This window comes from Phasianus colchicus, chromosome 3 (genome assembly GCF_987193195.1).
Source record: "Phasianus colchicus chromosome 3, bPhaCol1.hap1.1, whole genome shotgun sequence".
Classification (NCBI taxonomy): domain Eukaryota; kingdom Metazoa; phylum Chordata; class Aves; order Galliformes; family Phasianidae; genus Phasianus; species Phasianus colchicus.
Window position 1 is genome coordinate 50,314,556 of NC_143438.1, and position 144,179 is coordinate 50,458,734.

The window sequence follows — 144,179 nt, forward strand, 5'->3', positions numbered from 1 at the left end:
AATGCTTCCTAGGAGGAGGATATATTACCATCATATTCTATGATGCTATGATCCTAATGGGTCCCTTACAACTCAGGATATTCTGTAAGTCTGGTTTGAGCAGCGTTGTGCTCGACAGCTACAATACTGAGCCATAAACCCCAGGGATCTCTTCAGCCTTAAAGAGAAGGCCTCTTTGTATCAATGACAGCTATTGATGAAGCCTTTAAAGGATCAAAGGCTGCATAGCTTTGCCCTTGTCCAGTTCAACCTTTACCACCTCTGTGCATGTAGCCACACATCCAAGCCCATCCAAGCATCCACTGCAGCAAGTTTTCTTGGGGCGATTTGTCAGTACAGGAACATGAGATTAAGCTCGCAAAGAGCAGTCACTTACTTACACACGTATCTACTTCAGATGTACCTGAATGAGCTACGCTGTGCTTTCATCTCCCACAGTTAAGGATATTTAATTTTAATCCCATGTCAAAGGGGAGAAAAAATCCTGTACTGAAGTTCTGATAAATAAAGCATGCCACCAAATGCTCAGATGAGCACATACTTGCTGGAAGCGATGCAGAAAAGCCACCTTCCAGCACTGCAGGCTGGAAACACCCCTTCAAATAGATGCTATTGTAAGCTGGTGGTACACCAGTGCTGTTGTACTGACTTGAGATCATAAAGCTTTTGCCATTCTGAGTGCATACAATGCCGAGGAAGAAGAAAAACGTGAAGCATTTAGCAGTTTTTGATGTTCAGCTTGAGAACTCATGAAGAGCTGTGGTTTTCAGGAGCCATTCAGCATCTGCTCTCACAGTCTGACTGCTCTGACTGGTCTGAGGTGCTTTGCACTGGACACCCATCAACTCAGCCACCAACATCTGGAAAGCCGTAATCAGAGCTGGAGATGGGGCAAGCTGACTGCACTGCTGCTGCTGAAGTTATTGATTTCCACCTCTTCTGCTTTTAAATTACTTTGCAGCGTTATTGGCTCTCCAGCAGAAAAGTGGAAGTTTCAAAAGCAAGAGGAGTCATTTGTAGTGCAACAGGTGACAACCTGATTTTCCTGATTTCAGGAGTGCTTAGACCCTTATCAGGCTTCCATGACAGCATCACGATGTTGCGTCTCAGCCGGGTTCTGCCAATGTTACCAAAGCCTCCAGTCTGTGCCGCAGCAGAGTGTTTGCAATATGTATTAGGACCAAAGCTGTTTACCACCCACTGATGAGCTTTTATGTGTAAAACGTCCCTTTCCCTCTTTGTGCTGAAGCAGACACAGGTTTGTTGCTTTGATAGTAATATGAAAAACCTTAACTTTGCTTCAGGATATTTGTAACCAAAACATGCGGAATTATTACACCATAAAGTCTGCTTCACTGGGTTTTGCTGATATGAAAGGGTAACAATTTAAAAAAAAAAAAAAAAAAAAAAAAAAAAAAAAAAAAAAAAGGAAGAAAAGGAAGGTTAATACAATAAAGAAAAAAAGACAGATGGGTACACTGAACGCAGTTCAGATCTACAGCGCTGTATTGCCCCAGCAATGCCACCAATTCAATTTAAATCCTAAGGAAAAAGCTAATGCTATTGAAGCACTGCAAATTAACAGCAGAATGTACATCACCTCTCCAAGACAACGAGCACATCAAACACCTCTGCTGCTATGTGTGCAGACGGAAGGGGAAAAGTAGCATAAAAGTGAAATGGTTTCTCTTCCCCTGCCATGCCGGAGGCAAGTGCCAACTCTTGCTGCTGTAAACTGTAGGGCAAGGCAATGTGAGCAGTTCTGGAAAGAAAATGAATACCACATAGCAGGCAGGCAGAATGAGACAGAGGTATTTTTAATTGATGCTAGACGAACGTAAATACTTGAAGCTGGCGTTAAGCAGCGCAGCACTTTTTCTCCCCATGCCAGGTACCCATTTATCTGGGCTCATAACCAAAGGCCAACATGACATCAGAAGCCCTGTGGTGTTTTGCCTTTGGGCAATAGCCGGTAAAACTGGTTTCATCTGGCAGATGAGAGTGTGAGCTGAGGTAATTGGTGTGTTCTTTTCTGCCTCAGATTCCTTATCTCATCCTGAATATTCCCATAACCTCCCTTTTTCCAGCCCTTTTGTTTCTCAACAAAAAAAATATTTACATTGAAATAAACATTGAGAGCCTCCAGATTGCATCAGGGCAGACACAGGTGCTGGCAGCCCCAGGAGCAATGAGCAAGCACAGTGGCAATTGTGGAAGAGGAGAGCAGGAAACAGGGCTCTTTCTGATGGGATGTCATACAGAGAAGAAGAGGTTTGGACAGACACCATTTGACAAAGGAGCGTAGCGCAAACAAACACCTGCCACTCCATTTTTCTTTCACTCTACAGATCTGTTTGGATTATTTTCCTATATTGTTTCACAACTGAAGGATAAAACCCATCCGAATGTGATGGCAGTGTCACGAGGGAGTCTTTCTGTCTACAACCCAAGGCTGGAAACAGCCATGGCTGCCTATTTCTGGAGCTGCAGGAGCGGTGTTTGCCGTGCAGTCAGCACGAGTTGTGCAGGTGTTGAGTGGGCTTCCTGCAGGCATCCCCACACCAACCCTTGCTGAGGAGAGCACTCACAGAGCAAACTTGCTTGTATGAGAATGGCAGTGAACACATATTATGGATTTTTGTTAAATGGGCTCTGTGAGTGAGGGGCATCACCTGCCATTGCTTTTGAGTTGGGACACATCCACAGGATGTACACTGTGGGGCAGCCCCACCTCCAGACAACATGTGAGTGTGCCATGTAGATCGATGGGATGTATACTTCCATCTTGCCAGGAACACCTGGTCATCTAAGAGCTGCCTCTGGAAATGAGTTGAAAGGGAAAAAAAGATTTTTTCCTTCTTTCCAAGCATACTACTGATAGATAAAAATGTAGCACAAGGACTGCACGTGATGCCTAGCAAAGAAAGACTTGCCAGAGGTGAAGTCCCTGCTCTGACATGCTGGATCTGTAACCTAAGGAAAAGTGCCTTGCTTTTCAAAACGCCTGTCCTTTTTACCTACGCATCCAGCTGAAGCTGCAGGGTATTGGAAGCGTGGAGGAGCCTGGGAAGTCTGGCCATGTACAAATCCAGAAAATTAGTTTTAGCCTCTCCTATTGGAACATTTTTGATGCTTTTCCCCAGCTGCTATGGAAATCACTGGTGAGGTTTCCCACTGAAGCTGAGCTGGATCCCAAGTCTGTCAACCCTGGCCTAGATTAAGAAGGAGAAGAAAAAGCTGAAGATGATAGAAAAGGGAGACTTTAACTTGCCAAGCAAGGCTAAAACACAAATCTAGTGGTTATGTTAAACAGTCCAAATGAAAATTATCCAAATGTACAGGATTATAGGAGAAGAAAGAAAACAGACAACTAGAAGGAGATGATGAAAAATGGGTTAAGAGAGGAGGAAGATATAAAAGGTGGGAAAGTGAATGGGAAAATCCAGTCTGGGATCAGGGAGAGTCTGAAGAAGATGTGAAAAGAGAAGTGTGGAGGAACACCGGTGTGAAAATGTGGCAGAAACACAGGAGCTGCTGGGGTTGGGGATGGAGGGGATGCACTTGGACTTTGACATCAGGGTCTGAGCCTCATCAGCAATTCAAGGGGACTCCCCCAGGGGAGTTGAACAACTCTCTGAGCTGTTTGTGGCCTCTTGATAGAAGACGACAGTTGTAATGGGGAAGGGAAGGTAGTTGGGTGTCCCTTTGTCCTACCCATCCTGCTGGACATGCCCTAGGGACTGAGCCCAGGAGGATACTGCAGGATCCTCTTTTTTTTTTCTGAGGAACTCTGTAGCTTCACAGAGGGGCTTCACAAAGTAAGGCAGTCAGGGCAGGCCCAAGTGGCTCCTTCATCACATCCCCCTTGCCCAAGTGCATCTCCCTCCTCTTTTGATACCTGCAAATAGGGATACCCTTGTTCTGAGGGCTTTGGAACTGATACAGTGTGCCACTCCTGTGCCCCTGCCATGGCACGTATTCATCTGGCAGCAAGCAGTTTGAGAGGTTCCTGAGCCAACCCAAGAGGTGCCATGGACCAGGCTATCATGAGCAGGCACAGAATGGAACTCTGTCTCCAGGTTCTGAACCAGGCCCATGAGTATGAAGTTGGGAATGTGGTGTTGGCCTCTCCTACTCTTGCTACCCTCTCTCCTCTGCTTGGGGACGTTTGGCCTTCCTGCTTGGCCATGGCCCACTTGGCAAGAAGCTCTTTTCCCTCCCAGTGCCCTCTCCCTGAGCTGGAAAGCCCGCCAGCCACAGCAGCCCTGGGGACTAGAGGAGGCAAGTGCCTCACGTTCTGGAAGCATGTTTTGGCCTTCTAAGAATGATGAAATGAGGCAGCTGTCCATTGTGGACAATTTAGCCTAATGTGATACTGAATTCGTCTATTTAATACACCCAGATGCTCCAGCAGTAAGTGCATTACAAAATTCTTCAATAAATAATGGAGATGGGAATAATTTTTTCGTTGTTTTCTTTTTTAATGAAAATGGCAAAAGCAGTAATTTGCTACAGTACATCTGCATCGGTTATTTAACGTGACATCTTGCTGTAGTGATAATCCATCAGCATCCAGCATTACATATGGATTCATAAAAAGGTTTATGTGTGTGTTGGTGCATTTGCTGCCTGCCAAACCAATTACATACATTTTACCATAAATTATACATATTGAACTGGGAACCTGCTGTGTTAATTGCTCACATTTTTATAGGGGAAAATGTGGTCATGGAGCGATTTTTCTTTTCAAACATATTGAGAACAAGGCAGAAGAAGATGCTATGTCTTCAGTTTTCAAAGCTGAGAAATCAATATTTAGACTGACAGTTTACCATCATTAAAACAAACAAAAAGCTCAGCAAAAACAAACATTTGGAGAAGCTTCCCTTGGTGTCTTCTCTCCTCTCTTTCCTTTAGGCACCCATGTCTTTGCTTGGAGAAGTATGGAAATACATGCACAGTTGTACTGCGACTGTTCCATTGAAATGAAGAATGAACTTCTAACGTATCAACACTAAGGACAATTTCACTGCCTTCCCATTTTGGGTCTCCACGAAAGACCCACGAGGAGCATTGGGTCGATCTTTCTTAGTGCTCTGCTGATCACTTGCCCATTCTTCAGGAACAATGCCATGTAATTATGAGCCACAGCTTGACTGTTCACAGACGTTCTGTGAGTCATGCTTTAAATATAGTTTATTGCATCAAGCTCAGCACTGGAGCCCGATGGCTTTCAACCCCTGGTAGGACTGAATCCCCATTCAGTTCCCTTCTGAATAAAATGTAAAAGAATGATGTGGTCTCATCTGTAAAAGATACAAGAACTTCTGATGAGCCAGAAACAAACAGCTTGACTTAAGAGAGACAGTTGGAAGGAGAAATGCATTTGTGTCCTCTTTGGATCACTGTAGATGGAAAGAAGCATGGAAGATGTTTTCCTGCTATTTTTTATTTTTGATATAACACAATATTGTGTTCAGCGAGACAAGAAGTACAACAGTTACAGTTACATAAAGGAAGCTGAAAAGTGGACTCATTTTGCCAACACCACTCACAAAGCTCTGGTTTTATTTATCCCTGTTTAATGAGAGTTCCTTGTTGTTGCTTGGGAAAAGAGCTCTTCCTGCAGAAGAATAACATCCAAGGCACTTCCCAAAGGAAACTTTTAGTCAGCCTTTGCCACGCTCACTCTCTCAAAGCACAATTAAATTTCAAGGTGAGGGACTGGATAATCACACAGTATATTCGTGTATTAAGAAAAACAGTTAGGTATAAATATTTTTCTGGAGGGAAAATAAAAAAAAAAAAACACAAAAGATCATTAAACTGTTTCAATTTTTTTGTGTGTGTACTTGCTTACAGTACGTAGGATGTGTTGAACGAGAAAGAATGAAGGAAAGGCCAGGTAAGAAATTGATGTTGTAGTTAAAAAAGTTGAAAGATAAGGATTTCATGGATGGACTGTTTGACAGATGAGAAATTGGTTACAAGATCGTACTTGGAGAGCAGTAGTCAATGTTTGAATGTTCAGATGGAGATCAGTGACAAGTGGTGTCTCTCAGAGGTTGGTACTGAGAGAAGTGCTCTTTAACATCTTCATCAGTTACATTGACTGTGGATTGAATGCATTCTCAGCCAGTTTGCAAGTGACACCATGCTGTGTGGTGCAGTTGACACCCAAGGCACAGGATGTCATCCAGAGGGACCTAGAGAGGCTTGAGCAGTAGGCCCAGGTGAACCTCATAAGATTCAACAAATCCAAGTGCAAGGTCTTGCACCTGGGTCATGGCAACCCCAGCTATCAGTGCAAGCTAGGGGATGTAAGGATGGAGTACAGCACTGCCAAAAAGGACCTGGGGATACTGGTGATTGGCAAGCTGGACATGAGCCAGCAATGTGCCCTCATAGCCCAGAAAACCAACCGTATCCTGGGCAGCATCAAAAGGAGCATGACAGCAGGGTGAGGGAGGTGATCCTGCCCCTCTGCTCTGTGCTGGTGAGGCCTCACCTGTAGTACTGCATCCAGACATGGAACCCTCTGTACAGGAGAGACATGGAGCTGTTGAAGCACATTTCAGAGGAGGGCCACAAAAATAATGCAAGGGATGGAACAGCTCGTCTATGAGGACAGGCTGAGAGAGCTGGGGTAGTTCAGCCTGGAGAAGAGAAGGCTCCAAGGTGACCTAAGAGCAGCCTTTCAGTATCTGAAGGGGGGCTCTAAGAAAGAGTCAGACTCTTTAGCACAGTCTGCTGTGATAGAACAAGGGGAGATGGTCTCAAACTAAAAGAGGGAGATTTAGGTTGGCTGTAAAGAAGAACATTTCTACAATAAGGGTGATGAAGCACTGGAACAGGTTGTCCAGAGAGGTGGTGGATGCCCCATCCCTGGAGAAACTCAAGGTCAGGCTGGATGGGGCTCTGAGCAACCTAATCTAACTGTAGGTGTCCCTGTTCATTGCAGGGGAGTTGGCCCAAATGAACCATGGTGGCGGCCCTGCATGTGGCAGGGGGGTTGGAGATTCATGATCCTTGAGGTCCCTTCCAACCCTGGCAATTCTGTGATTCTGTGAACTCTAAGGGTCCCTTCCAACTCAAATGATTCTATGATTCTGTGGTTAATGCACTGATGTTGGAAGAAAGAGATAATGAGAACAGTGTTACAAAACAGGATTTTTCAGATCGTCTTTTCTTTCTTCGCTGTTCAGGTTTTGCCTTTTTGTGCTTTCTCAGTAACAGAAGTAGCTGTTTCATCTCTGAACGAAGCAATCAGGAGCATGTGCTCCTCTAAGCATTGTCACTCAAAGTACTGCCCTTCTCCCTCTGTGGCTTGCTGTGTGAAAAGTTCATGCTAATCAATTCATCTGATGAACATTTTACTTGCCCTTATCCTTTGCCATTCCCATGTTTTACCATCACTGACCATACAAAATACAAACCTGACACCAGAGCTGCCAGTGACTCTAAATGTTTCCTTTATGGTGTGCTTCTTAAACACTGCAGAAGATTTATAGCCACATGAGGACCCTTCCATCTTTACACAATGCTCTTCCTCCCATACTCTGCTTTTAGCCCTGCCCTTGCAGCACTCATTATCTGGGGAAGGCATCATTAAGTGGTGGTTGTCAGTACCCAACTCTGATGATCCCCCAGATCAGTTCTGCAGAGCACCTAACAAGCACACACTGTTTGAGACTGATGCAATAAAAATAAAGCCCAGCTAAGTATCAAGGAGAGGTAAGTACCCTAATTCTTAATGACTCATATTGCAAGTCTCATATTGCAGCTGCTGTCAGGCCAATGAGAACAGCAAGCAAACAACAGCCATGAGTGCGGCTAAATCTCTGAAATTAAAGAACATGCAGCAATGTAAGCATGCATAAAATGAAGGCATGCTGCTTGAGAGGTGCTGGCAAAAGACTAGCATAAAGGGTGACATTTACTAGCAAGATATGTAGAAACACCATTCTTTTTATCTCCCACCATATTACAGCCCTGTATTGTGTCTCTGGTATATCTCATGGAGTGAGTTAGAAATAGACTCATTTGTACACAATGGGCAATGGGAAAGAAGCATTTTTCCTAACATATTGAGAAACACTTTTTCCTACGAAAACAAAGTATATCCTACTCTGAATTATTACCTTTGCCTCTGAGCTTAATGAATTTATTCAAATTAAGCAGGTGAAGACTTTAATCTAAAATAGACCTAGAGTTGTAAATCAGATGGATTTGTGCTGCTGTTAAATTTCGTCAAAAAGAGAGTTGTACTCAGAGGCATCGCTGAGAGGAAGGGGCGACTACCAGCACTGGGTAAATCTCACTGCTGGGCCAGTGAGTGAGGAGTTGCCATGGGGTCACAGATCTCATAGAATCATAGAATCATAGAGTCATAGAATGGCCTGGGTTGAAAAGGACTATCATGACTGATAAGATCAGCTAGTCCAACCATCAGCCCATGCCTGTGTCTGCTCTAGGCCACATCACTCAGTGCCACATTCATCCTTTTGTTGAAGACCTCCAGGGAACAGAATTGTACAATCATTAAGGTTAGAAAGACCAACCTGCTTCCAGGTCATTCCCATCAGCACAGCATTCATTCACTCTCCGAAGAGCAACCCGAGGATTTTTCCTCCCCAGAAAGGGGAAGATTGATCAGAAATGAACTTGAATGCATGCAACATGCTAAACCACCACGTTCCATGCACTGTGTTTGATTTTTCTTCACCACTGCTCCGCTGTGCTCCCTCGCTGGATTTCAAAGCACTCAGAGTGCTCTGCTCTGCAATATCTGGTTTTAGGCAAGCAGCGTGGCAGTGTGCCTGAGCTGAGAAAATATGCTTGAAGTCTGCATTCACAGGCGGCTTCAGCATCCTAAGGAAAACGCTTTGTTTTTGTAGCCTGAAAGTATGTCGCAAACATGAATAGAATGATACGCTCACTCTCCCTTGCCCTCAATCCTCTTCACCTTAGGAAAAAATTATACACTTCCAATTACAGGGCCAGTTAAAATCAATACAAAGGTGGGAGAAAACAGATCATTTTTCTTATGGAAGTAACTGTTTTCATTAATTTTTCATTAGTCCTGCTTTTGTTGTGCTATCCATCACTGAAGGAGCTGGTATGCAGTAGATTACATTTAGGTTATCGTACATGCTTCCAGGATTTAGTAGATATTGCCTGATAAAGCTGCAAGCTCTATGGTTTTAACTTACATCTATCAATAATGCATCAGAAGAGAATTTTTCTGCACACAGCTGTCCCTGAGCCAAGCGGCTTTCTCCTGGAATAGCAGCGCTGGTTACAGCTGATACGCTGCTGCAGTTCACAAACCTCTCATCTGAAGGCTACAACTGCGAGATGAGCAGATGTGCCAGGAGAGAGATCATCTGGGAGGGTTTAGCTCTGCTTTCCTGGTGCTGCCATTGAGATTTTGGAGCTCCTGAAGCCAAGGGTTCGCTGTGCCCTCCTGCATGGCAGCAACTGCAGCTGATGGCTGTCCTGCCATCATGGTGTGTCTTGGGGTTTGGCTGTGATCGTTCTGTTGACAACCAAAGCTCTTTCACAAAATTCACCAGGGTTCTTTGTTGCTGCTTTTTTTTTTTTTTTTCTCCTTCTAATACCCAAGTTCTGCGGTAAGGAACTTCAGCCTGCTAAGTCCTGAGAAGGGCTTAGGGGTCCTGGCTGATGAAAAACTTAACATGAGCCAGCAGTGTGTGCTTGCAGCTCAGAAAAACTCATGGTATCCTGGGTTCCATCAAAAGAGGGGTGACCAGCTTGGACAGGGAGGGGATTGCCCCCTCTGTTCTACCCTCATGAGGCCCCAGTTGGATTACTGCATCCAAGTGTGGGGCCCCCAACACAGGACAATGTGGAGCTATTGGAGAGGGTCCAGAGGAGGGCCATGAAGATGATTCTAGGGCTGGAGCATTTCTCCTATGAAAACAGGCTGAAGGAACTAGGTTTGTTCAGCCTAGAGAAGAGAAGGCTGCGTGGAAACCTCATTGCAGCCTTCCTGTATTTAAATAGAGCATGAGAGAAATCAACTTTTTATGCAGGTAGATAATTACAGAACGAGTGGGAATGGTTTTTAACTAATGGAGGGGAGATTTAGATTAAATGCTGGGGGAATGTTTTTACTGAGAGTGGTGAGATGCTGGAACAGGCTGCCCACAGGAGCTGTGGATGCCCTATCCCTGGAGGTGTTCAAGGCCAGGCTGGATGGGGCCTTGTGCAATCTGATCTAATGCTTGATCTAGAGGTTGGCAATACTACCCGCAGCAGAGGGTTGGAACTTGATGATCCTTGAGATCCCTTCCAACCCAAGCCATTCTACAATTCTGTGATTCTGTGAACTGAAACATCACAAATAAATAGAAAATTGCAGTCACTCCTGAAGAGCTGAGCCAGAGGAAGGAGATGGAGACATAAGAAGAGCCCACTGTTTGTTTCATTTATTTTTCTTTCACCTGGGAAGGAATAAGAAAACAGTCCCAAAGTTGTGTCAAGTCTAACATGGTCACAGGGTTACTTGTTAAACCTATTTGGACATTTCAACAATGCTTTATATTTTCTCAGCCTTAAAACAGTGTGCCATAGCAGCTCACTGACTCCAACATCTCTCCATTCTGTAGAGGTGCTGTGAAAGGTGAGGCGGCAGCTGGATGGGAATCCTGGAGCACAGCTTCTATCCAGGTATTTGGAAATCCTTCTTGAGTCCCTAAGCCATAAGAGGAGTGTGTTACTGCCTTTTGCCCTTAAAGATAGGGAGGTGCTCAACTGAAGGCTCACATGATGCTTTGAAGAAATCAGTTATGGTAGTAGGGTAAAAATTACTACTCTTGAGCTGCCTACTCCCAGACAGAAGAAAATTAAGCTTCCTGAGCTGAAGAAAGAAACGAGCGAAAGAAAGACACAGCTACTTTTAGTTATTATCTGGCAATACAAGTTTTTAATGTGAGCCTTCCAGATCTTGAGAGGCCAGGCTCTTCTCAGTGGTGTGTAGTGAGAGGATGAGGAGCAATTGTATAAAACTTGAACATAGGAAGTTCCATACAAACATGGAACTTCTTTACGGTAAGAGTGATGGAGCACTGGAACAGGTTGCCCAAAGACGTTGTGGAGTCTCCTTCTATGGAGTCTCCTTCTTCTTTACATTCAAGACTTGTCTTGATGCCTACTTGGGCAACCTGATGTAGGGAACCTGTTTTAGCAGGGGTTGGACTCAGGATCGCTTGAGGTCCCTTCCTGCCCCTGCAATTCTGTAAGGATTAGTGAAATCACTGCTGCTGATCTCAAGAACCATGTTTGGGTTGGTTTGTCTTCCGCTGATTCTGATTTCTTTGGGGCTAAACAAGGGAAGCATTGAACACCTGTATCCTTGCTAAGTCTTTGATTTAAGCTGAGCCAGAGCGCATGCAGCATGGGACTTCAGCAAATGTAGTTTTTTCTTTATGCCAACGCCCAAAAGGAGCTGCATGCTTAGCACATCACCACCCTGCCCTGTAAGGAGGAGTCAGATTCAACCAGGCTTCCAGTGACTGCCCATGGGAAATACTACAGCTTTTAAAGATAATACACTGAGGACATGGTCCAGTGCAACACTATGGCTGATTGCTATGCTGTGCCTCCTTTGTGGGGCAAGCTCACCGTTAATAATGAAGGTAGAAGATGAGATCTAGCCCACAGGATCTGTTATCAGCTGCAAAATAATGTATTCTATTTTAGGGGCACAGGACTCAGTAATGTATTAAGCACCCATCCAATAAATGGAAAGAAGAACATAGATTGAGGGAAAAAGGTCTTTCCCCATCTGTCAGAAGGACACCCCATGTTTGGGAGCTCACTCCTTGCACACGGAGGAAGCTTTTTGGGTTTGTATCAGTGTTCTCTCCCAGCATGGACATTAGCATCCTGGTTACCCCATAGCAACACTAACTCTAGCTTAAAGGGAATGTATGTTTGTGCTATGTGCCTGCATTGTTTTTTCCTTTTCCTTTTTCCTTTTTCTTCTTTTTATCTTTTTTTTTGGGAGGGAGGTAGGGTGGAAGACATGTGACTTTAATCAATGAGACATTAACAATATTAATCTCAAACAGGGGATCCCAAGTGCCAAGTCAGTTTTGGGGTCTTCAGTAACCAGGTCAGAGAGGTGGCAGCCAAAGCCAACACTGGGACCTGATGCAACATATTGATTTTTGGTGGTGGTGATGCCTCTGGACCCTCAAGAAATAATAAACCACTCAAACTCAAGTTTGAGAAAAGCAACCGGTCTACGGGCCCTGAGGCTGTCTTGGTTTCATTTCCACTGTAAATAAACTTCAGGCAGCAAGAATGCCTACATACAAATACCAGTTGTCTCTAGAAATAATTCATAATATAGAACTCTGCAGTCAAGAAATGACAGATGGAAATAAATGTTTTTATTTCTCTGAACAGCCCAGTGGTCAGAAAAATGCTTTCCTAACCCCCCCTAAAATCAAGTTTTCCTCCCTAGAGTCCCCAAAAAGATGAACATTACAGAAAAACGCATGTGACAATTCATTTAGGTGATGGCAAAGCCTCTGTAAATTAGTGTATCAATCTTTAAAGGGTGCTGTAAAAAATTATGCTCATGAACAAAATGTTTCTCCTCGAGTTGAAATCAGGGCCTATTGAGTGGAAAGTAAAATTGCTGAATGGGTGGCTTAGTTTTCAGAGGGAGCTCAACCCTGAGTCGATGGAATCAGCGTTCACACCACAAAAAAAGAGATGACGACGGCACAGCTCCTCCATGAGAAGGGGTGGAAGTGGCATCTGCATTCCCCGTGTGCCCACAGTGGTTCTCCAATCACTGCTTGGCCAGGCTGCTCAGCTACAGCACCGGCAGCAGCTGCTCACCGCACCGCTTCCTCTTCTTGAATGCAGCACTGCTGGCAGCGTAACATTTTTAATAAAAAATCAGATAAATTTAAACTACTGTACACGTCAAAACGACTGACCTCCGGGAAAGAGCTAACTGTAGTCTGGTTCTTTTTTTTTTTTTCCACCTCCCTTCCTGTCTGCTGATCCCTTTTTCTGAAGAACGATTCAAACACGTGGTGATCAGCCTGGGCTGTACCCAGAAACAACCTCACTGCCTCTCCGAGTCCAGCTCGCTGTGTAGCGTTTGCTGCAAGTCTGGCTGTGTTTACTTACAACCTCTGACTTTGTGGCCACACTGTTATCACAGTGACATTCACGTCCAGGGTCACAGGGTGATTTATGGCTCCATTAGCAATGCACGGGCCTTGGTGGGGAGCCACCTGGCCATCCAGGGGCCACACGGAGCACTGAGGTGGCCTTGGTGCTTGTCAGCTTGAACAGGTATGGGTACAGCAAGCACAACTGCCAGCCAAGCACAGCCTTCTGGTCTGGGAGCAAGGCAACAAGTATCATAGATGGTAAAAAGTGAACATCAAGTGAGTGCCCCTTTTGCCTGCATCTCACATGCAAGGCACCATGAGGCCAATTCTGGGGCTGCCGTTGCTACCAGCCCAACTGCCCTGCCAGCTTGCAGCAGAGCCCAGCCCCATACTTATGCGTGGGGGCTGGCAGGGCTGAATCTGGGAGCACCTCTGGGCTCAAGAAATGGAAATGTGTTCTCAGGTGCATGCAGGGCTGCAGCTGGGGAGCAGGAAGGATTTCTGCAGCAAACTGTCCCCAGAACAGCACATCACCTCGTGCCAGTACCGGGCGGTGTGCTGTCAGCCCACAGGACTGGCTTCAGATCAACACTGTTAAATTCAAGAAGTCTGAAGAGATGGTAAAAGTATTTATTTCCCAGAGTTTTTTTTTTTTTTTTTTTTTTTTTTTTAACTTTTCTATGCATACTAACAACCAAATTTTGGGTAGGAAGAGCAAGCATTTATTTGGTAAGAGGACCACTTGCTGCTGATTGAAAACAAGCACTTTCAGTGAGGCAGCTGTTTCAATACTGTGAGTAGACAGATCAGCATCACATTGAAGACCCAATAACCTGCTCATGAATCTTCATTCATGGAGTCCCCCCTTCCACCCATTTCCATATCTCAGTAGTTTCAAAACCCCATTGATAGGTGCTGCCAAAGAGCTATTTAAGTACGCCCTCTGACAAATTTTAATGGAAAACAGAAAAAAATGGTAGCTTTGAGTTATCAGACTATATTAAAAACCTTATTACATGTATTTACTTTAACAATTTCTTTTTTCTTTTCTTAAATAAATAGCAAAGTGTCATCAAAATGAATGTAACGCCGGCACCATTGCTTCAATAGAAACTTCCATACCGGGATGAGTACACAGTCATATTCTGGAATATTGCATAAAAAGGTACTTCAGAGGAAAGAAAGTGGTTGCTGGTTCATCTCATGTGGCAGAAGCATCTCCCTGCGAGAAGGCCATGTGGTGGCCTCATGGAGTTGGGCTGGCCTTGGTGGGGCTCTAGGATGGCCTTGCAGGACTCACCCTTTGCCTTCTGTCAGCCACGGTGCAGCATGAGGAGCTGGTGGGCTCACTCGCTAGGGAGAAGAACATTAGTTCTGAACAAGGGAAATGAAGGGCACACAAAACAAACTGGCTGGTTAACATGCAGCAGAGCAAGGTCATTGAAAATGGAAGCTGCCTGCTCTTTAGTTAGAGGGAACGATGCAAGCGTTGTTACGTCAACACTTACAAACTCAGGCATCCATTTCGGATGGGTTTCCCTGGGCTGGATTGGTGTTGTTTTTTGAGCTTGGCTCTTTGAACCAGGACAATTCTTAAGGACAGTACTGAAGGAAGACCCCAAAACACGATGCCCACACAACGCCTGCTGCCTTCATCTCTGTGCACTGTGCCAGAGCGCAGGGAGCTGAACCCCACCTCTCTGCTCCTGCTAGCTGAAATCAGACCCTTATTACTTTAAACAGAGTTTATTGTATTTAATACATTATAAAATTTGAAAAATTGTAGGAAAGCAGCAGATTCAAACCAGAGCATCTCTACCAAATATTAATTATTCTGGCCCCCTTTGAAAAAACACAAAACAAAACGGAAAAAAAAAAAAAAAAAAAAAACCCCGAAAAATTCATTCAAAAGAAAAGTTAAGCTTTCACATCTGTGAGGGCAGACAAAACGTGTGCGACTTCTGTACAAACTACATTTAAAATTTCATTTGAGTAGCTTTTCAATGCAATGGATGGTCATCTCCTGAACGCTGCCCATCCACCTCTAAAAGACAGACATAAACCTCCATATGCAAGTAGAGTTGAATCAAGGTGTGTAGACATTAAAAACTGGATGAGTGTGAAATGAAAAATGTGTTATGAGCTGTCTACAAATCCCCCCATGGTAATGGCTCGTACACCATTAAGTGGGCCCAAGGAAGTCTTAGGACACTTAATGGCCATCACAGCACCAACCTCATCTACCACTTGTTTGTCATTGCATTTCCTACCCTTTGATGTATACATACATATATATATGTATGTATGTACATACATATATGTACGTCTGTGTTTTCTTCTACACCTTGAGGTTTTTATTATTACTACTATTCCAAGTGTTCCCATATGAATTCAGGTGTGGTCTCTATATTTGATATAAATGTGTCTTTTATTCACTTTTACTTCCAGGACTTGTTTGGAGTCCAAACTGCACATGAAACGTTCCCCTTTTTTTCCTCTCTTTTTTTTTTCCTCCTTTTTTTTTTTTTTTTTTTTTTTTTTTTGCATAAAGAAACATGTCCATTTTAGTCCAGAGGCTCTTGCTTTATTCGAATGACGGAGGGTGCACGAGATGTCCTTCTGAGTTCTCGTCTCAGTACGTATTCACTGAATTGGGAAGAGTCCACTCCACCTCCACACGAGCCAACAATCTCAAATCCTCTTTGCTGTAACCTCTCAAGGACCTGAAAAAAGAGGAAACAAACACCAAGGTTTAAGTAATGAGCAGACTGTCTGTATCTTCTAAAGACTAAAAAACCAACCGCAACTGCAAAGATCTGTGCCTGTATTCAGACCAGTGGTAAAAACAAGAAAGCTTTAATGATGGAACTAAATAATTCTCTCCAGTCACCTACTTTCCTCCATCTTCACAACCTGAGTGTTGCTTTCAGTGGGAGGGGAGGGAAGGGAAGGGGAAAAGAGAGGAGTGGAGAGGAGGAGAGGAGAAGGGAATAGAAAAGTGAAGAGAGAAGGGAAGGTTAGAGGAGAGGAGAGGAGAGGAGAGGAGAGGAGAGGAGAGGAGAGGAGAGGAGAGGAGAGGAGAGGAGAGGAGAGGAGAGGAGAGGAGAGGAGAGGAGAGGAGAGGAGAGGAGAGGAGAGGAGAGGAGAGGAGAGGAGAGGAGAGGAGAGGAGAGGAGAGGAGAGGAGAGGAGAGGAGGGTGAGCTCATGAAACAGAAAGGCACGCACCCATGCAGTTCACCCAGCAAGCAGACAGTGCAAAGAGCTCAGGTCCTAGCACACCAGACTGCCAAAAGCATGCAAGAGCCAAGTTTTCTTCCACACCAAGATTCCACTGTTATTATTAAGTTTTCTTGCAACTCCTGTGCTCTTAACCTTACTTAGACTCTGCTACTTTTCTCTTCCCATGCCTGTCTCTTCTGCTGCCAGGGCTTCATTGTCTCTCACCAGTAAGAGACATGGGACTTCTGTCCAGAAGGACAATACCCCACTGATGTTTAGCTGAAGTGGGGACACTTCCAGGGTTCCCTTCTGCTACCAAATGCTCTCACTGCTCTCTTCAAACACCTGAAGGCAGGGGAATACAATGTTTGTCCCACTGTGTCACCAATTAGCACAATGGCTTACAAGGGGAGGGTTGGGGAAGATGGAGGAGCAAGTTGGGTTTTAAAATGCTCAGAACTACAAGACATGCCATGCTTTTACACGCACTGCTTCAGGTCAGCAAATGTCTTTCCAAAACACAGTTAATTAAAGAGCAGACAAATCTCAAGAAGTAGGAGGTAGGAAGAAGCCCTGAAAGAAGAACAAACATCAAAACTTCAGAGCAATTTTTGTTTAACGTGATCCTTAGCTTTTAACAACATTAAGTCTACATTCCCCAAGTATGTCTCAATGCAAGCCACTGGAAAATACAGCAGGAGAAATTAGGTCCTGGGAAAAAATGCAATGGGTCAGGAATCCAGTTCAGCCTCAGGCAAATCACTGAGTCTACATCTCCTTCGCAAGGTCTACAAATAGTCCCTGTCCTACATCACACTGTTTTGGGGATGGGGAGATGATTATGGCCACAAAAAATGAAAGATGTGACATCATCAGCATGAGATCATTATCTGTCTTGAAGTCTATGTATGTGTTGCCATTTTTACTTTTTATCATGAAATAGGCTTGGAATTTCTTATTTGTGTGATAAAAACATAAATATCAGGACAAATGCTAAACTGCTAAAGGGTAAATTGCTTTGACAACTCTCATATAACATATGGCTAGACACCTCTCCTTGAAATTCATATTCCTTTTCAGTTATAATCTTGCATGTAGAGGTGTTCTAAATTTGCATTAGTCACTATGACAAAACGGCTTTGATGTTTCAATGTGACCATGGGGCCAGTAAGAGACACAACTGTCCGAGCGTAGCATGCATGAACCACATCTTGATAGTTCAAATAGATCTGTCCGTATTCCTATGTTGCAGTAGCACGTATGCAGCACCCCACAAGCCTTCAGCACGTGCTGCCATGCTTAGCCCTCCTCTGCATCAGAAAAGGGGAACAGAATTTTGCTACCTGGAGGCAGGACTCGGTAGCAGGAAGATGTCAAGCTCAGTTGGCAATGCTCTTTCAGGTAAGAACTTGTTCATGAGTGTGGAGTGTTTAGGAGGCGCAGCTAAACCAAAGACCGTCACAGAATCATAGAATGGCTTGGAAAACGACAACCCAGCCATGAAAAAGCATTTCACTCCAAAGTGCTGGTTGGGCACAATGTGCTGACTAGTTGCAGATGGGTGTGGACTTTTTTCTGCACCTGCATTTGTCTCCCAGATTTTTTTAAAATCCATTTTGTAACTTTTTAGAAACAAATGCTACTGATTTCAGTTATTGCTACATCCTCTGCTACGCTGAACGGGATAGAGGAGGGCCCTCCCCAAGACCACAGAAGTAGACTGGTCCCTATTTGCCATAAGAAGATGTGCCATCGTTTTTGTCACCTCAGCAAGGAGGAAGAATGAACCAGTTGATTTCTCCAAAGGTAGCAAGCATATGGTAACATGAACATTCATATAAGACACATTTAGAGAGGTCATTATCAAGTGCAAAAGACCTGGGTAACACTGGGAAAATTATATACTAGTTTTACCACACTTGTGTTAACTTTCCCCTTAGTGCTCTGTAAGAATTCTTCACATTGCATGTCACCTGACAGTCCCACTGAAAGGCCAAAGTCCCACCAAGACGCCCCACTTCAGGGTGTTAAAGCAAGTTTTCAACTACTGTAGCTTCTTTTGCAAAGAGATTTGGTGATGATGCGTGAGAATTAAGATGAGAAAGCAGCCATAACCCACAAAAGTAACTAGCTCAGAGCCTCCAGCTGGTTTTGTTCATGGAAACTTCCCAGCAATGAGAGAGAAACACATCAGCCCACAGGAACCTGGCCGGTAAGGTTTTTCCTACCTGAACTGAGTTGAGGTGGCAGTATCCGTTCAGTGGAAATCTGATGACATGCGTTGAGTCATGATTCCAGCCGGCATTGACAGAATTACACATCACATCACCAATCTCTGGAAACACTTCTTCTATCAATGACTTATCGCCACTCAGTGTAATCCTCTCACCGAGATCTGGGGCAACACGCACCACCAGGCATTCACAAGACTTTGAGAAGCGGCCACTCTCCCGGTCTTGTTTCCACCTTTCCATCTCTCCTAGCATGGGCTGAAGCTGGAAATACTTTGCTTCTTCGTATAACAAACTGTAGTCCTGAAAGACACATATGTTACAGTGCACAGGTAGGAAAGAGGCAGTTCTAATGTACTGCTTAATGTATATGGTTATTCAGGATAACATTGCTCTAGATCTGGAATCCTTCAGACATAGCTCATAAATACTATGTAGGAAAGTGTAATAAAATAACACTGCAAGCAAAAAATAATAATAAAACCATCAGCCACTTGAAACAGACCAGCATTTGTGAGGGAAGGGGGAAGTTGCATTTGCTCATGCTGTGGAATAACCCAGGCAGTCACATCCCACTTTTCCCTCTATTTTTATTCCCACAGTGATGTCATAAGATAATGACCTCATTAAGCAGATGGAACAGAATTCAATCAGGATTCAGAAAATTCATCATTAGGATCCATTGTGTCTTACAGCAATACTAGCAGGCACTGTAACAGGTATAAGAATGTAAATGAGGGAGCCTGCATTGGTTCAGTGCAAAATGGTTAAGAAATTTGCATAATAAATTGCACATATTACTGCATTTAAAAAAAAAAAAAAAAGGATTTTTCAATACCTCTCAATTTTGCCAACAGTATTGTTTACTACATCATCTCAAACACCAGAGCAGAGAGAATGCATTTCTAAGCATAGCTGTACCTGTTGGTCTGAACTTTGTCTGTTATCGCATTTTAAATAAAAAAAACATTCTTGATCTTCTAGGCTTAAGACCATAAGACAATTCAGAAGATATTTACATAGAGAAAAAGAAATACATGAGAATTTGGTAAGGCAGTGGAATAGGAAGACCAAATAAGAAGGCTGGTAGCAGTCAATACAGCCCTAAATTTCAGCTACAGACTGAATACTTGATGAGCACGGGAAACCTAAATCATATTCAGAATACTTCTTACTGTCTAATGAAAAAGTAATCTAACCTATACATTTCTGAAAAATGAGGGTTGCAGTTCATTTTAAGCATTTATGTTTCAGGCGACTTGCAGCACAAGTGGAGAGGATCAGAAGTTAACATTTTTAATTTCAGCAGAACTACAGTGTATTTATGTTTTTAAAGGTCTCTGCATATATAATTTCTTAATACTGCATGGAAAGTGGCTTTTCCTTTTGCAGTATTTCTGATTACCTTCAGGACAAGAGCAGAGAGCAGCACAATGCCATTCTAAGGCTTCAAAAGCGGGGTATGACGCTTATCAGCTATTTCTAAACTCCCACATTATTCAGGTAGGTCTGCCCTTGTCACGCATGGGAGCAGTACACATCTGCAGCAGAAATTCAAAGATTGCTCTTGAACTCAACCTCATACCTGTTATGCCCCAAACACCTCAAAATGTCTCAGATATAAAAGATAAAAGACTGTATTGCTGTGTGAACTGTTCTAACCCTTCCACAGCACCACTTCTGTTCAGTTTGAATTGCTGTATGTCCTACAGTGATCCAATGGCCCAGCCAGCTACATTGATGTGCATTCATAAATAACAATTAAAATCTCTTCTAATTGCAACTGTTGTCACTGGCACTTACTACATTGACACCACAGCTACACCAATATACCTGATATACCTGCAAGAACACAGTGTCTGAAGCTGTGCATCTGTAGGCAGATGTCTAGGTGAACTATAACAAGTTTACTTTGCTATTAAAAAAGAGAAAAGCAGACTCTTTAATAAAGATTAAATAATAAACATACAACTATTCATCCCTGACTTCTCTGAAGCTCTAAAATTAAATTGCTAGTATGCGTCCAAGAATGTGGGGGAGAAAACAGTCTATGACTTAATGCTCAAACATTACCATGTGTGCTGTTTATTTTGTCAATATTATGATTCCCAAACAATTTTCTGAATTTCAGCATGGGTGTGGAAACGGGAGTTGTTTCAATCAGAAGAGAACCATAGGAGAAGACTAGAAGGCAAGTAACCAGCAAGGCTCATGAGTAGCTGGTTACAGATGCTAATATCCTTTCTGTCTTCTTCAGTATATTGTGACTTTTAATTTCCCTAGGTCAAACATGGCAAGGTTGCTCCATTGCACTACAGACAGGAGGGGATAATTTAACACTGATGTCTTTCTAGGAAAGCCTGACAGATGCTATGGCAGCAACGCCACACTTAATTTTGCAAAGTACCTGAAATCAAGCACCATATTCTAGCTGTGCCCCCTGTCTAGGACTCCGGTTTGATCACACGTCAGACTCTTGTTTTACCAAAGTACATGCAAAATATCCAAGTCCTTTGAAATCTCACCTTGAAATCATCAGGAATGAGGAGTTTCGATGTTCTTAAAAAATTCAAGATATATCTGAACATTTGCCCATCTCTGTCGATGAAATAATGCTGCTTGAGGCTGTCGAGGACGATGGGCTCCGTGCCATCAAAGAGTCTGCCGATTCTGCAGAGGAAACAAGAGGCAAACATCAGGGTCAGACCATGTGCAGCTTGGCAGTGATTGGGAAAACCTGCTGCACAAAGCCCTGTCTCATAAGAGGACAACCGTCGAGTATTTTGGGCATCTCTCTCAACAGCAGATCCCATTTAGGACATATCTCCCAATGGCTTCCCCACCAGACCCCATCCCACTCTGCTGCACCAATCTCCTCCATCAGTTTCATTCTGCTTTCTGGGGAGCACACGGTGAACTTGATATGGCTTGAAAACTGCACTCAGGAAAAGCTTTTTATTTATTTCTACTATATTATTAATTTACTGTTAAACCCAGATCACTTTTGGATGCCATTTACTGCAGCTAACACTTAGACCAGCACAAGTGAGGGGACAGCACACTGTAGGAATAAGCAGCTAAAGCTGTAAAAGTTATGTTTAAATGGGAGGTAATGATTTCACAGTAAAACCCAACCATTTGTGGCAGGTATCAATCACCAGGCTCTAAAATAATCAGAAGAAACACCTCAGCTTTTAGAGACAACTCAGTCACTCAGAGAGTCTCCACTTGCTAAAAATGTTTGTAACACCAGCTGCTGGTTGAACACACACTTTCTACACATGTTCCTCACAAAACCCGATTTATTTGGAGCAATGGAAAGGGCTGAAAACTGGGAACAAAACGTCAGCCTCAGTAACATGAAATGCACGCTGTGTTTTTCTGCTGAGGTGTTTGCAAACATCTCCTGAGTCACTCACCGTTTCCCAGTGAAATCAACAGCACTGACAGGTATGTCTGACTGGGAGTGCATGTTTACGTGCCTATACGTGCATGTGGAGGTATTTTTTTCATTCTTCATGACACCACCCACCCCTCCAAAGAACTGTAAACAAAACGGTCTCAAAATAGCTAACTTGTGATATGTCACGTGGACACTTAGCATGAAATATTACTGACACTCTTGGGCATGATTTTAGAGCCTTGTCACAAGCTGTTACATTCTGCAATATTCTGCAGACTCTGTGCTTTCATTGTTTTAATGAAAAGGCTCATTTGTATGTAGCTCTTGTCCTAATATACCCAATCTGATCTGTGAACCAACACGAAAAATCCTATGCACTTTGCTAAGGAACACCCAATAATATCAGTGTACACCAGCATGGAGCTAGGTGAGGCACAGGTGCTCTTTTTCCCTGATCCCACCCAGCTTGTGACACAGGCAAAGTACACGGCTGTCTTTTCACAGATCCAGCAAGCACAATGAACAACCATAGCACACTGTTTTCCTTTTAAAAGAAGATGTGAGTAAACAACCATTCCTCATCACCACCCTGAGGCTGCTTTGAGCCCTCAAAACCAAAACCCAAACTCAGTATAACTCAGAGGCAGCCAACCTTCCGGTTCATTTTCTCATAGGATGACTTAGGTCAGAAGGACCTTAAAGCCTACCCAGTCCCCTCCATGCCATGGGCAGGGCTGCCATCCAGCAGCTCAGCTGCCCAGGGCCCCATCCTGACCCTGAGCACTTGCAGGGATGGGGCACCACAGCTTCTCTGTGCCAGCACCTCACCACCTGCTCAGTGAAGAGTTTCTTCCTCAAGCCTAATCTAAACCTCCCTCTCCTAGTTTAAAGGCATTACTCCTTCTCCTATCACTGTACTTCCTGATAAAGAGTTTCTCCTCATCTCTCCTGCAGACCCTTTGAGTACTGGAAGGCCACAATCAGGTGTCCCCAGAGCCTTCTCTTCTCCAGGCAGAACAAAACCAGCTCCTTCAGCCTGTCTCTGTAGGAGAGGTTGCTCCAACTCTCTGATCATCCTCAAGGCTCTCCCCTGGACCCGCTCCAACAGCTCTACATCCTCCTGCTCTGGGATCCAGACCTGAACAGAATACTCCAGCTGGGGATTCACAAGGATGGAGTAGAAGGGACAATCACCTCCCTGGCCCTGCTGGCCACCCCTCTTTCAATGCAGACCATCTGGACTGCAGACTTCCAGTCTGCTAGCATAAACTGCTGGCTCCAGTTTTTCACCCACCAGTACCCCAAGTCCTTCGCCAGAGGGCTGCTCTCGATCCACTAATTGCCCAGCCTGTATCCATGTTTGGGATTGCCCTGACCCCGGGGTAGGATGTGACCCAAGGATGCTTCGCATCCATTTGAAATGTTACAGCCAATCCAAGCAGAGTCTGAAATGGCATCTATGACCACAGCAGGCATCACTGTAGTACACTCAATAATAAATGCTGCACAGAATATAGGTCTCATCTCTTCCTTCTCACTGGCTGGGAGAGGTGAGGACCAAGAAAGAAATAAAAACCCATTAATCTCAGCAGGCCATTAAAAATTCAGAATCAATTCAAGTTGCATGAAATCTGTAAGATATAAGAAACTGAACACATTTTGCAGAAAGATCCAAGCAGCACAAAAACATTTTTTCTCAAAGCTATCCCTTATTAGAACAATTCAAACTTTCTTCCACTGCTACTTGTTACTGCCTGCCCCAACAGTCAAAATGTAAGCTGTGACAGGCCATATAATGCAGGCTCCTGTTCACTTGGTGGATGAGCAACATTTATGTCTAATATGGAAACATAAGGCATTTAGATTTAATTTTCCCCCATACTCAAGCATGTTGTCTTGGAATCTATCACAGAATTCACACACAAAACATATACATTTGGCCAAGTCAGTCATTACTGAAAAGTATAATTGTAATTGGTTTCTGCAGTATTACCCTAGTTCTAAATTACTGTTATAATTATGTATTTTAAAACCTCTAGGCTTTTTGCCTTCATTTTATTATTTGTTTAGGAGAAAAGCAAGATAGTATCAGAAGATGGAGTCTTCTAACAAAATCACACAGAGAACCAACACCTGAGAGCCAGTCCAGCTGGCCTGGGAGGGAGAGCCAACAAAGTGCCACTTTTGAGTGCAGCTGCTTTCCAGCAGCAGAAAAACCCAAAGAACTGCAAAGTGCCAACTTTGTCCCCTCCCCACATTTAGTTGGCAACACACAATGATGCTCTGGGAGACTTCTGTAAATAAAATGATAGCTTTTTTTTTTTTTCTTTTTTTTTTTTTCAGATGGAGTACAGCAAATACCTGCTTTGTGGCTTCCAGAGCAAGGCCTGTGATAACTGAGTGCCCAAATCTGGTTGCATGGCCTAAGCTGAATTTGCTGCACCTGCCAGAAGAGGAGATGGAATTGAAAGAGGCACAGCAGCAAACTGTGTCCTGCCTCATTCTGCTTGCTTGGTAATATTTGAGACCCTCTCCTCTCTGTCACTCTTCATTCTGCTTGGTCTCATGCTGAAATTACAAATGCTTAAGCGACACCAGGCTGCAGGCATGAGATGGGACTGTGAAGGCATGTTTCATTTACCAAGAAAAGCTGGAAGATGTTTTCCCTCATCTCTTTCTAGACAACTTCAGCTGATGATTGACAAAGTTTGTTTTTTTTCACTGCCAAACACATACGAGCTGAATGGATTTCCAAACAGCAAAGTACTTTGAAGGATGCTTGCAAAATAAAGTGATAATCATATGGAGAGCTAACCAAATACCAAGGGTAAAGGATGGAAAATTTATAGTAGTCCATTTACAAGGCAACACACTTCTAAAATGTTTAATTAAAGCTAACAGGCTGGAATTTTCTGTATATAAGGAAAATTGATGTCCCATGGGTTGAAAATGCAACCTCCAATGGGTAATAATTAACACTGATGGCTTTAAGTATCATAATCCACTGACAGAAATCGAATGCTTCAAGGATTGAAAATATAACCAGTGTAAAACTCAGCTCTCACCAGAGAACAGGGTTTTACTTTAAGGACACAAAACAGGTGCAGCCACAAACCTGGTGCTGTGGGGGAGAAAACAAAGGTATGCTGAGGAGACCAGTGCTTTACTTCTATAAAATACTGCATGGACCCTTGTTCCCACAGCCCAGTGCTCGCATAACAGCATTTCTACAATAAAAAGCAGGGGAAGGTGACACCACTTACAGGATTTCTCAAATTCTTCAGAAATGAGTCCCTTTTGTCAAATATAAAAATACACTCAGTCTGCAGTGAGGCTGTTATACACAGCTTAAGTGTTTATAGCCTTGCTCTCTGAACATACAAATACTTACATATATTGTTATACAGAAAAAGAGTCTTTTCTTTAGTATATTCTGCCTTCGTTGAGAACTTGGGAAAGAAGCAATAACTCCTTGTGCAAAGCCCTTTCAGTAGCCTGGCAGGGATGGATGGGCACACCATCAGTGGTGTCATGGCACCCAGTCCAGGGATCCACTGAGCTCTGATACCAAGGGGCAAAGTACTCATGGAAACACATTTCTCTTCTTCAAATAAAGGATTGCAATGGCAGAGAATTTAAAAAAGAAAAAAAAAAAAAAAAAGGGGAGAGAGAGAAAGTATCTCAGTTGATGCTTTACCTGGTTGGGGCCACAGAGACAAAACGAATGCAGGTTTTCCTATCTCCTCATTACATTTACGTGGCTAATGCAAATGCTTATTTAAGACTCCAGGGTGTGTAGACAGTGAGTTTGAAGAGGCTTTTACTTTTTTTTTTTTTCTTCTTAGTCCACATTGTCCTTATTAATTTCTTTTCATTTTCTTTCGCTGAGCGCTCAAAGGCAATTTGCATAAGAGTCCATTATAAATTAGATCTGTTTAATGGTATGCTCATCTCATGGCTATTTAATTTTACTTCCTTGTATGTCTAAATTACATAATATTGCACTCTCCCCTAGAAGCTAGTACATTTGAGGAGGTGGCCACACCAGGGAGAAATGCTGTGCTAGCCAAGCGCAGACTGACTACATTTCTATTCATGTCTCAGAGGACCATGCTAGCAGTCACTACCTGCCCATCTTTTTCTGAACACCTCATGTCACTTGGAAACCTGGTGACTGAATACCCAGCAGCCTTCCTAGCTCTGCAAAACAGAAGTTGCCTCATAAGCATGACAGAAGAAAGTAACTTTGCAATTTTCACTAACATGTACATTATGAAAACCATAATTTAACCAAACATCTTGTTGTAATCTCTTGTTCTCAGTGCTGTTATAGTTTGTTCTTATCTCTTCCCCCTTCTATTTAATTTCAGGTTTCATGTCCAGGAGTATCAGGAATTCCTTGGCACACACAGTTCCTATGTTATTAGAAGTGTCATGAATACAATGATTGCAACGCAAAAGTAACTGGGAAAAAGTGTATTGAAACCAAAAATCTTATTAAACCTTCTATAGAAAAGGTATTAATACAGGAGCCAAAGCAGACCAGGTAAGAAGGATGTACAGGAGGAGACATCGAAACACCAGGTCTTAGGAGATTTAAGAGAAAATGTTACTTGGCATTTTAAAGAACAGATAAATCCTAGATACTGAGTGAAAGTGAGGTTGGAAACTCTCGTGGAAACATTTGCTGAAGATCAAAGAACAGAATCATTTACACGGAGACAGCTTCAAATGTCTTACTGTTATCTGAGCAAGGAGGCAAAAAAGAGGGTAAAGACAAGTGCAAGGGGCTCGTACAACGCTTGGAAGAAGTTCAGATAGGGAGGTGGTGAATAGCCTTAAATGAAGAGTAAAGCATGTGAGGAACAGAAGGACTGAGATGATGAGTGAGGTGGTATCATGAAGGAACGCATCACAGACAAAGCAGTGAAGTGTGGGATTTGCTATGACCCAAGTGATCAGCAGCAGCACCAGGAGCAGAGATGACAGCAAACAGATCTATATCATCAAAAGAACCAGCAGTCACTGGGTCTAACCCACATGGACCAACCGACACTAATTGGAAGAGAATAAATTGCTCAGCACCATGCAGTCATGCTGCAGGAATGTGACTTCCACAAGAGTTAGCTGCAGCTTTCTATTCCACAGATGAGTGTGGAGATGCTGGGATGTGCACCTGAGCAACACCTTGCAAAAGGATGTGTGGGTTACAGGAGATATGAGGGTGAACTAAACAGTGGATGGCAAAGGCCCCAGAAGACAAAAGCATCAGCCTTATCTAATTTGTCTGAAAAGGAAGTTTTCCCAAGAAAAATGAAAGCCTGTATTTTCCTCAATAAGCTGCCTATCTAGAAACTGAGGAAGTTCAGCCAGAAGTAAAAATTATCCTCCAAAATACAACTTGTACAGCAAGTCCCTCTGTATTTTAAGTACAAGGTAGTAGGTTCAGGGTGCTCAAATGTCCAACAGAAGTAGGCTAAATAATTTCGCTCTGACACAGCCTCCTGCTGGGACGCTCAGGAGTATCACCCACCCAGACCCAAACAGACAGGGGCTAGTGACTCACAACCAAAAGACGATACATGCAAGCAGATGGAAGTCATACCCCACACCACACGGCTGCGGCCAGGATGAGGCCAGCAGAGCACCATCCCTGGAGTGTGGGTGATGGGCCAGGAGTTTCTGTTTACCAGATACTTTCTCTCTCTGCTTTGCAGATCTCAGCTTCTGGTACACCAAGGAGATGCAGACAGATAAAAGGAACAGGCTGCAACCCAAATGTGCACCTTTTCATACAAGGTGAGGCAAGTAAGTGCTTTAAAAGCGCTTTCACATGGCAGCCAAACTGCCAAGCTTTAGAGGTGGCTGAGTGAGGTCCCCCAGCTGAGACCCTTGCCCCAAGATCCCCAACACTCTTGGCAAGGTGAGGTTCCTCCTTCTGACAGACACCAAAGTGGCCAATATTCCCCAAAATGTCGCATCTATCACCAACCCTCTCAGCTGCTTGCTTCCAGCCACTGAGCACTTCCCCAAGCCCTTTTTGCTACAGTAACAGACCTCCTTCCCAACAAACCTCAGCCGTGCAAGTCCCACATAGGTTGTCCCTAGTCCTCTATCTACAACACAGCACCGCAGCTCCCTAGATCTACTGCAGAACAGACTGCAAGTCTCAAAGCCCACATCTCCTACAGTGCTCGATATCTTGCAAATAAGTCCCGGAAAACTTTTCAGTTTTCCATTGCGTATCCAAACCACTTTCCCTAAAATCACTTAAGCCAATGAAATGTTAAATCAATTATTCACGCAAACACTTTCTCCATCTCTCTTTTTTGTAACCAAGTTTTCTTGGCAATGATAACATTTCACAGAAAAAAATTAACAAATATTCTCTTTGCTTGCCAAGATAATTTTACTAAGCTCGAATCCGATTTCATTGAGGTACGTTATTTATGTTTTATCTCGAGGGAAGCTGCCTATTAAGTTACTAGCAACCGTGTCCTTTTGCTTATGATACGGTTATTACCAAGTTATCAGGAGTACCTTAAGTTATTAGGGTGCAATGGCAAATTAAGTACTTTGCGTCATAATTAGCTAATAACTTTTGAATTATATTTTAATCATATTTAAGATGGCCAGGTTTGCTGTGAGTAGAGATAATGGAGGATAGGAGCAGAACTGGAGTGTTTATCATTCGATACCAAAAGCCAGAAAGCAGCTAAACTGGTGAAGGCACAACATCCCAAAGGCCATGATGATCTGTGTACTCAGAAGGCTGAACCCCTTCCCAGTCAGCAAAGTACTGAAGCAGAGCTTGTATCTTGGGAGCATGTTTAGGGAAAAAAGCAACAAATTCATTAGCTCCAACCTACTCTCCTCTGAGCCTGTCAATTTTTCTTAAAAATGTTTTGGCAGTCTTCACAGCCCTATCATAAACTCTGTAAACCTAGATTACTCAAAGAGATTACACTTAAAAAAAAAAAATGAGGAAAACTACGAGAGACATTTCCCTTTCAAAAATGTGGGTGCTAAGGGGGGGAAAAGCACCAATACCCAGCTTTCTCGGAATGGGGGAAATTCTTTGATGGATTCCTTTGTACATCAAACCTGCCCCTCAGCTTTCATGAATTTCATCGAAACCTCTCCTAGCTCTCATTATTTCCTTTGTACACTGAAGAATGCTCAGCATTACATTTTCACATACACATCACTGGATATTAAGAAACACAGATTCTCCACAAAAAACATTTCCTCTTTGAAAAGTATCAGCAAAATGATACTCTGGAGACCTTAGTTAGCATGTGTACACTACATAGGAAGCACCACAATACTGCCAGCTCTGCCCCTTTTCAGCAGGTTACTTTGGGAAGCAGGCATCACACTTTGCAAGCTGGGCATCCCAGCCACTGCAAAGGACAGTCACTGCCATGAAACTGTAACAAATTAAGCTTTCCAAGGGCTTCACAACTCTGCCTACTTTGTCACAAACCCCAGCTCTGTCGTTTTGCTAACCGTTGCTTCCTCCAATAGGATGGCCAACACACTTCCATAGGCAACACAAGAAAATGCATGCCCTGCTGTTTGCAGAAGTTGCACAAGTTCCTTCTGCACTGATGCCCATTGAGACAAGAGTGTACATCCAGACTGTATGTCACACTGAGAGATGGTGAAGACTGCTTGAGAGAGAGGTCACTTCTGCAGTGAAGCCTAAGTAACAGAATCTCATTAATGAATAAAAGTCAAAGTGCTTCTGAAACCTTTAGCTGTTAATTACAAGCCTGGGTTGGAATAAGGTATTCCCACACACACTCATTCCTCTTCTCTCAACAAACACCTGTGGGACTTGCATAGTTTGTATCACCCTCCTCAGGTACAGTTCACCCAAATGACAACAGATCGTGCAGCAAAAGCCTGTAGGACAGATTAACAAGTTTCAGCACTTTTGCTGAACTTGGGCTCATGCTTTCAGAAGGCAAATTTGCCAGGGAAGGTGGAAAGAACGTTTAGCATGCTTTTTAAAATGCTACAAGAATGCACAGATGTGAAAGAACACATATAAAGAACATTATGATAGTATTCAAAACAAGCATCACAAGTTAAGATGTCAGACACGGGAAATGCTTCTGCAACTCTGATTTGCAATCTGCTCTCATATGAAACCTCTTCAGGATTGGTCCCTCATGACATACAGCCTTCCTCCAGCACCCTCTGTAACCCCTGGGCAGCAGATGAGAAAGGGCTGCACACTGTAGGAGACTGCAGCCCACAGGACCCCTGCTTGAGCTGCTGGAGGAGCAGAAGGAGGTCATATTTTGTGAACTTCTCTGCTGTCAGACTTGGGGGCTGATTTGCAGAAGCTCTGAGAGCTTATAGCATCAGTCGTGCTGACCACGGCAAGGCGCTGCATAACATAAATGCTGAGAGCTTGGGTAGCAGTGGCCACAAAGTCACAGCACAATCCTGGTCACAACTTTCATGTCACACCACCTCAGCCCTTTTCACATCAAGTCTTTGCCTTCAAACAAACTGCCAGGAGAGAAGCAAGAAGGCAACAGGCTAAGGAAAGATGCAAGAAAGCAGGTAGGAATGACTCCTCAGAACCAGAATTGAATAATGTGCAGGAAATATGGCCCAAGGACAGTGCTTAACTGTGAGGATGAACAGGAGATGTTGATGAGCTGTTCATTAACCGAGAACCACACTGAGCACATACACCATGAGGATGACAAACTAAGATTGCCCTGGTAGCCCTAATGGATTTATATTCCTAAAAAGCTGGCTTTAATTGCACTGAGAAAAGCAGCAAGGCCAACTACACAGTAACATGTTTATGTCTCTTGAGCATTCGCATTCTGCTTTACCAGGTAAACTTCCCAGTTAACAGCTCAGATTACAAATTCCTTGAGAAAAGCAATCCAGATAGCACAAGAGCATGCACAATAGAGGCGAGGAAGGCGTGGACATACAGAATTTACTATGAGAACACAGGGCCATGCGCTGCTATTGTTCTGATTAACTCTAGCTTATATGCATTACAATTGCACTGCACTGATTCCTAGTGTGGACACCCATGTGCCTACACAGAGAGACATGTTTACACCTGCCTAATTTATTCTCATACATTTACATGTTTAACTGCTTCCACGCTAGAGGTCGAAATGATGTAAGCATTTCAGTAACTAGGAAAATCACACTATTAACCAAATCAGTTGATACAAAACCTGCATGCTAATCAGTTAAGAGGACAGGAAAGTCCACCTCAGACAGCTTAGACAGTGGCTCTGAGCAATAAAAAATGCTTAATGCATAGGTTAGAAATGCCAAAGCCACACCTGAATACTCTGCTGGTGGTGGGGGTGTTAAAAAGCACACAGATAACATTACCTCCATTGACAAACTTTACATGTACAAAACAGTGGCTTTATTGTTTATTAAATTAGATGCTGTCATGGTGTAATAATCCCTGCAGCCATACCAAACCCAACAGTATGTAAGATGTATTTCTGTGGAGGAGGTAAAGAGGGAAGAAAAGAATGGAGATACAGTACAGAAGCAATACAACCCTATAAGTAGGGACATGAGAAATAATTAATCAACATATGAAAACAGCATAATTTCAGCTGACAAAACCCTCAGAAATATCACACATCAAAATTAAATGTCATATCACAATATTTTCAAAGCAGGAGAGCCAGGATGCGATTCAGCTGCCAAACTGCAGGTTCCTGGTACCATTTGGGATGCTCAAGGGCTTCTCTGGGATCCCTGGAGGACTGGGAAAAACACAGGGAAGTCTGACAGGAACCATACATGGGTGCTAGCTGCCCACGTGAAGGCAAGAGTTTCCTGCCCACAGGATGATCAGACTTTACTGGTAGAAACCAGCAGAGCCCAACAGCCAAAATTTCCTTGTGGCAATACCAGGTTGATAATAAACAAGACACTGCTCTCCTGGAAAGCTGAGCATTGCTTTTAAACAAGTAGCTAGATGTTGCCTATGGAGTAGTCTACTGCATGAATCTATACGTTTTCATTGTTTTGTACACTAATTTGAAACCTTTCTTTAAAAAGACAGAACGGTATTAACTACACTTGGATTAAAAAAAAGGGGTGTGGGGAGAAGACATCGCCTAAGAGACATTTCCATACTGTATCTGCCCTTGTCTCTGGACACTGGTACAGCTGCATCACTCTCTCCTTGCAGCTTGCACTAATGACTGCAACTCAAAAAAACTGAACAACCGACATGGGTTATGTGTCCACAAGGCTGCAAGTCCCTAACTAACAACACGGGAAAGACCTAACAATGCAGTTAGAAAAGTCCTGAATCTCAAAGTATCATTTTGAAGAATAACATCAGTTCCAGTACAAGCATTTTCAAGGACAAACTATTCCAAAATGTTCTCTTCCTCTCTGTGCTCCCTGGAAATAAAACATGTTACAAAAACCTTGCATTAGCCCCTCCACTTGTGTAGTAACTTAATACTGATGATTTTTGCTCTATTCTTGAATGTAATAAAATTTTAATTTAGCAGAAATCCAGGTGTTTTTTCGACTTCTGATTTTTTTTTTTCTTTGCATCACCACGGGGCATAGATATAATTGTTTTCTACTATCTTTAGAGGAGATCTACAGAACCACATTATCGAAAGGTGCAGAAGCCCAAAAATAGTTTGGGATAATCAAAAGCTGTGCTTTTTCATCAAAGCTCTCCACCGCCACCGCTCCAGAAGCTGCTGGGGCTGCAATAAATGGTTTGAGGCCATGTGAAGGTAAAGACCATTTTCCACACCTTTCTGAAAGCCTACTTTTCTTAGAGTTCAGAGGCAGGCAGAAGCCAATCAGCACAATCTGTTGATGATAATGTCTTTCAAAACAAGCAATGCTAACTATGAATCAAGACCATCAAACTGTACTCTCTTGCTAACCACCAAGTCCAAGAAAGTCTGTATTTGCATTAGCCATGCAGACCTCAATGAGGGAAACCTACAGTTCTTTACCACCTGCTTTTGCAGCAGCAGAGCCAACACTCACAAAGGTGATTTGTGACAGAGCCTGCTGCCTCTGAGTGACATTAACCCATACCGAACTGCTTGGATGTTCAGACCCCTAGCAGGGACATGTCCCTGCTGAGAGGAGGAAAGAGCTCTGCCACATCTGCAGAGGGGATGGCTTGTAGGGATCAGGGAGAATGCTGCCCGATGGCTTGTCAGGAGGAAGGAGTATTTCTCCGCTGTGCTTCGAGGCCTGGTTGATCCCTGTGGGAAATCCTCTGCTAAACAACTCCAAGTGGTGCGGGAACCGCTACTGTGTCACTGCAGATGGCAGCTCCGGCTTCTCCGTAGCATCAAAGCCAGCCAATACATGCCAGCTCCGTACAGTCTGAGAACACAGGCAAAGTTAAATCCTCCATCTAACTTTGGGAGCACACTGCTGGCTTATAATTTATTATCACTGGACACACAGAAAAGACAAACAAGGGATTTCGCTTTGACCTGTGGAATAGGAATGTTGTGAGGTGCAGAGCCCATAATGAGCGCAGGGACTGGCTCTGCCCGTGCTGCCCCATAAATGTTTTGTTACTACGGCACAACAACATTAGCACAGTGATGAGGAAAATAAACCCTCTGTGCTTGTGATGGATGTGCCCTCATTTTGTACATACATATAGTCAGCAACGTACTGCAAGAGACATGACCTTTACTGGCACTGGGTTTCACTGGCCCTGTTTTTCCAGACCCCACCCCGTTTATTTTGTTCTGTGCACAGCCTCCCCAGTGGTAGCAGCCTGCAAAGAGACTCAGGCATGCAACTCAAGGGGCAGAGCCCTTCCTGCAGTGCTGCACAGCAGGGCAGAACGCAGGACCGTGGGCTCCTGATGCAGGCCTTCCTGCAGGGTGCAGCCTGGATCACACAGTGCTGCTGTCCTCCTGCAGCTTGGGATGGGACTGGAAACAACGTGGCCAATTTGATTCTACAAATGAAAACCGTGCCACCGGCTTTGTGACTTTGGCACGGCACAGATGCCTGGAATGTGTTCTCCATCATTTCCTATGACCTTTCATGTTTTCAGGACTCTATCAGTAAAAAGAAGGACTCACGCCTCTTAGATAGCTAGCTATTTCACATTTTCATAAGCAATAATGTGACCTAGATGGAGGCTAAGTGCAATGGAAAGCTGCAGCCCTACCAGCTGTTTCTATTTTCAAACCAATGCTTGACACACATCCTTTTCACCTCTCCTTTTGTTAAGCCCACCAAAGAGACGCATGAAACACACCTGATTAGGGCTGTTATTTCTGTGTCTGAAGTGAAGAATTAGAGGCTCACCTGGAACCAGACCTCTGCAGCTCAGAGAGCAGCATCCACTCTGTCACGGGGAGCTGCGCCATTAATCCAAAGGGGGAAGGGGAAAGTGCAATTGTAGCTCTGCTGATGAGTTTATCTGGGTTAGCTACTAAGCAGGGAAAGGCCAGTATGAAAGGCATGGCCCAGGGCCCGGCTTTATGAGACAACAATATTAGAAGCTGGAAAAATGAGAATGCCTGACAAAAAGCAGAGCATCCAAATAGGCATTAGCCACTGAAAAGCAGCAGCTTTTCTCTTCATCCTTTTCCATGAGTTCAGTCTTCCACAGCAAAAGCAAGCAGGGAAGCACCTTTCCTGCTACCATTGTTCAGGTTACTCCACTTGTAACAACATGTTAGCAAGACTTAAGAAAAATCCATTTTAAAATAAGACATTGGGAGCCAATCACGATTGACAGCAAAATGACTTGAAAACCTAACAGATGAAAACCAATACAAAATAGCTCTATGAAAAATAACCATCTGCCTTTCAAATGCTTGCCGGTGACTTCAGTCATGCAGCTGTATCAGCAACACTTGGAGAACAAGCAAATTGTCTTATTGCTTCAAATGGAACTTGTGCTGCCCCATGTGACAAGCTCCAAGTATAAAATTAAAAGTAGATTCTTTAAATTCTGCAATTATGCTGCTACTAAACCAGAATAAGTAGCAAAAGTGAATAAACAATAGGTTTTCAGGCTGGAGAAATTACCATCATGGTGTTATCTAATCTCTCCCCAGAAGTCAAGAATTATGACTAAGCCCTTCCAACACAGATACAGCCTGAAATTCTATGTCAGAAGTATGTCCAATTGCATTTGGCAACCCTTAGTCAAGAGAGAAGCTGAGTATAATTGGATGAATATTTGAAGTTTTCATTATTCATGTAGGAAGGCTAGGTAAAAAGTGTTTTGCAGTCCCAAGACACTCAAGGGTGTGTGTTATTGGGTAATAACCAATTAGGAATGTTGACAGCACTCTGCCTTTAGGATCACCGTGGCCAGCAATGTACCTGGGTGGATGTTGTGCAAAAGCACACACCCGTTGCCTACTGCTCAGTTTATTTAAGCAAACCTTTCACCAAAGGAAATGGAAGACACCCTGAAGGATGTAAGATTGATGGGTCAGCTGCATTCTGGAAAACTTTTTCTCTCCCCTCCCCATTGCATCTGACCTCCAAAAATATCTTTTTTTGATTATTGGTACTTCTGATTACTGGAAATGAATCTGATGGCATCTGTCTTTTATTTCATATGATCTAACAAAGTGCTTATTATTAGCAGTAAGGAAACACTGGCTGCAAAAATTCAGCTGCTAAACACGGAATCTGGTAAAACACACTGTCTGCAGTAAACACTGCAAATTCAGAACAGCTAAAAGCAAAGATCTTCCCGTCATGCTTATTTTTCAAAGAAAAACATACAAATAATTACTAGAGTCACGCAAAACATTTTAAAAATGCCAATACTTAAAAAGTAACAGTTGTGACACACTCACAAGAACCTGAAGTTCAGCAGCAATTTAGCTCATGATAGTGAGTCTCACCCATTGACAACCTGACAGAACAAGGATAGAATGCACTGACAGCACACAAAACACTCTTTTTTTTTTTTCTTTCCTCCCTTATGTTATCATTGTGATGCAAAAAAGTCCCCCCCAAATCGGAAAGCTTGTATCTCTGATCTAAAGCAGAGCAATTATTGTAAGAGATGCCCAACAGGGCTTTCCTACCTACACAAGAAGCATTCCAAACTTTTCCTGAACAATTTGTTTGTGTCTCAAACATGTATAATATGAAATCCATTTGTTATAAAGAGGAACATATCAGTTTTGTTGCAGCTCTCATTTTCTGGCTCGCATCATATTCAGCCTGTCCTGTGGCACTGACTGTACCACAGACGCTTCTCTGAATTCCCTGAACGCTGCCTCACTCCCTCCCCATGTATCACCCAGATGATGATGTTTTGATGAAGCATTGCACATGGGCCCTCAAGATAATGGATTCAATGGGATACACTTAAAAGATCATTTTTCTCCTTTGTTATTGACTGCATGCACTGCTCTAAGACAGGAAGGGCTTTCATTTTTTATGCAAGCCATGGGGCCCCCAGGGCCCTCTGAACTGTTTAAGAAGAATCAATTTTGAGGTGGGCAAGAAGGGCCGGTGAAGCTCCGTTTTTGGAGGCCTCCCCTCAGATCACTTACAAGTTTGGGCAAACCGGGAGCATCTCTCAGTCCTGCTGTGCTCTGGCACGGTGCTGCTTCCCACTCTTGAAGGTCTGTGGTTAGAATTCGCTCACAACTGTAATTTATAGCATGCATATGGGCAACAAAATAAGCAAAAAAGGTTCCACAGGAGCAAAATAATCACCACCGATGGAGATAAACAGCAATGTTGCTGCTAAGCAAAGCAGTCCTTGGCACTGTGTAGCGGCAGGAAACCATTACCTCGTGACAAGGTTTTAATACCCTGACATTGTTGCAATTACACCCAGGCAACCTAACAAAACAAATTCACTGTATGGCAGAAAATATTTCCAATTCAATGTTGCAACGTTTATTTTTTAATTACAGCACAAAGAATACTTCTGGGGTGTGGAAGAACGTAATCTATCATTTGCTCTGAAGTGACACACTTATGGGAAATGCTCTGTACTATAACTTTCTATGCCACAAGTAGTAACTACGAGCAATGTCTTAGGCAAGGAATGCAGAGAGCTTGGGTGCGGTGCTGGGAGATGCTTCTTATCCCTCCATCTCCCTCCCCGCCAGCTGGAGCCGAAGGCAAGCCTCATTTTGCTGCACTGGGACATTCGTCACTCCTCTCGTTTTATGTGTGTCCCACAGCTCCCTGCCTGCAACGCACCTTGCACAAGAAGGGCTTTAACAGTTTGGATACAGTCTGCGCAAGAGCACAAATACAAATTTTAATTAAAAGGAATGGTATTTTAATAGGTCACTTAGAGAACAATTATGCCTACCATTTGACTGACAGACAAGTCACATTTTAACATGAAAACCCACTGGGGTCGAGGAAGTAGAATTAATCTTTGTCTTTATAAATTGATGAACTACTGAAGTACGCTCCCACTGCATTTAATATTGCTTTGGTCTGCCATCTCATGAGAAAAAATGTATCTGTATCTTTCTATTACCCTTCCCTTCCACTTCTTTTACATCCTCACAAAGTTGATTCACAAAAACTGAGTTGCCAGTGTTGCTCTCCTTTTACTGAGTGCCTGTACTGCAAAACGCAGTGGTGCGTAGAAATACAGAAGATCGGTCTGCAGTAATTAGCTTGGGTACCCAAAGCAGCTCAGCTGAGTTAGCTGGAAGCAGGATAAACGAGTCCAGGAAGAATGTTGTACCATATTGCTTTGTGTCTCCGCAGACCATGCTGCACAGCAGGACTGGGTGCAAAGGTGACCACTGCATTCCTAAATTCCCTTCAAAGCAGACCACAAGAATCAGCTCCAAGCTCAGCTTAAACGCCTTCAGACTGTTATAGGAGCCCCTCACATCTTTGTGGCAAGCAGAAAGTGCCTCAAAAAAGCCTGGAGAATTGTCCAAATGAAGTCCAGAGACAACAGTGCTGGATCTAAGCTAACACAGACACCACAGTTGGTAATACATTATTCTGATTACCAATTCAAAGATTCAGTGGAACAGATCAATATCAATGAGTCTCACAGAGTCCTCTGAACTGCTGTTATTACAAGCGAAAGCACTATATGAGGTAGCCATAAAATATGCTGGCTGTTTAAGTCCTCTCAGGAAGCTCACCATTAACAGAAGCCAGAGACCCAAGGGTGCATGGAGAGTAATGGACAAGAAGCAAGCAACCTTGATCTGATCAGGTAAAGATCAGTTTTGACCTTTGTGAGCTTCAATTCCTTCTGACAGAGACAGAAAAATGTAGGTGAAGAAGAAATGACACAAAAGCAAGGAGGGAATTCAGTTAGGCTCAGTGCTTGAAGCTGAAAAGGGATTGAAGATGCAGCTGAAGAGACTGCAACATCCAGAAAGCCAAAGACTGAGAGGAAATAAAGACTGAGAATGAATGACAAAGGAGAACTAAAGCTCGTCAGATGACAGGTGTCTGGTTATGACACACCTGCATTTGAATACACTCTAAACCAGCTAAGTTAGAGGGCACGCTCTCATAACAGGAACAGGTGACAACCCCCAGGCCAACACACTATAAGACATAACCCTTGTTTGTGTTAGAAAGAGTGCAGATAACCTAAACAATTTTCCCAAATTTCTGTACAAACATATCCCCAAATGGCAAACAGGCTTGTAAACATGAAATCCATCAGGAAAGCTGATTGTTACCAGAAAGAAATAAGACGGAAATCAGAATCTATGTCCTAAAGCTCCAAACGTACCCAATACGTGGCTAGGTGTTGATGGTGAAACTGGAAGCCAAATGTTTACTTCAGCAATTACCTACCTACCTGTATGAGACACCAATTTGCTTAGCAACTGCAATGCAATTTATGAAAGACCAATGAAGCACATGTCATTTATGTAGGAGCAGGATCTGAATCTAATGCTAACAGAGAGGTTCCTGAGTGCAAGAACTGAGTACAGCAAAAGGCAAAGCAAAGCAGTGAGCCTCAAGGCTGTTACTGAGATCTAGACCCAACCAGAATGACCAATAAGCCAAATCCTTCAGTGCCAAGCAGGAAGCAGCCACCTCAGTTTCTAATGGGCTTGTCCTTATCAGAGAAGCACAACCCACAGACTCAGCACTCTTTTATTTTTCCTAAGAATTTTCTTGGCTATTTCAAATGAGAAATACTGCTTGGATGCCTTTAGGCTGGTTTATGAAGCCGTGTTACTGAGCACAGAAGTCCAAATGCTACAACAAACTGCTCCTCACTAAAACATTTCCAATCATGGAGCTGGTATCAAGTCTTGGCAAAGAGAAGATTTCTCCGTGCACAGACCTACAAAAGTAGTTACGGACATCCCTCCTCTAGTTGATTGCCATCTCGATCCAAACCATAACACTTCACATAGGCCTACTGGTAAACAGACTTCTGAACCCTGCTGACGATATGGATTCCAACCTTCTTTTCCCTCAAGACAAAGATTTGCTGACTCAGAGGACTATAAGCCTCAGAAATAAGGGGACAAAACCTTTTGCTTTGTAACAATCCTGAATATACAAATTTATTCTGAATTTTTCCATCTGCACTATCATACTCATGCAGCCATGGATAAAAGCATGGCATGAACCTTGTAATACAAAGTTCGTACATTTACTTTTTATCAGACTCCATATGTCCACTATCCACTATCTTGATTTCACTATTATATGTGAATAATAGAAAAAATAAGAAATTTAAATACACAAGCATATAACAAGTAGAAAACACCATTTTTAATCAACCAAACAACTAATTATACCAAAACAATTTTAGTAACACTTAAAACATAAAGACATGAACTCGATGGTTCAGTGATTACTCACTACCAGTTACTGACCACACAATGTGAAAACCTGCTAAACTGATGATACTGTTTCTTTCACCCAGTCACTAGCCACAAGCAACTGCAATGACTTGCTGACCTTGCAAGGCAAACATAGTGCAGGACTAAGATTCAGAAAATATTCACTCCTACCAAGGTAACAGTGATGTCTGACCCGTGGTGATCATTAATTGAGACAAAGTGAGGTCAATATGTATCTTGAGTTCAATATATGCACCTAGAGATACAATTAATCTTCGACCAGAAAATACCCCTCTGAGCTCTTTATTGACAGACGTGCGTTACAAAAGATTTCTCTTCACAATATCAGTTGCAAAAATTCTATAAATTTCTGGAAATAGGCATGGAGTACACTATCATTCACTGTTCTATTTTCCCCCAGATTTGTACAGTTGGTTACAGCGACCAGAACAAAGCACAAACCAGCAGCCTAGGAGTAAGAAACAGCGGATGACAGCACAAAAGTTTTAAACAGTTGTTGGACTAACTGTACTCCATATGGTCTTTCTGAATCAGCATTTCATTTTTTACTGATACATGCTCCTGATAACTCCAACATCATCAGCTGTTTCTAGCACAGCTACTGGTATCTATAAACATTTACACATAGAGTTAGCAATCTTTCACACTTTCAATCATCATCCCAAAGCACTTTACAAATTGCTTTTTTTGTTAACCTTGACAGGAAACAACAAAACCTCAAAGTTAAGTCAATTATCTTGGGCCACAGAACGAGTAAGCGATGGAGTCAACATATTTCCATATTCCAAACTCTTTCACTTACCACTTACCATACAGCTATCAAATGACAAAATATAAAAGGTGAATAACTAGATGAGCAAGCCAGGCTAGATAACAAAAATTAAACTGAGCCAATACCTACTTTTTCTATCCATTCATTCTTGCTAGGAATGTTACAAAATATTAAAAAAAAAAAAAAAATGCTGCCTGGACCACTCACATCAAGAAAACTGCCTGAGCTAGTGCATAACTATGTTCAAAGCTCTTCAGAGAATTGGCTCTTTACCGCCTGTAGAAGCAAGAAAACTGCATAAGATCTTTAGCATGGTGATTTAAGAAGTATTAGCTCACCAGCTTTGATGATGCTACTCTAGTTCCATTGATACAGATACTCCTTCAAAGATGATGAATACAAATAAGGGGACTGGAAGAAGGATGTAATAATTCCCATTCTATTAGTATTTCCATAAAAACAGAAAAACAGCAAAAAGCAAACAAACAAACAAACAAAAGCTCATAAATTAGAAGATTTTGTGTTTATTGTATGTACTAAAGGCAAAGACAGTGTCTTCTGCTGGAACTGTGAACAGTATTCAGACAGCAGAACCTGCCAAAGCTCTGAAAGAAGTGAACAGTGTCGTCCTACCTAACTCAAGAGTATATCACTGGAGGTCCATATGTAACTTATGAAGGATAGATAAGCCCTGTTTCCAACCTGCCAGTAAAGGCCAAGGACAGTCTGGGCATTCTCCTAAGTAATTTTGTGCTATTGATGCAAAAGAAACTCTCACAAACCAAAAAAAGCCAGTGTCCTAACTAGATCCAGGTGTGTGAAATTTAATTTCCCTGAGGGCTGAGAGGGAAGATTGGGTAAGAAAACTGGGACATGAATGGATTGGTTAATATGAAAACCTGAAATAGCCCTGGGCAGAAATTTGGAAGTATTGTGAAATGCTATTCAACAAGAACCCACCTTCATATGCAAGGAGTAACTCAAGATGGGAGATGTAGCAATGCAAACAGATGCCCCAACAGATTGTGGAAGGAAAAAAATATATAAGGCTTTTAATGAAATCTTTCAACTCTACAGTGAGAATACAGGATGTGGCAATTTGATGTTTTGGAATTATGCAAAGGTTTGTATTGTGTGACTTGGACAGTACTAATTAGAAGTTCATATACTTTGAACTTGTGATAGACCACACTGTTGATATTGTCAGTAGCAGATATCAGAAAGCTGATCCCCAAACGATCAAAGTCAAACATTTTTCCATTTAGTTGTGACAGTTGTTTGACTTTGTCTTAGCCTGGTGCACAACACCTTTTGGTACCTACCATACAGACAGCATTAAAGCTTAGAGGTGCAGAAATGCCATCTCCAAGCAAAGGGTTTGATGTTATGCAAAATGATAATGCACTGAGAGAAGGTGAGTAAGCTGCTTAAGTTCAACAATCAGAACTAACAGGCCTGTGCTTCCTGTGCTCATAATCAGATCTCTGCTAAAACCTTAACCTGGTTTTCTCAGACTCCTTGGTGACCATGAAAAAGGGTACCCATCTTCTCCAGAATAAAAACCATAAAGCTTACTTTGGGCTGTCGAAAACAGACTAATTTCTGAAAAACTTCCTTTGCAAAAGAAAAGCAATTAAAAACATAAATAAAACAGCGCACCCAAATTCTTAATAGATAACACTGTGTTATGAAATATCCTGTACAATCTAGTTCAAAACAAACAAATTCCAAAACCACAGGACTCCTCACAGAATACAAACAGCATTGTTTGGTTTGCTCACATGGATGTATGCATAACCATTGGTTAACAACTGAGAAGCAGGAGGAACAGTCTGCACTTGGGTGAATGCATCACAACTTACAGTCTTCTTGGGGGGAGGTGCACAAAAGGACATTTGTTCCTGCTCAAGCATTTAAAAAAAACTACTTTTTTTCCCCAGCAAATTGACCTTACATTAGGTCCTCTTGGCAAATACACTGATTCCAATTGCCTCTTCACAAAGTCTAGCTCTGGCAAATTGTTTTATTCAGCTGCATGAGATCATGTCTGAGGCATGGTCTCACTGATGTCTTGGGAGATCCTGAAGCCTGCTGATGCAATGCAATGATCATATGGGATCTTCCTTGTGAGGACAGCAGGAATATAAGCTGGGATCCCCTAAATTCTATACTGCTGATTTTTTTTCTTAATGAAATGTAAGCATTATTTCAGCTTCAGAAATTTTCATCCCAGGCTTACTCAATTGAAGCCAGCTGCTTGTCTGCTGAATTGCTTCATGGTACCAGGCTTTGACCAGAATTCAGTTAGGCCTCAATGCCTTGTGTTCTTCGTATGAACATTTGAGGGAAGCCCACAGTGGTCTTTCCATAGGAAGGGGCAGGGACACAGCGTCAGCAGCAAGATGCTTTTCTAATCTTTCCTAGGTTTTCTTTGGAGGAAAGGATAGATATCTGTCAGTAGGAATTTTACATATCAAATTATAAATTGCTTTCAGGGATCTAACAAAAGAATTATGGAAAATGTACCCTGCAAACTGCAAATCTTTACCTGGTACTAGTCAAGGAACCTTTTCCAATTCCCACTGTATTGTTCAAGAAGAGGAGAATGGAGAGGAACAAGATCAGTTGTTATTAAATCCAAAAAACGAAGGAACAATACGCACTCCCAAGCAAAGTGCTCTATCAGGATGGGTCTCCTCCACACTGGCAAGTCATAGTGACTCCAAAACTGCTGCTTTGGATATCACCCTTTCAATCTCACAAAGAAAGATGACTCTGGTACCTGGCCCACAGATGAAAGGTTCATTTTAGGCTTCTGGCCCTTAGACTACATGTAATACGAGTCAGGAGCCTAATGACTTTCGTGTCTCAACCTGTTAGATGCTGGAGCCTGCAACCTATGCTTTGACTCATCCCTGGAGCAGTGCTCTTTCAGGCAAGATAATCAAGACCTTATTTTTCACAAGCAATACTTCATGTGACAGTGAACCTCAGGAATCTTCAACTCACCCAAAAAGATCTGTGAGACCCTGCCATAGTTTTGATCTCATTCACAAATATGATATTGGCAGAAAAAGAAGACATTAAACAAAGTTGACCAAAACTTTGGACTAGCGTAACCCAGTGCTAAAAAAGTCTATTGAGTAGAGACTGACCAGGTCAGGCTCTGAGGAACAATCTGTACTAAGGTCCAAACATTACTGTGTAATTAGTACCTAGAACTCACCATACATACACATGCACAATGCTGGAAATAAATTGTTAAGATCTCATAGACAAAAAACAAACTACAGTATCGTGATTGCCAGCTTACTGCTTCATGGCACTGTCTTGACATCCAAATGAGTTTAGTAATTGTTCTTTTGAAGCTACTGATGTTAAAAAAGAAATATCTCAAGTTCTGGAAGTGGCTGGGAATTCCAGAATCTAATAGCTGTGCTGGAATTATTCACTCATCAAGGGGTTCAAAAGATACTTTCTGTCAGAACTGAGACATAAATGCATGTCAGAACAACTTGAAACAGAATGACTATAACAGAGTTTGGATTTTCTATACATTATGTTTGAAGAGCTTTAAAATGTTTAATTTATTAAACTGACTTTGATACTAGAGGCATAGCTTCCACTTTAAAGTGTTACAATAACTCAACCGAATGTAGAATGCATTAAGTTTAAATTCCACTGCCACTAAACACTTAGGAAAGATACTTCAGTTTCTCCACTTAAAAAGAAATACGCTGCCCTGGTGAATTCAACATGGGAACAGAAGCTGCATGCATTAACAGCAACATCCTCTCCTGCTGCACTGTAAGAACGCATACACAGCAGGAAGGCATTTCCCTACTATTTCAGACACCGTCACTATCCCAGCTACAGAGGAAATGCTAAACAATAACCAATCCTAGAAGCTGAACACAACAAGGTCTTAAGAAAAATTCTTGACATGGGTAGGTTCCATTTTCGAAGAACAGTTCAAGGTTTTCCAGACATTGCTTCAATCTATCAAGGCAGGCCTGTAGTCTGGCAATGCCTCTATTAGTTCTCTCTGCCTGGCCTTCCTTGAAGAAGTGTCAAAAGAAAGGCCATGTGTCCAGCTGTTTCTCTTTCACATGCCTTTATTTACCATTCTCTTCCTGTCACTGTCAGGTGTTAGTGTTAGAAGCGCTCCTCCAGTCCTACTTAAAACTCTGCTGACAATGCTGCAGAGGCAGTAGCAGCAGTGAAAACTACTCTTAGAACAAAACCATACTCTGTGAAGTGTACCTTATGCCCTTTGAAAAGGCAAGTTAGTGTTGTGGGATCAGGAAACTCATGAAATCATTCCCCACAACCCAGTAAAAAAGAGCTGATGGAAACAAAAGCTTAGCAAGACAAAAGAAATTATCTAAATAAATGCTTCAGCTGTGAATTGCTGTTACTAAAATAGCTCAAAATAATGGGCAAAGGTGACACTGGAGATCAGTCATGTGATAGGACAATAATTAATAGAGGGAATTACTCGTGAAGCAGAAAAGGAGAATTGGCTTGCTTGAATTGCAGTAAGGATCTTTCTGTCTTTCTGGGTCCTTGCTAAATGAACCACTTAACTGAGATTCAACTAGAGTGACAGGATGCCATCAAGACATCCTATCATGGACTAGCATGAGTATTTCCATTTACTGTAAGATTGTCTTTAATTTCTTTAGGTCCCAAAACGAGAATTAAAAGTCTCATTGTGATGGAGAATACAATTTAAATCATTCATGTGATCATCATCCAAAAAAAAGCGATCTCAGTGCTAATAAGGTGACAATACTGCCAAATGCCTATGGCCAAGGATCTGATAGATTGCACTGCTCTTCTCCCACTAATCCCCCATGCACTAATCCACCTCTCCCGTTAGACTGAGCTGTCTCTCTGCAGAAGGTCACATATCAAGGGGGCATTGGGACCCCTCTGGGTCTTCTGCTCCTATGAACCCATAGACTTATACTGTCTATACTAAGCAGAGCTGCTTTTCTGCCTTAGCAGTGCAGAACTGAGAAAGAGTAGTACAAGTGGGTTAGGAGAAAGGGGAGCTGTGCCTTAAAATTCTTCCACCCCTATTCATATGCTGTTGAGGAAAGACCATGAAGGTAAAAGTTCTCCTTCTAGAGTAGGTATAGACTAATGCAGCAGACACAATCAACCTCTGATAACCACTTTTAGAACTAAAATATCCTGCCATGTTTATCTGCCACCACCACTATGAAATATTCCCACACTATATGTTCAGTGAACCCGTTTTCTTAAAACTGCACTTCAATTACATCTACTCTATATACATAAACCCTTTACTCATGCATTCAAAAGCTTTCTAATTGCTTAATTCCATTAAGTTACCAAAGCCACATATTTTCCATTTAGAAGATATATAAAGTGAGAATGTGAGAATTAAGAGTTTAATTATCTAAAAAGTCCTAAGTTGCTATAAAAAAAAAAAAAAAAGTGAAAGGTTAAAAAAAAAGTGATAGAAAACAAATATCCCAACACCCCCAGCTTTGGACTTAAATGCATTATTTGTACTGCTTTTGATTGTAATAAACCACAGAATGGATGCCTGGGCAAAAAACTATGGTAGAAAGTCAGTGTTCTTTACTTTGTTTTAGTATGTAAACACAGGGATCTGCAAAGATGCCATTCGTCTGAAGCACAGTGGATCAGAGAAAGAAAAGTCAGTCTCTAACCTCCTATGAACAAAGAAACCTAATTTCATTTCGAAACAAAAGGAACTAAATTTATCGCTCTAAGACAGCCCCAGGACGTCCAAGCATGAAATTGAAGAAAAGGAGTTGCCAAAGACATGCAGAACAATCTTTTTAAAGTTACCTGGAATCAGGATATTTTGTAAGCGTGGCCAAGCTGCTGGTATACATGTGCCCACCCACATCAATGTGAACTGGTGCGTTGGATTTTGTGAGTTGTGCTGGAGTGGGGATGCCTTGATTGTTCAATGGAGATGCAGGGGATCTAGTGATCAGAGGTCTTGACATATTGGGCCGACTGTCCTGTGAAGAGATAGACCCGGGTTAATGATCTTCTTGAAAACCTCGCAGAAACCCACAGTCTCCAGTCAACAGCACTGTTGTAGCCTCACCTTACCATTTTCATCTTATTAAAGCACAGATAAATCTCTGGCAGTTTTTAAAATCAATCCATCTGTAAAAGTCTTAACTGGCTGCGTTTCAAATAGGTAAAAGCGTGGCAAAAAGCAGCGATCGAGCCCACAAAGTAGAAATCACGTTTGATACAAGTTCCTCCTGAACGCTGCTCATGACAGACGACCCATACAGAAAAGGGAAAGAAGCTCATTCTCGTATTTCAGAGCTGATAAAGTCTCCGACAAAAGCACCACGAGCCGCAGACAGAAAGATGAAGAACAATTACTATTTTCTTTAATTAAAACCCACAGGTAGAATTTATGTCCCTTCCCAAGCCCTCAGTCATTGCTATGCAGTCAGAAGAGAAATACGAACCCTCAACTCCTCCATTCTGCACACTCTTCTCTCGAATTTCCAACTCACATAGCACGGAAACAGAAGCAGAAACACCTGGACTAGTCAACCGTTCACGCACTGCACACCGCTGGACATCGGCAGCCTTTGAGAAAGACATCTTCCATTTAAAAGTTACACGGATGGCGAGAGCTGCCCCTGCGTGCCCCACATAGGCGGCGGGTCTGAGCGGCTTCCCCGGGCAGGCGGGCTCCCAAAGTGGAGCGGGAGCTGATGCTGATGAAACCAACTTTTAGTCACAAAGGCTGGGATGTAACGCCAGCAAGCAGCGTGCTCCTCGTCTGCGCGCCCGGCGGGGTGGGGCAGGGCAGAGCCATTTGCCCGAGCCAGTAAGGCAGGCTGTATTCAAAGCTGGGGATTAAAATAGAAATGCGTTCGAGAGCGGTTTTGGGACGACCGCGCTTTCTGCTGAAGGAAAGCTCCACACTGGTGGAATCTTATAGAGATGCCCTGAGAAATAAAAGCCCTTGCAAATTACGCAGTTTTACATTTAAAAGGTAAGCAAAGCAGTGAGAAGTCAGATACACTTCATCACAAAACTCTCTTTGTTCTTTCAACACGTCTTTTAGCTGCAAAACCTAATGGCTTCTTTGTAAACATCTCACAGAGCTGGGTACTAAGCCTCGCCGAAGCAGAGTTACGGGGAATCTGGACTGGCGAAGCCCTTCGCTGTTGAAAACATGTATGTTTTTCATGGCTGTTAAAGATTCAAACCATAAAGGCAACGTGAGCCAGGTAAACGTCTAACCCAAATGATTTACAGGCCAGCGTTGCACAATAAATCCAAGTATATCCAACAAAAGGCATCTATAAACCACAAGGTACTTAACTAATTTTCTTTCATACACAAAAGCAAGCTTTGGTCAAATACTGATAAAAATGAAGAGGATGAAGAAAAAAGCCTAGCTTAGATGTTGGGGTCTGGGGGAGTGCTGTTTGTTTTGCTTTTTTCTTTTCCCCCTGTTTCTACATAAGCAGAAGTTAATATAAATTTGCAGAAATACCACTCTTAATTACTACAATTGCTTGAGGAGGTGCCTGCAGCACAATGAAGACAAGTCTGGACAAAATACGATACACACGCTATGCAAAACTAATGTCTGCTATAAATGCTATGTGGTACAACCACCACCCAAGATGTTACTGATCTGCAGCAAGGTACTTAGCAAAATAATGAAGAAAAAATTAAAAACGATGACTGGAAAAGTGGAAATAAGAAGACAAGAAATGATACCAACTGAGGATAAAGTGTGCACAGTGGGGTAGGGAACACATTCCAGTGTTCAAAATCAGGCAACAATTTGAAAAGCCAACAAAGAAAGCTGAGACTAAAAAGAAAAATAAATTCTGTAACTTGTATGGAATAGACAGCATCACCCCCCTTACTAGGATCCTCTCTGTCAGAAAAACACAGCCCTGTAACAATTTAGCAGACCGCAGCACTGTGGAGCCTGTAATAGTTTTTCAATTGGACACATTCTCCTGTATATCCTGCCCAGGGCTGCTTGGGAGAAAATGAACAGATTTTCAGGGTTAATATTGTAGTTAGGCTGGGACCTCATTCAGCAGAGCTGTGATAATGCTGGGCATATGAAACAGGAGGAAAAGGCATAGGATAAACATCACCGCAAGTATGGGAAATAGCTCAAAAGACCGTGGGCATTTCACAAGACAAAAAAAAGGTAAGAAAACAAAACTGGTTTCCAAAAGTGAGACATAACCAAGCAGCCCTGTACACAGTTTACCCATTAAAACTCTCAATAAATAAATATCTAGAACTATATTAAAACCATTGCTATTTTATTTCACCCTCCTCCTTTTCAACATTCCCCCTTCAAGCTAACTGCATCATTCTGCCTCAAGAAACAATGCTCGAGTGTTCAACATTTGGATACTAAATACAATAATCTAATGCTGCTCCAGCCCTAGCTTACAAAGATGAAACTCATTCACTACTCCTTTGGCGACCACTGTGAAATTATGCAGTGGTAGCTCTGCTATTCCACTACTTCTATCCAGTGCCCTTGAGAAATTGATGCAGAAATGGGATTCAGAGAACTGAGTGATTAAAAAACATCTGTGTGGCACATCCCACCAGCATAGCAGAGAAGATCCCTGTTCAACAGGCATGGTGTTAGACCACTCTACTTAACAGACTGGAGTTAAATTGTTGTATTAGTTCAGCTATGGAGACAGTGAGTTAGGAAGATAGTCTCCCTGCAAAAACATCCCAAACTATCACAAATATGAATTGAGCAAGCTTAGATAGAAAAAAGTGGTTACAGTTAAGGCACTACTTGTAAATTAAACTTCCACTAACTTGAAGTAATTACAAATACCATTCCTTAGAAACAATTAGAGGAGTGAAGGGAGTCGTAGAAACCAAACTCAGCAGGATCCAACCGATTACAAGCTATTTAAAACAGCTGGTAACCAATACAACCGAAAGGCTCCTCAGCAGCCTGCCTTGGTGTGCTCTGTCTCACGTAGGTCCCTGTGCTCAGGAAGGGTTTGTACTTCAACCATGGCTGCTCCCACATGGGAGGGAGATTATGGAGGTGGTTTTCTGCCTTGGGAATTGCACTGACTTCATTCATGAGTGGGACACAAAGCACAACCAGCGTCTGTGCTGGCTATAGGATCAGTAACCTTCCTGTTCTGCTAGCAGTTCACTTTTCCACTTGGTATCTTTCCTTTACACATATTTCAATATTTATCCTATGAAAAAATTAAATAAGAACAGGAAATCCCAGGTTTCACAACACTTCCCGTGGACTGAAATACTTGAGATACTTTGTAAAATATTTATCATTATTTCTACTCCAATATTTTGATCCCAACAACTTTTCAAATTAATGAGTTCCGATTTCAAACAAACTTATTGCTCAAACTACATACTCAAAACAGCTACTAAAAGCTATATACTGGGCAGGTTAAAGATATTTAAGTCTTACAAGACACTGCAGTTTTGGTTAAGCACGCAGAACTACTTCCCTATTAGAAAAACAATTTGGGTCTCCTCTGTTTCCCTGCTGTTACTAGAGGGAGCCTTCAAATAACAAGCAGTTGGTAGGTCCAGGTCTTTCCAGTACATCTGAATTCACTTTTCACTTTCTCCCCTATGTGAGCCTTCATGTAGAGCCAACAGAACCAAAAACAGCCTTATCTGAACTCTTCCTTGAGTCTACAAAAATCCTTAGGACCAAGAAGGCTTTCTGCCAAACAGTATTGAGGATCATGGTGGAAACGTTTCAGATCTCCTCACTTCCCTGCCTTTTTTTTTTTTCTTTCTCACCAACTCAGTCAAATAGTATTGCTAAAGAATAAGCATTCACACCTAGGCTGGAAAAAAAAACAAAACTGTAGGACTGAGATGTGCACCAGAACATCTGGTCTACCAAAGAACAACACAATAACCATGTCAACCTGGTGGCAATTGGAAGAAATAAGAGATATCTGAAGAGTATGAGGTATTACAATGTACTGATAAGAGTACAAAATCAAAGAGACAAAATACTCTGAAAATATTCGCTCATGTTAGGCTGCTCTGATTAGAACTGGTTTCAGAAGTGTTATTTACACTCTGTGGTCTTAAGCAAAGTCATTTCAGTTCCCTTCTCAAGCCAAGAACCCTGACAAAAACCACACCTCTACAAGACAACCCAAGCTCACTCATTGGAGGATCAACATTCAAGTGCAAAGCATCTACTTAACTCCCATGACCAAGAGGATCATTTCAGGCTGTGGGTCAAGGCGTATCTGGCTAGGGTTAATAAAACAAACACACTGCCCATGAGCCAGACCAGCTCAAGAAGAAACGTATAAATGCTAATCAGTATGCTTCAGTTCTAGTCTTTGTACCAAACTGTAAAATCACTGGATCCTCCCTGTCACAATTCAAACAATTATCCCTGCTAAGAAAGTCATAGTGACATACTTCAAACATTCTTGGACTTTTCAGGGGGAGATGAGGGCAACTTGTCTCACCTAGGCAGGCCAAAAGAAATGATAATCATGCAACAGTTCGTTGTAACACATCCAATCATTATATTTTCTTACAGTAGAAAGCCATAAGAGATGTTTCTCTTCACAGCTTTGTATTGAGGAACCACCTGAAGTGGTAAAAGTAGTCAGCATACACCAACAATTTCCAGCAGAAACATCTTTGGCTGTACATATCCCACTGTGTGGAAAATGAATCCAAACAGCTAAAAATCTTCCAAAGATAGAGGCACCAGGGCTTCTTCCTTCAGTACATAGCAGGAACCATTCAAATCTCATAGCCAGCTGTGTTCCTTGACTCTGAAATAACAGTGGGCTGATCCTCAGGGGAGCTTGTGGGGATGCACAAAACCCTGCTTTAAGTCCCTCATGCAAACCAAGAATTAAGATGACTCTGATTTGGCTCCTGCAGAAGTGTCCTCATTCTGAGGAGACACTTTTTTCAAAAGGAACATTTCATTAAAGATTAAAAAAAATCGCTATCATGTCTCACCACAATGCTCAAGCAAGTACACTCCACTTTTTTCCAGTTCAGCAGAAACAGTCACCACAACAAAGAGGCTGGAGAAAGCATTTATTCAATATAAACAGTATCAGTACAGTACAAACAACTCCTCTGGAAGGTGTAACAAGCACAAAGAGATACAGAGCTATGTGTCTGGGAAGCTTGTTCTGCTGGAAGGGAAAAACCCATCCCTAGCATCCTCCATGGCTAGTGACAACCTCACAATGAGCTCCCTGGCTTTGGCCATGGTACGCCATGTCCACAGGGAACACCAGGTTGTGCTGGCCCCTCAGACAGCCTTGCAAGGTGTTCAGAGACCGTGCACAGCACAGAGTATGTCAGATGCTTTTCAGTCTCCTAATTGCCATGGCAGTGCCTTCTCTTCACCTTCATTCTGAAGAACAGACACAAAGAAGTGGTTCAGACCATTTGCAAAAAGTCTTTACACTTTTTGCACTTCACACATATCAATGCTCTTTTTTCTTCTTCTTCTCCTTCACCTTTACACTGACGGTAGCTCTCTGAGGAGATGTCTGGGCTGTAGTGGTGCCATCAGGTCTGCAAAACAAAGAAGTAACGCATCACCTTCCCTGGCAAAAATCTGCCGATTGCGCTGTAATGTTTTGCCTTTCATCAATATAATCTGAATGCTCTTTCCCTTGCAGCTGCAAGCTTTAAACTGCTGACTCTGAACATTATGAATTACGTTTATAAAGCAAAACTCCAAAACAATTGTTTGAGTGCTGTGTGAGAGACAGGCCCAAAACACCATCAGATGCAATTTAGTGCCACAGTAAGTTGAGATACTAAGCCCCCTGAGACTCAGTGGTAGTAGTAGAAGAATTATTTTAGATCTCTGGAGGAAAAACCTCATTTTACATCCTGAATGCCTGTCAACATGTGATGGAAGACCAAATTATTCTATACAAGACAGTCAAGTACAACAGTGAACTTGAGAAGTCAGGACGGTTTCTCTGAGATGCTGAAGCACTGACTGCAGCACAAGACCAACTACTTTACCAAGCAGCACTCTGCCCACAACCACTGCCATGTCTGCAGCACTCAGTACAATTTGCAGAAATACAGTCAGCAATGCATTTCATAACAAGGTGTGTGACACGTGACTGCCTGAGAGAAGTCAGAGATACTCAGAGGGTATCACAGCCAGAGAATATGATCCAGGCCATCAAGAGGCCATCAAAGGCCATCATCTTTCCCAGAGAGGCTGTGGATGCCCCATTCCTGGACGTGTTCAAGACCAGATTGGATGGGGCCTTGGGCAGCCTGGTCTAGTATTAAATGTGGAGATTGGTGGCCCTGCCTATGGTGGGGGGTTGGAGCTTCATGATCCTTGAGGTCCCTTCCAATCCAAGCCATTCTATGAAAAGATAAAGATATGGCTGAAACCAACTCCTGGAGGTGAGATCATCTCTATCATGCAATAGTCCAAACAGCAAAGGTGACTGGGGCTTACCTGACAGGACAGTTTGCTGCTATGTCCTCCTTGTCCCAGAGGTGCTGACCCCAGTGGGCCCTCAAGACGAGTTTCCCTTGCTCCATATCCTACACGCTACTCTCACAGCCTCCTCCTCTGGATGCAGGCATGGCTGGGCACACCAGCCTGTGAAGTGCTGCAAGAGCTGGAGAGAACATGGTTGAATTTCCTTGGCACAATAAGTCTTGCTGGAACTTCATCTGAGTTGATCAGACCTAGAATAAACACCACAGGTGCAGAGAACCAAGGACAAGGCAAGATCTACAGGATGAGGGGTATTTCTGCTGGATGGAGAGCACTGCCTACCTGGAGGTTCAGGACAGTGAAAAGTGCCCTTAGACAAGATCTTGAAGACTTGAAGAAATCTTGGAATCTTCAAATCTTGAAGACTTGAAAATTCCAACACGCAGGTAGACAGTAGTCGAGCCTGCAGCACACAACTAACTTCAGCAGAACAGCTCTAACCACAATTTCATCATAGACTGACCACTGAGAACTTAAGAAAATCTCTAATTAATTTGAGAAGGAGGCTTTAGGAATAAGGGCAGAAACTATGCTTATACCATCACTGCAGCAAAGGCAATTCCAAAATCTAGTAAAAGTAAAGTTTACAGAGACAGGATTTCTCTCTTCAAGTGCCCAGAAATTTTTCTGAAGATTCCCCTAGGCCTTGAAACTGCATGCGAAAGGTTACCACTGCCCCTCAAGATATTCTATAGTTTGCAGTCTTTATGGAAGATTAACTCAGCCCCTTGCTTGTTTGGGTAAGCATAACTGCGGCCAGACCAAATGCTTCCATTTATTACATTCAAGCACTGTAAGTAAAGCTCTATACTTCTGCATGTCCTACCCTCTTCTCATCATGTACACCCTCTAAACACTGGTCAAGTCAGTGGTAAATGTGGCTGATGCAGGACTTGACTTAAGCCCATAACTCAAGCTGGATCTTCTATATGCAACCCAACACACTATTAAAATAAAATCCATGTTAAACTTGGGGGGTCAAGCCCAGGTGCATCACCTCTTCTGGCACACAGCCTCTAGCCACTTTGCTTTCTGTAATGGAAGCAGACTTCTATGGTCTTCAGAGTTGCTGCTGGTTGGATTCTCACTTGGGAAAAGTGGCATTGTAATTTACAAGCAAAACCGGATTTGAAAGCTGCTCTCAATTACTACACAGCACACAGCTGCCCACCCAACACTATATAATCACAGGGTATACAACGCAAACCGCCAGCAAAACCATCCCCTAACCCTTCGGGAGGATGAAGGAGGGCACCAGACTGAAGGCCAACAGACCTGCTGCACCACCTCTAATGGAGTCCTACAATAGGAATGGGATGCATGCCTGCAATTTTAGACCGTTTGTTCCACTGGAAGCCAATTTGCTCTACACCAGCTTCTACTCGAACTGACAGTAAACTGATTTAGGAGTGACCAAAAGGAAGAACAGCTCCCCAGCCTCAGCCTCCTCTAACTACATGTGCCGAGCCCCAAATACTTGAAGCCATGCATAGCCAGGTACCTCCTCTTACACTTTTGTTCTCACAGACAGAAAGTGGATCCTGCCAGGTACTGCAGGAACTGCTACAAGCCACCAATTGCCAACAGATTCCTCAGCCTTAATGGAGACAGACTACAGTTATCTTGGACACATCCATGCAATTATTTTTATTTATTTATATTAATAAAAGGAAACACAGGGATCAGGAGTCCCTGGGAAAGAGGCTGCCAGGTCTGAGGAGCTTTGCACAGTCTGGCAGCCCTGCCCACAACACTCCAGCTGATACAAAAGCCTTTGCTTCCATTGCCCTGAGGACAACTTCATTTATTTTCCTTTAAAGCTGGAAAATAGGTCACTCATTTCTCTTACCTCTATCAAACCTCAGGTAGCAGAAAGAGGGTGAATTTACCCATAACTGTATGAAAGCAAGCACACAAAGAAGTTTTGCCTTCTGGCAGAGGGCAGATGACAGAACAGTTCTCCTTCACACAAGGCCTTAGCTGTTCCAGCAGCAGCCTCAATGCAAACGCCATGGACCACCTCATCCTGGCTGCATGAGGTATGGGCTGCCAGTGCCTTTGGAGACAAGATACCTGCCCTGGGACTCCACTGGTGCTCTCACCTCCTCCCTAGAAAAGATAGCCACCTGGGCAGCCGTCCCCAGGATGGGAAGAGCCCAGCACAGAGCATCCAACAGCTCCTGCTGCAGCGATGCCATACCACAGCCACCTTGGCCCTGAGTAGTAGGCAGAGTTCAGGTAGGAACAGAGGTGGGAAGGAGCAGCTCTGAACACAGGAATCTGCCATCCACTCCTCCCAGGTGGACACTCCATAGGTTAAGCTGAATAAATAATTTCACTCATACTTCTCACTCAGGTCCTTCATCCACTTCCAGCAAGCACTCTGAGCACATTCTGTAGGAATCTTTACATATGAAAAACACAAGAGGGAAAAAAAAAAAAAAAAAAAAACAGAAAAAAACCAAGCAACACAACACTCCTTCATTTAAAAAGGGAAGAGCTTCTCTTGGCCAGAACCATGCAGGTACATTTGAATGCAAAGTTAAACAACTCTTTAAAGATTGTGTTAAAATTTGAACAAGGAGAAAAACCAACTGGCTACATTCTTCATGAGTCTGCAATTTGTCCAATAATCTCCTGGTGAGAAGAAACACCAAAATACAAGCATTGCTAAAATCTGGCTGTTTTGTTTGTGAGTTAAGATCCTATCAGCAGTACATGAACAAAGATTAGCATCTTGAATTGCAGTCATATCTGAAGATTTTAAAGACTCATAAGAATGCAGACTACAGTGGGATAACTGGAAGATTGTCATTAACTGTCAGAATTTGAAAAATGGGCCTTTTCTGCAAATTTGACTAGCAACCCCAACAGAAATAGGCTCACACTACTTTATTTAAAGTTAATTTACACTACAGTTTGAATAGCACCTGCCCTTGGGTATGTTCCAGAGGAACGTCTCCCTTTTCACAAAGCCAGGCTAACACCCATTGTAAAACTTCCAGAGGCACATTAGATGTCTGTTCTCCCCCCAGCAATTTCACCCTTAGAAGTAGAAGGAACGCTGCCAGTTACAGCCTGTGCTGAGGAAACATGAGTTATAATTTACCCTGGGAAAATTGCTGAACTGGGAGCTTCTGGTGTGGCATAGGTCTTGCCTTCGCAATCCAATGGTTCTTTTGATTCAGAGAGGCTTTGAAAGGGTGGTGATGAAAAACATAGCCTCACCCTTTGAATCAGCCAGCTGCCTGCTTTCCTTTGCACTTTTAAAATTTGTTTTATTAATTTGCCTGGGAGCAGAAAGAGATAATACTGACCCATATGGAGAAGATGCATTTTTGGACATATCAACAGAATATTATCTACTTCAGACTGAACAAGCAGCCAACAGAAAGAACCACCTTCACATAGCCTGAAGAATTTTATATCTGGAATCACCTTAAGAAAAAAAAAGAAAGCGCCTCTGTTAGCTCTTCCTGCCATATGAAAGGGACAAATCCTAAGAATCCAATAAAACTGTTTCTATGAAACACTGTAACGCACTTGAGCTCTAAGCACTCTCCAGATGTTTCTTGCAGCAACAAATAATAAAATATTCTCAGTCTGAATTGTAATTTTGAAGACACTGTGTCCACTTAGTAATTATGAGACTAGACAATATAATAGACAGATAGCTTCATCTATAACCTCACAGCAGGAAAAATAGACACAAAAGAGCTTTAAGACAATACCTCTGTAATTATCTAATTTACAATTAAGATGTCAACAAAATTGCAAGTTTGACAGTTAGAGTTCAAGCTGGTACAGAAATTGAAATACCATGGAAAACTGCAATGCTAAATTATACATCCTTCACTCCAGGAAGGATGAAATGCAACACTATAGCCAAAAAGGATCAGCCTTCAAGAGTACTCTGTTGTCGCAGGCTTTTCCTTCTCTCTATCGCCCATTTCCCCTCCCAGTGCTGACTTAAGCAAAGCAGTGGTGCCACCTCAAAAAAAAAAAAAAAAAGATGCTCTACTGAAAACCTGTCAGAGTGACAGAGACCACCAAGAAGGTGAAGGAAATGATAAAGACCAAACTTACTGAAACAACAGGCTTTTCGGAAGTCCTGGTTAATGCAGAGTGCAATAAGGAGAGTTTACTCAGCTCTAAAATGATCCCATGCATTTCCAGGTCTGGCTAAAAGTTTCTCTCTCCTCTTGTAACTCTCATTAAAATTATCAGCCTACATATTTCATAATAAGCAGGAGAATGAAAAAGTCCAAGCACTATCATGAGAGAAATCGCCTTATTTATCATTAGCTATTTCAAAACACACGTAGGTTACTTAATACCTTGGGACAGGCGGCATAACAACATACAGGTGCTGGGAGAGGAATCAGGCTTATGTTGAAGGCACATACACGAAGTGACACAAGATGGTTGAGGGGCAATCCTAGCAAGCTATGGACACACCACTGCATACAGGAGCTGAGTAAACAGCCCTCAGCCACCCAGATACTTTCCTACCCCTGCTCCATACCAAAACTCTGGTGCTCTCTGGATGTTAAAGCCGTCATAGGAGGAGGTATTACTTTGAGGCAGCTAGTGGAAAGGGGCTGAAGTCCTCAATTAAACTTAAAAGGCTTCATTAACGCAGTACTTCTTAGTTTGCTTTTACCCCTTTTCTGTTTTTTTTTTTTTCTTCTTCTTCTTTTTTTTTTTTAAGTTTTTTTAAACATTGGAAAAACACTTAAGGATGAAAAGAGAAAAGGAATGGTATCCACACAACTGTGAGGTCAAGCAGTGACTTTTTTGCATGGTATGAAGGGCAGGATTTGAGAAGAGGAGAACACAGGATCCTGCTCTAGGAGGAGAGAAGCGTGCTTGGCAAGACGGCAAACATATGGCATAGGAACAAAGCATACTTTAGATTTGGTTCATTTGATTCCATTATGTGTAAAAGATACTTTTGGATCCAAGGCTAAGAAATACAATTTTGATTATTATTGTTTTCAGACCTGTAGGGATTCCTCCAAGTAGTCATAGTAGCTCATACGATAAAAACACTCATTTGCCAGCTAATTTTAGCGCATTTTGCCCACAAGGGTGGATTAACCACAAATCTATATAACCATGTGCTGTATGCATGCTGAAGCCATCACTGCTATCGCCAACTTCATGAAGCAGCAGCTGACTAACTAGTTTTAGACAGAATAGTTTCTGTTAACTAGCTCAGCAAACTCGCAATTTCATATTAAAAGAATTCTGCTTGGTCTGACATGCAATAGACCACACACACATCCTCAGCATATCAGGAAAAGTGTCATATAATATTCATTAACTTTGCATGGGCTGTTTCTGAGTTCTGGTTTTGTGCTTTGGTTATTACTGAACACATGAAGTGCCAGCACATGGACAACAAAAAGAACTGAATATGTCTAAAGAAGCACTAAAGACCATGTCTGTCTTTCAGCAAAAAATACCTACCTTAACTTTCTCTAAGCTACTGGCTTTTAACATTTCTAACACACAACATGCATTTCAAATTGACAAGCAAGAAATAAAGACACATTAGCAAACTCAAGCTAAAGATACCTATACTACGACATAGAAGCCAGCAATATTTCTGTATTCTTCCAAATGACCAAATGAGACGATTCTGGGACAGCTAGAAAGAAAAAGGGCAACAGGCAGCTTTACGAAGAAAATAAATGCCAAGCTTATATTACACAAAGTTGCTTCATTTTTAAAACATACAGAAGCTACATCAGACAACCTAAGGGCATGCACTGCCACTGGCAAGAACTGGATCAACCCCATGTGGAAAGAGTTCAGGTATCAAATTTCTCTTTTTGGTTGGTTATTCTGTAACTGAGTTCTTGAAGAAGTTGGCCATTGCCAAGAGGTTAGTTAGCCTAATTTAACCACTGCTGAGGCAGTAAGCTTAATTGAAATTGTTCTCATTCAAAACAACACCTGAAAAAATCTTATATCTGTCTGGGGGGAAGACATCGCCTAACAAGAGCCACAGAAATAAACTCCAGTGAGCATCTTGAACAGTAATAACCAGTGGTACAAACCAGTAAGACCATGCTAATAAGGGGACACATACTCTATTAACAGCTCGGGTCCAAAATTAACCACTCTGAACTACACCTGGCTTCTGCAACAGACAAAAAAAATACTTCAGAGAAGGACCAAGCCACAAAGACTGGGCAGTTTGAGTATATAATAATTATGTGCTTAGAAGACATGATAATTTAAGATCTGGTACCATTTTTTCCACACAGAGGAATTCAGTAACAGACCATTGCTTCATAGGCACTTCCATATCAGACGTCAATTTGTCAGATTCCCCCTCTGCTACCATCTGTTACACGGCAACAACATGCATTACGTAGGTACTGGGATATTGGTGGGAAGGTTCAACACCTACTGCCTTGGCACTAACATCCGCCTCAGATGTCACAGGCCAACAACTGAAAATAGGAGGCATTACTTTCAGACCAGCCTTCATACATCAAAATTTGTTTGATATCCAAACAAATCTAACTGACTTAACATAGCAAAGTCAGTTTAACTTCCAAGGGAAAAAAAAAAAAAAAGGGTTAAAAAATATTTTCTACGCAAAGTAGGCAGGAACGGAATCCTACCTCTACCTAAAACAAAACAACCAAAACCAAAACAAAGAAAACCACAAAAAGAAAAAAGAAAAAAAAAAAAAAAAAAAAAAAGAAAGAACAAACCACACAACAATGATTTTGAGACACTGTTTCTTATTTATCAAGGAGACACCACTGGAGGCTTTTCCCAGGCACACAAGGAACAAGACATTGCATGCTATGGAGAATGCTCATCAAATGCACCATGCAGCAGGCTCCCAACACTCAGGCTGTTCTTCACAAAAGTACTGCCTTACTGTGAATAAAAATAAAAACAAAATCACTAGCTTCCAATAGACACCTGAGAAGTGGAAGGAAGCATCACACGAGGAACACTTAACAGCTCACGAAGGGACAGTCACACAGTAACACATCTCAAGGTGTTGAAAGAGCAAATCCAGATTAAATCTAGAGGATAATCCTGCAAAGGACTTTCCCTGGAAGTGGGCAGGCTTGGGGAAAAGGCCAGAAACCCTAGGACTTGATGCGCTGCCCAACCTTTGTCCAGAGAGGTGGTACAGGACACCTGCAGCTCTGTCCCAAAATACAGGGCAGGAAAGCAGGGAGACTGCAGGGTCTCCAAGAGGCGAAAACAGAAGGCAATGGGGAAGCCAAGCACGTGCTGGGAGCGGGAGAGGCAAGACAAAGCTTCCCTTGTTGGGGCAACAGAGCTCTGCCAGAAGAGAAAAGGGCAGGCTGGTGGAGGAGGCATTTAATTTGCAAGAGTGTGGAGAAGGGTGGTGAAACACAAAAAACATTCAAGCTTTGCTTTGGTCTCTTCCACGGAACAAAAGGTTGCCTTCAGGAACAGCTGAATTGTAATGACAAAAGTAAAAGCACTTGGAGCAAACAGGAAAAGTTTCAGAAGACCTGTGATGAGCATGTAGCAGAGGGGGCAGAAATTAACTTCAACAATTCCTAAATGATGGATTTGTCTCATGGCTGTCATCTTAAATCCCATTATAGACATACCCACGCTGAACACTTGATTTCTGTTGAGTGGTGCCCTGGAGCTGCAAACTGAGGAGGATGAGTTAGGGGAAGGAGCAGAGTGGAAGGATGGGATCTCTTTGTGTTTATCAGAAACACTACATCTCAGGATTTCCATCCATGCTGCCTTGCAGAGGGAACAGGGCTGCAGCCCAGAAGACAGTAAGCAGTGAGGGTATGTGTGTGTTTTACTCCACATATTTGAAAGCTGTGTGGAATGAGGTGTGGCAGTGGAATTCATAAATCCAGTCCTAGCTGGAAACAGTGGCAGGTTGCCAACCACGCCACAAAGGTCCTGTCATCTCAGCTCCAAGTAACGTCCTCAGGATCCCGATGTTTTCTCAGACTGAGGTGTGCCACAGCTGTAGAAAAGAGTTATAGTGCAGTCACAAAGTGCAACACCTGCCCCATTCACTTAAACAAAACTCATAACCCACCTCACCAGGATGAACCTCACAAAGGGCTCAACACCATGTAGCTTCACCAAGTACAGCACTCCTGCCAACAGTAACTTCACCTGACCACAAGCCAGTCTGGGCGTTTCCATGAAGCTGAAACAGAAGTAACTGGTGATGGGTACCCAGTAGTAAGGATGGAGGCCCACCTCACGTGACCAAGACAACGCCAACTGGGAGTGACATCAGTGGGACTACAAAACCCGGAAGAAATCAGAATGCGTGCCTAAGCTGTTATATTAGAAGAGGTTCTCAAACACAAAAAGGAAATGGAAGACAGCCAGCCAGCCAGATAAACTCTACTGCACAGATCAGAATCAATGATGACTATTATTTTTTATAAAGAGTCTAATAATACAGTGCAAATGAATTCCTCCCCTCTGAATCCTGGCACCATTTGGTATCTTCAATTCACAAAAACAACAAATCAAAACCCGAACAACTGCATGCCTTTTTTCTCCCTCCCCTTCTCGCTCTTTTGCCATGCTGATGCTTGTTTGCATTATGTCTATTTTGAGCTAAATTAAGTAGGAGCAGCAGAGCTTTGATTCAGTAGTAGCAATAAATGGGGTTAGCCTGGCATTGATCTGTGTAAAGGGGCCAAAGCTGGGACTGCCAGCAGCAAAACGTGGTCAGTGAACTCTGCAGTGCAAGAGTGACCCTGCAGCTGAATTCTTAGCCCTGATTACAACAGAAATAGACTTGCTTTCCTGAACAAAGAGTATTTCAGACAGCAGATTAGCAAGAGAAAGCGCACTTATAACAGAGGATTGAGGAAATGGAACAAAAATAAGAACCACCACACGCTTCCGAGTATTTTAGATAGCTCCTAAACAGTGCAAAACAAATGCATGCCTTGCTTTGCATTTTTGTTATTCCAGCCAGCACTAGGCCCGAATGCTAAGGAAGATACAGTTTATTGCATATCAGCTGAATAGCTTCAGCAAGTAAGTAGGCAGCACAGAAGATGAGGAAAAACCGTGTTAAGGACAGCATATTGGAGAAGTCAGAACATCTGCCTAGCAATCCTACAGAAAGGGAAGTCATGCTAGCTACGAGAGGCAAGGCACCCTTCATAAATCATGCTTCAAATTCAGACAGCAAATTTATATACAACCAGAATTTCATAATCCTTAGGAACACAGATCAAATCTGCTAGCTTGCAGATGTCTGGGTGTCTGTACTGTTGTGCAATGCAAAAGAGGGAGAGAATATCAGTATGTCCAGTCTCCTTACTATGAGGTTTAATCAGTGCATCCACAATGCGGAACAAAGCGCCTCGTTTGCGCTGCAGACTCCCCAATCTCAAGCCAAGCAGGGTAGGTCTGGGTCCCTGGACAGGGATTCCACTTAGGCAGGTCAGGAAACAGCAGAACTGACTGCTGCCCCATAGGGACTCCAGCTCCTGCAGCAGACAGAGGGAAGTGGGGACTCTCAGATCATCCCGTTTCCTCTTCTAACCAATTTCTTTCCCATGTTTCACCATGAATGCTCATTAACACAAGCATTTCCTTAGAACAAGCAGTACAAAATACTGAGTCTAATCTACTGCCTGCTCTCAGCAGGAGGTTGGAATTGGATGATCTTTAAGGTCACTTCCAACCAAAGCCATTCTGTGATTCTATGAAATCCTTACAAACAAGCCCATAAAAGCTTTCATCTCATTTCTCCCAGAAAATCCCTCTATGGATTTCTGTTGCTTGATTTAAGTAGCAAGGTGGGGGGAATGGAGGAAAGAGAGGGTGGTTCTAAGAGTCTGCTGGTGCACTGACAGTATGAAAAAAAAAAAACAAGGCAGAAATCTGTCAGACTCTGCCCTGTATTTTAAATGCCACTCTTCTGCCTTGCTGCTCCTTATGGGCTGACTGCAGCCTTTGCTGGGGTTTGTGGCAGCTGCAGTGCCCGAGCACGGGACATGCGGTTGTCACAATGACTGGGAACTTGCTGACTGATTTATGGGAACTTACAAACCCACAAAACCAGAAGATATTTGTATTCACTCATATCCTGAGTGCTCCTTTCACCTCTCATTGAACAGCTCCCATGCAAGTCAGTGAAAGTTTCTGTATAGTTCAAAAGTCACTCTCTGCAGACTTAAGCATTACACCGCAATGCCCAGACCGAGCAGCTTGAGGCCAGCGTGCCCACACTCGTAACAGCAACTCCAAATTAAGCCATCATCTTAACTGGGTAATGGTTATTGAGACATCTCAAATGGATCGGCTCATTATTAAAAAAAAGGCAATTACAGTAAATTAGACTTCTCACCAGAACAACAGCCTAAGCTTTAAATTTGCTACGATACATTCCTGACCACCCTTTTTAAATGAGGATAGCTGAGGGCTCGACTCACCATCACTCAGCAAACAGCTGTGCAATTTGGGACGGCTCCTTCTCACCGCTCCTCTCCCTGGGGTCACTGCCCTGGGGCAGTGCCGGCAGAGCTGACCACGTGCCCGTGCCTTGTGCATGCCCTGTCACCAGCCGGGCAGCCCAGTGCCCATCCCCAGTGACAAGGGCAGCCCCATAAAATCCGCTGACCAGGGCTTGGTGCAGCTGCTGAAGCCCAGGTACCTTCTGCTGACTCTGCAAGGGAGCAAAAGCCTTCTGCAAAGGAGGGCAGCCGAGGGCAGCAGCATCAAGCTAAGATTTGCCAGGGCTTGCCTGCCAGAGGACAGAGTCTGGAGTTTTAACCATTTTTGGCACATTCCACATTCAGTATTTTCAGAAGCTTTCGAGGATGTTTATGAAACAACTGCAAGGTAGGCAACTAAATTCACAGCGGTACAAAGAATTCCTTCCCACATTCCTCTCCCATGCTCTACAGTCGAAATAAATGAAGATGTAGTTTATGTTTCTGTAATTACAGTTTGTTAAAAGCAGAACAGGTTGTTAAGTTATGGTAAGGAGCCCAGGAGCTCATACCCTGCTTTGAATGCCGCAGCGGTGTAGATTTCGCTGAATAAAAAAGGCTGGCCAAAACCAGAGGGAATTTGCGCTCTGGTATTGTTCAGCATAAACCAATTTACCTTTAAAGCAATCATGTTAACCAAAGCGATCAATTAGAAAACGATCTTATGAGAGCAATGTCAATACACAGCACACTCCCAAGTTTCAGTTATTTAATACCAAATACCACAAGGGTAATACTGCTCGCTTGTTTTATGACGTTGTCGTACCATCCATCTTCTGCTGTTTGCTTTTAATCCTGCTTTTCCCCCATTAAATACTTACAGTATTTATACAGCCTTGTAAAACTCCAGTACAAAAGAATAAGCAACAAGAACTTTCCCCCATACATTACTTCCCAACTTAATTATGTAATGCAATGTGAAAGGTTTATGTACACCAGCTGGATCTCATTACAGCTCCGTTTCTTTCTTTTTAAAGTGCACTTTATCTGGAATACTGAAGTCACTAAGAATTTCACTTAAATATGTTGAACTGGTGCACACAGTGCTGCAGGACGCCAACTCATTAAACAGGCTCACAGCAAGTCAGGCTTGTGGACTCTTATTTTGGAATTTTAAGATGCACCAGGTACAGGTAAATATTTGAAACTAAGTCAGGATTAAGTGATTCAGCCTAATTCAGCCTTCCCTTCCTCAGCATCGCAGCAGACTGAGGAAAGCTCTGCCATGTACAACAGGAATCAAGAAAGTCAGAAAGGAAAAGTTTCAGGACACCACTGGTATCACACTCCTGCTAAGAGTCAGGGAAGTGCCAGCCCTATAAACTGAACACAATGGCTCAAACAAGCAGAATTTCAGTGCTGTGAAGAATGTGCCGTAAGACCATCAATGAGATTGCTAAATGCCAAGCTGAACCTAGGTAAGCTTGTTGCACACTTTAGGAACCTTCTTAGAATGGTTTGGGTTGGGAGGGACCTCAAAGCCCACCCAGTTCCACCCGCACTGTGGGCAGGGCTGCCACCCAGCAGCTCAGCTACCCAGGGCCCCATCCAACCTGGCCTTGAGTGCCTTCAGGGATGGGGCACCACAGCTTATCTGGACTTTGGTCCTTTGGTACCACCAACTGAGACATTCCTGTTCAGTCGCGAGGCGAGAGCTGTGGTTTAATAAATGTGGAGAACAAAACCGAGCATAAAAAAAAAAACCCTGTGCAGTGATTTTATTTTTGTTGTATATTTGACTGTAATTACTGCCCTAAGTAGTTTAATTGTCTGGCATCTCTTCAAGTGCCTTGCCTGTGGGGAGGGGAGGCAGGCCAGTTTATGGTTTGTTATTAATGAACAAAGCACAAACAAGTTTACCTTGTCTGTAATCAACATTCCCATCAAAACAGATTGAGAAGAAAATGCAAAGGGGTCCATTCATCCCACAGACTGAACGCTATTGTGTTAATATCTGATCTTTTCATTACGAATGTCATTTATACCTCAGAGGGTAAAATTGGTGTTTTTATAACACCCACATGAGAAGCACCTGAGACCATCACAAGCATGCCCTCCTTGCCCATTTCCCAGTCTCCACAGACACCTGCTCCTGGTCGCTGGCCTAGGGAAAGGAGCACCGGGACAGACAGCCCCAGGGTCCAGCCCTGAATGACCTCCCTCATGTACACTCAAGGTGAGAAAACAGGATGTGCACAGAGGCAAAATGAATTCTGATGTTTGCAAGCAAAACTGTGGGGCCATTTACAACTGCTGCGGAATGACACGCATCCAGCCCTTCTCAGCTGGAAATAATTTTTGCCTGGAGTGGAAACAGAGTGGAAGGAAAACAAGAATGAGTGACAAAAAGAAGCCTGTGCAGGACAGAATAAAGTATAGCCCCCTGCTTCATTAAGAAATGATCAGGCACAAGAAGCCATCAGTAAAAGTCAGAGAAGTTATATTGAGGAGATGGTAGAGCCAGGAGAATAGAGAAGCAAACCACTATTTTTCAGGGCAAGTAAAAACCATGAAGACAACAAAATTGGTCATTAGTCTTGCTTTTCCACTTAAATTGGTGCAGGAGCCTACTGCTTTTAGCTCACATCCTGCTCCCAGCCCAGCAGGACACCCTGATGGCAGTGTGCTGGGGGCAGAGCCACAGGCAGCTCACCACAGGGGAGCTCACCGCTGGTGACAGAGGCAGCTACTCCTCCCAGCCTCGCTGCCAGCAAAGGTGACAATTAGTGTCATTTGTGCTGGACTCCTCTGCCAGGAGGAGGACGCTCATCCACTAGGATTCCAACTGAGACTGCTACTTTTCATGTAAGTCACAAGAAAACTATTTTAAGAGTCATGGAATGGTTTGGGTTGGAAGGGACCCATCCAGTCTCTCGGACCTCCATGGGCAGGGCTGCCACCCACCAGCCTACACCTTACCACCCTCTGAGTAAAGAATTTGTACCTAATATCTAACCTAAATCTCCCCTCTTGTAGCTGAAAGCCATTGCCCTTGTCCTATAATTCTCAGACCATATAAGAAGCTGGACTCTTGTTTAAAAGTTCCCTTCATGTACTGGAAAGCTGCAATGAGGACTCCTTGAAGCCTTCTCCTGTGCAATCTGAATAAGTGCAGCTCGCTCCCTCAGCCTTTCTTCATAGAACAGGTGCTCTATCCCTTTGATGATCTTCATGGCCCTGGTGTCCTTCGGACACACTTCAACAGCTCCACATTCTTCTTGTGCTGGGGGCCCCAGGCCTGGATGCACTACTCCAGCTGGGGCCTCAGGAGGGCAGAGAACAGCTAACAATTTCCCATTATCATTGCTGAGGACTTCCTTCCCCATCCTGCTTTGGGCTAAAATTGCTGGTAATACTGATTAACATCTCTTATCAGCTTTCTCAGTCACCTCCAGTGGTTCCATCCCTAGCTCCTGAAGCACAACCTCACACCTAGGTGATGGTCACACTGGTTGCAGGGAGGTTCTGTGTTGTGATGGCTATTTCTTGTGGGCTTCATTTTCCCCAAAGCAAAACACACAGCTTTTATTCAAATTGCACAACAAAAACAACATATTCAACAGTGCCTCCAAAACAATGCTGCTGATTTGCAGCAACGCTCAAGGCATCTGCCTGCCATGGCTAAGCAGAGCAGATAAACACCTCTCCTTGAATAAAGTTATAATAGAGCGCATGATTACGCATCTTTTTACACATATAAAGCACAGAAGCAGATGCTGTAAATACTGTTCTGAGGTCTTCTACTCATCAAGATGCACAAGCAGAAACTTGATAGAAGACAGATCTGAAAAGAGACTGTATAAAAGTTTAAAATAGGCTTAAGAAAAATGGACTGCTGTATGATAGCAGCTTAATTACTTCTAAAGAATTACTTGCTGAAAGCCTGCATCCAGCCATCCACCAACAGAACCAACAAGAAATTCCTGCCTTCTTGGAACTAGGACCCTGCAATTATTTCTCCAGGGTCAAAACCAACATGTTTTGATTAAGCACATCACTGAAGCATTTAAAGCTGCGATATACAACATGAACTGACTGCACAATGAGAACGCAGGCATTAACATACAGAATAGAGCAGTATACACAAGTAATTTTGGATGCAGATAGCCATTCATTGCAGGGACTAAACAATGCTAGCATTTCACTAGAAAACCACAAGCCAGATAAAGCACAGAAGAAGCAAGGCCACAGCCTATACATTGCATCCTATCCTTGCATCCCTGTGAGGACCCACATGCTTCCACCTCATTGCTGGAACCAGTCTGGGTGGGGGAAAGCTTTCTTTAGAAGAAAAAACCCATTGGGGTTCTCTTGAAGAATTATATGAAGAAGCTTAAAGACTAATGGGGTACCTCACCAGCTTATACAGTGCTTTGATCAAAACCCTGTTTGCCCGACTTCCTCACTGAGCTTTAATAAGATGTGGATGAGAAATTGATCTGGACACTTGACTTTACAAGGAGTATTTCAAGGAGCTTGAGGAAACTAGTTTATTGGCCATTAGGAATAAAAGCAAGCACAATGCTTGTACGCTGTGCTACCACAGTGCTGACAGCGGATCTCTTTTGGGATACATACCCAAGAATCAGCACTTACTCTGAAACAGAATTCTAAAGGCAACCATTAGTTTAAACATGACATTTTTTAAGGCTATGGAAAAAAAAAATCTTCCATAAGAGGCAATAATACAGTGTACTCAATTTAAGTCACACTCAGCTTCTTGTAACTGACTTGGAAGTTGAAGAACAACAAGATTTTTCTCCCTCTACTCTACTTCTACATTTTCCTCTGCATTTCTACTTTAAATAAAGCAAACCATTCTTTGCCACTCCCCTGGCTCTATCTTCTCCTTGATCAAATCTTGCTTCAGTGCCCTCTACACATGTTATTTAGTATTAGGAAGGACAAATTTTTTAATCCTAATTTTCTCCTCTAGTTCTAGCCCCAGTTTGGAGACATTATTTCCCACCTTTTGAACTCATCTAACGGACCCAGCGGATGTGCACTGGCATACAGAAATGAAATCTAGTCCATACCTGATGGGTTACAATAAGGTAGTTTGTAATGGCTTCTCACCTTGCTTCCCTTCTCATCCTTATTCCTCAGTTCCAGCTCTTTTCGTTGCCCCCAAATTCTGCCCCACAGCCCAGCTGGACCCATTATTTAACACTACTTGCTTACTTCTGGATAGGTTGGAGCACTCACCTCTGCTTTCCTCCCCCTCTCAGGTAACAATTATATTACACCATTGCCATTAAAGTGAATAAAAAGTTTTCAGACAGTGTGTTTGATTTGGAGCTTTTTGTTTTCTAAAAACAGTAGGGGAAAAAAATGAGAATGCTTTAGGTTTTTTCTACAATACTTGTTTACGTTTCTGGAGGAAAACCCTCAGGGGCTCAGAGAGCCACAGGCTGCCTCGCTGCTGGTGCCCCATGTCCCCAGGGCAGGGCTCCGCGGTCACTGCTCAAACAGCAGCACGGAAGGAATTTTTGTTTGCTCTGCTTTCTCCTTTAGAAAGAATGTGAACATGGGCCCTGTGAAATCTAATCTACTATATATATACATATATAGAGAGAAAGAGCGCATGTTTTATAGTATTACAGTACATAATTGAAATATATTTGTATTATTTATGCTATGTATAAATATGTTTTGTATATATAAGAATGTAAATACATACGTTTATATATAAGTGGAAATATTTATATAATAAAAAGTATATTTCACAAACACATAGGTCGCTCTGAAAGTAATGCTTCCTATTTACTTCCACGGAAACTACAACAGATACATAGACTGCAATAACACTACTGATAGAAAAAAATCTCAGCTACAAAACGCTCTTTCTCAACACAAACACCACCATTTGTTATGCACTGTCTCCAGTGATGAACAAGAGTCTACATGCCATGCTCATAAAAATTTGCTCCAGTGGAGGTGACCCACTGACACTGTTGCCACAGCTGAAACGTAGCACCCACTGCCTCCTGTGCTCACAGCCACTGGTTGGTCTCCATAAGCACTCAACAAGCATCAACAAATAGGTGCCATTTCTTCCACATGAAGGAATTCAACGACACACCTTTGCTTCATATGCACTTCCACATCAGATGCCATTCTGTCAGACTGCCCCTCTGCTGCCATCCGTCACATGGCAACAACATGAAACTGAATACTGGTGGGAAGGTTCAACCTCTACTGTCATACCACCAACTGTTGATTTCTTTCTGTGTGTTTCTAGTATGCTTCAAAAGCAGCAGGGATTAGTCAGCGGGAGCAGGGAGGTGATCATCCCCCTGTACTCAGCACTGGTGAGGTTGCACCTCAAGTACTCTGTTCAGTTTTTGGATCCCTCACTATAAAAAAAGACACTGAGGCCCTGGAGGGGCCAACACCAGTATTCACCTCTGTCTTTGTGGTCCAGCATCAAAGAATAGGAGGCACTACTTCCAGAGAAGCTCTTGTATATTTCATATATGTAAATTCATAAATATTTAATATCATATACATTAGCCACTTCTATCTTGGACAAATTGGATTTGATCCCGATGCTTCACTACCTCTCTAAAACACAACTAACATGCAGCCTCCATTCACGCTACATGACTGCAGCAGTCACTGCCCTATCACTACTCCACACCATGATTGAGCCTGCTATTATTATTCATGATCCTGAATAGATCTATTAGCAGTCTGCAAGTGAATATACCACACTGAGGAAAGCTGACTGGTTAAAATTCCACTTCTGAGGAATCTCTATTAAATACCACAGCAAACTTAAAAAAAAAAAAAAAAAAAAAAGCATTCATTCATTCCATTCTCATCCTCTACGCCATGCAGATACTTGTAGTGCTACTTATGTTTACCAATGCAATGCATTAGAATGTAATTCACACTACATTTAATACTATCTGAGTCACCACATTTTAACTTGATTCATATTTTAACAACTCTGTACTGGTTAAAATGAGCATAATCGTTCCTTGATGCTTAGGGGCATGCCTCACTTCTGGCACTTCTCAACATCCTAAAAGGAAGGGAGCAGCTTGTGTCCAGAAGTACTTTCAGAGGAATCATCAGTACCCAGGTCCTGCTTAAGCAGCAGCAAGAAGACCTGCAATGTTTTCTCTGAAAGCAGCTGACAGATGTAGGTGCATTTCAACAACAATGCTTTAAATAAATAAATGGTAACCTGCAAGGACTTCTAGAGATAGAAACAGAAATCAGGTTGTTTTGGAAGTGCGTCAAATGCACTAAAAAAGGCAGGCAGAACCCTGCTCTGAGTTAAAGTTGTGTCCATGTTGTAAAAGTCAAACCTTCAGATAGGGCTTTGGAGAGAGAACAGTTTCCCAAGCTGATTTTCCAGACTTGTTTTGTTTTGTTTTTTTTAAGACATCTAAACCACGGCTGAAGAATACACGTTTCAAGACTTCACATTTTTCAAATCTTATTCCCACCACCATCAGTCTGTTCTACAGAGAACACACAGCTTTGCACCATTCCCTCTGCCTGCAAGGACTGGTGCTTTTCCAGCCCTCACAGTCCTGGAATTTGCCAATTACTGTGTATTTCTGAGTCACCCATTAATGTGTATTTTTAGAAAGACAAGGTGATTCTTCTGAGAAGCTGCATTTTCAGAGATATAGTCAGCAAAATGCATGCTTCAGCAATGCATAAAAAGGAATTAGAAAGTATACAGACACTAACAGGCTACTTCACTGAGCAGTTACTTCCCCAAACCCACATGCTTACAGCATCTCTTTACTTCTTCCCACCAAAATGCACTTTCAACAGTTGAGTAGAAATGTGAACCTGGTCCAGACTGGATGCAGGGACAGTTCCATTAACTGGTGATACAATTACAGAAGAAAGCCAACACATTTCCACACCAACTTGATAAAAGCCTACAGAAAGTATCATCTCCCAAACACAGCAAATCTGCATTAATTTCCTAGCTATCTACTGTGATAGCCAAGATAAAGACTAAAGGAACAGTGCACAAGTTTGTTTTGTGAGTGTAAAAACAGGAGCTCACACAGACGAGGTGGGCACGGGCTTCACAGCTAGTAACTCAAAATCAGAGCAAGGGATCGGAACTATGGTATTGGACCTTAACAGAGCCATGGAATCATTAAGATTGGAAAAAAACACTAAGATCATCCATTCCAACCATCAGCCCATCCTCACCATGCCCACTGACCACGTCCCTCAGTGCCACATCCACACATCTCTTGAACACCTCCAGGGACAGTGACTGCAACACCTCCCTGGGCAGCCTGTGCCACTGCCTCACTGCTCTTTCTGAGGAGAAATTTCTCCTAATACCCAACCTGAACCTCCCCTGGTGCACCTTGAGACCATTATTGCTCTCCTATTGCTGTTACCTGGGTGAAGAAGCTGAGCCATACCTCACCATAACCTCCTTTCAGGGAGTTGTAGAGAGCGATAAGGTCTTTCCTGAGCCTGCTCCAGGCTGAACAATCCCAGTTCCCTCAGCTGCTCCCCATGAGGCTTGTGCTCCAAAACCTTCATAGCATCACCGCCCTTCTCTAAACAACCCTCTGGGGCCTCAATGTCTTTCTTGTAGTGAGGGACCCAAAAACTGAACAGAGTACTCAAGGTGCAGCCTCACCAGGGGGGTGATCACCTCTCTGCTCCTGCTGATTATTCCCTGCCACTTTTGAAGCATACTAGAAACACACACAAAGAAATCAACAGCAGCAAAAGCAGCATATGCATACACATCCATTACACACACAAATACAGATCTCTATATATGTGCACTTAGAAACAACTCAGAGTTCAGCTGAAGGCTACTGAGAAATCACTCTTGAAGTTTCTCCAGAAATCCTTAATTTTAAACACACGAACGGACATATACACACAAAAGAGGAGCTTAAAATACAGCAGCGTTTTAGAGAAGTCATTCATTTATGCACTATGCTTCTGGCAGAGATGCAAAAGTAGCAACAGCATACACAGGTGCCAATTTACAGGGCAGCCCAGGAGCTGCAGCCCCTTCATTAGAGCTCCCAAATGCAACACTTGCAACTTCACAGCCTCCCACTCCCCGTATAAAAAACAGAAGAACTCAAACAAATGACAGCATCACCAGACACTGGTGTGTATGCTTAAGGAGGAAGGATGGAGATGGAGTACTGTGCTAGAACTGAAATGATCTGTATCAGCTACAGAAGAGTACAGACACATGCAATCAGTAAGCATATCAATTAATGAAGAATTTACTTGAAATGTACATGCTGCATCTGTGTGCTGCAACATTATTTCCTAAATTAAAAATGGCACTAAGAACAGATCAAAGCACTTGTCCTCATTAGGGATTAAGTCCCTAGCAAGTTTGAAGGTTTTCAGATCAACTCACTAAAACTGGCTGAGTGCAAAAGCATGCGAATTTCTAAAAGCCTGGAAGAGCCATTTTTCTATGTGGATAATCCCAAAATAACAACGAGAACAGACTTCAATCTCATGTCTTTCAACGTTACTTTCAGATCAAGGTATTGTGAGAAGTTACAATCCCTTCCCTCCTCCCCCCTTAAATGCCTGAGAGGGGCTTACAAAGCATTCCCTGAAAATGTGATTATATATTTTGACTATCACAACATTAATAAATCTCTTCTACATCAGATAGAACGCAGTCACTAACACTTGTCCCTTGAATCCAAAATACGATAAAAAATTATCTTCCACGTACATATTTGGCTACATGCCCTCAATAATTTCCTTCGAAAAACAGGGTGCTTTTATTGCTTCAGAAACTGAAAAGCGAAATAATACGGGGAAAAAAAAAAAAAAAAAAGGATACTGGATACTGGGAAAGGGATGAACAGAAGGGCTTCGAAAGTGACTGAAAATCTACAACATAGCTAATTAGGTTCCAGCTTCTAACACAATAGTGGTGTACCATGGTCTGTTATCAAGTTTATAGCCAAGGGCACAAGACAATACAACCCCACATTCAATTTAATTACAGCCTATGGCTTGTGCAGTAGTGGTGTGTTTCAAAGGGTTTAAGCACTCATTTATTTCTACACCACACATGAAATAAGGCAGCTCGCTGTCACACAGACTCACCAATTAGACCAAACAGTTTCTGATCTCTTGCTCTCTAGCAGGAGAGCAGTGGGCAATGGGAAATCTTTTACAGGATAATCACAGAAGACTTTATTGTTAGAAAAAAACAACTGCTGCCTTTAAGTCTGCACAGGTCCCCTTTGATGCTCACAGAGGAAGAGTACCGACTTACTCATTTGGGGTTCTATAGAGTTGCAGAAGTGTCAAAATACAGCAGTGCTTCAATGACACTGCCTTCCCTCTAACTGTATGTAAAAGGTCATCTTCGTTTGACTTACATGAAATGGATCATCTCTTGCACTCTTCTCACCCAAAGCTGGACTAGGCAAGTTTCTGACTGCTTCACATGATGTAAATAACTAATAGGTATCTAACTTCTAAAAAGTAAAAACGTTATAAAAATGTGCACGCTGCTGGAAGAAAACACCACCTGAAACAGCTACATACATCACACCAATGCAACTAAGTTGATACAGCAACTGTATTTGACTCCAAAATCCAAATTCTACACGTGTGCAACAAAACGCCATTCTCACATCTGAGAAATTCACCCCAGGCCACCTCGGAGCACACCCTGCCCTCCCCACCTCTGCCTCAAGTGGAAGAGAAGGAGGAGCAGCTCCCATCCTGCACTCCAATGCACACACAGCCCCCAGAGCCTGCAGAGGCCACTGAGCTTCATCTCCATTCTGCTTCTCTTGCACTCATCTCCTACCCAATATCAGGTTGGTTACAGGGAACATAGTTTGGGATATCCTTCCACCTTCAAAACAAACAAAACAGCTCTATTCAATGACTGGTCTTTAGAAGAATTCACAGTAATGAACAGCACGGATTGAACACTGAAGAAAACAACAGCCAAAGTTTTCCTATGGAGACTGTTAAGGACATCAGTTTTACAGACAATATGTGCTTCATCTGCCTCCCCTTCCCAGTATTTAAGAGCAGCTTTGATGACCAGCAGCTATAACACATCCTTTCTACAATGAGTGTCTTCCCACATACGTAACTACTGGAAGAAACGTTTTCCTTTCAAGAAAAAAATAAAAATCAACCAAGAAACAAACAGCCTCAAAGGCAGGTGCAATTTAATTTTTTACCCTCACTTATAAAGATTTTAACATGTGTTTCTTTTAGAACAGACATGAAGTACATCTTGCAAACTCTGCTAATCCACCAATGAAAGGGGATGGCACTAACACCACTACAGTGGTGTAACCAAAACTAACCTGGGAAGCTAAATAAACAGATACACTCTCAGAAGAATTAACAAGCTATTTTGCAGTCACCAGCCTCAATAGCTGCTCTACCTTAAGGAACATTGGTTCACCTATTATCCACACAAAAATAAAGCCTAGCTTCCTAACACTGCTTCCCTAAGCATTCCTGATGCCTTCTGATGAGTTCTCCTATTCTGCACACATGGAAAGCTCCTGGTGATGATTTTGTCAGAGCACTATAACAGCTTATGCAGAACAGGAGCCTTTTTTTGTGGCAGTTATTGGAAACGTGGGACATCCTCACAACAAAGATAAAGATCTTCACCCACTTCTAAGAGAAAAAAAGTAATGAAGAGAGCTAGACTAACTTATTAATTACTTTGATTTGCTGCCATTTGTGATTTCTGTCTAATTATTTCATCATGTAATACTGTTTCGCCTTCTTTTGAGAAACCTGCAGTCAGAATAAGATTTCTGCATCTGGTCAAAGAAAGCCCTTCAAAGAAAGTGTAAGGCAGTGAAAAAAAATCAAAGGAAAACAAACAAAAAAGCCAGCCCTGGGTTTAAACCAGCAAAAAAACACTGAAGGTCTCCTCAGAACATCCAAGACAAAAGCACATTGGCCATATATGTGACATCCTCTGAACATTTGGTCATTTAAGAGCTGATAAACTCTCCACAAGCAGCCAGACACTGAGTTACAGACCAGCATAACAGAAGAATTCTGAAGTGACCCGCGACTCCCTTCACCCACAGCGGAAGCCAATCTATTTCCTTAGGCCTATTTTTGGGAATTATTACTGTAGGAAGCTCAGCATGTACCAGGCCTATAAATCTCAACAGCTACCACCACATTGCAGATCAAAAGCTTAAACTTCAGCTATTGTTCATCTTTCAGTACCATGAGAGATGAACAACAGCCAAATTACATCCCTCTGTCATCAACTTGAGCTGAAACACTGCTGTCAGTGGCAAGAAAATTGCTACACTTCAGAGCAAACGGGGACTGAAACGCAAGTTGTGCCAAGATGGCACAGTGTGCTTAAAGCACACTGCATAATGCAGCTCTCACGGCTGCAACCTAAGGATCAAGATGATCATTCAAAGCATCTTTTTCAACTCTGAAGGAGGCTCCTGCAAACCAAGTGTTAACAACTCATCTCAGGGTTAAAACTTAAAGAACACAGCAGCCACGATAAAAAAGAGCAAAAGCAGCATCCCTGCTCAGATCGTTTGAAGCTCATACTCAGAGCAAATTCAATACCTCCAGTTTAGTGCCTTCACTTAACCTTTTCCATACCTTGATCAAGGTACTAATGCTGTAAGAATGCATACACTTGCTAAACCCACTCTGACGCCTGCTCATCGTTCTGCCACTCATAGAGCAGGGCGTTACACCAGGCTGTGGGACTGCAGTGTGCACTCCCTGGAAGGATAGCTGCCAACACAACCAACTTCGGGGAACCAGTGATATTTGTCAACAGCGGAATTTAGCACCACATGGCTTGATAAGATGCATTCAGTAAAAGGGCCCGGAAAGTCTTTGTTTATAATGAAGCAACCACGATTAGAGAGCCGAGGCATTTCCTGGGGATTAATGACCAGCTGGGAGAGCTGATGACTGGGGGCTGTGCCGTGGGCCATTAACCCCAGCCAGCCATTAATTTCCCCAGGAAATGCCTCGGTCCCGACCAGCATAACTAGTATAAAAGGTAGAAAGAAAAAGTCCAGCATTAACATTTACCCAAGGAAACCATTCCACAGACAAGATTTTGTCACATCCCAGAAGAAGCACGTAAGTTAAAACAAGCTAAAAACGACACAAGAAGAATTGGTGATTAAGAAAAAGAAAAAGCTTCCCTCTCCTCAAGACTTAAATTAATGAGTTTTGTAGCAAAGGCGAGATTTAGCTACAGAAGTGGCTGGGTACCTTGTTTAGCTCATTAAATTGTGAATGGAGATGAACATTTCCATATAATTACTTCTGAAGCCCACACTGTCTCGTAGCCTCGCTGACTGCTCATTTTCCTTCCTGCTGCAGTTATAAGAAAACAGCACATAGCTGTGCACGCCGCCACCTGTTTGAGATGCTTCTCTTCTCCTCCCAGTCACAGAACCATAGAACAACTTGAGTCACCAGCCACTAGTGAGAACCACAGCCCAAAAACACAGCTACACAACAAATGGATCTCTCCTCACATGAGCTGGATGCGTTGTTTAGAGAGGTGCGGGCCATGCTACAGGCCCAATGCCTTTGGCTCCCAACACCTTGCTGTACAGGTGCATGATGCTCTCTCCATTGGGTCCTTGTCGCTGCGTTCGAGACCTTCCTGAACACTGGACCGTGCTGAGAGTTTCAAAATTACTCTCAAGGTTGTTAAAAGCAAGCAAATGAGGAGCACGGGGTTAAAACTCAGCCACAAGCTTTAGCTGATACCTGAAATAATGAGCTAGAACAAAAGCTCTGTCTGCACACAGCCAAGCCTCCAAGCTATTCAGACACCAGGAGATCAAACCCCACTGACTAGGTCAAAGAACACACCAGAAAGGAGGGGGCACCGGTATTCTAAAGACCATGGATGCTTATGCAGGCATCCCTGGCCTCTCCCCTAGCCAGCCCCGAGGTGGCCGAGGAGCTGCAAGCACTCGATGGGGTCACTCTGTCCAGAACTGGTATTTCCACTTGGGAGCAGCTCAGGCATGTCAGAGAGCTGTGCTCAGCCACAGCGGGCTGCGACCCGACCGCTGTTATTGGGCGTTGCAGGGGTGGGAGTCACATAGGGCAGCGAGCAATGAGGTTATGGCCTGAAACATGAGATTGTATGGGGCATGACGTTGGTGCCGAGATCTTATAGACAGAGCTGGAAAGACTTCCAAACTTAAAGCAAGGGGTAAAAGTGTAGCAAGGCTCCAATTGAAGCCCGGTGTGCTAAGTTAGCTGCTGTGATCAAAAATCCAAAGACAGGGCAGTGCAGGGGCCAGGCAGCAGGTGGTGGGCGTGCAGGCAGAACTGGGCCTGGTTCTGCAGCTCAGCTCCACCTAATTGTGCGCTGCTGTATATTTCGCCACTATGGCAACTAATGCAACTCAAGTCAATTTGCTTCATAAAAAAAAAAAAAAGAAAAAAAAGAAAAAAAAAAAAAGAGGATCACTGCCAGGAAACAGAGCTATTTTAAATAAACAAATACAAGATGAATGCAATTGCCATATTAACCCTCTTGTTAACTTCTGAAGTTTAAAATTACACCCTCATTACTAGTGTGTAATTGAGTATTCTCCTGGCTGTTTCCTGCATCTGAGGTTATTCAAATAGTTCATTAGCACATCAAGAACACCACACACACTAATGATATCAGACGCCCTTATCTACTACTTTGGCCCGACTTTCAGAACTCAGAACTCGCATCTTCCGCAAAAAGGAGGGAGGAGGAAAAAATAAGGAGGGAAAGAAAGAAAAAACAGAAGGGGAAGGGGGGCAAGCAGCAGGCTGCGTGGGACGGGGTCGCCAGCTTGCCTTTTTCTTTTTCTTTTTTTTTTTTTCTCCTCCTTTTTCCAGTTACCTGTGTGGGGGAAACAAGAGCAGGTGATACTACAGTGGGTGAGGTGGTGCTTCCGTGCCCGTTGGCTTCGGGCAGGAGGTGAGGCAGGGGGTCGTGTTTCACTGAGACCACCACCACGGCAGGCACGGCGGCGGCGTCTGGGGGCTCGGCGGGGCGGCGGCACAGTCTTTTGGGGGAGGCTGAGGACCCGCAGGCCTCACCGCCGGCCGCGGCCCCCGCTGGGAACACCGCCTCGTAGAGGGCTCGCTTGGCCGGGGCCACCGCGGCCGCTTCTGCCTTCACCGGTGCGGCGTCGCCGTCTTTGGGCAGCACGTACGGGTTGGCAGCGGGCGGCCGAGGCCTCGGCCCACCGTTGAGGGCGGCGGAGGCGTAGCAGGTCCCGCCAGCGGGGTGGTGGAGGAGGTGGTGGTGGTGATGGGGAGCGGGGTGGTGATGGGGCGGCGGTGGACCCCCCAGCTTGGTGCCGATGCCGGCGATGCTGTTGAGGGTGGCAATGGAGACAGCGCCGATGCAGTGGTTGGTGTAGGTCTTGGAGAGCTTGGCCGCCTTGGAGAGCATCTGCATGCGGGTGCCCAGCAGGTTCTTGCCGATGGCCTTGTTCTCGTACCAGGTGACGTCGCCCTCGCTGCAGTGGTCCCGCGGGCGCTGAAAGAAGGCTTTGCACAGGGGGTTGCGCTTGGAGAGGTACTTGACGAAGCTGGCGTAGGGGCAGAACTCGGTGCCAGTCTCATACATGCGGGGCAGGTTCTCCTCGTCACTGCTCTCCGCCCGCTTCTTGCTCCAGGAGGACGAGCGCGACTTGTGGTAGGGCCCCAGCGCCTTGAAGTAGACGAACTTGCGGCCGTCCTCGTCCACCGCCAGCCCGAAGGAGTCCTCCTCCAGCTCCCGCTGGTTCTCCCGGCCCCGCGTGCAGAAGTACATGCAGGTCTCAAACCAGACCTTGTTGAGGAGCCCGAAGGGGCTCTGCGTGCTGAAGACGCTGCAGGTGTAGAGCTTGCGGAGGTCGGCGCGGGTGATGGCTTGCTTCTGCACCACCGGCCCCGCGCCCTGCTCCTCCAGCTTGCGGATGACGGCGGCCAGCGTCAGGTTGGCGGCGCGCAGCTCGGGGTCCTTGGTGAGGTCGAGGGTGCGGCAGTAGGGCGGCTCGTTGAGGTAGCGGTTGAGGGAACTGCGGATGCTGATGAGGGACGACTTGGAGTAGAGCTGTCCGCTCTTGGAGCGCGCCTCGGCGTAGAAGGAGCGCAGCACCCGGCACAGCGCCCCCTTGTCCATGGTCTCGAAGTCGGGACTCTGCGCCTTCTCGCTCAGGTACTCGCGGAAGATGCGCACGGCGTAGCGGGTGGCCAGCCGCGTGTTCTCGCTCAGCCGCGCCCGCTCGGGCCGCTGCAGCAGCAGGGCCGCCTCCAGCTCCGCGTCCTCCGCCGCCCCCCCGGGGCCGCCGCCGCCGCCCCCCGGGGCCGTCGCCGCGGCTCCCCCCGGGGCTGCCCCGACGCCGCCGCCGCCGCCGCTCGGCGTACGGCCCGGGGCGGGCGGCATGGGCTCGGGCTCCTCCTCGCCGTCCCAGTCCAGACCCATCTCCTCTTCCTCCTCCTCCTCCTCCTCCTCCTCCTCGTCCAGCAGCAGCCCCCCATCGGCTCCGTCCTCCTCCTCCTCGTCCCCCGTTATCTGCACCTCCTGGATCTCATCCTCCTCCTCGCCCTCCTCCTCCTCTCCAGCGCTGCAGTAGCGGTGCGGCCGGGGGGCTCCTCTCCCGCGGCCCGGCGGCCGCTCCCCCGCGCCGTACCCGCCGCCCCCGCCGCCGTCGCCGCCGCCGCCGCTCCACTCGCCGCCGCCGCCGCTGCCAGGCATTCTCGCCATATTGCCGTCTCCCTGCCAGTCCTCGGGCAGGGCGCATGCGCTATATTGGACCGCAGCGCTGGAGCGCTTTTGTGTTTAATGACCTTCAGCTACCGGGAGGCAAAGCCGGGCTCTTAAAGGGGCCGCGCTCCCAGTGGCGGCGGCGGGGAACGGACGGGGCGGGACGGGAGAGGCTGGGAGAGAGCGGGGCTGCGGAGACCGCGCACCGCGCCGCGCCGCTCACCTCGAGGCCGTCCCGTCCACAGAAGGGGACGGGCGCGGGAAGAGCCGTCGGGCCGGGGCGTCCGCCCGTCCCCCGGCGGCTTGTTTTTCTCTCTGTCACCTAACACTGACTCGAAGTCTCCGAGAGCTCCCGAAGAGGGGGACCCGATGCCGAAAACGCGGAGCAGAAAGACTGCTAAACGGCAGGAGTTGAAACGGGATGGTCGTCGAGGTCCCCTCCAACCCAAGCCAAGCTATGAGTCTACGATTATATGATGCTATGATGCTGTGTCCCAAACGAGCTCTTCTGAGGAGCTGTAGTGACCCACCCAAGGAGACACAGAATTGCAGGGCTTGCAGTGTGTGGATTTTCAGTGGAGATCTTTTTCCTTTATTGCTCTAGTAAATGCAAAAAATGACACAACTGATATTAGCCTTCCAACCTGATTCTGTGCTAAGGTCATACACTTCCTTTCCCTTTCCCTTTCCCTTTCCCTTTCCCTTTCCCTTTCCCTTTCCCTTTTTTTCCTTTTTCCTTCCTTTCCCTTTTCCCTTCCCTCCCTCCTTCCTCCTCTCCTCTCCTCTCCTCTCCTCTCCTCTCCTCTCCTCTCCTCTCCTCTCCTCTCCTCTCCTCTCCTCTCCTCTCCTCTCCTCTCCTCTCCTCTCCTCTCCTCTCCTCTCCTCTCCTCTCCTCTCCTCTCCTCTCCTCTCCTCTCCTCTCCTCTCCTCTCCTCTCCTCCCTTCTCCTCTCCTCCCTTCTCCTCCCCTGTCCTCCCTTCCCCTCTCCTCCCCTCTCCTCCCCCTTCCCCCTTCCCCTTTCCTCTTCCCCTTTTCCTTCTCCTTCCCCTCTCCTTTCCCTTTTTCCCCTTTCCCCTTTCCCCCTTCCTTTTCCTTTTTCCTTTCTTCCCTTCAATCTTTCCCCCTTTTCTCCTTTCCCCTTTTTTTTTTCCTTTTCTCCTCTTCCCCCTCTCCCCCCCCCCTTTTTTTTTTTCATTTTCCCCTTTCCACCTTAATCTTTTTCCAAGAGTTTTTCAGCGCCACATGAGTGCAAAAGGTAATTGAACATTTTTTTTTTTTTTTTTCCCTAACTTTAAAAAAAGATGAACACCAGGTTGACAGCTTCTGTACTTGGATGTTCATTTAATCACCATTTCCTGATTACAGGAGGTGAACTGTGTTGACAGACTCAGAGATGAATACGGAGCCAAGTATAGGAATAGTAAGTATAAAGGACATTAAGAACTTGCAGTGAGGTTGGAGGGGAAAAATATACATGGAACATCCATATTATACACATCAGTTGGAAGCACCTCAACAGCCAGAGGGAATTCAGAGAATCGCAAATGAAGTGTTTAGGGTGCTGCGGGCAACCATAATTGGAAAGACACCCATATAACATATATACCTGTATAACCTATATGTATATGTGTGTACGTGTATGTTAATCACATAGGCATGTAAGCTGCCTGTCTCTCTACATTCATAAAGATAAAATATAGCTTCCTCAGTTGCATTCCTGAAGCTTCGGCTCGCAAGCTATGCCAGGTAATGGAGCTGTGTCTCACAGCTGCCTGAGCCATACAAGGCTATCTGACTGAAGCACACCAACATCACACTTAGACCCATCACACCCTCCATGCCACATATCAAAGTTTTGTCCTTCAGAGAGCCCCGCACAAACAGAGCCTTCCCCTGTGACTCAGGGCTCGAGGCTGGTACCAACGTAAGCTCTGTCCACACAATAAGTTTTATTACTGCTGTCAGTGGAGAAGATGTAATTACCCACAGAGCACTAATAATGCACCTGCCCCCACTAGAATTGAAACCCCAGGACTTGATTTTCTTTCCTTTCATATTCTCAGAGATTGATTTTTACGTAACACAATTAGCATTCCAGCTTAAGAACCAAAACCAAAGGAGCCTTCTCCCCCATGTCAGCTGATTCACAGCACAGGTAACACTGTAACCAAATAGTTTCAGGCTTTTCCTCACTTCTTTTTTTCCAGCTCCTCTTCCCCACCCCTTCCCCTGGTCTCGCTCCTGGCAGGCACAGAGCCCCGACAATCAGACCATTGTCTAAAGCTCTTTGCAGCCTCATTCTCCTACAGATCCAGGCACTCCTCCAAACATGGCTGTATGACTTGCATCCACCTAGGGCTCTATGTTCTCGGCAGGTGTTTCATGAAGCTTCACTAAGAACTACAATGGTATACACTCCAAGAACCAAGGAGCAAAGAAAACCCACCAGACCTCTTGGGATTCCTTGGGATCCAGGAGAGATACCTAAAAAAGATTTTTAAAAGCAGTGCTCAGAACAAGTGTGTTGGTTAGCTTTAAGGCTGACCGTATGGCACGAGTTTAAGAAAACTGCTTTTTCTCCTTGTTTTTTACTGTTAGCTTGAATACAATAGACACGTTCCTAAAGCGTGTTAGTATATTTTCTAAACACAGGCTATTTTCCCTGTAGAGGCAGGCAATGCAGCAACTGGTATGAGAAATCCACAGAGACACCACAGAACCAGGAGGCAAACAATGCTCGGGACGCCTGGTAAATTCACTCAGGGAAAAAGCATGTCCCAGAAGTCCTTCTTCAGGCACACTCCAATTTGAGAGGAGCTTTTTTAGCATTTCAGAACAGTCACTTCAAACACCATTTTCCTTGTATTCTTTCACTTGTATATACAACAATTTTGGTTGTTCCATTACTTCTCCATACCAGGGAAAGCTGATGTTGACACACTATGTGTTATAATAGATTATAAACCTCTCTTATTTTAGTTCTTTTTTTTTTTTTTTTTTAGATTAGCAGTTCCTATCTGGGCAACAGGAAAACAGATTTACACAACCCAACAAAGGAGACACGACACTGATTTAGAAAGCAGCGCTGTATCCATTGCAGCCAAGCTGCTGCTGTCCTTAACGATTTTTAACACACAAAAGCTATTGCACCTACAGGACGGTCCTGTTGTGAAGTGCAGGTGGTAGCAGTGCACATCAAAGCCCCCTGCTGCTGCCAACACACAGTGGGATGAAGGCAGCATCCAGCCTGCCCACACCGAGCCCTGTGTCATGACTTGGGAGCATGCTGCCGAAACGTGCTCACAGTTCTACCACAGCTTTTTGCTGCTTTTAACTCACATTTTTTTTTACTCTTTTACAGAAGCGATATTTTGTGCTGCTGAGGAAAGTTGATTTCCTCGTTGCTCTGTTTTCCAATCAAAATGAAGAAAACCCGAGTCATCATCTTTGCAAGGAAGCACACTTGGCAAATTAAATGCCAAGACTTTGCAAATTGCTGTTATTTGAAGTGTCAAGCAGCTGGAGCATTTTTTTGCTTATAAACAGACATACAGACGGCTGCGTTGTCAGACAGCTTGAAGAGAGTCAGGTAGTGAATTACATCGCACTGCGCAGAGGTTTTAAGGGTCTCTTAATCTGTGCAGGGTGCAGGTTGCCAGCAGGCATATTAATGTTCTATTTATCTATGTTTGCGTTTGTGTTTGTCTTTGCTTCTGTGCTGATGATGGCTTTGGAAACAAATCAGCTGCTCTGTAATGCGCAGGGGTGGCTCCGGCAGTCGTGTGTTGGAACTGCTGACACTGAGCAGCCCACTATGCTGGGGACATGGTATTTATCCTCTGCAGAGAGAAAGGGCTCTTTGTGCCTGGGTAATAATGCAGGTCAGCTTGTAGTCCTCCTCAGTAAACTCTACCCTGAGGTGAAGATTTGGAACGACTAAGGCAGTGACTCAGGAAAGAAACCTCAAAAGAGAGATCCCTGTGAAACCACTAAGCCTCGTTTATAGATGTTCTTGGTCTGTGGAAGCACAAGTTTTTGCTTTTAATAGCGTTTTTAGTGCTACATAATGGAGCATAAATTAATACTCTGTTGGATATGGACTTCTCAAAATACATAATCTTCCAATAAAAGTTTATTTTGAACTAAAAGTTGGGTCTGAAGTCAAACTGAGCTGAGTGAAATCTACAAATGCAGCAAGGAAGGAACAGCTGTACTGCAGCACTGCTTCTTAAGATTTCTTAAACATTCCCTTAAGAAAGAAAGGAAGAAAAACCTGAAACCTCACAGTGTAACAAACACTAGTCCAGCAGTTGGTGACCCTGCCCAAACACTGGTCTGGTGGTTGGCGACCCTGCCCGTGGTGGGAGGGTTGAAAATAGATGATCTCTGACATCCTTTTCAACCTAGACTATTCTATGATACTATGAAAAATAAAATACTGCTGTTGAGACTGTGACAAAATGCACTCCCAACCTTGTTTCTGTACTGCATGTGTTCAGCTTTATCTTGTTTATTCTCTCCATCCCCAGGGAGTAAGATACAGCGCCAGCGCTCTCCAAGGTGGGGCTCAGTGCCCCAGTCCTGTGTGGGGCCAGAGCTGGGGACTCAGCCAAACCCACTCACTCACAGCAGGCTTTGCTCAAGGTTGGATCCTCGAGGGATGGGCAGCAGCTGGCCTTTGGCACCGCCTGCAAAAAGGAATCTTCCTCCCACTGCCGGCGAATGGCTTCAGAGACTTTACACCGTGGATTCACTGTCAATATACTTTTGTTTTGACTTAGTGACTGAAATAAACTGATTATTCCCCTTTTCCACCAGTATTATGTCTGTGTCATAGTGGATTTGGAAATTCCTTTTCAGGTATTTATACAGCAAAAAATCCAGCACCAATGGCCTGTCTACTTGGATTTTCTTCCCTTGATTGAGTTGTCTCAGCCAGGTTGACACAAACCCCTTTTAAGCAACTTTAGAAGTGGCTGAGTTCAGCTGAACCATGCAGAGCGTGACACTATCCTGCCCACAAGTGTCGGAGTCCCATGCAGGCTGTCACCCTGCCCACCTTGCTGCTGCTGGAGCAGGAATTCACCATCAACAAACACTGCTTCATTCTCGTGCCCCTCTCTTCATTCTCCCCCATTTTATTCGGTAAGATGTTGGCAAAGCTGTCCTGTGCAATTTTTGCACTTATTTTCTTTTAAATCATTATCTAGACACAAAGATTTCTAGCTATACCAATGGAATTCCTCATTCCCTTCTCCATGTGTGAGATGTTAAAGGACTTCTAGTTATCCTGTGAGAACAGTAACCATCTATGTAAGGTCTGCATCACAGATCACATTGACTCGTAAAGCAGTGTTTGAAAAGAAAGGAATATATTCATGGATCATGTGAAAGAAGATTACAGGGACAGAAAATATAGAATGTTTATTGCCAACTCCTACCATGTCGTCTTTCAGTCTGTGATTTCAGTCTTTATCAAGAAAAGAGCTGTAGAACAGAATGGGTCAGAATATTACTGGATGAGCTGCTCACTGGTTTCAATTTGACTGATCTTTATGCAAAAGCCCTTTCACAAATGAGTGTGTAAATTCAGATAGAAACTTGTGGTAAAATCTTCAGCATATTTCCAGGACTTTCCCTTGAGGTTTGAAACCAGTGGCCATGTAGTAGAAGAGAACAGAAAGTGCAAATTGCAATAGAAAGCTGTATTTTAAGTCACAGACGGTAAACCCTAGGGAAAAAAAAAAAATATATATATATATGTATATGTATATGTATATGTATATGTATATGTATATGTATATGTATATGTATATGTATATGTATATGTATATGTATATGTATATGTATATGTATATGTATATGTATATGTATATGTATATGTATGCATATATATACATATAAATTGAAATGATTCTTTTCATGTCATGAGGAGGCAAAGAAAACGTACAAAGTGTATGAAAAAGACCTGATGCATTGTGTATACTTCTCTTGTTTTTTCAGTATCAGACAATACTAAAGCAGGTGAAAAATACTTTCTTACAGCTGGTGAGCATCAGTATTTTTATTAGCATTTTGCATTACAAAAAATTACCTCTACAACTGTTAAGAATGCTTAAATGCAATATGGCTTTTGTCCATCCCTGTTCTAAATAGCCCTGCCTTTTTAAATCTGTGAAAGAATAAGCTGCGCACAATCCAAATTTTCCTTCTTTAATTGATCAGGGCTAAAATTCAGTTTCTTTCCACAGAACTGCAGATGCCATCAAATAAAGAAAGATCATTTAGGGAGCCCTCTGATTATAGACTGATGTAAACCATGGGCTGATTTATTTAAATACAGGCAGGTATTTATTGGATAGTAAGGATTCTACTTACTAGGATCAATAAGTGTTAGGATAATAAGCAAGGAAAAAACAGAAGTTTTTATTTTGCCTTGGATGGAACAAATTCACATTTGCTATTTACAGTGTACAATCTCTCAGTTAGCAATTTTGGCAAAGGTTTATCGAGTTATTCAGTATAATTTCCTCCCAGATATGGCACTATCACTGTGCCTGCTACAGAACTGTCCCCGCAGTTTCCTCGGCTGTTTACCTGTGTGTTGTCACACTCATTCCTACTGATTTGTGTCACAAGAAAAAAAGAAGTTTTCAAAATTAAAGCTTCAGTGTGGAATGATATGAAGTGTGAAATCCAGACCCATTGCTTTCATTCTGGCTTTAGTGATCACAGAAACCTGCTGTAGGGCAGGAGTAATCTGCCAGAAAATTATTATTGAGCCCTGGTAACTCAGATATATGTGCAGACATGAAAATGCTGCTCTTTGTGCCAACTCTAGGTCCTATAAGAACCTTGCATGCCATCTTCCACCTGGCTTGAAAATATGCTGCATTCCACCATAAAGGAGAGGAAGTTTGTTAATTCCCAGACAGCTGTGAACAATTTAATCTCTTTCCAGACAGCCCAGCATCCCATTCCAATTGCGGAGCTTCTTGGGGGATAGAGAGTTTGAAGAGCTGGTGGGAGATAATAGGGCCTTTATTCCAAGGTCATTCCTATGAGTTTGGCCTTGACAGTAACATCTTGATAACAGGGTTGCCAATTTAAGCAGTCTCACGATAGGATTTTTGAAGCTTCCTCCTCCATATGCTGGAATGGAGGACTTGAAAATTAGGTTTTGGAAGAATAGTTTGAAGACTCAAATAACTGCTCTGTTAAACCTAGGAAATTAGCTGGAGAAGCATAGTTCAAAAAGGAGAAATTCCTGTGATTTTTAAGATAGATTTCTTATTCTGAACACCGCTTGTTGGCACTCCTGGGATTTCTCAATCTGCCTGTGAGGGCTGAGCTGGTAATTTGCCTTGGGTTTCTTGACAGAAATACAGAAAACTCCAAACAAACGCACCAGTCTCCTTGTTCTCCCTTTAGGAATATATTTTGAAGAATCAAAGAGTCACAAAGAACTATCGTAAGACATTAATGTCCACTTCTCAGAACCAGTAAGTTTGCTGTTTTCTAGAAAGTCTCCAAATTAAAAAAAAAAAAAAAGTTGAATAGGCATTTAAACCAGCTGTAGTTTCAAACAGGGTTGTGCTTGATAGAGTTTCCATGGGAGTTGCTTGGTGCTTAGCCATTTGAAAACATGGCTACTTATGTAGATAATTAAATTAGAATTAGTGAACACAGCATTCTTTTGAAAACCTGACCTTTGGTCTTTCTGGCACACTGGTTGAAGACTGCAGGAAAACACAGCCTTTCTGGGCGTTACATATTCTTACCTCCATATTTGCTAGATGCTACATTTAGAACTCTTTTAAGAAAAATTCCCACTGTTTCACTGTGTTCTCAGCAATGTCAATTGGATTATTCTGCCCAGCTCATGAAAGGTCTACCTTTTGTTTCAACGTCAGAGAGAGAACTATTCCTTCCAACTTCTTTGCCAAAGTGTCATGAAAGGTCAACAATAAAAAGTTGAATGTTTGACAACTTTGAATATGTTTTAAAATTGAATAATAAACTAAGCTGAAAATAGACTAATGTAAATAAGAAACTTGAAATGAATATAGGTAATAAAACTTTTTTATTTGGGTGACACAAGAGATTTACACACTGCTAGAAGATGATCTTTTCCCTCAAGTGCATCTAAAATGTCACTGAATCAACAGACCGGTACACAGAATTGGGCAGTAACTGTATTGTGTTGGAATAATGAGTTTAAAGACAATCAGCCAGATAATGCAGAAGACGTATTTCTCATGTGGAAATTATTAATTCCTGCAAAGCAGTACATCAAGAATCACTCTAAAAGCAAAAACAGAGAAAATCTCAAATCAGATCACTGGCTGCCCTTCCTCTTTCAAGTCCTACAACAAGGACTGTCCTTGTGTTCTGGATTAACACAGGATTCTGGCGAAAAAATATGACTTGGCAAATAGGTTGCGCAAAGGAGAACTGAATCTCAGCTGTTTGCAGTCATCTGAGACTTCATGTTCATCCATGCCATGCTGTTTGTGCTCACTGAAAAACGTATACACCTTGGGGGACCATGTTAGTAATCTAGGTGCAAGGGTTGAAGACTTTCTGGTAGAATAATCTGCATCACAAATTTGGCTTAGTTTCCTCTTGGGAGAAATTGGAACCTCTCGTGCTCTATGAAGTCAGCTGTCACTCAGCTTATTATTTTATTTTTAAAGGACATTCTCAGGAAACAGTAAGGATTCCAAGACTCCTAATGTGCCATAATTATATATGTGAGATCTTCATGTTCCCTTGTTAAGGGGAAGAATAGTCACAGATTCATGAATATCTTCTAGAATAAAGAAGGTACTCTAGAAAATCTCCCAGGATTGCAAACCAGCCCTATCAGAGGGAACCCAGCTTGGACTCATGACAACCAGTTTGACAGAAAATTACTTGCGAGAGCATAACAGATGGAAACACAATTTCACCATGGACATTCCTCTTGAGCAAAGAAAATCCCACCCCAAACCAATCAATCAATCAAACAAGCAAACAAAATAACCCACCAGAAACCAAGATCAAACAAATGGCTATATGCTTCAATATCATCCTCTCTTGATCCTTTTGAACCACTGTCCCAGTCCTATCAGAGGAGATCTGACACCATGATGTGAAGGCTGTTTTAGATCAGCCAAGGAAAAGAAGGTGAAACAAGGATGAATGACTGGAGTAAATGGGGGTTAGTGCTGGAACACAACAGAACATTAAGTGATTCTGAAACTGCTCTTCTTCAGGTTGTGTTTTGCTCCAACAGTCCCTACATGTCACACAAGCCTGTTAGCAGTTATCTGAACCCTTATGGCCCTAAACCCATCCTTTTGTCAGACTGTGTGCCATTCATCCAATACTTTTCTGAGGAGCACTTAATAGAAGGTGGGGTCTGTCTGCCTGTATTTTTTTCCCATCAGCTGTCCTAGTGCACAAAATGAGTCAGTGAGGGAGAATTCCTATAGCACTGAAGATGCATAGGTACATTCAGATGTATTTGTGAGCTCCATACAGGTAAAGGCTTCTCAGTAGCACCACTGAATTTGAACTTCACTGCCCCAGTGATGTGGCAGTGATGAACAGGTTTCAGTGCCAGAGGACATTTGACAGAAAGGAGGGAGAGGAGTGGGGGCAGATGTGACAGAGCCAGAAGAAAGATGCCACAGAGCCAGGCTTCCTCTGTCCCACAGCTGGCAAGAGACAGGATCTGATTCTTCCTTTTCCAGCAGTGCTAGTCCCCTGGTAAACAGCAGGAACAAATCTCATTTCATAGGGCTCTGGCTGAGGTGGTTTTATCCCCATGCTGCTCTGGGTTCTTCCTGCATTGCTAGAACCTCTGGACAGCTCTGCTTAAAATCTCAACTCAAGTCAAACCACTGGTGTCCCAAGCAAAGCCACAGTAAATTTGCTGTGCCTACAAAGGCAATACAGAATCTCTCCTTGGAAGACTGAAGAAGGCTCTAGAGGGGTGCAAATGGCAGACATCTCACAGAGGCCAGGCAAAAATCATTGCTGGCAGACAGGGCAGCTCTGTCCCAAAAGCGAGCATGAAGCCTGGTTTTAATGGTCCTTGATTTTCTTCTTTTGCAACCGCCAAAGAGGTATGAAACCTACCAGTTTCCAATTGTTCACTCCAATTAAACACAACTGTGGACAAATTAATCTTAGTCCCCTTGAACTTTTTCTACTGACTCTCACTCTCAGCAGTCAGGTGCTACACTGGTACAAATAGCTGACAAATGTGTGCCTGGCACTCTCCTTTCTGCTGGTGTTCTTCTATGAGAAACACTTCTCAGGGAGAATCCCCAGCTCCACTGTGTTCTTACAGGGTCATTCAAACAAATGATCATAATGCTGGTATTTGTGGGAAGGACAGGATGATCATCGCCTCCTGTTCCAAACTCTTCCATTTTCTGTGTAACCCTGCCAGCCTCCTTGGGAGTTTCTACCTCCTCGCCTTGGCATATGACATGGAAGAAGCGTGATGGCACCACGGCAGTCTGCCAGCACTGATCTCTACAGATACACGTAGGGAACATCCATGCTTTCAGTCTGTGTCATGGCAAGTGTTTGAGAGCAACAGAGCCCAGGCCTTGCCAGTCTCAAGTATAATAACCACAAGATGTTCCCAAACAAAGCACGAGGAAAAAAAACAAAACTTGATTTTTTTTTTTTTTTTTAAAGCAGATTGTTTGGGGGAATTCACTAATCTTCTGGTTTTGAACCTTCAGATTACATTCTTTTATGTCCTATTACGCCTTACTTTTCTCCTGTTGCCCAATCCATTCCCCCTCCATCCCAAACATAAGGGCTAAGAAAGATTGTTTCCCTCCTTTGAAATCTGAGATTTTTCTTCATTTCTGGATATAAGATTGAGTATACTGGGGAGTGAGGTGGGGGAAGAGGCTTGGCAACCCAAAAAAGAATGCAATAAGCCAGTCATTTCCTTCCAAAGCATTAAACTCCACTCACCAGAGTTAGCAGTCTTTATGACAACCTAGTCAAACAGAAAAAGCAGAGGAGAAATGTCCCATGTTTCAGAACTGATGCATGGACAAGGTGCCAAATGATTGCATTTCTTCCATTTGCCACAAAATGGGTTAGCTTTGAGCTTGAAGGAGCAGGTTTTTAAGAACTGCTTCTGGGCCTGGCATCAGCACTTCTGTTGCCATAATGAGTCAGACATCAGAGGCAATACACACTAAAGGATGCAGGCCAATACCTAGGCAAATACGAGTGGGAAAGGAGGGCTAGCAAATACACGTACCCGACAGGCAAGAAGGACTTCAACCCAACATACATTTTGAAATTATAACCTCAATTTCCTGGGCTTCAGCAAATAAAAACGTATAAAAACAAAACTGATGGAAAAAAGCCTCTAGAATCTGTGCAAGGTTAATTTGCCAGAGGCAGATTTTGTTCTGTTAATTGCCATTTGCCATGTACCAAAGCCACAGACCCCAAATGCTCTTGCACATTTCCCATCAGGCAAGCAGACACAATTAAGAACATTTGAGCAGTCATCCTTACAACTGTAAAAAAGATAAATCCTTAAATGAAGGGGAAATTAATCTTCTGAGCCACAGAATCCACTGCCTCCAATGTCCCTTCCTCTTGTCTCCTCTGAGGGCTGCTGAAGGGCTGTTAGATGAGTGTGAGTAGACAGCTGGCTTTGGGGACAGCTATGGGAAGGACAGTGCATTAATGGAAAACATTTGAAAATCCAGTTCCAACCTGCATGCTATAGGCAGGGACACCTCCCTCTAAACCAGGTTTTTCAAAGCCCCATCCAGCCTGGCCCTGAATGGGGCACCCTCAGCCTCCCTGGACAACCCGTTCCAGTGCTACACCACCCTCACAGTAAAGAATTTCTTCCTAATATGTAGACTAAATCTGCCCTCTTCCAGTTTAAAGCCAGTTCCCCTCATCCTATTGCTACGTGCTCTTATAAAAAGTCCCTCCCCAGCTTTCCTGTAGGCCCCCTTCAGGTACTAGAAGGCCACTACAAGATCCCCCAGAGCCTTCTCTCCTGCATGCTAAAGAGCCCCAGCTCTCTCTGCCTGTCCCTGTAGGGGAGGTGCCCCAGCCCTCTGATCATCTCTGTGGCCCTCCTCTACCTGCTCGATGTCCTTCTAGTGTTGGGGGCCTCAGAATTTGCACCCTGACTTAGGCTTTATGCAGTCCAGGAACATCTAACTGACAATTCTCACATATATCATAAGTCAACTAATTCTCATCTGCCTCATTTTCCCTGTTTTTACTTTCTCTTCAGCTTATTTTCCTTTGTTTCTCCAAGACTTCACCAGACATAACTGTCACAAATAATTTACTACATGAAATTGCAACAATCTGCTAACCAGCTAATACAAATGGCCAACTACAGACCTCCAACCAACCTCTCATGCTCCTTCCTTTCTCTGTTCATAGGCTTCTCATACCATTTCAAGACTGGCTTAACACTGACAATTTAATTAATGTGATTTTTAAATGGGAAGAGTTTTAATTTTATTCTGATCAACAATGGTACTGATAAAGTCTTATCACCATAGTTGCATTGTTGTGAACACGACCTCCACAAGTCACATTTCTTATGAGACCACCACCATCATTCAAAGCTCCATGCAGCTACAAATGGATATCACTCTTTTTTTCTGGGATTCATCACTATCTTCTGACTTAAAAATTGGAGTGACATGCTGCAAACTTTGTGTTACAAATCCATGTGATGTAAAAAAAAAACAAAAACAAACAAACAAACAAAAAAACCCACTTATTAATGCATACAGAAATCAATAATCATGCTTTAAAACCTCCAGTACCTCAATTTCCATGGTGTTAGACAACACTAAGACTATACAAGCCTAAAAGGTGAGGTCACTGCTTCAACAGGAACAAAATAATGAGGTCCAATATCCACAAAGAATTTGTATTCACATGCCTTTGTTCTGCAGTCAGTTAACTATTAACACAGATTAACTCATGCACTTTATGGATGTAGTGCCAAGGTTTCTCTAAAATGTAGAGATATACTGTAAGGATTTTGAAAGACTGTATTTTCAAGATTGCATAGAGATGAAAAGCAAAGACCTTACAGAACAATAAAAATGTGTACAGTTTCTGATCAACCTTTATGTTATATGCAGTGCCTTGGTATTTGAGTTCATGCCTACCTTGTGTGATCATACATGCACACTGTAAATAGAGAGAAGGAGATAAGGCAGCAGGACTATGATTCAGCTTTGATCGTAGAATGTATCTTGACTTTAATGTGTTGAGGATTTATGGGTGCCAACTGGAATATGGTAAATCTGCTCAACAAACTAAGGGTTTGACATTAATGCAAATCATCCAACGCTGAGGTCTTCCATACAGCCACGTCTACCATAAAAGTTTCTTCTAGTTAGATTAAAGACAGTGTGGCTGTGCTTCTTCTTCCTACTGCCACATTTTCTTCTGCACTTAATGATCTAATTACATTCTCTCTTCTCTACAGGGCCTTTGCCTTATTCAGTGCCCAGAATGAATGGAACTCATCGAATAGACATCTGTAGTCTGACAGTTTGTCTGTAGACTTGCCTGGAGCTCAGGATTTGTCTTTTGATTCTAGCCTTGTTTGTGCCACAAAGTTCCTGTGCTATGATACTGGGATAGTCACTTAAACCAAACCAAAGTGGGTGTCTGATTCAAGTCTTTAAATATCTCATTTGTGAAAGAGCTAAATGCTCATTCCATACAACTGCAGCAGAACATTACAAAAATGCTAAATATTCCAGAATAGACACTCAGCAGGTCAAACATAAGACCATTGCTTTGGATGAAGTCAAACAAGGCTTGCAAAGATATCTCTTTCATTTGAACTCTGTTGTGCCAATTATGGACGCTCCAGACCTCCTGAGGAGCTAACCTGGCTCAGGTGGTCATCTCATGCTACAGACTTGGTGAGTGATAAAGAAAGCACAGTTGCCCTAGGCCATCTATCAAACCTGAAAAGTCTTCAGACTCTGTAAGTATCCAAGCTTTTCACCTTCACATACATATGTACAGGAAACTACCAGGTGTCAAAATACAGTGTGACCATAAGTTGGCAGAGAACTGATGAGTCCAAACTGAGAAAGAATGCGATTTAATCAATGTGCTTATCTTGCACTGGTCATAAGCAAACATGGGAGAAATTTGCTTATCTGACCAAAGCACTGGACAGATGTGGAGGTGCATTGTTTCATACTCCAACAAGGCTCGATGACCGTAGCAACAGAGTCAGCTCTGTCCAACCTGCAGAACACAGCCTGCATGAAGCCCAGCCCATCTGGCAGAGCATCCAGCCCCTGCCCTGTGCCATCATGGCAGCAGCTCTTCCCACTGAGTGGCCTGGACCAGCCCTTCTGCACCAACCAAACCTTGGTGTGCTGTGAGCCCCATCTGGGCTGAAACCAGGGCATGGAGCAGAGCATGGTGTGAGCTCAAGTCATGGCCAGTAAGGTTACGCACTTCGATACACTGGCTAAACATAGATCTGCAAACAGCAAAGAATATGCTGCCCTGTTTTCCCTTTCCACAAAGGAACTCGAGAATACGTTTGAAAAAAAAGAACATCAAATTTTTGGTTTATTTACAACTTCATTTTCAGTCAACATAAATATATTAATGGAATGTATAGAGTTGCAGTCAAAAATTTGATTAGACTTTTATAATCCCTCTCTTACCAGAGAGAAATATCCCTGACTTCACAGTCACGCCTTATTATTGTTATCACTTTTGGTCAGCACGTACATTTGTGAACAACTCTTTTGAAGGATGAAGTACGTGAAGAGTAAAATTTCTTCAAAAACCTCTGATTAACACCTTGAGAGCTCACTAAGAATTGCAGCCATTGCCATCAAACCAAAGTGATATATTAGTTTCACAAAAACAAGGTCACATATCCCACAAGTTGTATATTTTTGTTGCTCTCATTTGTATATGTTTTAATTAAAAAAATTAAAAATTAAAAGAAGTTCTATTACTTATATACATCATTATACTATACATTCAATGAGAGCTGTTCCAAAAGTAACACCTCCTGTTTTATTACCTTGGCTAATACCGTCAGAGGTGGATGTTGGTGATATGGCAGTACAGGTTGAATCTTCCCACCAGTATCCCATTACATTCTGTTGCTGTGTGACTGGAGGCAGCAGAGGGGCAGACTGACAAAATGGCATCTGACACAGAAGCGTGTATGAAGCAATGGAGTGTCACTGAATTCCAGCATATAGAAAAAATAGCACTTGTTGACATTCACTGACACTTGCTGAAAGTTTATAGGGACCAAGCAGTGGATATGAGCAAGGTGAAGCAATGGGTGGTGTATTTCAGCAGCGACAACAGCAACAGTGAGCCACCTCCACTGGCACAGATTTTTACAAGCTTTGCACAGCTAATGGTATTGACTATGTTGAAAAATAGTATTTTGTAGCTGAGAATTTGCTCAAACACTGTTATTGTGCTCTTTGCTGTCATTTCCACGGAAACAAATAGGAGGCATTACTTTTAGAGCATCCTGTGTATATATGGCGCAAGACAATTCCTCTTTACTCACTGTGGCCCACACAAGCCAAAAGGTTGGACACCCACGGTCTGAGTGATGCTTGGAGCAAGGTGGTGACTTCACAACCCAGTGTTGTTTCAGTGAAGGCGAAAGAGCAGACACACCTCTATACCAGACTTCATTTAACAACACAACAAGCCTCATTAGATGCCTATCAGCACACAGCATGTGACTCAGTCCCATCTCACCAGCAGTATAAAGCAGGTCCCTTGCATTAAAAGTAGACACTCCATTGACTTGGGTGGATTCGTGGGTCTGTCTCATTCTCACTGCCTGTTAGCAGGGTTGCCTCTTTTAGTAAGAAATTGTACCTCTGTTACTTTGTGAATGATATATTGTTAATATAGCTTAATTAACTACTGACTAGCCTCATAAAATTTAGAACTAATGTAGCTAGTGCATTTATTAATGACAATTCCAAATCTGTTATGTCTGTTGCTTCAAAAACCATCTACCATTAACTTTGCTAAACTATCTCAGAGAAAGTCCTTGAGAGGCCTCTGACAGCCAAATGTTGATTCCGATAAGTTGCTATGCACATAATCCCTCTGACATAAACTGTTGACCAAGTCTCAGAGTAAGACTGGGCCTAGGCACACTTAGATTCCTCTCTGAAAAGGAGTTTAGAAACCTAGTGGCTCAACAGGAGGACTTCTCCAACTAGCCATGAGTCAGACTCATACAATTCACATGACATTTTGTGTCCCCCCCCCCTTATTTACTACACTCTATACAGGCAGGTGTAGTCAAAACTCTTCTGAGAAGAGGATTCCACCATCCCATCCCACCCCGACTGTAGCCAGTTATTTCTGTATCCTTTTTCAGCAGTGCTGAAAAATTAGGCAAGACTATTAAAAAGAGATGGAAAGATTTCAGCAGGTAGTGGCAGCAACTGCAAGGTTTGCTGAGTCCTGTGCACGTCTCTTCTACCAAGAACCTGAGCAATCTGGTATTTAGCAATGCTGCTTTGGGAGCAATTCTCCTCTGCAGTGTGATACAGTTTCTTGTGTGGTGTCAAATTTGGTATCATTTTGAGGACTGATCTGTGGCACTCATCCAACAAGTGTAAGTGAGTCAGTGTTGGGCAAAGTTGGTAGGAGAGGCTTGTTCAAGTGTTTGTTTTCACCCTGTAGAGTAACTGCTCAGTAATTAATTAAATCCTTGTCTTCAAAAAAATGCTTGTACTAATATTATAAACAAAGAATGAATAAAGGTACAGTGCTTCTCACTGCTGAAACACGGAGACCTCGTTCCTGTTTCTCCTTGGTTCTATGTGCTTTGAGAGAGCATTCCCCTTTGGGCTGGCACTCTGGTTTCTCCTCCTGACTCAGCCAGATGCCCCCTGGCTGAATTTGGATAGGCCACTCTATCTTCTGGGCAGCAGTTTCCTTCTCTGCAAAATGCATCCAAAGCTCAACACCTCATTTGTTAGAGACTTTGAAATCTGCTGCCATTGAAGAGATTGCCATTATTATTACTATCCTTATCTTTCTTTGTGGTTATTCCATTCAAATGATCATAGTTTTAAATTAACCTTTTGTGTCATCTACCCATTGCAGAAGATATATATTCTCCTGAGCACAATGGGAACAGAATATTCACAGTTTCCAAGGCTGCTTCTTCAGGTAAACCTGTGTCCTCTGGGAGCGTGCTTCACTGAATTTACCCAGAATAGAGCACAAAACCACTTACCTCTGCCTTACTGCCTACTCATACTTACTCATAAATGCATGGTGTACTGAGCAACCCTTTTCTCCTCCATATGTGCCTAGGGAATGCTCACCTGCTCTATTTTAGCTTCTGAACAGGCACCAGTATTCGGCTCTTTGCAGCAGTGACTTCCACCTTCCCAGGACACAGCTGCACTTCTTATTTGCCGATCAGTTTTAACCTGATCCAGTCTGCAGATCCAAGAAGTGATAGATAGCACTTACTAAAACCTTCAGTAGAACACTTATTTATAAATGTAACAGATGAGGAAAGGGGGGAGCTCCCCATACGTAGCTAAATGTGGCAGGTTTTGTCCAGCATGTCTAATCCTGTCAGGCTTTGAGCACCTCCACTGAAACCCTGAGACACTGAAGGATGCTCTGAACAGTCAGATTACCATTTTGTGGCTGGCAGACACCAGTGTCTACTTCAGTAATACTCTGAATATATTTAAAGACATGCACCCACCTGTGGGGATTATATGATCTGCCTTTGTGAACAGAAGAGGCAGTCACAATCTGGCTGTTCTCTTTTTTCCCCTCACCTTCTTACATACATATAGCAATAGGTGCTAACCTAGAAGCCTCTGTGAAAGGATTGGTCAGAAGTTCATCATATATTACATGCTTTTCATTTTCTAGCAGCCCATGTAAGGCCATCTTGGCACTCTCCCAAGTTTGTCATTCTGCTTTTAACATTATCAATCCTGATGGACAAAACCACAAATCAAATACTAGGCTTTCAAATGCAGTTTCCTAGAAAATACTATGGATGAGCCAGAACAGAAGCATCCACTGGGGACCCTGACTAAAAAGAAGAAAATATGGCTCTAATTTCTGTTTACTTAAACCACAGAAAAATGTCATAGTTCTGCAATATCACTCTGAAGTCACCAATATTTTACCTATACTGTCACTCCAGTACCAGAATGAAGCATAGGAATTTAATCTTTTTTATTTGTAGATAAAGTCTGACAGAAGGGCTGTGTGTTATTATTTCTTATCTTGCAGACTGAAGCATGTACAGTATGCGTGAGTGAAATTTATTTTCCTTTTCTCCACTGTCATTTGTGTCACAATAAACCTTAGTTTCTCATCTAAATTATTTCCTTCTCTATAATTTCCCTGGGTGAGTCTTGGACCCTGAAGTGTTCCTAGCTGCAGAACTACCAATAAGAGTATTTTGAACTCTACTTGTTCACAAGAAACTTGTAATCCTCACATCCCACAAATACTATATGTGCTGTAAGATGAAAGGAGCTTACTCTGCTTTCATCATGCCCTGCTCATTTCCTTGAACTAGAATTTCTCCTCATTCGAGTGTCTCTCCATTTCTTTCTTGCCCACTCCAGAAATGAAAGAAAAAAAAAAAAAAAAAAAAAACACATAGCCACATACTGAACTGAACGGTAATTTTGCAGCAGAATTTGATCACTACAGGAACAAGGAAATGAAAATACACAACAGTGGAAAAAACCTTTGGATCACAAAATTTAATAGTTTTTGTAGATAAATGATATGAAAGGCTCCAGCACTGTACTCCTTAAAAAAAATGCATCACAGCTTTACTGTAGAGCATTAAATACCAATGTGAAGCATATCAGCAATGTGTGGGATGATCAGCACTTCATGGATGGATTTCAGTTTTGCAATGGAAACCTAAACAAACAAACAAACAAACAAACAAATAAATAAAGGAGGGGACATGGGAATAGATTGTGCTTTCACATATACTAAACTTGGATATTCTGTCCTATATTGAAAATGTCAACACAAGATTTTCTTTCATTATAAATATCCGATAGCCTAGAATGCCTTTCACAAATTTTGATAGAAATTTATTGTCTGTAGGTGTAGTGTTCTCTAGCATCATGTGTTGGATTTTCCAACAATACATGTTTCAGAAGAAACACTTAGGTGAACAAAACCTCAGTTGCTATACTGGTGCTGCTAGACAGCTTTCCCCAGCTTTGTTCTGGGAGATCCCCACGTCCAGAGCAGGAGCTGAAGGGCTCCTCCAGGAGCCCTGCATGCTGCCTGCTGCACCCCGCTGCTGCAGCGCTGCCTTTAGCAGCCACACACCGCATGTGACACATGAAATAAAGCTTTTAGACATTTTCTGTAACCTGATGGCATATGTGGAGAACTCGGAATATTCCTTCTCACATTTGTCACTTTCTGTGTCGTCAAAGGAGCAAAATGAGTTTCATCTTCCTACTCACAGGGCTGTATTTGGGTCCGCAAGTTCTCAGTCTTGTCTTGCCCTGAGTGCCCAAAGGAACAGACATTTTTGATTTTATTACATCCAAACACTCCGCCTTATTGTTCGGATAACTGATCAAAGTATTAAAGGCTACCCTAAGGGTCTATCTGGGGGTATTCTGCTGCCATCCTTCCTAACCTCACTGCCCTTTCACTTCTCATTCTGGCAATATTTGCTTTCTATTTCAAATCAGATACGAGGTAGAAGTTTGCACCTCACTTCCCGGCTGCCAGATTTTTCATAACTATAACATTTTTCTCATCTTGTGAGAAAAAATCAGAGAATTTCCCAAACTCTCTCTAATATTTATGTTAAATAGTTCTGTTTAATTCATGGCTTCACCAAGAGACTTCAAGGATCTGTTAGGAAATTAGGAGAGAGATGTTTTTCCTCTACTCATTCTACGACATCTAGCATTAAGCTCATCTGCAGGTTTTGTACCTCACTACTTTGTATTTCAGCCTTTCTTCTTTTTCATTAGGCTGAGATGATCTCAGTTGTAAAGGAAAATGCTTGAAATGTTCCATTGATTTGGTACAGCAGAGTAGTTCATTTCTAAGGGAATACTGCATGATTTTCTTAACAGCTCCCAGCCTTGATTAATGCCATCTGCTCTGGGAGTTTGTTCCTTTAGCATGTTGGTCCTGCAGCTTCTCTTGTGATACCCCAATGTTTGATAGGCCCTTACCTTTAGTAATTAAATAAAATATGAAAAGAGTGAATATATTTCCAACGAGTAAAGATTAACAGGAGAACATAATGTAGATACACTTATCATTTTTGAATAGCCTCTGCTAGCAAGTCCACCAACTCTCTTTTACATATTAGTATTTCTCATTTGTTTCTGGAAATATGTCTGTTTGCTTTTGAAATTTCCTCCCAGTCCTCCTGTTTCCCATCTCTCACTCTTCCTTGCCAGTTTACGTTCCTTTCTGTTGGGTTAGTCAGGGCTAGATTTCCTTTTCCTGAAGGTTACCTGTTTGGTTCATCATACTGTGTTTGTTTTTTCTTGCCTTCCTGCTTCCTTTTTGGTTTCAGGGTATGCATACCTTCTGTGATGCAATTATGGTATGCTTAAGTAGTTCCATGCTGAGGCTAAGGATTGTGATGTCTTCACTTCTGACTAGTTTCCTCTTCTGTACTTCTTTCCAACCCTCTCCTCCTTCCAAATCCAAGAAATGTAAAAGATTATACTTTAATTGCAATATAATTTAAGTGTTAGCTGCCTGGTAGATTTTGTTCTCCATCCTGGAAGGCTTTGTAAGATATTTTGGGTTTCTCATCCTGTGCTGGGGTGGGAGATATTTGTGTTAGCTTCTTTGTTTAAGGCTGGCACATGCTTTTATACTTCCAGATCTTGCATGAAACACAGTTGTGACACAAACAAGTGGCAAATGCAATTTCAAATAAAAGTGCTGCCAAAGCACTTTGAGGGGGAAATGATAAATTAAGATTGGTCAGACTGTTTGATGCTGGAGCACGTTTCAATAAGTTCAAAAGCACTGGCAGGGTTTTGGAAAAAAAGCTGGATGTGTTATCAGGATGGCATTCTCCAGGAAAGGAGGGGGTTGCTCTGTTTTCTTTTTGCTCCGTGATCCTGTTTCACTATGTTTGTTAAACATAGAAGCTGGGAAAACTGCAAGAAAAAATCCTGGTTTAAAACCAGCAGACACACATGCTTTGTTTTAACATCTCCTTGCCATGGTAGGACAAACTGCTTTAATCAGTTTCAATCAGCTTTGGAACCTAAGGGGGAAAAAAAAAAAAAAAAAAAAAAAAAAAAAAAAAAGAGGCATTTAAACAAAAATGCCATGAGCACTGAGAAGGGGCATAATGAGAAGGCTGGAAAGGAAAAAACTAACAACTAGCCTTCCTCACGCTGAAAATAGAAGTACTATCATGCAGGAGGAGAAAAAGAGGAAAAACGAGGAAAGGGTCAGGCAAGGCTTTGAATATGACCAAAGAGTTTGCATATGGAGGTTGGCCATAAATGACACCAAATCACTGGGCTGCAAAACTGCAGCCAGGTCCAGTTTCCCATCTGGATGCCTGCTACAGCCACAACCCTGATTGGCTCTGGGCAAGAACCCACTGCCCTCTGCTGCACAGCAGCCAGGCAGGAGCTGAGGCACCCTTCAAGCCACATACCCAATTTGGAGGTGATGGCTGCCACTGTGTAGCAAAGGTCAGTTTGGACAGTTTCTTTTACATCCCCACTGTGGAGTGGGGTTTAGTTGGTTACAGGTAGCTGAAGTACTGCAGCAAGGCGACTTCACTAGACCTTGGCTTTAAAAGGAGATTTGCAAAAGAAAAGAAAAGCACCAATGTATTTTTAGGGCAGAGAAAATTTTTAAAAAAAGATATGTATTTTGAAATTGACCCTTGGCAGCCTGTTTAAAAGAGCTTGAAACTATCTGAACTACACAAGGGGAAAAAAAAAGGGAAGAAAAACATGCCCAGGAGGGCTGAAAAATCACTTCAGTAATAGATGACTTTTAACTTTACATCAGAAAATGTTTGGCAGGCATAATTTTAAAGTGTTAGGGAAATGTGTGTGATAACTGCTCGGGTGAAAGAGCAAATGTAGTCCACAGTGAGATTTATCAAATGTTCATATAAGCAGTCAGAATCTGGCAGGGCCAGCTGCCGGAGAGGGGTAAAGAGGATCACAGCTCTGAACTTTGAAAATCTAATGAAGCCCAGTGATTTCTCACAGGAAATTTTTCTTTGAGCATGTTCATGTGTCGTGGGAATGCTAGCGAGCAGAAGGCTCTGACAAAATGCCAGCTATAAGGCATAAGGGAAACAAAACCCTCCAAGCCCTACCAAAGGCCAAACCACCCTTTTCCTCTCTTAAAGCTGAAAGATTCTTGATGCAACAAAATCCCTGAGCCCTGTTGCATTATCCTTAATTACACAAACAGGCTTATTAACACAGCCAGGGTTATCAAGAGGGTCTTGTAGGACCGATTCTTCTCCAAAAAGACCTGAGAAGCACTGACCAACACCGGGCCTGCATGGGAATATGAGCAGAGGCTTTAGCCAGTCAGCATCAGAAGGCAATGCAACCCAGGGTATACATGGGAGCAGAACCTTACTACATGCTCAGAAAAGGAGAGGTGGACATCAAGGTAGAGGGAGGTATGAGGCTAGGAGGATAACAACCAGAGGAAAAAAATACAGCTTAAAGCAGAATTTAGATTTCCCTGGTTTTGCACCATAAATACCTGAGCAGCTTGCTTTTGCTATTCTGCTAGAGTAGCATCCTATCAAGGAAGCGTATCCTCTTAAGCACCTTTTGTGCCAAAAAAAAAAAAAAAAGAAAAAGAAAAGAAAGAAAGAAAAAAGTGGATTTAATGGCAGACACCTCCAAGATCATACTCAGTGCTTGAGCCATGATCATTTTGCAGCGAGTTGACGTTTGGAAATGTTTGCTTGTAAGGTTCCTTGGAGCATGGGTTGTAATAGCAGGGTACACCTTGGGTCCCTCATGCCAGAAATGATGGGACACCAATGACACAGAAAGCCACAGAGGTCCCCCTTTTGGAGAGCACTAGGTGTGTGCCAGAAATATCTAACAGCCAAACCTACTTGCAAATATACCTTAGTCTTGAAACTATACACATGAAGTGTGGGGTACCCAGCACCTTCAAGAATTGGGCCATGTCTTGCATGTAAGAGACTGAAATTTGATTCTGTTTTTCACTTTCAGCAGAACTGTGCTGGCTTTCCAAGTCCCCAAGGACACATGAAAGCCATGTGTCTGTTTGGCCCAAACCGTTTGTAACTCATACTTTCCATATGAAGTTCACCATCAAATAACAAAGAGAAATGGCTTAATTGAATTTGTTTGGAACCCAATATCAGAACAGTGTAACAAATAGAAAACAGTCAGGCACCGTGCAATCAAACAATTAGGGAGATGTTAAAAATTTCAACAAACATGCAACTGCATTGTGGAAAAACAATCCAAACTACTACATGTAGTACGGCTGTGCTTCTATAATAATTTCCATCCAGGCGTAGAGAAACACATATTTTACTTGAAAATTCCCAGCCCCATTCCCTGGGACTAAAAGGGAAACTGCAGATCTCAGCTGCTGAGTGACTAGAACAGGGTCATAGGGCAGGAGAGGTGGAAGCAGGACTTTGGACTCCTGGTGATGTACCTTAGCCACAAAACCATCCTTCAGTCTCCTTCATGCTGATGACTTTGGAACTCACTTTAAAAGATCCAGTGAGTTGCAGTGATGGGAGTGCTAGATAGCTATGCCAGATAGCCAGAGGCAACAAAAATGATTAGAGATGTGCGGGGGTATTTCTAAACAAAAAGATTAAGACCAGAACCATTTCATTTAGAAAGGAAAACAGTAAAAGATGATAGAATTGAGGTATAGAAAGTAATGAATGGTGTGAAGGAGAAATCAGATGCCCTTCATAAAACAAGAGGGCACCTAATTGAACTTAAAGCGGCATTAGCGTATAGATGGATAAGGATATCACTTTCCAGCTTATCTCTAAGCAACCTATGGAACTCTCAGTTGCAGGATATTGATGTAAATTGTTCAATAAGATTAAAAAAAAAAAAAGGAACGATTATAGCTAGTTATAAATACAGAAGATCTTTGAGCTAAAGAAACTACATCTTCAAAGCTCCATTTTTCTTCTGGAAGTATCATCTCCCAAGAAAGACCTAACTCTTCATATTCTCCAACTGAGTGTTACCTGCCAGAAAGTCTGGCAAAGGCTGCAGCTGATTTCTCTTATGTCCCCCAAACAGGAGCAGACCCGCCTACACACTTTTCAGAAATCCTGTTCATCACAGCAGCCTTTGACACTGAGTCCTGCTAACAGTCAAAACCATATTCTCATCTTGTCTCCAGGAATCTCAAACTGTCCTTGTACACATGGGCCGATACAAGAAAAAGCTTAGGGTCAGGAAGGCTGTGCTGTCTGGTTCTTTTCCCCTCAGCTCACGTGTGCAGCCACTTCCAACTTTACTGCTCCATTCTCTCTTTCCCTCTTTCTCCAGAGCTGAGCTGTGGATCCATGTGAGATCCCATCAGGGCCTCAACAGTGATTATTTCCTGGACATCCAGGGTGTTCATCAGCCCTTTTGTTTGTCTACACACAATGAAGCCACTACATCTAACTGTTCAGGTGTCTCTTCTGACTCTCTTTAAAGCCCCCCCCAGTGGTGCAGCATCTGCCAATTTTCTTCAGGGCTCTCCCTAACTTCCCTACATCTGTAAGCTCTATTTTTTTTTTCCTATTATTACAGTGCTAACCCTCTTCTGTTGACCTAGTCTGTCTTTAGCAGTGGTCTTCATTACTTTACCCACAGGCACTGGTTCAGGTGCCTTGACATCACCCATAAGGTCCCCTCCAATACAGATCATAAAGCCCACCTGGCATTTTTCTACCATTCCATTTAGAATGAATCAGGCTGCTGTATATAAATGATCTCAAATTTGCCTACCAATAGCAAGCTAGGAAGTTCTGTGTTCACCTTATGTGAGTGATCCCTAGCATCATCCTTCAATGTTTAGAGAAGTGTTTGATATAATGAGTACATAATGGGTTACAGAAATGATAACGACCTGAATTACTCAGCATGGGTCCCAGTGCTGAATGGATGGACGGACCATTGATCTCACTTAGGAAGATGTCTTAACTAAACCTTGAAGTTAACTCCTTGCATTACTTGGAAAGAAGCACACGTCATAGGAAGAGGCATCATTATTTTAGTCAGAGACCCTGCTTCACCCCTTCCCCCTCCATCTGGCAACTATGGCACTTCTACCTTCAGCCCTTGATCATGCTGGTGGGCCTGCATTTCTTTTGCAAGACACGAGATGCACAGCTCCTCTTCCATCTAATGCTACCTCCAAGTTCAGATCACACAGGGAAATACTGCTGTTCTTATTTCGTAAGAGTACTTTGCCTTAACTTCGAGCAATTGTAACAGCTTCTGAATGCTTTGGTTTCCAACAGCTATTTATATGCTCTCAGCGTTTGCCTTTCCTCTCTTCCCTCTGCTCCTCTGGCAATGATAGCAGGAGCTATTATTATTAATTACTTGTTGAATACCTGCAGTGCTCTGCTATAGCAGGAGAGGTGGTCCTTCCCCAGCAGGATCTGTAAGCTGAGTATACAGGTAAACTAGCATGTAGAAAGTTTGCAGGTGATCAGATGATGAGGAGGATGTTTTTAAGTCCTTGTAAGAAGGTGAGGAAAAGAGAAAAAGGCTCTTTGCGTATGTTTCTTTTTTAAGTCCTCCTTTCCCTGACATAGAGCATGATGAAAATTAATTATAGAAGCACGGAACATCTAGAGTTGGAAAGGACCCACAAGGAACACTGAGTCCAGCTCCTGAGGGGATAAATGAAAGTGAATTCACAACAAAGTGAATGTGAGTAAATAAATCAGAGGAGAACAATAAGCATTAATGGTTTAGTTGAAAAAAAAAAAAAAAAAACTACAGAGAGAGAAATAATTTTGCAGCTGGAACAGAGAAGCAATGATGGATCTACATACAGGGCAATAAAAAATTCCTCTCCTGGACAAACATGCAAATTTTTTATTGATCAGAATAACAGACAATGATTGAGGACCTTTATACTTTTTCATTTTTCTGTCACACAGTCTTCTTCAAATTTCTACTTAACTGAAGTTCAAAATAAAATAAATTGTGTTTGCTAGTTGTGAGAAATCTCTGGTTTCAGTTTTGTAAAAGAATCCCACCACATCTGCTTTTAAAGATCTGATTTTTTAGAAGTAAAATGTATTTTTACTTGAGAAAATTAAGCTTTTGTCCACTGACAGAACTGTTGATGAAAAGAGTGAGTCAGCCAGAGACTACTGGGATTGTGCAGGTGAGCTCACCAACATAAAGAGTTGGCATTCTTTGTAAATATTCTCCAAGCAGCTCAGGCTCTAAACACATGTTCAAAGCAGAGCATCACTCGATTGCAGGGTATCTCACTTCCAACAACATATTCCAGATTTTGTATCAGGAAGCATTCTTGGAAACAATTGCTTTCTTTATGTCCACATTTATCACCGCTTCACCTGAGCAGATTTTTTTCTCTGGGATTTACAACTTGTGTATATTTATAAAGAACAGTCATATCTCTTTCCAAACTATACTCTGCTAAGATAGACATTCAAGTTCCTTTAAATCTCCTTTCACTCTTTCCTCTGGTCATCCTTTTAGCCCTGGTTCCAGCCCAAGTTCATTGTTCTGCAAGACAGATGCTCTGAGTCATGCATTCTGCTCTAGATTAAATTTCACCTGTGCCTTACACTGAAGTATTAATATTTCTGCTGGAATGGACTCGCCTGATACAACTACCCATAATTTCTGGTCCAGCCAAGTACCAATGGGGTTTCACACTTCTAAACTAAAGGCTATGACAGATGAAGTCTAGCACATTGTATTACAGCAGCATGAGATAATTCAGTTCCCACACCGTGTATGTGTCTGGCAGAGGCCACCATATTCACAGAGAGATGGGACAGGAATGCATATGCCTGAGTTTATGTGCTACCAGTCACAGACCCACGTGCTAGCTACCCTGTCAGTCATTATGAATTATTAGCAAGAAAATGAAGGAAATCTCATAGATGCTTAAACTGATTCCAAGGTCTGGAGCAGAACTGAGCCACCAGGGCCGGCTGAGAGCAAATAATCACACTTGTACAGGTCTCACCTTAGAATCCCAAGTAGAAAGCCTGGGCGAGAGAGAAATCCTTCCCTTCTTGGAATGGGGCAGGACAGGAAAAGTAGCAGTGCTACTTTTTTTTTCCTTCCTCAAAGGTCTGTTTCTTATATACGAGTGTATTGAGCAAGGAAAGCCAGGTGAGTAAAAGCCACTACATAATTTGCCAGGATGAGCTGTCCTTTGCCCAAACAAGCACTTTTAAGGTTTGTATCCCTCACTCGTACACCTCAGCAACTCATAAACCACCTGCAAAGCCACATTTGTGCTAACCTGCCAACCACAGCAAGCTGGGAGCTTCCATTGCTGGTGGGGCCACCAGCCGTATGAGCAGCCATCAGGAGAAGATTGTGGGGTGAGCAGTTCATTTCACAAACACAGGCTTTAACTGAGCATGTATCAGCATCCACTTTGATTCAGTTGGGCATGGGATGTTGTTTATTTGATTTCTGGATCAAAAGCACGATTAAAATTCACAGCAGACAACTCGAGATTATTAAAACTACAACACACATCATCAATTTGGAATGTGCTCATGGCTTTCATGTACATTTAAAAAAATGCTGAAGGTATTATCAGCTAGGAAGATAGTAGTTACTGCCTCCCCCCATCCATAAACATTCTCTAAGTGTATAAATACATGCAGTACACGCCTCTGGGCAGCCTGGTCTAGTGGTTGGCAACCCTGCCCATTGCAGGGGGGTTGAAACTAGATGATCATTATGCTCTTTTTCAACCCAGGCCATTCTATGATTCTATCAACATAATTTACCAGAGAAGAAGGAAAAGAAGAGATACTTCTGCCTGCACAAGTCATGAAGTGGACAAAATAAAAACAAAGGTCTGTGTTTCACACTATTTGATTTCAATCACAAGGAAAAAAAAAAAAAAAAAACCAGAATTTGTATTCTGTGGAAAGTAGGACACAGAAATCTGTATTTTAACACAGTAAGGCAAATTAATTCTTTGTGAAAAAACACAGAAGTCGATGGAACTATACCAGAGATGAATTTTACCCAGGCTGTAAAAAGAAAACATAAGTGCAATGTGGACCAACAGAAGAGATTCCATTTAGAGCAGGAGTTATGTTTCTGTCATAAAAAAAAAAAAAAAAACAACAACTAACTAAATTTATTTCCTGGAAGGAGATCCAACTTGGCTCCACTGCAGTAGTGTAGAAGGGTCCAAAATAAGTAACAGCAGGCATCTCCACTAAAATTTGCTTCTGAGCATCATGATTTTTCCTCTGGTACCAGCGAAGAGTTGAACACATATTGCAAGTGAGGCACAGGAGCTTACTGCACAGAATGTAAAAAGGGGGCAAAAGCTCTAGAATTTAAAACTCAGCTTGGGAATCGGTGTACGATCTTAAACAGCTCACACACATTCTGTGAAGCTAGTTCCCACCTAAATGTCTTCAACTTCCTAAATATATAGGCTCAAACTCAGGAGTGGGGAGAAAATAGTTTCACCAAGCTCAGTGCCTGCTGCCTCACACAGCAAGGTGGGGGTCTAATCCTTGCTGCAGGAGTGCTTGCAACAGTGGGTGCCTATGGGCTCCTTGAAGCATCGGCATCTTCCAAAACCCAGCTGATGATTAGATACACAAAAGTAAGAACCCTGTATTGTTTTAGTGGTAGCAGTTTGTACACACCAGCACACGTTATCAAATGAGCAGCAAAGCGCCATCATCACAATCTGTGCGTTTCTGTCTGTTTTATGGTATCCTCAAAATGGTTCTAAAGAAGGCAGGATACAGAAAGCAGAAATATCTTTCCTTCCCAGATGGGCTCATGTGAAATTCCGCCTGACTGTGAATGGCAGATAGGATATTTTGTTCACTGCGAGAGACCCTGCTTTGAATAATGTCCTCACATTTGTTATAATCAGTGAATATTTCCTTTCACATCACATTTTCTCCATACATAAACTTGGCTTAATCCAATAAAGAGCCTATATATGCAGGTCTTCTACCCATCGCACAAGGGAAAGGGTGACTTTTTGATCCCTGATAGTCACCCAGTTTTTCATTTCTGCATGAGATAGACCCATGAGTGGCAGTCTCCCTCATGTGAAACCGTTTGCTCTCAGGTTGTTCTCAGCCTCAAAAGGAAGGAGACATCTGGTAAGTAATGCTTCTTGGAGGGAAGCAACAAAAGCTGCACCAGGCACGAGGAAATTGTTCATTAAAGAAACAGTACCAAACATCAACCAGGGAACTATGCTGATGTGACAGATGAAATTGCAGCCGAAAGAACAACAACAACAAAAGAATGGAGAGAAAGCACAGTTCTAAAGTTTTTGCAATAAATTTGTCTTCTGAATAGCAGATGTACACCAAACATTCCTCCGAAATTCTGGCATCTAATTCAGTCATGTTTAAAATGGAATTTTAAATGGTGGCGGTTTCTAAGGGACAGAGCAACACCTAAGGTCTGAATCTGACTGATATCTGGGAGAATTCCACTGAAATCAATGGTTACAAGAGTGTAAATCTGCAAGAGATCTAAATCTGTCCTAGCTGATTCCAGATCTATCTTTTATTTGCTATATGGCTCCAGGCAAGTCAGTGACCTTCTTTTTATTTCTCAGCTTCTCCATCCGTAAAATGGTGATAATGCTGCTTGTAACACATGAAGGCTGGGGGGACTGGTTAGTTCTATGGCACTCTCTGGAGGTGGAAACTGCGTGGGCTCAGCCGTTTTTAGTCACCTCCACCACTTTCACGGACTATTCTTAATTCAAGTATTTTCACTTGCTCACATATTTCGCTTTCAGAACTCCCAAACTGTAGGCTGAAGTCTTTACTCAGGCGTTAATTCCATCACAGGATTCATATGAGAAAACCACAGATAAAATTCGGACCTCGGCCCCAACAACAACAAACTGCAAAGGTACCTTATGCAAGACAACCCATGCGACACGCAGTGCCATTGACTTTGCTCACATTCGTTTTTCGGAGTTCGGGGGGCCCAAACAGCCACGGCACCGGCACACATTGTCAGCCGCCCGTTTCCTCGCTGCCGTTTGAGGAGCGCTCCCGTTCGCAGCCACAGCCCGCGCTGTTCCAGCAGCGAAACCGGGAGAAAACCCCAACCTGGGAGCACCCCGGTGCCTGACAGCGGTGAGAGGGACCTCTAGCGTGTGCTACAGCTGCGTGCCGCGCTCGGGGCTCGCTCGCACATCCCAACCACCGCAGTCATTTTGAATACGCGACGGGAAGTTTCGCTCAGTGCCTCCCAACTACTTCGCGAGCATCCTCGCACGGGCGCGGCTTAACCCGATCGGCATCAATTAAAGTTCCACTTTCTGACGGTTCGGTCAGCGAAACACCAACTTCCTCGGGTTACCCCGAGTCCTGTCATGGCCTCAGCGCGGAGCTCCGCGCACCCCCGGCCCCCGAGGAGACGGAAAGTCGCGTTTCGGGCGAAGCTAAGAATCAGCGTAAGGCATCCAGCCGGCAGTCCGCCGCCGTCCTCCGCACACCGGGCGATGCTCGCGGTGCAACGGAGGAAGCCCGGCTGCGTCCCTTCCCCGCCGCCCTGCGGGGACGCAGCCGGGCTGTCCCCGCCGCTGGGAAGGTAGAGGCGTTTCGCCCATTTTTGCATTTGCCCGAACAATCCCAGCACGCTCGCTGCCCGCGGGGCATTCTCAAATAAACTTGTATCTCGTTGATTGAAAACAGGCGGCGAACGGCTTTATTATTTTTTTTTTTTTTTAATTTATTTTTATGGTTTTTTAAGATCAAGCCGCTGCTCTCTTTCTCTCTACCGGGACACCGGGGGAGCGGGGCCGGACGCTCGGGAACCTCAATCCCCCCCGTCCTCGCGGCTCCGCCGCCTCCCCCCGGTGCCGTGTTGGGGGAAGGGCCCCGGGGCCGAGCCTCGCTCGCCGCCCCGGCAACAAAGGGCCCCGCGGGGGGCTCCGGAGGGGATGCACCGCGGAGGGACGGCGGCGCGGGGGTGGGATGAGGTGCGGCGCGCGTGTCGGGGGGAAGGTGCCTCCGGCTCCCGCACACACACACACACACACACACACAGACAATGGCGGCCCCCTCCTGCAGCCCGCCGGAGAACAATGCCCGCCGCGCACCCCCCGCACGAAAATATCAAAATTTAAATGAAATAATTCCCCCTCTTCCATTCCTCCCCCTCCCCCCCCCGCCCTCCTCGGAGAGGCGGTGGGGAAAGGAGGAGCCCCCCCCTCCGCCCGCCGCCGCCGCCGCGAGGCCCCCCCCTTCTTCCCTCTTTCCCTCCTTCCCTCCCTCCCCGCCTCCCCGCGGCGCTGCGCTGCGCGGGGGCGCGAGTTGCGCGGGGGAGCGCGGCGGGCGAGGCGGCCGCGCCGCGTCCCCGCGCGGGGTGCGAGCGCCCGGCACATGCGTGGAAGCGAGCGGCGCCCGAGTCCCTCCGCACCCTCCGCTGCAAACAACAACAATCCCGAGCAGCCCTTACCTGGAACATCGGAGCCGCCAAAGTGTCCCTCTTTTTTTTTTCTTTTTTTTTTCCTCCTTTTTTTTTTTTTTTTTTTTCTCCCCTTCCCCCCCCCCAACTCACACTTCCGATATTTCTCTCTCCCGGCAGCGGTCTGCTCTCCTCGCTACACCAGAGAGAAATGCAATAGCTTGGCTAAGGTAGACAGAGCAAAATACAGAGAATAGTTGCTCCAGGGCTTTGAAACCCCTCAAGGCAAGGATCAGGATACAATTAGCTCATGTCTCTACCTCCAGTCTGAATCAATCTCCGAAATAAAAGTTAAATTAAATTAACTGATCACACGGGCATTAAATTGATCTCCTTCGAAACGTGCATATATATATATATATATACATATATCGCGTGTAATTTTTTTTCCCGATTTTTTTTTTTTTTTTTTTTTTTGTGGAAAAAACAGTCTCATTCCAGCCTCCAACTTGCTTTTTACTTTCCTCTTGCACAGAAAAGCTGATTTTAATCGTTGTGATTAGTTTTGATGTAACGTTTCCGCGGGCGATTTCTGCAAATGGATGGAGTGTTTCTTTGCCAGAAGAGGGAAAAGCAGCAGATGATGATAATTATAAGGATTGTTGGTTGTTTCTTTCTTTCTCTCTGTCTCTCTCCCTATTTGTATTTAGATCTGGCTCCTCGCTCCCCGAGCTGACCTGACATTGCCATCGCACCGAGGTCACACCACTTGTTGATTAGGATCACCTCCCGTTCCGATCGAGGGATATGTGATAATTTGGCAGCGGAGCAACACATTTTCTGTTCCCTTGGCTATATAACTTCCCAAATGACGTGTATAAAAATAAGCACATGGAGTCTGCTTTGCCCCAATCGAGTCTGAATCAGTGCCTGGGGGTGATACACAAACTCATTTCAAATGTTCAACCATGCAGAATTCCAAAAAGATTGAAGGAGTTGCATTGCATTTTTATTTTATTTTATTTTTATTTTTATTTTTATTTTATTTTTTTTGGAAGCAGCAAAATTAAAAGAAAACAAACCCGTGGAAGCAAACCCAGGAATTTAGCAATTAGGTTCATGTGACATTGCTCACAAATGCTACTAACTTTCTTTCTCCAATTATCCAATTAAAATGGAGCCTGGCGCATTTCCTCTTCTTCAGCAGGGAGCGTGCAGCACCCTTCTCCTGAGGAAAACAAAACCAGGGATAACTCAATCATTGGGAAATCCTTCTCTTGAACGGGGCTCCCTGACATTCCTCACTTCTCACTCCATTACATATTGCTGCATTCGAGGCTGCCGTGTTCAGAAATAGATCATTTATTTTATTTTTTTTTTTAATTATATACATTTTGTTACAGTGGGCTATTTTATCATAAACCCATGGGTCGCCTCCCATTAGTGTCACATCCTTGCAGTATACTTTTTTGGAAACTGTATGTTTCTAAACACTTCACAGCCCATTAATTCAGGGACTTTGCTGACATTTCTTATGACAAAGACCAGGCTGTGGGGCCAAAACTGCCCAGTAAAGCCCCTAAATAGAACCAGACTTGTCCAGCAAATATCTGCGTTTAGGTTTTTATTATATTTCTGTGTAGTATCTGAAAGAAAATAATGCAAAATATAACAATTGTTGTTTCCCCCTGAGGCAGTCGATGTAACCTAAGGAACGACCAATTCTCTTGCTTAAAAATACATCCAACCCAATCCATTCTTTCTTTTTTTCCCCCTTTTCTCTTTCAATAGCAGTGGTCACTTCTCACATAAGAATCACACAATTTGCGACTGCTTCGTCTTTGTGATATAACAGGCACAGATATCAGAGAATCATAGAATGGCTTTGGGTTGAAAAGAACCAGAACGATCATCTGGTTTCAACTCCCATGCTGTGTGCAGGGTCAGTATATTTGTTAATTAATCAAGAATGGCTGACAGAAATTAAAAGCAAAAACGTTAAGCAGCCACACATTCATATGCCCCAAGAAATACTGAAATGTGGCTTCATCTGGAATTTTTATTTTTAATATTCTTCCCCAAACCAGGCAGCACACAGGAGGAACAGCTCCCCTCAGCCATTTGTGCCTTCCCCGCTTGGGTTTGGGCGGAACATCATCACTCTGCTCTTACTCATGTTATGCAGCTTCAGCAACTGAGTCATCTTGAAGAACTTAAAGCTGCCGTAAGAACTTAAAACCTTGAAATGCTGTAAAGAAAAGGCTCCAAGTTTTTCATCCAGATGAACTGAGCGACAGGATTTGGGACACCTGTGCCTTGACCTAACTTTATTTCAATCTTACTTTGTGTCACTGCAGAAATCTTTATGGCTCTTTGTATGTGACTGTTTTAAATGCTTCACTGCTCTTCTCTTTCTAATAAATAAGTAAAGCGATGCCAGCAGCCTAGTACTCATTAGCGACCTGCATAATACACAGAGAAAAAATCAGGAAGGGAACAGATTTTAATTTTAAGCTTGCGTGTGGCTAATGCAGAGAACGGTGAAGAAAAATAGCAAAGCAGCATCTTTAAAAAAATCTGACAAAATATTATTTTACCTGCAGTAAAGAGTTTATCAGGTGATGTCAAAAGACAAGAAAAGACGTATTTTCCTAAGAAGCAAGAAAATGCATCTATTACTTTAAGAAGACTCATTCACTAAAACTTTCATTTCCATGTCAACTATGGGCTTAAGTCCCCCATCGCATTTATAGGGCAGGGCAAATGCTCTCTGCAAACCATACTGGGGAGATGCTGATGTCTCTATTTGTCCACTGCCATATGGTGGTGGGACTGCAGCCTCGTTCCCTTTACAGGATGGAGAAAAATATAAATGCACATGCATAAAATGGAGATACTCTCAAAGATGTCAAGGGCATTTCACCATTACACTGAAGGGCCATCTGCATCTCTTTTTACATGCAAATTAAGCACTTCCACAGTGCTTTCCAAGAGATGCAAAGCCCCTGCCTGTGCTTCTCCTGCCTTCTCCCAGCATCCAGTGCTCTCAGACTGAATTTACTACTTGCTTGGCCATGCTCTGACCTGGGGATGTATTTTTGACATCATTAGAGCTCACTAGTCTAACCCATATGGGCTGCCACATATCTCTAAATAAGTTAGTGGTGTTTACCTTTATCAGTTGCTTGGAGGTAATTTGCATGTAAAGGAGAACATATTAAACCAAATTCTTTTCTCTTTTATTTGAAGTTATGTTTATTTTTTTTCCCCTTAAAAGCAGGTTTACATAAAACTTCATTGTGTTTGTGCATTATAAATATTTTACCGATGCTGAATAGCAACCTTAATGAGCTCAAACTGAGCTCAATATTTGATTTCTGAATTTTTCCTCAAATCATCACCTGTTCATAATTAGCTTCTGGAAATCTATAGTAATTTTGCTGCATCATTGTCAGTGTTAACAGTTTGGAAAATTGTGGCTTCTGAAGAGACAGGTTTTCCGGCTGCTGCAGATCATACGTGTCCTCTTGCTAAAGGGCATTATTTCTGATTTAGCTGTAATCCTGTCTGCAAGCAAGGACCAGGGCTCTTCTCAGGAAGGCCCTCATGTAGGCTTGACCTTCTTTTGCAAGTTTCTTCCTGCAGTACCTTAAGTTCCACATGTGCAGTAATCTTCTTTCAAAAGTACTAAGAAGTGCAGGTCAGTGTGGAAATAAAAGCTGAGTGACAGTTATCTGCCTTAGATAGTTTGGATGGTTTGTCAGTCATTCCTTCTTTTTAGGAAACAAATGCAGAATATTTTAAATTGCATTCAATGAGGGAGATTTAGAAACACAGTTTCTCCAGATTTGTTTTCTCCAAAGACTGCAAAAAACACTGTCAGTTTTTTTTTTTTTTCCCATTGTTATCAGTAGTATTTTGATGCAGCATTTGAAGAAATAGATTTTATTACTTAGCTATAATTTGGATTGAATAGTGCAAAGCATACTGAGCAGTATGTAGGCTCAGCAATAGTATCCCTTCTGCACTTGTGAGAAAAACAATAGGAAATTGTGCCACGGGTCTGTTGTAGGATGGTGGCTGAATTAATGCAGCAACAAGCTGCCCTGTCCCTAAGGAGTCCTTATGCACCACTACCATTCATGCCACTTATGTCCTGTCATGTTTAGAAAAACAACAGAATCTCAATATTTCTGTATCCCACTTGCAGTTCCCAGCTGCTTTTCATGAGATGCCCTTGTTCTGTGCCTAGCTGCCCAGATATGACAGCCCTTTTTGCCATGAATTACAGGAGGAGATGATGTTTCTTCCTAGATTTAAGTACCTTAGGCTCCAAGCTCTCTGTTACCCTCTTCAGGGATTAAGAGCAGAGTAGTTGGGTGCGTGGTTAAAGAAGAAATAGCATCACTGGAGTGGGAGATGAAGTTAACGTAACATTGTATGCAATTTTTCTAACTGGAGTGAAAACACACAGACTGAACTACATTCTTCCCGAGAAACATCAGGTTTTGATATATCATAATCTTCTGAGAGTTTCTGGGTCCCGTGTGAACCTGTGGATGCATTTACAGACTGTACAGGTAATTAAGGGACTATAGAATAGCTTCATAGAAAATCTCCTTTTTTTGGAGGACTCTTCTGTGAGTGTTTTCCAGTGGCTTTCAGTGCCCCTAGATTCCTCTACCAGCAATGGGAGCTGGAGATACTAAGAACTCCAGGAGACCTGTGGCTAGACAAAAAAAGAACGGGTTTAGGAGATTGTCTTTGAGCATGCAGGACTGAAATTATGAATCTTGATGTAATTGCCTCCTATGTACAGATGCATTTATAATGAACTTTGAGAAATCCTCTGATATTCTCTCCTTCTCTCTTCCCTCCCCTGGTACTCCTTTCTGTGAGTAGCATATCCCTCTGCTTGCCCAGTGATGGCATAGAGAGGCTTTTTGAGGGGCACAACAGGACAGAACTGCAGTGCCTGTTTCTTGCCTTCAGACAGCTGTTGCACAGCAAAGTGGTGTCTGCTGCAGAACAGGTGGGAAAGAACCAATTCTGCACAATCTGTGAAGGCAGAGTGCAAACTGGAGTGTACCTGTGCTCCTGTTAGCTGTTACTTGGATTTTCAAGCTTTTTCTCTCCACCACCTCAGCAAAAGGCAGATTGTTTTTCAGATAAGAATGTCCGCTTTATTGAAGGTCTAATGCACCCTGATGACCACTGTAAGCTTTTATGGGCCGGACTGTGTGAAACAGCAGCAGGATTGAACATGTGAGAAATTTCAGTCGGTCTAACTGTTAGATAAAGCATGCAGAATTCAGGGCATAAGTGATAATATATCTCATGAGATTGTACAAATTGCTCTAAGACCATTCCAACTGAACTGCTCAACTGATTCTAATTAAAAACTACACTGAGGAAAAGAGGGTAAAGGGTATCTGTTTGTGTGTGCGTGCGTGCTGCGGGTGTGTGTGGGAAGCTGGTAAGGAGTAAAGTAAGCATTTGATCACAGAATCACAGAATCACAGAATCACAGAATCACAAAATGGCCCGGATTGGAAGGGACCTCAAGATCATGAATCTCCAACCCCCTTGCCACATGCAGGGCCACCAACCTTCGCATTTAATGCTAGACCAGGCTGCCCAGGGCCCCATCCAACCTGGCCTTGAACACTTCCAGGGACGGGGCATCCACAACCTCTCTGGGCAGCCTGTTCCAGTACCTCACCACTCTCATAGTAAAGAATTTCCCCCTGACATCCGATTAACTCGTTTTTGCTATTTTATCTTTCGGTACTCTATAGCAAAACACACAGTTTATAGAGATAGTATAATCTGACTCATTCTCAGTTCACCTGGTCCAGAGCCACTTAGCTTTTCTTCATGGTCCTATTGCTTGAGCCAGAACTGCACATAAGGAGCCCTATAACACAATGGCGGTACCTTCGAGGCACCATATAAAATTTATGTATATCTCTTTGTTCATCCTTTGAGTGTCAATCTCTTGTCTTTCCTACCCATAAAAGTATTCCCTGAGTGTACCTGTGTACATAGAGCCAATGCACAGAGGTATTTGATGTTGTTAAATAACAAAATGCACCATCAACCTTCCTTCCCAGATTTGGAACATTAAAAGCACTGTTCTCCAGAGTGTTATTCAACTGTACCACGAATTTCCAGAGAGGAAACTGGCACTGATGATACAGTACTCTCTTTCAATACAGTTTTATTTTTATATATATTCTTCTAAAAAAAGTGGCATACCAATGAAGTATGATAATACATTGAGATGATTTCTTGGAGTATGAATTTCTAGGCAACCAGTCATCCTATTCCAGTAAAGAAATATTTCAGAGGGATAAGAAATACAGCCTCAAGAGAAACTCAGGCTGTAAAATCTGGATCCATATCTGTGTTCTGAATAGCCCAAAGTCTGGAAGTATATAGTGGTCTGGGATGGTTTAATGGCTGATCTGGCTGAAGAAAGAGTCAGGCTGTAAAATCTGAACATGGTGTACCCTTCAGAAACAGTCCATTTGAAGGTTTTATACCTTCAAATAATTAGTCTAATTATTATAGTGAGGGATCTGCAGGTCCCAGGAACCAGACTCATTTGATATGTTCATTGTCGACAAAGTGTTTATTTTAAATATGTATATTTGAAAGAGATACTCACTACCCATCTACTAAAGAAGCAGCAATTGCTTGTTAGACTTTACAAAACAAAGGTACTACGGGTTGTATTGTATTTATTTAAATTACCCCAAGCTTTCAGTGTTATGCGTGAGCTTTAAAAACCTGATATTGCTGTTGTACCTTTGATCTCTCTCTGCAGAAATGGGAATCCCCAGAAAGCAGCTGTACTTTTCTGTTTGAAATAATCTGAAGAAATCCACTTTTCAATCAGTGACGTTTTTTCTCCTAGCCAATTCATGAAAAGCAGCAGTTTTTCACTTCATATTGATTTTACATCATTGTCATTTCACAGGTTTGCAAAAAATTATTGGAGCTGAGCTAGCCTGGCCCTACTTGATGGATGCGTTTATGCAAGGAGGAAGGAGTGAAATGTTAAGCTACTCGTCTACTTCATTCTTGGTTCTATATGTAGTGTGTATATCACACCTGCAGTTATACTGGTGATATTTATGTTTTAATAATGGCCCAGCACCTTGTTTTACATGAGGAACTTGTAAGCACTGAGTAGTGCTAGACAGCAGCAGGTTTTTTGGGTAGAGAAAGCAGTCAGAAGTACAAACCTTGTAGCACCATCACTATTCTTATTTGTTCCTTTTCGGGTCAAAAGTAGTGGCTTGCTAGAAGCTCATCAATATTTTAATCCATGCCCTGCTTGTCCTGTCACAGCTGCTAGGGGGACGTGCAGAGACCCACAAGTTTAAAAAGGATTTTAGTTGACTGCCTGTGAAAATAGAGTAAGTCATCTAAGGCAAAGGGTGAAAATGTCTGCCAGGGAAAAATGCCTATCTATCTGGAAAAGCTCCCCCTCTCATGCCACAGTCAATGAAAACTGCTGTGCCAGTTCACACAAGGGCAGTGTTCCCATAGATACCTCCAGGCAGCCCTTCTCTGTACCAACCAGCATAAAACAGATGTTGAGAGAAGTTCTACCTTGTCAGCCAACCTCCTGCTAGCCTGCTTGGGCTTTTGTTGGTTTTCTTCCAGCCTTCAGTCTTCTTGTGTGTAACTGAACCCTGGAACGTACTTCCTAAAGGAGAGCCTTTAGAAGAGAAAGAATATGATGACTGCCAAACAGAAATACAAAAACAATTCAGGGAAGGTGGCATGAAAAAAGCGCCTCACAAGAGCATGCTGGCAAGCAAGGATTGCTGCCAAGGCCATGTCTATGTTAGGAACACTCCCCTGACAGATATAATATCAAAGAGTGCTGTCAAAGGCTCTGCGGCTTGCTGTCTCTGGCCTAGCTGCTGATGCAAAGGAAGGAGAAGGCTCTTTGTCAAGGTAGCTGGCCGCCTTTGTTCTCTGCAACTATACTGCCCACAAACGTGAGTAGTTACTCCAAAGTGAACTTACAAAGGCAAAATTGCCATATCTCTGTCTCCTGCACTTGTCTGCCTCAGCAGAAAACAAAACTTTGCTAATGCAGCAGCAGCCTCTCTCTTTATCCCCATGGCGCCAACCAACGGTGAAAACCAATATCCAAAATGAAAAGGGATGACCACAGAGGTGGACAAAACATTCCTTCCTCCTTGCCCAGCTGTTTGTTGCCTCTTATCAATAGCTTGGCCAGGATATTTTCTCTTTTGATTTCTCTTATATTTTTAGTAATGAACGTGTTCAGTTTGCTTCTTTTAACTCAGTGGTCAGCTAACCAGTCCACTCTGATGCTAGCACAGGAGCAATCCACTCTGTTATTTCTCTGTGCTTACATGCAGATGGATGTGGAAACATGTGTGTTGTGACTGTGTACCCAATTGAAGCCAAGATGAATTCAAAGTGAAATCAGTGAGATCACAGAGGGAGTGATGCCAATGTTTATTACCTTATGCTTGTCCAAGATAAATTTCATCTGATCATCAGTCATCTCCAAATTGAGGGTACACCAGTGCCTTTTAATTCATCTCAGTTGTCTCACAATCCTCTTCAGCTACGTGGGACAATGAGTACCATTAGCAAGTGTCACTCACTCACTGTTTATTTTCCTCTGCCAACTCACTAGTGCAAACATTTGCTGGGAGTGGTTTCTGTGTGCCCCTCAGGAACAGCCCTTTCTCCCTTCTTTCTCACCAACAGCATCAGTCCAAACTTGAAAGATATCAGTCATCCCAAAAGGGTCCTGGGCTCCCTTGCCAGCTGTGGGAGGGGTTCAATGTGTTCAACCTTTTGCAAGAATGAGCTGAATTAAAACAGGTACAACTGGTGTCAAGGCTGGCTCCATTTCTATTTTTTTTAATTTCCTGTAGAGAGCCTTAGAATTTATTGGTCACAACTTCCCAAGAAGCAGAGTGTCCCTGCTTCCCTGGGAGAATCGAGTCAATACTCTTTCAGCTGCTTTACAAACATTGACCAACTAATCCATGCAATAGCCCCCAAGACAGGAAAAAAGAGGCAGAGATTATATGACTTGCCCAAAGCCACCGAAGGAATGTCAGGCTTATTATGAATAGGGCATATAGATCAAAGGAAATACAATGAGAACTTGGGAGTTCCTGTCTCCTAGTCCAGTTTTTACAACAGAGAACAACATTTCTTTCCTACAGTACAGCTTTTACAGTTTGTTTGGTTTTTTTTCTTTAAGTAAGGGATCTTGTCAAAAGTTTGAAGAAAATCCAAATAAATCATCTTAACTATCCTGTGTTGGTGCAGATGACTTATGTTTGTGAAGGGAACTTGCAGGCTTGCCAGCTTTTGGGGAGAAATGATGTCGTAAGATCACAAAGGCACAATCTCTGTCTTGAATAAAGCTGATACAACAACTTCTCTCTATGGCCTTAGCTATACAGCTATTCTTCTCTCATTTAGTTACAAAACTTTACTAACTGGAAGATTTAAGTGTCAACCTTCCTTGTAATGAATCCTTGGCTTTTTTAATCATAGCACTTCAGTGAATTATGAACTTGCAAATAGATGTGTACTGCCCATCACATTCCTGTGGAACCCTTTGAAGAGTTACTTAGTGCAGCATTGATTTGTATGTCCCAAGGAAACTTCATTTTTCATGATGCCAGTAACAAAATTCCTATGGCTTTAAATACCCCAGGGTTGGTACTTCTCATTTCCAATTTGTTCTGTAAATTCATTTTACTGTGGAGATCATAGCTGGAACTGTAAGCTTGTGGAAACAAACATACTGAAATTTCATATTACTTATAGCCCTGGTGGAAAACACATCCTGTTAATGCTTTGCTCAGGTTTTAAACATTACCCAGTTTTACAGGCACTCCCTTATGGGTGCTAGTACTGAGTACTCTTCTACATATATATATAGGCATATAAACATGCCTAACTCTACCTATGAGTATCTGAATATCTATCTACCAATTTATTTAGCAGTAACAGAAAAGACAGAGTCAAGGCTATACACAAAACTCTTGCACTTTCTAGCTTTTAAATTATGAACTATGAAATCAGTACTGTATTCAGAAATAAAATAATACATTTTTTTTTAGAGAAAAATGCAAAAAATTGAATCATAGAATCATAGAATCATAGAATGGCCTGGGTTGAAAAGGATCACAATGATCATCTAGTTTCAACCCCCCTGCTACGTGCAGGGTCACCAACCACCAGACCAGGCTGCCCAGAGCCACATCCAGCCTGGCCTTGAATGCCTCCAGGGATGGGGCATCCACAACCTCCTTGGGCAACCTGTTCCAATGTATCACCTCCTCTGTGTGAAAAACTTCCTCCTAATATCTAACCTAAACCTTTCCTGTCTTAGTTTAAAACCATTTCCCCTTGTCCTATCACTATCCACCCTCATAAACAACTGTTTCCCTTCCTGTTTATATGCTCCTTTCAAGTACTGGAAAGCCACAAGGAGGTCTCTCCGGAGCATTCTCTTCTCCAAGCAATTGGACAGACTGTATAGAAAATTGCAGGGAGGTATGTAAGTGTTGAACTGTAAAATAACTAAGTTGTTTCACAGGCAACCCAAAGAATCTCTCAGATGTGCTGTCTCCCTGTCCAGCCACCTGGCATTTCTGAGCAACTGTAGGTGACAACTCTCCCTGTACAGAACAGGCTCTCCAATGATGGGAGGTGATCTGTTTCCTGACTGTTGATTGGAGGGAATCTCACCTTCTCAAAATATGTTTTCTTAGCATGAAGACTTGACTTGCTAGGTTCTGTTGCATGTTTGTACTTGATAGCTTTCTAATATTTATACTTCGTATGGGAGTTCCAATCAGCTCCTCCTTAGAAAGAATGCTCATAGGAGCTGGAAGTGGATTCACTAGCTTTCATTGCTTTGTTTTGCCCTTTAGCTTGCTAATGTGTAGAAGTTTTTATTCAGATGCTATTTTATGGAATCATCACTTGTCTGACTTAACTGGCCAACATTTACTCCTCAGTTCCTGTATCAAGTCATTGAGCTGGCTAAACACTGAGGCAGAGAGAGACTTAAGTCTCATGAAGTGCAATGATACTTAAGAACGTTTAAATGCTTTAATGAACGGAGGCCTAAAGCTTCCATATTGTTATTACACTAGATTAAGCCAGCAATTAAAACTCACCATTTGGAAAAAATGAGTTATTTCTGACATTATTGTTTGAAGAAGTATTCATTTTTCTACCCTCTGACTTGACAGAAAGACATGTTACATTCCTCCAGTACAAAGGAAAATAAATAGCTGCAAATGATTATGGTGATGCTGGTGTTTCCAGAATGTCTGTATCATGAGGTGTCATTAAAATCTCTCTCCAAACCTGTCACATGTCAACTGGCAAAATAAGCTGAGCGTAGATAAAATAATTGCTATCAGAGGAGGTCTCACCTGCTTATGTACACTTGCAGCATGCCTGACTTTAGCAATGTTTCCTTTACTAAGTTGACAATACTTTTAATTTGGGATAACATTTCACTAGTGAATGAGATTAATGCACTCAGTGTGAAAATTGAAGTGTTGTTTTGTTCCTTGGTGTCTCACTGATATAAAAAAATCAACAAAGTAATCATGAAATAGCTGAGATGATTCACATGGCAGAGACCTAATTAAGTGAAATGACAACAGAGTTCATTGAACTTAAGGCAGATGTATGTTCACAGACACTTTGCTTCCATAGTAAAATGCAAATAACAGATTTTATATTTTAGGATGCCAAAAGTAAAAGTAAGTGCTAACTGCCTGATAAATGCACCGCTGTGATGATGAGTGCAGGATACAGCCCTGCAGGGTGAAGCATCTTCACGTCTGGCTTATGTCAATGGCAGCACACCATTATCAACACCATCAGCTGTCTCTCAGCACTGGTAAGATCACGCCAAAAGAAGAGATTCTTCTCGTATAAGAAAACAGCTCAGAGTGCATATTGGAAATTTGCCTCTGTCAGTTGCCTGCCACTGTTTACAGCCTTTTTGTCTCATCATTGCAGATGTTAGGGTTCGAATAGGAGTTCTCACTTGAAACCAACTATATGAAACGACAAGGAAAAACTCCCATGATCACAGTTATCTCACTGAGCAGGGACTACAGCATCCTGGATATAAGCTTGTGGCTTGCTTCAGAGCTGAGCAGAAAGAGAAGCAAGACAGGAAGTTCTGTAAGCAAAGAAAAAATATAATTTATGCAAACGATGGTTTGAGTTGAGCTAGAATCTCTTTTCCAAAGACTTAACATCTTATAATCTAATCCTGCTTAATCTTAGTTCTGAACCACCTTTTGTGTTATTACTAGACTAGATGAAAGAGCTCACAACAAATTAAATGGAAAGAGTTATAAAACAAGGGAGGTTCCATAAAATGCTCTTGTTTTTCTGGGCCAAAACCTCAGGAGGTATCAGGCACCCCCTATAAATGAATCACTCATCCTGCAGCTTGCTCTTATTTTCATTTTTGGCATCCTAATAAATACAGTCTATTTAAGGTTATTTACACAGACACACTGTAAATGAAACTGTCTGGGCTGTTTTATTTCATGTGAAGATCTGGCCCATTATTATTTGCTTAAAAAAAGAATAGGCGTGAAAAGAAGCCTCACAATCCTTGTAATTTCCACAAACGATCTTAAATTCCTCTGTGTGAGAGACATTAGAGAAGAAAGAATGAATACCTTGATCACTAGCCATTCAGATCATCCATAACACTGATTCTTTTGGAAGATGTAATATAAAAAACAACAACAACAACAAAAAAAAAAACAAAACCGGAAAAAAATAATAAAATAACAAAGAGACTGCCTGCCCTAATCTTCAATGGAATTTACTGTACTGCGACTGTAGAGTTTTACAGTGGAATCTACAGTGTGATCATAAAACAGCCTTGTTGTGTCCTAAATTTTATGGCACGAAGATTGCTCAGAGGAATAACCCCTTTTGTTTGGCACACTGGAGCCCAGATTGCCACGACTGTGGTTCGTGTTTTGTTCATGTTTATACATATGTATATATTTTCAGTTTCCGCTCTTTTCATTTCTCTTGGAGCACTGAGGGTTGTGCATGTGCTAGTTTTAAATTTCTGCAGCAGGGGAACTGAGGAGCTGCTTTTTTCCTTTCTTTTTTTTCTTTTTTTTTTCTTTCTTTCTGTTTGTTCCCCGAACTCTTCTTGCAGTTTAACAAGTCAAATACAAAACACAGGGGGAATAAACATCCACACGGTGGTACTGTGCGTGATATCACATCATTGATTGGATATACTGCATTGGAACATCACACAAAAGAGCCTGTAACCAAAAAAAATCAGTTGCCTGGAGCTTTGAGCTTTCAAATTAGGCTAAAGAGGTTCCCCTGATAACCAGCAGTGTTGAAGCTTTCAGTATTATTTAGTTGCCCAGACATCAGCAAAATTTTTCAGTTAAAAGGCCCCAGAGAGGTAGCACACCAGCAAGGTAACCCACCTGCCCACTCACTACTTCGAGATCAAAAAATCTATCTAAAAATCTTCAGTTTACCAAGCATCACTGGGAGCAAATGCAGCTCTCCCTTCTTCAACACTATCTCTGTCTGTGCAGCCTATTTTGCATCAAAAGATCCATTTGAAAGTAGAGATCCCTTAGAGCTAAATATTCTAAACTGACAGAAGAATTTCTAGTGGCACACCAGCCTGGAGCCATATTTTTATGAGGACATCACTTTCTATTTCTAAGCTTCAGTATGCACTCATGCTTCCTCATCGCCAGGAGCCATGCCACATCAAGTTGCCTCCTCCCAGCTTTTATGTTTTTTTAACGGAGTCCAGTTTGCTGCCTAACTTATGGCTATTTCCCTGATAAATTATCAGACACCTACGTCTCTAGGATGGAGATGTCCTGGTGTGACGTGAGCCAGAAAGGGCATCATAGGTGTCATTAAAAAAACAAAACAAAACAAAAGCAATGATTTTTAAATTTGATTATTCTTGAAAATCAGGAGGGATTTAAAAAAGAGTGTGAGGGGGAAAAAAGTAAAAAGAAAGGACAATATAAAATACGCAGCCCTTAAGTATAAGCTATGACCTAGGGACAGACAAGACAGTTCTCTTCCCAGAGAGCCTGACGCTCATGGACCTGATCCTGTACTGCTTGGCACTTGTGATGTGCCTGTGAATGGCAGCCATGCTGGACCCTGGCACCAGCAGAGCTTTGCACGACTGCCCTTGGGTCACACACTCCTTGAGAAAAGGCTCGTGACCCCCTGTACGCCTCGTTCAGCTCTGAGCAGGCTGCTCTCACTTAAATAAACTGCAGTTTCTTCGGTGTCTGGCTAGAACCTGACATGTTGTATTGCTGGGTTTAGAGAAACAATAGACCTTCCTGGATTTCATACCAGGTGAAAGCACTGTGTTTACAGTAATAATGATGTTCTCTTTTATTTTTCTGATTGAAAAGACATCAGGATTTAACTGCTTCCTTGCAGTGCTAGGGAATTAAATGCTTGTTAAAATATTTTAAAGGACTAGCACAAGGTTTCAGTCCTAAAAATTCCACATCCATCAAAGAAGGTAAGAATTTTTATGTTAAAAGAAGAAAGATGTGCTGTTATAAGTCAGCAACTTAAATGCCTTTATCTATCCAGCCTGCAAGACATCTGCAGAACATTCAGCAATTAAATATGCCCCCAGCTGAACAATAATGTTGTTGCTTGGTCTGCATATAAATTAGAGGGAGTTAAGGGTGGATGTTCAAGCCAGGCTCTGTTGTCAATATCCTATGCCATAAGCTGCCCTTGAAATCACCCTGGACTCAGCAAAGGGCTCTTGCAAAGGTCCTGGCCACAAGTCTCTTCCCCCTGGCCCTAGTAAAACAGAGCTCAGATCCTTGTGAAAGGGATAAATGCTAAAAATTCATCAACCTTAGATAGCTTAGACTATCTCTGAGCCTGCCAAAATATGTCTGGTTGGAAGGGCAGAGGAAGAAGAGGGCTGCTCTGTGTCATTTCTGAGGGTGACTAGAGGATGTTGGCATCAAGGGTTTCCTGGGAAAAAATTGTATTATATGTACATTTTTTTCCTCTGGTGCCTTCTGTGTAAGGATTCCAAAGTATTTTACAGATGCTGAAGTGTTTGATGAAGCTGCTGTATTGCTCTAGCGAGGCAAACAACCTGGGGGTGGGCCATAGCTGCCTGCTCACGTACACAGCAGCAGCAGCTGCAGTTGCTCAGGGGACGTCAGCCCTTGCTCCCCAGTCCCTCTCCTCTGCCAGAGGCCACCCCTTGCAGGAGCAGAAGCAGCAAGACAGGCTCTGGGCACAAGGACATCTGCAGCAGCAAGGGTGAGATTTGCCAGAGCTCAGCTTCCAGTACCCTGAGGCATAAACTTCTCAGATGACTTACACCTTCCTTAGGACTGTAGCACCTTTCCGCTTACATTAAATTGCCTTGAGATTAGAACAGGGGGAGAAATGAGAGAAAACATTTATCTTTGCCTGCTGGGACTTATCCTCCCATACAACAACAAATTTGTACCTGAGAAAAAGGGACGCTGGCTTGCTCACTGCTCCCAGTAGATAACCTGGAGAGCACCAGAAAATGCACAGCTACACAGCACAGCACCTTGCGTGTTGACTGGGCTCAAATATGAATGGTTTTATGGTAAAAAAAAAATCAGACAGCGCTTGTCACCTTTCAGCAAGAGGATCTACTTATTCTGTACCTCGAATTTAATTTTAACAGCGCTTTTCTTTATAATCACCATCACCACAGAATAGCTGTCTTTCAGCAATTTCATGGCAACCAACAGCTCATGCCTTCCATTCACTGTCAGCTTCTTGGCTATTTGAGAAGAAGCCTTGCTTGTAGCCTGTTGCAAAAGCACCAGATCCATTAAAGATGATATGATGGGATGGAGGGACTTGCAGTATGCACTCCAGCAGCCTTGCACATCTTGGTAGCAACAGAAGCTTCTGGGAAAAAGGCACAGAAATATCCAGAAGCAGTAAATATGGTAAGGTGTGCATAGGGCAACTACAGACTGTTAGCTAGGGACCCATAATGGAACACTGCCATCTTTAAAGGCATTTTTGTTTCTACAATTTTTATGGCAGTTTTATGGCAATTCTGCAACTACTGTACTTCATCGCTTCACAGTGATTCCTTTTTATCTCTTGAGATTATTCCAGGATGTTAGGATGTAATATATGGAGAGAAGAGCAATCCCTGCATAGCAGGCTACACATAAAAGAGTCATATAATCAATTGCTCTGATGTCATAAAAGTCACAGTCCACTGATCTGATGTCACTGTGATGGATTGGGACTTTTAATGCTTCATTTATGGCTTTTTAAAAAAGGGGAAAGCACGGTTTTGTTAAAACACATGCCGTTCCTAATATGGCATTAATAGAGCTAAATGGGATGCACTGATACTTATTTATTTGACCACAAAAGTGTGATCCAAGTTGAGTTTTAATGACAGAATTGTGGCTACTTCTGTATGTTTTCAGAAACCAGTGGGTGAGGGCCGGGAGCAATGAGCATTTACTCCAGCTGAGGATTTCATCCAAAGTTTTAATTAATAATAAGGGAATGAAAGGTTTAGCCATGACTTTGCCCCGGGTCAGGGGCAGCACATGACCTAAGGAGGGAGCAACCTGGGAAGCTGTGACTGTCGCTGTCGCAATCTGCTCCTGGTTCCCCCAGGCTTGGCAAAGGAAATATCGCTGATTGCCCTTCCCTTGCTTGTGGTACCTTGGAAGAGGATCAGGGATTAGAACAGGCTGTTGCAGGTATTGCTATGGGCAGAGGTGGATGGATGTGAAATCACACAGAGGCTGTCCCCTCTCTTCACTGTGGTCAGGGAAAGCTGATTGAAGAAGACTAAGATATGACCCCTAGTCTTCTGATGAGGTGATGCACGTGGGACCATCAGACCATAAGACTCAAGGCATCTGTAACTCACACAGCGTTAGAATTGAAGACCAGAAGAAATGCTTACGAAATTGTGTAAAACTGCAACACATTCAGAGCAATTTGTGGTTTGCCCCATAAAGCTATTTGCAGTTAATCTCTGATCAGCTCAGACTATAACAGAGAAGTCTAACTAAAACTGTGGTGCAGATGTCTCTCTGAGAGACACGGCTGACACCTGGCTGTGCAACCAGTCCTGCTCAGGCTTTTACTCTCCTGAGGCTGCTGCTGTTTTTGTATGTAGTGAGGAGAGCGGGGTTGTTGTGTTTTTAAGGGAGGCCTGCATCTCCCCTCCTGGCACTCACCCATGGTTTCCCATCAGGTGGCTGTTTCTGCTCACATGCTGTCAAGCTCGGTCTTTGGCAATGCCATGGAGAGGTCCTGTGCCTGCTGGGATGGCTGAGGGCAGCTCAAGATTCCCAGGAACTACCCTGGGCCCACAGGACTTGGTTTGATTTTCACTCACATTAAAGAGCTTTTCTAAGCAACCTAAAGGACTGCAAAAATGAAGTTACTTTTCAGCAAATGCCACAGCCATGAAATCACCGAATGCTTGAGTGCTATGAGTAAGAGCACCGCTACCTGAGTTTGTGACAGGCATTCCTGTTTTTGCACCTGGCCAGGCTTAAGTCTGGAAGAAAACAGCTTGAGTCATTCCTGTGCAACAGTCTTGCTCATCCTGGCTGTGGTTAAAAGATGATCCCTGTCACATTGCCAGATAGAGACACTATCATTCTTCTGCCTGTGTGCTCTCAGCTCCAGTTTCCCTCTCCTCCCCTGTCTCCTCTCTGGCCTACCCTTTCCTTTCACATCTCTGGTCCGCATCGCAAGAGCATCCCTTTTGGCTTGGGAAAAGTGAACATCATGTTTGTGGGGGCATTTAAAGCAAGCTTGCTGTGTCTATTCAACCAGTGGAGATATGGGGCCACAGCCATGCCATACAAGGTGTCCCTTCCACAGCAGGATGTCTACTGGTGCCTGGCCACTAAGATGATCAGAGAGCTGGAGCACCTCTCCTATGAGGAAAGGTTGAGGGAACTGGGCTTGTTTAGCTTGGAAAAGAGAAGGCTACAGGGAGACCTCCCTGTGGCTTTCCAATACTTGAAGCAGGAGGGGAATGACTGTTTACGAGGGTGGTTTGTGGTAAGACAAGGGGAAATGGTTTTAAACTATGACAGGAAAGGTTTAGATTAGATATCAGGAGGAATTTTTTCATACAGAGGGTGGTGATGCTCTGGAACAGGTTGCCCAAGGAGGTTGTGGATGCCCCATCCCTGGAGGCATTCAAGGCCAGGCTGGATGTGGCTCTGGGCAGCCTGATATAGTGGTTGGCAACCCTGCACATAGCAAGGGGTTGAAACTAGATGATCCCAGGCCATTCTATGAACTATGAACTATGAACTGTCAGCCTCAGGATGAAACATCTCCATCCCTGAGTAGTATCCTCTGAGTTCCCTTGGAGACCTTCTGCAGATTCCCTGGAGAAAAAGCAAAATATTTTTTCTCTGCCACGTGAATCCTCTGAGCAGAGGGCAGGATTTCCACTTCCACCAGAATTTCTTGACATCGCTGCCTCTCGCTGCTCTACATCTTTCCTGATACCCAGTGTATTTTCCCTTCCATGCTGGAAGGGAAGCCAAGCCAAGGGATCTGCTCCAGATATGTGTGCTAGTGCTCATTTTTTCACCATCAGTTTTAAAGTATCCTATGGTCCCTTTCTTTCTTGTTGAATGCAGAGTAAGAGAACTCCAATTTCATGCCCTCGGGCCTGAATAAAAGAATAAAAACAACACAATATTTGCATCTGTTTAACAGGCTCTATTCTAGAAGTCTCCATGCAGGAAAAATGGGGGGAAAAGCCCCATCACTCCAAGTTAAATGGTGCTGCTAAGAAATTACTGCAGGAAGGGAAGGCAGAGAAGAAAATTATTGGCGTAAATGACCTAGGAATTCATGGCCCTGCAATTGCTAACACAAAGTCTAAAAAGGTTACATTCTCTTGCTTCTCTGCCTACCCCCGATATCAATGAACATCAGCTAAAGGTGGCTGAAGAACCAATTTCATGCATCTACTGTAGAAGGAAATGAACTGAGCCAAGGGCAAAAATAAAATTATACAAATGTTATTATAGACTAGCCTGCTTCTGTCCTAGTTTAATTCAAATTTCAGTGCTGCAGGCTTTGCTGCTGGCAGTAGCCTTCCTGAATAAATCAACATTTGCTTACATCTAAATTATTAGAGAAACATGTGACTTTGTTTATTGTATAAATTATACGCAAGGTTAAAGCATTAACTGTTCCACTGGCTTTGTGCAGACACACAATCTCTCCCCTCCCCCTGCCAACCTTTCTCCCCCAAACACGTTTCTGAGGACGAGCCATCTTCAGGGCGGCTCACGGCTGATTTTCAGGGCCTTTTTTTTCCATTGCACTGCCCTGGGGGGAAATCATTTACTGCTGTGCAGAGCGCACAGGGGATGCAGAGTGCTGCTCTGCTGACAGGCTAGTGCTCCAGCCTGGCTGTGCAGGAAGGTTTATGGCTGCAGGAGGTGGCAGTGAGAAGGGTCTCCAGTGCCTGGACACATGGATGGGCAAGAGGAAGAAATGTCCTTCTGCCAGAACTGCTGCCTGGCTTGCTGCTTCAGCTGGCACAAGGATGCCTGCTGAGAAACAAAGCAGCTTCTGCACTGTCACCACTCGCAGCCCCAAAGGGACTGGTGGTTGGCTGCTCAGCTCTTAGATCTGCATCCATGGGGTGACAACCTCACCTATGGTCACTCTCATCTGAACTCATTTTCCATAACTGCTATTCTTACTCTCTCCAGTCTGGTAAAAAAGGGCTGTTTGCTTCCCCTTGGAAATGCAATTCAGCACTGCTGTAACAGTCCTAAGCACGGCAGCAGTATTGCTTCAAACTGTAATATCTGGCATTATTGCTACAAAGTGCTGAAGGATCTTCTTTTAAAAAAGAAAAAGCAAACAGAAAACCCCAAGGAGTCCTTCTCCTCCAAAACCAGCACCATCTCACTGGCTGGTACTGTGCTTTTTGTCACAAGTGCATCACCATGCAGGAACTGAATAAATCTTATCCACAAACATATCAGATGCCGTTAGTTTAGGGTCTAGGACATGGAATCCAAATATAATTGTCTCCTGGGTTTCTGCACTGAAACACTATCAGGAAATTTCTGAGGCCAGATTGAACTGAGTATTTTATTTACTTTTCATTTACACTTACAAATTAATATACATTTTCTGTGCCGTTAAGGGGCCATTGTACAGTGCTGTAGTTTTATATTCAGCAACAGGATGTAATTTCCCTATCAATAAAATTGTTGTTTGTTTTCCTCTGCACTCGATTATTATGGAAATTTCACAGTTTCTCAGCTACAGTGATGTCTAGTGAAATGAGCAGGCCACTTATGTGGAATTCTTTCTTAGCATCCTGAATCTTTTCTATTTATGCTAATGTTATTTCATGCTAATAGCAGACCATATTTTGCTTTGATACTATTAAAACCTGTCTGGCTTGAGTAAAGAGAACATTTTTTAGTGCTTTCTGGAAATGATCTGATGTAGTAAAACCATCCACTTTAAGAGTGTGGTTTTGGAGGACACTGCTTCCTTTACCCTTCAATCCAAAAACTGAGAAATCCTTTAGATGTAAATTAATTTCACTCACTCCTTTTCCCATTTTCATTCTTTATAAATGATAACTTACTGTGTAATTTAGCTGTGCTGTAAGGGACTCTTCTTCCAAGAGGAATTCAGGAAGCATATATTGTTTATTTCAGCCTGTGAACATGAAGTTTACAAATCTCATTACTAAATAATGGGATTGGAATTCTCATTGCAATTTTGTACACATCTCCTTGAAAAAATGTGCCCTCCTTCTCTCTCCTGAATAGCCAAAATCTTCCTTCTCCATTAGGAGGTTGTGACAATCTGCTCAGGTTTCCTTCCTGAGCATTGCCACAGATCTCAGCAGGACTGTGCCCGCAGAACCAGAACACGATCTTTAAAGAAGCTCTAGAAATTCATTTCAGCTTGAAATGTAAACTAAAATGAACTCCATTTCCATTGCCTGAAATGTGTGATGAAAAGGGACTCGCTGATTGAAAAGAATCTGTGCAGAAAATGTAATTAATATTTAGATACTTCTAACTACCAAGTAAGACTCTTCTGTAACCACGCAGTTCATGCCTGCCTTCTGAGCCCTGCACCCGTAGTGGCACTGAAAATAGCACCCAGCAAAACCAGTCTGGTTTCCCCACACATACCCAGCTGGGGATAGCACACATTTGTCCTGGTTCAGGATATGCACAGAGCTAGCAAAGGTTGTACAGGTCTGCTGCTGCTGCCTCCCAGCTCCAACATCGGGGACAAATCTGCGCAGCGATGCCTCCCATGTCTGACTGACAAGCCTGGGCAGCGGGGTCAGCTGGGAGGCCTGGCAGAACAGAAGGCTGTAATGAAGACATTTTCTCTCTCCTGGCTGACCTCCTGCAGCCGACAGATTTGAATAGCCTCTTCCCCAGTTGACAACATGAAATACAGGCTAGCAGAGATCAAAAGCACTCACCATTTATCTATCTCGTTATTCATGAAGTCCCCAATCACCATGGTATCTGAATGCCTCCAATGACCCGGGGAGAGTTCTCTAGGGCCAAAAGCCTCAAGTACTTCCTCACAGCAATCAAAATTGCTTCCTGAGGGCTTTTTTTTCCTGCTCCTGCTTAGAATTTTTATCCATTACTGCGGATCATCATGAGGATTAAAGGGAAGATTGAATCAACGGGGCAAAAAGCTTTGGCTGGATTTGCATAAACTCTCAGCCAGTTTCAGTGTTCTAGCTTCTGATCAAAACACTTATTTTAAGAGCAAAAAAGTAGGTGAAGAGAGGAATTAAAGACTCCTAGCCACAAAACCCTGTGTAAGAGCCCTGCAACCCAACAGAGACAAAACTACCATTTTAAGAGCAAGATTTGATATGTTCTACACACTGAAAATATAGGTAAGCGCATAGAAATAAATAATTTTATAAAAAGATACAGAATTCCAAAGTGGGAATTTTCTCCTTCTTTGTGATTTGCACTATGTTTTGACTGCCAGTCATACAAAGCCAGTAACCCAATGCCATTATTACCAGGGCAGCAAAATGTATGTCAGATAAGTGACTCACCCAGGTCCCACTAGAAACAGATGCAGCGGCAGGTGGATGTTGGTAGGAAAAGGCAGAAAGATCATGTGTTGTAGCAAAGGATTTTAAATATTTTGGTCAGGAAAATGAATGTCTGAGCATCTCCTTCATTGGTTGAATGTTGTCCTGCTATGCATTCATTCAGCTGCCCCAAACATGTCTGACCAACTGAGTGCCATGTATCTTGCTATGTGCAGATAGATAGTATTGGGTTCAACACATTTGTCTGAACAATGGGGACTTGTGCCATGGGAAGCATGGAGAGGATTGCCTTGGACCTCAGATGCAGCTTGAGGTTCTTTGTAGCTGTACCTGCTGGCAGCCTTGGTTAACCCAATGGCATCGTAGTAGCATCTCTGCCCTGTAGGCAATTTCATCACACCATTGCCACAGTGACTCCTCTCACTCATCTTCTGTGCCAGCTGTGGTGAGCAAACACATGGAGGCACTAGCACCTGGGTGCTTGTCTACTGCAGCAGAAATCCTGATCTTCTCCTCTTTTGTGAGCATTGGCTGATAGCCAGTGAGGACCTGACAACACAAATCTACATCTTGGCTCAAAAGCAGACAACTCAATAATACTGAAATTCTGTCTACAATGTTCACGTTTGCCTGCTACTAGGTGAAGCTACTAGAAATAATACTCCTGAATAATCAGTGCTATTAAATAAATACACTACCAACTCTAGCAATTTTTTTTCCGTGAGTTTTACAGCCTTGGATATTTGTCTTTAAGACAAAAAAGACCATGGTGTAGATTTTTCCAATCAAAGACTGAAGCTTCACACAAAAGGAAACACGTGTTCAGAATCTGCCAGCAAGTTTGGCCCTTGATTTTTATTTGTAGCCTGTTCTTCTGTCTGTAGTCTTCCAATCTAAAATAAAAAATAAGACCAAGAAGGTAAAGAGACTGTACAATGATCATCGGGTAAGACCAACCAAAAAACAGCCATTATGTCTTGGCATTGATGCTGCTAGCATCCTCTGAGACTACAAGCAAGTCTTTTAATTGATCTGTGCTCCGTTCACTACTTGTTAGCCTCTTTTTATATCATTTTTCCATTTTTCATTGGTATCATGAGAACAAATTCTTTATTGTTTGAGAGGTGCTGGGATACTTCAGCAATGAAAATCTTAGAGTTTCTATTAAAAAACTATGAACAAATTTAGTCAAGGGATGCCAGTACTTGCTGCTTCTGATTCACATTAAGCAGTCAATGGTTTATTAAGGACTTCTTAATTAGTAACATGGGCAACTTCATGATTAAAAAGAAACCCAAAGTAGCAGAAAAAAGAACCTCTACTGGATTATCTAATGGAAAACTCAATCAGGCTACAAAAGCTAGCTAAAAATAAAGCTAATATCTTCATCATTGACCCCAGGCAGTTGCAACAGGATAGTATTCAGTTTGTTCCCAGCAGTTTTGTGTGGTGTTTCTCTCTGATGGGGCTAGAAAGTGGATTCTGCTTAGAGGAAGATTCATCTCGTATGTGTGGGAGAATTTAGAGTTCAAATGAACCTTTAGAAGGGTCATATTTCACATGCCTACAATTTTATAAACACAGAGTCAGAGAAAAGTGGTTGCTGTCATGGAAGTACCTACTTAAGCCTTTATATAAACGTTTGAATGGCATGGTCTACAGTACAGGTCATTAATGTGACAAAGCAGAAAATAGCTAGTTTAAAGTAAATCTGTCCTGTATTGCACAAAAACTGGCAGATATCCCTTTGTTTTTCTAATTTGGGCTGTGTAAGAGATTGCAGTAGTAGAGTTCTATTTTGGTGGACCACTTTGGGTTTTTATCACAGAACATGTGATATCTCAGTGTAAAATAGAATATCTCAGTGTAAGCTTTTACCTAAGTATGGTATACACATTTAAACTATACTACAACTGTCAAGAAAATGAATCCTATATGTGGTGAAGCATCCTGTGCTTCTTTGTTTGACAGTCTTTGGTCTCACAGCTGAGAAATTACAAAATAAAGTAATTCATCCTGGGGTTTCCACTACTAGTGCTAATTAACCAAATTCTGTTATACATGTTAAAGCTTATTAGAACAGTATTCTGTGCTCAAAACTATTCTGCCCACATAGGATATGATATAAATCACACACAGAGCAGTGCAAACGATAATAAGCTCCAGTGTGCTGTATGTATAAACAGTCTTGATTTTTTGGTTAGGAGCATAATGTTCTATCACATGAGAAACCTGGGCTGTGGTGTTAACCTCACCTAGCTCAGAGTTTAGGAGCATCGCAGAGGTGATATTTTCAGCCTTGGAGGGATAATGTATCATACTTGAGCACCTTGTTCACAGCAGTGCTGCAGTCCTGAAATAGGCTATCATCACTTCTAGGGGCTGATGGCTTTGTGCTGTGAGGTACAGGTGCACCTAATGCTGTGAGGAGAGGGGACGTGGGTGTGTGGAAGGACAGAATTTAATGAGGAACAGCATTTTGCAGTGGTGCTTAAAATTCCTCAGGCTTTGTGTCCCAGTAAGCTCTGGGTAAGAGAGGACAAGCACAAATAGCTTGGAAATTTCATATTGGAAAAAAAAAAGAAAAAAAGATTGAAATGTGTTTATACAGCTTACAATTGTGCAGGGATTATTCAGGCAGCTTTATTTAAAAAGCATTAATTGCAATGATTGCTTCAGTGCTATGCAATTACAACTTGAAAGCAAGGCCTGGCTCTTCCTGAAGGGAGCAGACAAAACAAAATCCTTCCTTGCCCAGGTAGAGTGCATCAGAGGTGGGACTCTATGAGGTGCCACGAAGATACGGTCTCCAGCTCTCTGGATCTTCTGTGTCCAAGTGGATTTGACATTGTTCCTTAATTTCAGCTCAAGAGAGCCCTAAGTCATTGAGCTGTTTTCCCATGAGTCCTCCATCCATGTCTGAGTCCTCCATTCAAGGCAGCTCCATCTGAGTAAATGACCTGCTTTTTTTCTGGCCAGCTGTTAAGAGAGGAGTGATCCACAGTCCACATGGGACAGGGTTCCAGGTAGTGAATCCTAAACAAACATTAACTGTATCCTACAACTGATTAAATACTCCAGTCTTGGAAAAAGATAAAACTGAAGACATATCTGTTTGTCTGCAGTTTTCTACTACATTTGTGCTAAGCCTAAGGAAGCTGCAATTACACTTTGAAGTGTACTGACTGTTTTGGCTCCTGTTAGGAGATGCCTAGGTTTTGTCAAGCAGTAGTAGTGTGTTTTGACACTAGCTTTTGCAGCAATCCATCTCTCACAATTTAGCTGCTAGCAAACAGTATCACCCACCTGGAAAAAATTAAAGACATCTTTTGTGCCTTTAAAGATGATGCCTGAAGCAGTCCATAAGCATATATTGAGAAAGTAGTTCAAGACCAACATAATGTTACCTGATTTTGTGTCACTGGTTTTATGAAGCAGGAGGGAGATATGTCCACTGACCACTCTTCATTTTTCACTCAGGAGTTCTACCCCAGGTGATCAGGCTTGATTTCGACTTGTTGGGGAAAACAACAAAATCCAAATCCAAAGCATTGTGACTATGAGAAAATGTGATTACATGGTTTCTATACTAGTGAACTTCAAACACATACTTTTCTACATCCATAAAGTTGCAAACAGCAGAAGTGGACATCAAACTGAGACATATCTGTTCTTGGTGTAGTCACAGAGCCTTCTGAGATATCCATAGGATGTGGGGATGGGGACGTGTGTCAGAAGAACAGCTGGTAGATGTGATCAGGAAATGGATGCACGTGCCAGTTTGGTCTGTGGATGGTTCTGCGGAGTGAAAGTATAGGTGCACATTCTCTTGGCATTGAACTACACAGGTTGGAGACATTCCTGTCATTGTTGCTGGAAGTAGTACTCCTGCCAGAAGATGTGATCCAGTGAGAGCTGCCAGGCAAGGCAGCTGGGTGAGGTTACATTGCTGAGGAAGGCAGTTTTGCTAACTGTCTAGCTTGAAGCAGATGAGGAAGGGCTTGTGTGCCCTTTTCTTGGAAGAATGGAGGTGACAATGCTTTCTGGTAGGGGCATGGTAACCCCCAGTTAGGAATGATAGTCTTTGACAGGCACAGCTGTTTGCAGAATCCATGACCTACTATGAAAACTTCAAGTGTGACTGCAAAATTAGTTAGACAGTGGCAAGCATAATATTTACAGATAGCAAAAATCTAACCAGGCTTTTAGGTGTGACAGGACTATGGCATAGGGTGCTGTGGCTGCCACAGAGTTGCAGGACTGTTGGCTCACGAATCCCTCCTCCATCCTCCCTCTACTTCTTTCCCCAGCTCCTCTACTTCTGCCCCCTAAGCTCCCCAGCTTAGGGCAGGGTGAGCTGGAGGGGTGACCTAAGGCTGTCCTCCCAGTGCTGGCATCCAGCCTGTCTGTCCAGCACTGAGCCCGGCAGCTCTGATACAAAAGAAAGCATGCACACAGCCTGCAGTTCTGGCTGCCTGCAAAAGCAAGGGCTGGCCCACAGCCCTGGCAGCTGGAATGCAGAAGTGCAAAGTGAAAGGAACAAAGGCACTGCTTCCTTTCCCTCTTCTTTATCTATTTATTTGGCTAATTAATCTAGTTTGGGATGCTGTTTATTTCTTGGGCAGCCTGTGTCATCCCTAAGCTACAGTAACCTTAATTCAATCCAAGCACTCCAATAATGAGAGCTGTAGTTCTGCATGGTGGTCCCACACTGTGCAAACAGTAGTAGGGAAGCATAATTACATATAGTGACAGATGCAGTGCATGAACATATGTGTTAAACTTGTGTGTAGCCCACAGCCCAATAGGGCTGCTGTGCCCCATGGCTTTTCAAGGTGAATGTGTTGTAGAGGAGGTAGGCAGAGGGTATGGGTCTTAGAACAGGTCTTAAAATCCAAAGTCACAGCACTTTTCTTCTGAGAGGAGGTCTGCTTGGGAAAGTTCAGCTACCATTCATCCCTTCTGCTGTGGCACTTCTTCCCTGTTTTGGACAAATAGTGTAAAAGGGATGTTGGTAAGAGCCCACTTCAGACAGGTAAGCGGGAGAAGAAGAAAGATAGCATTAGCACTGAATTTTGCATGTCCTTGTATTAAAATCTCGTCTAAGCGCTGAAGTGTCTTTCTTGTGTTACCACTCCTATTTTCAACTCTTTGAAAGGGTAGATAACAGCAGGACAAGGGGAAATGGTTTTAAGTTGAGGGAGGGAAGATTTAGATTGGATGTCAGGGGGAAGTTCTTTACTATGAGAGTGGTAAGGCTGCCCAGAGAGGTTGTGGATGCCCCATCCCTGGAGGTGTTCAAGACAGGTTTGATGGGCAGCCTGGTCTAGCATTAAATGTGGAGGTTGGTGGCCCTGCATGTGGCAGGGGGATTGGAGATTCATGATCCTCGAGGTCCCTTCCAACTCAGGCCATTCTGTGATTCCGTGATTCTGTGTTTTGCAGATTCTACATTCTGAGTCGATCTCTTACCATCAACAAGTTAGACACTCATGAGCTTGAAAAGGATAGCATGTAGGAGTGAGAGAGGAAGAGGGAGACAAAACAAGTTCCAAGGTAATTTTTTAAATCTCTTAATCAGGGTTTTCTGAGAAAGACATGTATAGGAGTTTCCACTGCATTGGCCACTGTTAATGAGACCACGGAGGACTTTTTCCCAGCAGGTGCAAGCCCACTTTTGGGCACTCAGCAAATGATGATAATAACATTGCATTCTATTTCCAGCTTCAGCTACCTGCTTCCCTTCAGAAGCTGGACTCAGTAGCCCATGATGGCCACTCTGGCACTTGTTCCAGTGCCTTTCTTCTCATCAATTAAAAGGCTCACCATAGCAGGACAAGCCAACTTTTTCCCTGGGGATCTATAATGTGCACAGAAAGAGAAAGGGGAGAAGGTTGGGAGATTTTTATCTACTGATGGCATAAAGAGTTTTTTACTGGCATAAGTGCAGCTGTGGAAAAGTGTGGGTTTATAGTTCAGCATGCCAGGGAAGTGCTGATGAAGCAGTCACATGTGGGAGTAGAGAGGAAAGAAGACTGTTTATTCAGAAGGCAAATTATAGAACCACAGAAAAACATTGCTCATGCTCTTCAAAAACTCACCACCACTCAAAAGGCAACATCTGAGGTCATCTATTAATAGGATTTATGCTACAGAGCAAGCCGTCTGGAGAAGACAATAGAAATTAGTTCCAGAGCACCTTTGCTTCCTGGAACTTTTGCAAATCCAAACAGCAAACAAAAAAGTCAAGATTGCTATCTGTATTTCTTTGAATAAGTAAACTTCTGCCACTAGGATGCTGAGCTGCCTCCGACCTATCCCAGGACATTTAGCCATCTCCCACCATCACTTGGCAGCCAGAACATTTCCCTTGGCTGCTCCTGCCCTCCTCACGCCCCACTGAAAAATGATTCCATGCAGGCTTTTGTTACAGTTTAAGAGCTGCTGGGCATAGCTCTCAGCTTGGCTTTGTTGTTTTTTTATCCATCTGCTGGAGAGCTGTGATGCTGGGTTTCTAGTCTGCTGTATGCTGGGGGAGGGAGAGGCCACATGAAACAGCTTGGTGGTTTATGCCCCTGGGCTATGTCTACGCAGCCTGCAGCAGTCAGATGTGGCCTTGCTTTGCCCATTCTCCACAGTCAACCAAGAGCCACATACCATTGTTACTCTGCTGTGCTGCCTCTAGCTGTGCAGCTTCCTGGCAGCCTGGAGCTATCTGGAAATAACACAAGGACATGGTTTTTGAAGAATCTGAGGCTTGAATCCATCGTCAAGCTTGAAATCTGGTACCTTCACTAGCTTAGTCCTCCTCTCCCAGTAAAGCTGTCTGGCTGTTGGAGTGGGCAAAGAGAAGTTTTTTGAGAGATTTTAGGGGGATTCTTTCCACCTAGGTGGCAGGAACAAATTCTGGACCTGCTGGAGATGTGCTGGTTTTTCCAAATGGCAGAAGACTCCCCAAATCACAGCCTGAAGGTTCATGGAAAAGAGGTACAATTGGAAATAGAAACCACATGACATGTCACCCCAAAAAAGCCATACCGTAGACATGACAAATGAGGAGTGTATGAACACAGCAAATCAGCGGTTTGCAACCAGCAGAGGAAAGAAAACAAGCAGATGTCAAAGATGATGGTCTTCAACATTTTTTTCAGTGGTCTTGAATTAGAATCACAGAGCCATAGAATCACTAAGGTTGAAAAAGATCACTAACATAATCTAGCCCAACCATCAGCCCATCCCCACCATGCTCACTAACCATGTCCCTCAGTGCCACATCTACATGGTTCTTGAACACCTCCAGGGATGGTGACTCCACCACCAATTGCACCATTACTGTAAAAAAAAAAAAAATTGCAGACAGCTCTAAGTGATAAACAGTACGATTTTCAAGTGGGGACAATTGCACAGTGATCAGAATTATTTGGCATGATGGGTACATTTAAACAAAATGCATTTCAGCGCTAAGAATACAAGCTGTACATGAGGGACATGTGGCAGTCAATAGGATGAAGCAGGGACATAGGGAGTGCTCAGATAGGGCTGAGGAAGTGAACAGGGATGCCCTGTATGGGCAGGAGCAGGGAAGTGTTATGAAACACCTGATGAGAGGGATACTGATGTGCTGCCTGTTTTTCTGGTACTCACACTGTGAAGAGAAGGTTGGAACCACTGCAGACAGCACTAAACGGTCATGGAAGTAGCTGAACTATAATGTGTGAGTGTGAGGTCCTTGTAAGAGAAAAAATACTGGCTGCTACATGGCTCCTGAACTAGCACTGGAGGCTGGAAGCTGAAGTTACACAAATTCATGCAGTGCAGGCTCTTAAGGTGATTAAATGTGAAATAGGGTAGCCAGAGAATTGTTGGGTCTTTTTTTCTTGGTACCCTTAAATCAAGATAAACAGGGGAATAAGTTACTTGAAATATATATATATGTATATATGTATATATGAATATGTAACATAAATGCGACAAATCTTTCATCCCAGATAAGCTGTCAAAACTTGGAAGCATAACATATTAGGCTATTTTGTGCTTGGAAAGACTATATCCATGGTACAGGGTCTGTGTTGTTCCTGGTAGGGGCACAGAGATGTTAGGTGGAAAAAGCTGTTACAAGAATATAGGAAATCAGATTATTGAAATTCAAGTACTTAAAAACTTTAAAGTATTCTGATCCAGGTATAATAATAGCAGCAGATTCTTCATAAAGGTGAAATTTTTCGTGTTTGCCCACTTCTTTTCCAGTCTGACAAACCTGGGGCACCGGAAGCTTTCTGTTCAAGGAAAGGATCCATTTCTATTGCAGGGAAGTAATCACTGCTTACCCTCTTCTGGTCTTCTGTGGTTTCTAGCCCAGGTTTCTTGTGCCAATTCTGCCCAAGTCTGCCATGGTTTTTGATGCTGAACAGGTAACATTGCGGATGATCTCGAAGGTCAAATGAAGGAGGGGAACAGAAAAAAACGCCTGACTTTGCACCCAACTGCAGATTCATCAGGAAGAAAATAGTTGCAACTGGACGGCCTGTAGCACGCCAGCCTAAAGCTCACAGGCATGAAAACCTGTCTTCATTCAGTGTTACCACCGCTGATTGGAATCATACAAACAAAAGAAATGAGCCCCCCCCCCATGGGATGCGATGTTCTATTAGCCGATATTACCATCTTTGTTTCTCCACTCCTATGCCACAAACCCTGAACATGTGCTACATATCCTTAGGCACTCATTGGATAATTTACTTGTGCAGAGTAAGGCAACAAAATAGTAATAATAAATTGCCAAGCATAGTACAACCAGAACAAAGATACTCTGCTGCATTTCTTTCTGCTTCTTTTCCTCTGTATTTCTTTTCAGCCACAGATATAATATGAAACTACAGGTGGAAGTAAGGCCTGACACATTAATAAATCTTATGAGAAAAACTAAATAATTCATTAAAAGGAATTAACAAGTTAATAAGAGCAGAAGTGAGTTAAAATACAATAAAATATTATTAATACATCTCAGCCTGTTTCCAGAGCCTGTTTAAAGTGAATCAATGCACAATTAATGGGAAGCTGAACTCCACTTTCTGTATGATTATGTATAAGGCGTATCATGCAATATCATCCAATCTACGAGCTGTTTAATCTCTTTAGCACTTTTGAAATGAAACCAAATGTGATCTGGACTTCAGGCTGCTCAGTTACTGCGCTGATGTAAATTTCAAAAATAAGAAAAAGCGGTAGTCAGAAAATAGCATAGAATTTGTGGGAAGATTAATCCCTAGAAACAGTAATTTCTTTATTATTTTTTGGTCTAAATAGAAACTTTGAGTTTTGAACAGAGTTCTATATATAAAAAAATAACAATTTTAATTGCAATAATATTATCACACATTTTCACACACTGTTTTGACGGGTTTGTTATACCTATTATAATTGCAGTATTGATTCATGAAGTTTTCTTTTTTTTTTTTTCCTCTAGTGGGATTTCTCTAGTAACAAAGAATTTGAACAAAGATGATTGTGCTAGGAGAAGAAGCTAAGGAAAATCCTGAAGGACAGGAAAATGAACACTGGCTGTGGAATCAGCCCATGTATATGCTATCCAGGGAGCAGTGATTTCCTGGTACTTTCCAGATTTGGAGTTTAAGAAGCAAGTCCACTAGTTTTAGCCTTTTGCACAGTAATAATAGTAATGTGTGAAAATTTAGTAAATTTAGTGTGACTTCAGTTTATCATGTGTTTTATCCTTATCACTTTGCTGAGAAGGGTGCAGTGACCCAAGGACTTTGGATCCTTGACATCATATGGTTACACCCCAAGAGCTCAGAGAAATTTCTAGTTTAAAAAGACATCAAATGCCACGTGCTTGGTTAGAGCTTGCCTATTTGAAGAACCACGAGACTTGTCT

General features: G+C 43.0%; 1 protein-coding gene and 2 long non-coding RNA genes across 6 annotated transcripts; 1 reads left to right on the forward strand and 2 right to left on the reverse strand.

Moving 5' to 3' along the window:
• Positions 1 to 8,409: 8,409 nt before the first annotated feature.
• Positions 8,410 to 12,776, forward strand: LOC149918569 (uncharacterized). Of its 2 annotated transcripts, none has more exons than XR_016465573.1 (3): positions 8,410 to 8,546; positions 10,632 to 10,692; positions 12,688 to 12,776. It is a non-coding gene; the product is annotated as an uncharacterized LOC149918569 (long non-coding RNA). The 2 variants fall into 2 exon arrangements; XR_016465574.1 differs by lacking the exon at positions 12,688 to 12,776 and adding an exon at positions 12,096 to 12,264.
• A 1,078-nt stretch (positions 12,777 to 13,854) lies between these two features.
• On the reverse strand, positions 13,855 to 112,189 carry KCTD1 (potassium channel tetramerization domain containing 1). 3 transcript variants are annotated; one of them, XM_090137496.1, is made up of 5 exons: positions 112,147 to 112,189; positions 46,459 to 46,637; positions 21,137 to 21,281; positions 18,609 to 18,914; positions 13,855 to 15,883 (listed from the first exon to the last, which is right to left on the reverse strand). In XM_090137496.1, exons 1-5 carry the CDS (start codon positions 112,153 to 112,155, stop codon positions 15,725 to 15,727), a joined length of 798 nt encoding a protein of 265 aa, XP_089993622.1. In that variant the 5' UTR covers positions 112,156 to 112,189; the 3' UTR covers positions 13,855 to 15,724. The 3 variants fall into 3 exon arrangements, with proteins under 3 accessions (XP_089993622.1, XP_089993620.1, XP_089993621.1); XM_090137494.1 differs by lacking the exon at positions 112,147 to 112,189 and adding an exon at positions 78,548 to 80,492; XM_090137495.1 differs by lacking the exon at positions 112,147 to 112,189 and adding an exon at positions 47,106 to 47,471.
• On the reverse strand, positions 99,198 to 101,058 carry LOC149918570 (uncharacterized). The gene is made up of 3 exons (XR_016465575.1): positions 100,951 to 101,058; positions 99,838 to 99,975; positions 99,198 to 99,370 (listed from the first exon to the last, which is right to left on the reverse strand). It is a non-coding gene; the product is annotated as an uncharacterized LOC149918570 (long non-coding RNA).
• Positions 112,190 to 144,179: the final 31,990 nt, after the last annotated feature.

What these genes read in the sequence shown, in the direction of transcription:
- KCTD1 (XM_090137494.1), bottom strand. Translation starts at nt 80,404, where the DNA reads ATGGCGAGAATGCCTGGCAGCGGCGGCGGCGGCGAGTGGAGCGGCGGC. An exon ending in TCATTCCTGATGATTTCAAG is followed by an intron (nt 18,915 to 21,136) that starts GTGAGATTTCAA and finishes TGTGTCTTTCAG; the next exon opens with GACTACAGTTTGTTATACGA. An exon ending in GCCACCTCAACTCAGTTCAG is followed by an intron (nt 15,884 to 18,608) that starts GTAGGAAAAACC and finishes CTCTTTTTTCAG; the next exon opens with GTCCTTGAGAGGTTACAGCA.